The 109539-nt window shown below is 40.7% G+C and overlaps 3 protein-coding genes across 7 annotated transcripts; 2 read left to right on the top strand and 1 right to left on the bottom strand.

The window, feature by feature from the left end:
* The first annotated feature begins 2724 nt into the window (after nt 1-2724).
* On the top strand, nt 2725-22908 carry DCAF7 (DDB1 and CUL4 associated factor 7). Its single transcript, XM_083378530.1, has 7 exons — nt 2725-2973; nt 5017-5175; nt 12599-12710; nt 15012-15130; nt 15532-15741; nt 16385-16502; nt 20686-22908. The coding sequence occupies exons 1-7, from the start codon at nt 2836-2838 to the stop codon at nt 20856-20858; spliced, it is 1029 nt and encodes a 342-aa protein (XP_083234656.1). The 5' UTR covers nt 2725-2835; the 3' UTR covers nt 20859-22908.
* Nucleotides 22909-24957: 2049 nt separating this feature from the next.
* Nucleotides 24958-83354, top strand: MAP3K3 (mitogen-activated protein kinase kinase kinase 3). Of its 3 annotated transcripts, none has more exons than XM_083376669.1 (17): nt 24958-25226; nt 40770-40891; nt 41497-41586; nt 42676-42716; nt 44557-44656; nt 47058-47171; nt 48087-48207; nt 49495-49628; nt 51273-51346; nt 51692-51759; nt 52508-52600; nt 53713-53904; nt 57206-57354; nt 61956-62087; nt 62436-62565; nt 64017-64194; nt 80340-83354. In XM_083376669.1, exons 1-17 carry the CDS (start codon nt 25223-25225, stop codon nt 80566-80568), a joined length of 1971 nt encoding a protein of 656 aa, XP_083232795.1. In that variant the 5' UTR covers nt 24958-25222; the 3' UTR covers nt 80569-83354. The 3 variants fall into 3 exon arrangements, with proteins under 3 accessions (XP_083232795.1, XP_083232796.1, XP_083232797.1); XM_083376670.1 differs by lacking the exon at nt 80340-83354 and adding an exon at nt 66888-67064; XM_083376671.1 differs by lacking the exons at nt 64017-64194; nt 80340-83354 and adding an exon at nt 63475-63915.
* Nucleotides 83347-109028, bottom strand: LIMD2 (LIM domain containing 2). Of its 3 annotated transcripts, none has more exons than XM_083376672.1 (5): nt 108880-109028; nt 96231-96365; nt 94396-94440; nt 87065-87204; nt 83347-86152 (listed from the first exon to the last, which is right to left on the bottom strand). In XM_083376672.1, exons 2-5 carry the CDS (start codon nt 96282-96284, stop codon nt 85993-85995), a joined length of 399 nt encoding a protein of 132 aa, XP_083232798.1. In that variant the 5' UTR covers nt 96285-96365; nt 108880-109028; the 3' UTR covers nt 83347-85992. The 3 variants fall into 3 exon arrangements, with proteins under 3 accessions (XP_083232798.1, XP_083232800.1, XP_083232799.1); XM_083376674.1 differs by having other exon boundaries at nt 96243-96365; XM_083376673.1 differs by lacking the exon at nt 108880-109028 and adding an exon at nt 96881-96899.
* Between the last annotated feature and the right edge of the window lie 511 nt (nt 109029-109539).

Below are 109539 nucleotides of genomic sequence, written 5' to 3'. Positions count from 1 at the left end.
ATAATGAATGACATGTCAAACAAGGAAACTGAAACACATGCTACAAATGTTTGTTTCCAAGATCAAAAAATGATAAAAAGGAAGTAATTACATGTTATTCAAATGTTGAAAAATAGTAAGCCTTAAGATATATCTGGGGTAATGAGAGAAATGTTAATAAGGGTGTGAAAACTATATCAGGCTTTACAAATGGAAGGACACAACTAATATTCACACACACACACACACACACACACACACGAATGAATTATGCAGAGGGATTAATTTGTTTGGCAGAATCCTGTTCTAAAGTACACCCAAAAAAATGATGAGAACAAAATTGCATCAAAAAAAGTTGCAAATTTTTGCACTTCACAATAGGAGGTTGGTTTCTGAATATACAAAAAGTAGTATGTGACAGAAGTAGAGCATCCATGAGAAGAAATAACGATTAGCAGATGGCTCAAACCTGATTAGGGAGTAAGACAAGGGTAGTGTGATGCTTTTTAATATATTCATGGACAAAACTAGAGAAACACTTATGTAGTGTTTTGTTAGAGACATTTAAGTATTTTCAAAAGGGACTTTAGGCAAGTCACTCACTCTCATCCCAACCTACCTCAGAGGGTTGTCTTAGAGAAAATAGGAGGAGGAAGGTGTATTATGTAAGTTTGTCACCTTGAGTTACTTGTAACATAATAAAGGCAGGATTTTTAAAAAAAAGCAAATTAAAATAAAATAAAAAATAAATTTTCTGTGCTTTGTCTAAGAGTATTTATCCTAAAAGGGAGCAACCATGTTGAGTTTGCACAGATAGTCCTTGACTTAAAACATTCAGTGACTATTTGAAGTTACAACAGCACTGAAAAAAGTGATTTATGATGATGTTTCATAATTGTGACCATTGCAGAATCCCTATGGTCATGTGATCAAAATTCAAACAGTTGCGGTAACCCAAATTGCAGTGATTCACTTAACAACGCGGGAAAGAAAATTGGGCAAAACTTACTTGTCTTACTTAACAACAGAAATTTTGGGCTATCTGCTTGTGTGAACTACTGCCCCATTTTCTCTGAGTGTATGTGCTTTAGAAATCCAAATTACAAGACTAATGTCATGGTTCCAACAAATGAAACTCTTCAAAGTACTTCAAGGCATTGTTTACCTTAAAGAATCTTTATTTGAATAGCACATAGCTTTGGCACATACATGGTCGAAGCTGAAATCTGAATTCCCCTTTCCCTTCCCCAAACACATAGTATCAAAGCACAATTCTCTCCTCTGATTAACAGTCATAAAACACATTCTCCAATTAGTTTGAAATGCAAGCTTTCCCTCCCGTTCTCCAACCCGCCATTTCTTTATCATCTCTTATTTCAAAAGCCCCTGAATTTTTATGCATAACCAGTGCTTTTTTTGTAAAAGAAAAAGGTACCGGAACTTATACATATCATACAACCCGCCTTGCCTACCCTACAAGGTTCCATTCAAAAAAGGTGCCAGAACTCCGTTCTGAGCGTTCTATGACAAAAAATGCCCTGTGTCTAACTAACTCCCATCACATTCTTCCTCGTCTCCCAGTATCATTTAATTCTAAGAGCAGGGCTTTTTTTGTCATAGAACGCCCAGAATGGAGTTCTGGCACCTTTTTGGGATGGAACCTTGTAGGGTAGACAAGGCGGGTTATAGGACATGTGTGAGTTCCAGCACCTTTTTTTTTTTTACAAAGAAAGCACTGTCTAAGAGTAAAGCATAGGAAAGAAAAAGACTGCATCTCCCTAATGTTAGCAGCATCGACAACTAAGTGATGGACACATAAAATAGTAAGTAGCCATTGTATGCAGAGAGTCTTGCGGTCCATCTTGGCCAAGAAATTAGCCAGTGATGGGTATCAAGCCTGGGATCAAAACCTGGATCAATATGATCGTAACAGGGGCCACCAGGACTAATAATGATTATTACATTGTGCCTTCTTGAAATATACATTATAGTCAGGGAAACTGTTTGAATATATTCATAATTTCCTCATCATTATTTATTTTTTATAACAGTTGTGTCCAACCCGCAGCCCACATGCAGCCCCTGGGTAGCTACTAGCAGCTCTCAAGATAACAAATATGAAAGATAAAAGAAGCCTATGTTGTTGTGTTTTTATGTATATGTTAACAAAAATATATATTTTATATGCGGCCCAAGACAATTCCTCTTCGCTCAAAGCAGCCCAAGCAAACCAAACAGTTGGAAAATCATGGGGTACTACCATAACAAAAAAGGATGCTAATACCCAGATTAAAGCAAAGGATAACGGCATTAAGCACAAGAAATTATACTTGTATTAGAAATAACATTTAATTACTATCATTACTACATTTTTCTAAATACGCCACACCTTTCCGACTTTCGATGAAACTTCCTAGATCGTATCAAACAATCGGAACAAACCAAAATAACGTTCAGAGAAACCAGTTCTACATTTCTATCTCTATGTCTTTCCTTTCTTTCTTTTTTTTTAATGAGAGCGACTAACTAAATCACACTTGATACGCTCAAATGCAATGAAAGAGGCGGGCTTTACCCAAGAACGACAACTTTCTCCACTAATGGTTAATTCCATGTTGGCCAATATGTAAATCTTTTTTCGGAGATTGAGCGAGGTGGACGTTTTCGAAAACCAATGAGAGACCTTGGAGTTGAGGAATGGCATGGTCAAGAACCAATGAGAAATCAGAGTTTGAATAGGGTGAATGGAGGAGTAGGGTTAGCCATCGTCGTTGTGTGTGGTGAAGAAAGGCCGTCGGGAGCGATACTTCGGAAGGAGGCCGTGAGAGGCTGACGGCGTAAGCCTCCCCGCCCGCCATGTCGTTGCACGGGAAGCGCAAGGAGATCTACAAGTACGAGGCGCCATGGACCGTCTACGCCATGAACTGGAGCGTCAGGCCTGACAAGCGCTTTCGACTTGCCCTAGGCAGCTTCGTAGAAGAGTACAATAATAAGGTGAGCAACCTGGCAGGTCAGTGGGCGAGAACAAGTCGCTGTTGAGAGCGGCTCAGCGTCAGGTTCTGCACTGCAGCTTTGGGCTTCGTTCAGCGCATCCCAATCGGTCCTCTCCGCCGCCAGCGGCCCAGTTAAAGATAGCGAGCGTCAAAAAGGGTGGTGGGAGGAGGATCAGAGTGCGCGAGAGGCAGGGCTGCTTCGGGAAGTTTGGTTAGGTTTGCTCTCGTAGTATCTCTGCCCTTTCCCGTTGGCGGTCAGACCGCTGCGCGAGAGGCAGGGGCCATTGGGACATTTCGTTGTTGTGTGATGAAAAAGGAGGAAAAACTTCACCTGCGCACTTTCTGCTGCTCTAGGAAGTGAAATAGGAATACGTTCCTTTTCAATCTTAACAGCTTTAGAAGGTGTTATTGCATTTACTCTTGATAAGTCCACGATGTAAAGTTCGCTAGAAATATACCTACTGCATGTTCCTTCAGTATTTTAGTTAAGCTTCAGTTAAGTCTTAAGAGCCCTGCTGAATTTATTCAAATAGTGACCAAATGGATTCATTTGGGAAGCTCATATTCCTGAACTGGAGGTCTATAACTATTTTCCTTGCTGTTTTCCTACAAGGAGCATTTATTTATAACTTAAATTTAGAAAGTTATTTAATTCATGCATTCTGTTTCAGAAAATAGAAGCAGTTGTTAGTATTTGTTTCTGTTGTGTCTCCCCTTGACCTTCTTTGTTCCAAAGTAGAGCCCTGGTTACTGTAATCCTTCCTCATATAGAAGATATTCCACTCTAATCTTTGTAGTAGCCCTTTTTTTGCACCTTTTCTAATTATGTAATATTTTTTAAATGTGTCCAGAACAGTAGCTAATGTGTGTGGTCTTACCATAGATTTATATAAAGGAAATATTATACTGACAATTCTATTTTTAGTTCTCCTAAAAACTCCAGGTTAGAATTAACATTTTTATAGAAGCTGCAAACTAGGTTGATATTTTCATTCAGCCATCCACCTTGACTCCAAGATACTTTTTCTAATCAGTGACGTGCATTTTTGGAATTCATTTGAAATTTATGTGCCAACATGCACCCTACATTTATTTGTAGTGAACTGCATTCATCATTCTGAAGCCTGTTCATCCAGATTGGAAGGTTGTTTTTGGAGCGCATCACAATTACTTTTTGATTTAAGGGCAGATCTAAATAGTTATGTATTCAGCATGGTAACTTCAATGATCAGCCCTAATTCCATATAGTTTTTATGCAAATAAAAAGTACCAGTCCTTACACCAATCCCTGAAAAATTTATTTCATGTCTTACAAGTATAATTGTTCATTTATTCTTGTTCTCAGTTGTGTGTTTTTTAAACTTGCCTGTCCATAAGAACAGGGGTCTTCAAACGTGCCTGACTGAGGAATTCTGGGAGTTGACGTCTACAAGTCATAAAAGGCCAAGTTTGAAGACCCCTGCATAAGAACATCTGTTGTCCCAAGGCAGCTGAGTTTGCTCAGGAGCCTATGGTGATTGTTAAAGGTTTTCTGAAAGTCTAGGTGTAGAATATGTTTTGGGTTACTCTTCTTGACATTTTCAAAGAAGCTGGAAGGTTAGTGAGACAACACTTCTCTTTGGTTTCTTTTCAGCCAGATTAGTCCTATGCATTATTTTCTCTAACAATTTTTTCAATTTTCCTCACAGAAACAGACCCTAATGTCCTTTATTGCCTCTTAATCTTCTTAGAAAAATTAGAATCACATTTTTCCAGTCCTTTGTTTAAAAGAATTGTATTATTTTTGTGAAAGATTGGCAATTTTATATTTAACTGCTTCAAGAGTTCTTAGATACCATCTGGACATTGGAATTTATTTAGTTTTACTTGATCAGTTTGACTTGTAGCCATTTTTCCTTAGCTATGTTGGTCTTTGTTCTGACTTGGAACTTCAGCACATGTACATGAAAGATGAACTGGAATATGAATGAATGTGTTTATATGCACATGCATGCACATAACACACAGAGAGACAGATACACACATATTTTCTTTTTTCTCATAGGTTCAGCTTGTTGGGTTGGATGAGGAAAGCTCTGAATTCATTTGCAGAAATACTTTTGATCACCCCTATCCTACTACCAAGCTCATGTGGATACCAGATACCAAAGGAGTTTATCCAGATCTTTTGGCAACCAGTGGTGACTATCTGCGTGTATGGAGAGTAAGTAGACCATTTAGAAAATAATTCTTCTATGCTTTAATTAAGAAAAAACAGTAGCAGACCTGCTCTTATGAATTACAAAGAAGCATAATACTCAGCCTATCCAAGAATAAAAAGTATGGCTTTTGAAGCATGTAACTTGCCCTTTTTCATAGATTCCTTAGAATATTTTCATAATGTACTGGAATATTAGTAAGACCACAGCAGTATCACAAATGTGGCATTGTGTTTAACAGATATATGACAATTCAAGAAATTGTCATTCACCTGTAAGCTCTTCAGTTATCAGTAAAAAGAATGAATTCTTCAGCCCTTCATCAGAAATATATTACAAATAACCTGAAAGTCTGTTTTCCCTAATGTAATGATATATGGATTCTTATTTTTTTAGGCCTAAATACTTCTTTGTGCAACTGGAATCTTGATTTTCTTACTACCAGGCCTCAATATGTGCAAGCTGAACAAATATTTTTAACACCACTTTCTTGAGCACAGGTACTCCTCAGGGCTGCATCCTAACTCCGCTGCTGTTCACCCTGTTGACCCATGACTGTTGCACTAGATTTGCCACCAACCTTATTGTGAAGTTCGCAGATGATACAACAGTAGTGGGCCTTATTGATGATGACAGTGAGGGTTCTTACTGCAAAGAGGTTGAGGGTTTGGTGAATTGGTGTAAGGAAAACAGCCTAGTTTTAAATACTGGAAAAACAAAAGAGATCATTGTTGATTTCAGAAAAGGCAGGCACAACCACACTTCTCTGTGCATTAATGATTCACCTGTGGAAATGGTTACCAGCATCAAATTCCTGAGCGTGCAGTTAACAAATAGGCTGGCTATGTCGCTCAACAGCGAGACACTGGTGAAGTGGGCACAGCAGTGCCTGCATTTTCTGTGTTGCATAAGAAAAGCACATCTTCCTTCCCCTGTCCTTACCACTTTCTACAGAGGGACAATTGAGAGCATCCTGTCATACAGCATCACAGTCTGGTTTGGAAGCATCACTGCTTCAGACAGGAAGGCGGTGCAGAGAGTAGTGAGGATGGCTGAAAAGATTATTGGCAGTTCCCTCCCCTCCATCCAGGACATAGCATATAAGTGTTGCTTGAGCAGGGTCCTCAAGATTGATCCTCTTCACAATCTGTTTTCCTTGTTACCTTGTGGGAGGAGTCTCCGTGGTATCCAAAGCAGAACATCCAGATTCAGTCACAGTTTTGTTCCATACAGTATTAACCTTGTGAACTCTAAAGCTTCCTCCTTCCTCCATCCATTCAAGATGAACAGTGATTAATATTTATATGTTACTTATATGTAAGGGTGTAGGTCTATACATGTGTTGTATATAGTATGTTTAAATGTATGTTATGTATGCATTCACTTTGAGAGCAAGCAGCTAAATTTCATTTTTAATGTGTGCCATTGTGCCCACAGTAAAAAATGACGATAAAGGATGTTTGTCTGTCGATCTATCTATTGGAAATAGTTCAGCGCAGAAATGCTTGGAACAATGAGGATTCAACTCCTGCTATAATATTGTATGCCAGATTTGTAGGGATACTACTCTAGATAAGCGTGAGAATTTGATAGTGTGATTATACTTGAAGGGGTCTTTGGGCTTACTGCTGGTATATCACTCCTCCTGTTGCAAAGCAGGATTCCTACTATGGCTTCCAAACTGGTATTGGGGACCTTCAACCTGCCTGTCCTGGCTGAAGGGTCTAGAGCAGCTTAGGAGTTCTTGGTTGCCATGATAGTGCACTGTTTTTTCTTCTTTTTTAAACTGCCAGAGGGTGTGGTCTGTGGGTGGAGGTGTGTTCTGATTGGGTGGGAGTGTGTTTTGAATGGGGGCTGTGTTCTGATTGGGTGGGGATGTGTTTTGAGTGGATGGGCTGGTCTCAGCTGCCAGCCTTAGACTGGTGAGTTGTGCTGCTTTTGTTCGGCTCCGTGTTTGTGGTGGTGCCATGGCAGTTTAAAAAAGAAGAAAAAACAGCCACTACCACACACTTCTCCCAGAAGAACGAAGCTGAAGCCACCAGCCTGAGGATGTGTGTGTGTTAAATGCTTGTTAACTTATTTAGATTACCTTGCTAGGCCCCAAACATGGGACAAATCTTTATTTCCTGTTTCGGCCTAACCAAAGGCCATCCACAGGCAGTAGTCACAACAGTGACAGCTCATATTTGTGTAAATTTTAGATTGCTAACAAAGAATTAAAGGGAGACTGATATACATTTCAAACTTATTTGGCTGACTGATGAACAAATAAGTTTGAAATGCATATCAGTCTCCCTTTAATTCTTTGTTAGCAATCTAAAATTTACACACACACACACACCATATATATATATATATATATATATATATATATATATATATATATATATATATATATATATATATATATATATATATATATAGCTTTATTGTATTTATTATGTGATACATTGTTGGCTACCCTTAAAAATTGTTAACATGAGGTATGTTGAAAATAACTGACTGGTTAACAACAGGATTATTGTTAGTTTATTATTTATTACAAAATAATAGTCTAACTAAAATATAAAACCTATAAGGACCCCTGAGGGGAAAACAGATCTAATAAACTGATAATACTATATGGTCTCCAGCCAGCCTCCTGATCCCCATGCCTGGGAACACATCCAGATATTGAAGGTTGTTGAGAGATCAAGGAGAGCCAGAATGGGCATACTAATCTTTCCTGCTTCTGCCAAAGATAATCCATAGGCACAAACAGTGCTGTTTCAGTCTTGTACCCATCTGAAAGGGGTCCAAATGATGTTCTTCTTTCAGGATACTCTGAAGATATAGTGTGATCACCTTCTACACATTTTTTCCAAAAAATGCAGTTTAGACATAGGAAGAAGTCATCCAATGAAGGATGTATATTATTTACATATTATATGTATATTATATATATTAGATCCATGTACCTTCTGCATTGCTAAGATTTTCTGGGAAATCATGTGCAGCTGGTCCTAGTGGAATTTTGAGACCTCTTTCAACATTGGCGGGACATTGGTTTCCCTCAGTGATAGATTCACCAGCACTAGGACCTGCTGCACATGATTTCCCAGAAAATCTTAGCAATGAAGAAGGTACATGGATCTAATATACAGGTGGCAAGTTTGCAATTCCAAAACTCCTCTCCATTTCATAACAGCTATCAGGAACAAACCTATCCCAAATAACAGAGCCACACTAAGTCTCAGTTATTTCCATGGGATCTGCCTCAGTGCCAGAGTCTGGCCTGGAACAAATCCAAATACTTTTTTTCTGAAGTTGAATAGAATACTCCTTACAGCGGCTCTGAAAGAGGTTCTCCAGGAAGGACTGAGTCTTTCTAAACAGGACAACTATCCACAGAATATTTTACCACTTTTACCTCCATGACATAAGTTAATAATAGCTGTAATTCATGCTTCATTGAGTTTGTTCCTCATTGTCCTTCAGCACTGCTTTCAGGATCTTTTATATTTTCACTTCCTTCTGCTCTATGAACCAAAAGGAGCCCTGGGATTCACAGCAGGAGAAAAGCCACATAAGAATGATCTAATCCCAGTTCACAACCACCTTCTTATTCTAGGCAGGGATGAAGCGACAGTTGAAACTATGCACCAGACCTGCAGGAACACTCTCCAAGCTTCCTGTGAAACCAAATAAGGTCAATCAATGCCTGGGTGATATTCAAATAAGCTCAGCCTTTCTGCAGTAGAGAGCAACATCAAGGCAATCAAAAAATGATTTGAACATTGAAAGGGAAATAGTGGTAATCTTCTCCAACTCCAAGGGAGTAATTTGTCAAGCTGCTGCTTTGACAAGAAAATTAGATTTTGTGTATGATCACCACTTTGTATTAAGCCCTTGACAAATTGCATCAGATCCAAAACTATCCTAATATGACCATGAACTTCCAAATCATCTCAGACATTACCCTCAGAGAAAGCAGTTTGAAGTCCCCTAAGACCATAAGCCTGAGGAAGTTTGTGACCATCAGGCCATGAAGTCAAGGAATTTAGGTAGATAGGTTGCAGTAATGGATCTATTACAGTAACAATTCCAATTAATCTCTAGAGCCCAGCTTAACAAATGGGGTCTCATATTCATTGCATATAAAATTGCATCTCTGAACACCATCAGAGTATCTCACATAGCATTTGATACTCTGTCATCTCTGCTTTTGTGTGAAAGCATTGTGCATAGTTATTCTACTGAAAATATTTATTTGTGGTTGGTAGATCTTGATGATTTGTTTAAAAAATAAGGTAGATCCTATAAGTCTTATATTTGCCCATATCTCATGAATGGATTGCAAAAATAATGCAATCCAATTATAAGGTAAAGGTTCCCCCGCACATGCGTGCTAGTCGTTTCCAACTCTAGGGGCCGGTGCTCATCTCCGTTTCAAAGCCGAAGAGCTAGCGCTTGTCCGAGGACGTCTCCGTGGTCATGTGGCCGGCATGACTAGATGCCAAGGGCGCACGGAACGCTGTTACCTTCCCACCGTAGTGGTCCCTATTTTTCTACTTGCATTTTGACGTGCTTTCGAACGGCTAGGTTGGCAGAAGCTGGGACGAGTAACAGGCGCTCACTCTGTTACGTGGCACTCGGGATTCGACCCGCCAAACTGCCGACCTTCTGATCGACAAGCTCAGCGTCCTAACCCACTGAGCCACCGCGTTCTCCCGAAGGACTCGGGGCGGTGTACAGGGCAATTAAAACACAATATACAGCACATAATATACAAAAATTAAAATAAATTAAACCAAATAGCAGAAGCAATAAAACATGTTCTAAAATTTAAAATTTGGAATTTAAAATCTAAAGCCCCAATCCCTCAGTCCAGGCCGGCAAGTTCAAATAACCAAGTCTTCAGGTCGTGGCGAAAAGAGCCAAGGTCGGGAGCCATCCGGAGCTCAACAGGAAGCTGATTCCAGAGGGCAGGCGCACCCATAGAGAATGCTCTCCCCCTGGGGGCTGCCAGTCGACATTTCCTGACTGACGGCACCCTGAGGAGGCCCTCTCTATGGGAACGCACAGGATGATGGGAAGTTAACGCCGGCAAAAGGTACTCCTGTAAATAATCCGGGCCCATGCCATTTAGGGCTTTATAGGTCATCTCCAGCACCTTGAATCTCACCCGGAAGACAACTGGAAGCCAATGCAGCTCACGGAGCAGAGGTGTTACATGGGAGTATCGGGAGACTCCCATCACAACTCGCGCGGCCGCATTCTGCACCAGTTGGAGCCTCCGAGTGGTATTCAAGGGCAGCCCCATGTAGAGAGCATTGCAGTAGTCTGTCCGAGAGGTCACGAGCGCATGAGTGACTGTGCGTAGATTATATTCCTTGTATCTGATGGATAAAAAAAATCCACAAAAATGTGCTGTAAAATATTGAAATTGAAATTTCTTGGGAGATTTTATGAGGATTGCTTACAAAGAGTACTTTATAAATCAGAGGTAATTCCACCTAAAAACAGAAACATTGAACTTATTGTAATCACAATTAATAATAACCTGAATATATTGTTGGTCAATGATCTTTAACGTCCTTTATGGCATGGCTTCAGGACATCCGAGGAACTGTCTGTCTTGTCTCAAAGGGGTTGGCCTGTCTCACTCTAGCAAAAAGGACCTAGTGCAAACCCCATAAACCAAGGAATTTCAACAGAGGGTGGATCTAGGAGAAAAGCATTTTCTGTTACAGCCCCCGCCTTTTGGAACATCTCCCAGCACATGAGATTTACCCAGGGGTGGGATTCAGCTGGTTCGTACCACTTTGGCAGAACCAGTAGCTAATTTTTTGTTGCCCAGGCCCAGAATAGACTTCTGGAAGTGGCATTCACACAGAGAACCGGTTGCTCACATATTTGAATCCAACCACTGGATTTACCCCTGCCCTTTTGGCCTTTAGAAGGAGCCTTAAAACCTGGATTTGTGGGTTGGTGTGGGGCCCTGAAGGAGAAGCTGTAGGCTGGAGGTGATTGATGTCAAGCACAAGAAACCAAGTATTCCTGCCTATATACAGGAATCTGATCTACTAACGGTCAAGGCAAATTTGTGCTACCGGTAGATAAGAGTCAACAGAATTCATACAGGGATGGACAAGTCTCTTGTGAGAACATAGTGACTCCAGACTGATGACATGTTTAACCCCACTGTCAGGCTCAGCCTGGTCATCTTCTACAGTTGGTGCAGTGACTGAGAAGGCACCATCACTGCTCTGCTCTAAACTCATGGTGTTTTACACTATAATTAATCTTTTGTAATTTTAATCAGTTTCTATATTTATAATAGTTTATATTTCTATTTTTTATTAGATTATAAGCCATCTAGAATCACCAAATAGCAAAATGGTGGTATATAGGTAGTCCTAAACTTATAACCACAATTGAGCCCAAGATTTCTGTTGTTAAGTGAGACATTTGTTAAGTGAGTTTTGTCCCATTTTTCTTGCCTCAGTTGTTAAGTGAATAACTCCAGTTGACAAGTTAGTAACTGATTGTTAAGTGAACCTGTCTTCCCGATTGACTTTGTTTGTCAGAAGGTCACAAAAGGGAGTCACATGACCTTGGGTCACAGCAACTGTCATAAATATGAACCAGTTGCCAAGTATCTGAATTTTGATCACATAATCATGGGGATGCTGCAACTGAAAAATGCTCATTAGTCACTTTTTTTAGTACCGTTGTAACTTTGAATGGACACTAAATGAATTGTTGTAAGTTGAGGACTATCTGTATAAATTTTAATTAAAAAATGAATAAGAAACTATAAAAAGGAAATCAGATTTAGGCTATTGCTAAGCACATTGATTTGTGCTTTAAAAAATTGTAAGCCGCCCTGAGTCTTCGGAGAAGGGCAGGATATAAATGGAATTTAAAAAAAAATTATAGCCAAGGAGATCTGACATTTTGTCAAAATTATGAAAGCAGCATTGCACCATTATGCAAGTGCCACCCCTTTTATATGTGCAGGACACAACAATGTTCTTGTCATTTGCTTCTTTCCTTGCTTCTGCAAATCTAAAATTACATGAAATAAAGACATTTTTCATGCAATTGGATTTTATTCTGTGCCCCCTCAAAATCTATTTAAGAGTTCAAGGAAAAGTATGACTCTGTTGCTATAAGGAATTCCCTCCAACTTAACTAAAAACCTCTCTTGAATTCTGTATTTTAATATAACGAAGAATCCAATAATTGCAATGGGAAAACTATATATTGTCTCTGGTATTGCTCTCTGGATGCAATGGAATTCATGCCGAGTCATGGAAAAGCATGAGACTTTGGAAGACTAAACATAAAATGTCCATTTCCCTAAATTTTAGGGAATCCATACTCTTCTAAATGTGTAAATTAACTCAATGTGATGACAAATATGTATTAATATTTTTTGTTCAGGTGGGTGAAACAGAGACCAGGCTAGAATGTCTGCTGAACAACAATAAGAATTCTGACTTTTGTGCTCCACTGACCTCCTTTGATTGGAATGAAGTGGATCCTTATCTGTTAGGTAAGGTCCAAATACTAATGTAGCAGAATGATGATGGTAACATGATTAAAACAACTAAGAGTTCTATTTATAAATTTAGCTAAGAAAATTGTTGACCAATATTTCAAAAAACTAGCCAAAGGTAGGCTTTGAATTATTTTCTAAATAAGAAGTAGGCAATCTTTTGGTGGCCGGTTGCCTTAACATATTGGGTGGAGTAGTTAGCTGCAAATAGATGGAGATATATCATGGATTTACATGAAAGGGGGATTAGAGGAGTTTCTTTTGGTTGTTTTTTCCCCTGACTGGGCTTATTTTCATCTGTTCTCAAAATTCCAAGAAAAGATACTAACAATTTTCTGGAATTATGGCCATAGGAGACCCTAAAAGTTACAGCATAAGATTTACCAAAAGAATTAAACTAGGCCTGGAAGAGCTTTCTATGGACATTTTGACTTTTTTGTTCAACAGTAAAAACTTCATAAAATAAAAAGATTGTTCTTGACCTAAGACAAATACTGGAGAGGTTTACTATAGATAATCTTCAACTTAAAATTACAACTGAACCCAGAATTTGGAGTGTAAGATGTTATGATCATTAACTGAGGCACCCACTTGGTGAATGACCCCAATCTTAGTTCCCACCATTAGGGTAGTTAAGTGATCATACAAGTCATTAAATGATTGTATCAGAGTGTGGCGGAGGTGCCGCATGCACTGGCATGTAGAAGCCTGTTGTGGGCTGGGAGACTTTGAACAGCTAGGCCCATCAATGTATGGATATTCCCCCCACCCCTCTCAGAGGTCTTGGGCATTCTCCCTGGCCAAACTTGAAAGTCCATTTATTTTCCCTTTCTGTGCAGCTACTGACAAGTGTCCTCAGCTGATGCAAGGCGCAGATACTGTAGAAATCTAGCTAATGTGATGTTTGAGACTCTTTCTACTTTTGGAAATATCACCACATGAGTATCAGCCTTCACGATGTTTTTGAGGCTCTTTCTAGCCTTCAGAAACATCACAAGGCTGGTGTTCATTTTATATGTTCCCTGACATAGAAAGAGCCTCAGTACATTGTGAGATGAGTGCCAGTCATTAATATTACCTTCGGGAACATCACATTGGCTAGCTTTCTACAATAACTGTATTTCCTATCAGCTGGAGGCGATTGTCAGCACCTGCATGGAAAGGGAATTTAGTGGACTTATGCGATTGGGCAGGGAGACGGCCCAGAATTTCCAAGAATAGGGGATGGATAGGAGCCCTGCACATGGGTGGGCCTCCTGAGCCAGCTGAGATCTCCCAGCACACGGCACCAGGAATTTGTAGCATTGCCATGGTCATAAGAGTGGGCGTGTTGTCAAGCATCTGAATTTTTGTCACATAACTGTATTTTAGATTTTAAGACGGCATCAGTCAGATCTTCAGGAAGTGTTGTATGTTCTTTTTGTTCAATGCTGTCCTAATTTCAGATGGTCCCTGAGCAAACAGTAAAGGACTACCTGTATGTATTTGACTTAGTTATGATAGATTGGTTAAATTGACATGGAGCTATATCTGTATCTTTTACTATTAGCATTTTTAAAATTACATTGTCTAATAAAGAGACCTGAAAACACTGAACAATTTTATTCTAACCACTCTTTTCTTTTGGCAATTCCTTGTTGGTACAATTATCAGCTAGTCAGTCAAAATCATTAAGTATCAGCTCTTTAATTATCAAATATTAAGCAGAAAAATGATTTGTGATTTTAGTAGTCTGCTTTTATAATTGCATCATGAGTTCCTTTAATAGCTAAAGAGCTAGGACCTTCTTGGTCTTATACTCTTTCTCCCATCTTAATGTTTATTTGAATTCTCACTAAGCCTTTAAAATTGAAGTTTATACTAGTGAATTGCATTGTTGCATAAAATGAATATATGTAATTTGATTCTGTTATAGATTATTGTTGATTTAAGTTTACTTTTATTAATACATATTAGTTTAGGTCAAATATGTTGATCATATGGGCAGTCATAGTCCCATAATATTAAATAGAATATTGATTAATCATAGTATAGAAAAATATATTTTCTTTTTTGTTTTAAAGCTGGTTAAAGATAGTTTGATTTAAATGTTTTAACTGCCAGAGGATCTGAGGATTACAGCACTATTTTACAAAAAGTGTTAAAAGATACATTGAGGTTGCTTTCTGTAAATTAAGGAGGTAGAGGTTCACTTTCTTGAGGTCTAGGATTAGAAATTTTGTGTAATGACCCATATTTGTATTGCTTTAAAAAAATAGTTCTAACATATTTTTTCCCTTTCCTCTCAAACTATGCCAGGTACTTCTAGCATTGACACAACTTGTACTATCTGGGGTTTGGAAACTGGTCAGGTCTTGGGAAGAGTGAATTTAGTGTCTGGCCATGTCAAGACTCAGTTGATTGCCCATGACAAAGAGGTGATGGTGTATTTTTTTTCTTTTTATGTAAATATGTGCAGCTACTAAAAGTTTTTAAAAACCCAATCTATACATTGGAAATAGTCATCTAGGAGCCAAGGTGGGTTGTGTCGTTGCTATTAGTAATGCATTTATTTTCCTTTTAGTAATTCATTGATAATGGGGAATCAATACAACAAAGTAAAATATTTTGCAAAAGAAACATTCTGCTCAGAAGGAGAGAGTGTTATGCCTAAAGCCCTATATTGTGGTAAGCATTGTCCTTTCTTAGGCTAAAGCAAATAATTTGTTGGACATACCTTCTTTAGTCCTGCCTTTGCATGAAAAACTAAAGTGGGACAGGAATCCCTAGTATGGGAAGCACCATATTTTATTACCTTTTGCTGTTGGTATCTGAACAGGTTTATGATATTGCATTCAGCCGTGCAGGAGGTGGGAGAGACATGTTTGCCTCTGTTGGTGCTGATGGCTCAGTGAGGATGTTTGACTTAAGGCACTTGGAACATAGCACTATTATCTATGAGGATCCTCAGCACCATCCTTTGCTTCGCCTTTGCTGGAATAAACAAGACCCTAATTACCTTGCAACAATGGCTATGGATGGTATGGAGGTGAGACACTGATCTGTGAGAATGCCTAGCACACTTTGTTTGTGAGAATATAGTGAGTATAGTAAACTTCGTTTTCCAACTATAGGGTGAAAACAATGGGACTACAATTTTTGCTATATAGATTATTGAAGATTTTTTTTTACTGGCATATAGTTCCATAAAGCAAAATAATCTGGTAGATGAATACGTTAATTAAAAGATACTAGCCTAGTATAATGAAATGGACAGTTAGAAATCTTTATTGTGGTTTGGTGAGATTAGTTAACCTGTCTTTGATTGCTGTAACATTTCTACAGGCAGAACCCATTTTTAGAAGTAATGAATTACTTGTATTAGTTTCTCAATTTAAAGAAATAAATTCTACTGATAATCTAATGTGAATTGTACTAATAAGCAGTCATAACTTTTTGTATTGTGATTTGTCATATAGGCTTTGCAAAAAGTATCTAGAATCAGGAGAATTGTTTATATTCATTATAGAACAAATGCAGTTTTCCATCAGTTGGAATAAATATGTTGACTTCACAGCTGGTTTGCAGTGTGAATGCTCTGAGCACATAAAAGACTGGGTAATGAAAGAATAAACTTAAAATCTAAAACAATTTGTTTAGAATTAATGTTTAGAATTATTTTTCCCTCTAAGGTGGTGATTCTAGATGTCAGAGTTCCTTGTACACCAGTTGCCAGGCTGAATAATCATCGAGCATGTGTAAATGGTATTGCTTGGGCACCACATTCTTCTTGCCATATCTGCACAGCAGGTAAAAATGGTTTATATGTATTCCTCTCTTCTTTTATTTGGGCATTTAAGAAGTTATTGCAATATGCTATCATTTTCAAATATGTGAACATAGGATTGCAGTCTTTACGTTCTTGTATATAATTTGAAGGCTGAGGAGGCCGACTCTGGGAGCGACCCAGGCGATGGGAGGTTGACAATGGCAGCAGGTAGTCTCGCAAGTACCCCAGGCCTAAGCCATGTAGGGCTTTAAAGGTTATTACCAGCACCTTGAATCGCACTCGGAGGGTAACCAGTAGCCAATGCAGCTCACGCAGGAGTGGTGTAACATGGGAGATACTCCCATAAGCACCTGCGCGGCCACATTTTGCACCAGTTGAAGCCTCCGGGTGCTCTTCAAGGGCAGCCCCATGTAAAGAGCATTGCAGTAATCCAGGCGAGAAGTGACGAGGGCGTGAGTAACCATGCATAGGGCATCTCGGTCCAAAAAGGGGCACAACTGGCGCACTAGGCGAACCTGTGCAAAGGCCCCCCTGGTCACGGCCGTTAGATGATCTTCCAAATTAAGCTGTGAATCCAGGAGGACACCCAAGTTGCGAGCCCTTTCTGAGGGGGGCAATACCTCCCCCCCTTCAGAAGAGATGGAACTTGTTGGACAATACGAGATGCCGGTATCCACAGCCACGCGGTTTTGGAGGGGTTAAGCCTGAGCCTGTTCCTTCCCATCCAGACCCGCACCGCCTCCAGGCACCGGGACATCACGTCAAGGGCATCACTGGGTTGGCTCGGGGTGGAGATGAACAACTGGGTATCATCCGCATATTGGTGATACCTCACCCCAAAGCCATGGATGATCTCACCCAGCGGCTAGTGATCTCGGAAGGGTGGAAGGTTGAATCAATCTTGAGCTAGTCAGGATCAAACTTCACAAATACCCTGATATTTTTCCATAGAATTTGCTGGTACAATTCCATCAATTATGGCAAGCCATCCTGGTTCAGACATAGTAACAATCATGCTACTGCCAGTACCATATTTCACAAATGAGATAAGGTTCTTATGCTAGAAAACAATGTTTTTCTTTCATTAAACAAAATTTTTCATTCAGGCACCAAAGTTCTATTATACTCTTTTAAGTCCATAGAACATTTTTCCAGTAGCTTTCTGACTTACCATGTGATTTTTCACAAGATGCTCAATAATGTACTTTTTGTAGAGTACTAGCCTTCTTGCAACTTGCAAACTTGGTGCAAGCTAAAAAGCAGGAGACCATGAGTTTTAGTCCTGTCTTAGACATGAAAACTAGCTTGGTGACCTTGGGATAATCATTCTCACACATAGGGTTGTTGTGAGGAAAATAGAAGTAAATGGGATTGGGTATGTTCACTACCTTGAGTTAATTATAAAAACAGTAAGGGCAGAATTTAAAAAAAGTTCCAATCTGTCTTACACCATTGTTGTTCAGCGTTCTCCGGATGGTAGTGTCATGAACATTGACATTAACTATTGGAAGAGACATTAACAATTATTACCTTGGGTTCTTTGAGACACACACAGAGAGAATATTATACATTTTGCTCTTGGTGTGTCCTTGGTTGGTCAACCAGCCCTGGGAAGTATAAGTGGTGTTGAATTGCCTCCATTTGAACACAATCTGCTTGACCATAAACTAGTAAAATCCAAATTTCTGTAATCTTTTCCATCCTGATGAACATCAACAACTCTTTTTTAGAGGTCCAAAGAAATGTTCAAGTCATGCTGTACTTCCACATACCTGTATTATGATGATCAGACTTTAATGTATATACCTAGATTTCTGTTGTTTAAATAAGATATGACCACCCACTCTCACATCTAATTCTCATCCCATTGATCGAAACATCTGACTCTACTTTCCCCTTCAAATGGACTAATAATTCTATTGTATGCCACATACAAATGTGTAACTTTTGACTGTTTGAGTTTTCTTTATCTAGTTTTAGGACTTGTGTGGAGAATGGGTCACTTTTAGGTGATATAAGCAGAAATATTGAAAATGCAAGAGGTCACAAACTTGCAACCACAATTGACAAGCAGTATGTTCATTCACATCCCTAATGTACCCCCACAATCAACACAACACTCCTCATAATTTATTCATATACACACAACATAAATCACAGATCCTAGAATGGGAACCTACACATTCCATTTATACTCGTGTATGCATTATACTCATGTATTTATAGTCGTGTATGCATAGGGACGCAGTGGCTCAGTGGGTTAGGATGCTGAGCTTGTTGATAAGATCGGCAGTTTGGTGGGTCAAATCCCAAGTGCTGCGTAGCAGAGTGAGCGCCTGTTACTCGTCCCAGCTTCTGCCAACCTAGCAGTTCGAAAGCACGTAAAAATGCAAGTAGAAAAATAGGGATCACTACGGTGGGAAGGTAACAGCGTTCCATGCGCCTTTGGCGTCTAGTCATGCCAGGCACATGACCAGAGATGGACAAACGCTGGCTCTTCGGCTTTGAAATGGAGATGAGCACCGGCCCCTAGAGTTGGAAACGACTAGCACGCATGTGCGTGGGAACCTTTACCTTTGCCTTATGCAGTACTATTATAATATACAATTCTTTTTTATTTAGTAAGCAGCCTTCATATTTATTCAAAGATATAGTATATTTTAAGGTGGATCATTTTATAGTACAATTTTCTAAATTAACAAATGTACAAATAAACTTCCTTCCTGACATTCTTGTACTACTCAGTGATTCACTGAAAAGCAAAAATGCATATCCTATGTCTGGCACAATGCTTGCGCCTATACTTCCCAATTTTTGGTTATTATGATCTCTTGTATTTTTACAATCAGAATTTAGTGAATTTCTTCCCTGGGGACATTGAACAAATTAATTCCTTTGTAGATGGCATTCATGTTTGCTATCTTTTCTTTTACATAGAGGAGTAATAACATTCTTCCAATAATCAGACCCAGATGTAGTCTTCATGTACACATTAAACAAATCATATAGCAACCCCATAAGTAAGCCATACCTACATAGTCCTCAACTTAAATAAAATTGAGACAAGAATTTCCATTGCTAAGCAAGGCCATTATTGTGTGGGTAACACCCAATTTTACAAGTGTTTTCTACAATTTTTAAGCAAATCATTGCTATTGTTAAATGAATGATGTAATCCAGATTCCCTCATTGACTTTGTTTCTTGAAAGCTGGCTGGGAAGGCTGCAAATGATGATTACATGACCATGGGATGCTGCAACCATTGTAAATGCATGCCACTTGCCAAGCAACCAAATTTTGATCGTATGACCTTATGGATGATGCTTCCAGGATGCTGGTCATCAGTGTTAGGATCAGTTGCAAGTCATTTTTTCCAGTACCATTGTAACTTTGAATGATTGCTAAATGAAGGGTTGTAGGTCAAGGACTATCTATATTATAATATATTCTACTGATGCCATTTACAGTTGCAATTTTAACATATTTCAGCATTCTCACAACTTTGACTTCATTTTCATCATCTTTTCTTGAACAGTAGTATTTATAACATTCATTGCAAGTCCCTTCTTTGACATATCACTGTCATTCGCATAAACTTTTCTTAAGTATCCCTTCCTGATCATTTCATTGTCTTTTTTTGAAATTGTCATTCTACTTTAGGGTTTAAATTTTGCTTCCCCCTCCCCCTTTTTCCTTTTTTTTTACATCTTGCTAAGCACTGATGGTACTCAAATATTGTCATGTCCTAAAAGTAGTACAGTCTGTGAAAAAGTTGAAAAGTCCTGCACTAGAATATAAACTGACAGCAAACTGCACTCCTTACTAGCACTGATGATATTACCTAGTCTGAGTAATGAAACATCTGCAAGAAAACAAGGAAGCTCAGAGGGCACCAAGGACCTCTCAACAATAATGTATATGCAATGTACGGATACATACTAAGAATGCCTATTTTTTACTGTTCTAAATTAAAAATAAATGTTACACAGCAATTTAATTGATATAATTTCATCTTGTAAAAATATTTAAATATCTACCCACCAGCAAAAAATACTTTTCAGGATTAGCCAGATACTGTCACACATATTTGATAGTAATATCACCCATGACTTCTCAAGGCTTTTTTCCTCTATTTTGGGATACATGGATAAATAAATTATCGGCAAAGAAAATTTAACTAAATCTGTATTTTACCTTTGACAGCGGATGACCATCAAGCTCTCATTTGGGACATCCAGCAAATGCCTCGTGCCATTGAAGACCCAATTTTGGCTTACACAGCAGAAGGAGAAATTAACAATGTACAGTGGGCATCAACCCAGCCGGACTGGATAGCTATCTGTTATAATAACTGTCTAGAAATCCTGAGAGTGTAAAAATAACTAGGCTATGGGAAATAATGAAGCAGCATGGTAGTCGTTCAGTCTTCTAAAGTTAAGAACAAAGCTGCATTGAAAGTGTCACTAGCTCTTATTAACTTCTTCCAGGAAGACTTGCAACTGGAGTTAATGAGTATATATGATGAACTTCTACCCATCATTTCTCTCTCTTAACCTTCCCCACTCCATGCCAGTGACTTAAAAATGCGGGGATATCTTTGGTGTTTTAGATCGTCTCAGATTTTATCAACCTGTTCAATTAAAGTTATGTATATATATTATGGCCATTTGTGTTGAGCATTTTTATTGCAATGGCACTGAATGCCAATTAACATTCTACCTGAAATAATTTGTTATAGATGCCTAAAAGCTATTAATTGTTATAGCATTATAAGAGTACCTTTTATTAAACATTATACTTTTTTTCTTTCCCTCCCTGTTTCCAGGCAATTTCTTTGATACCAATTATGAGGTATCATAATTATCGGTTTGTAAAGGCTTCTGTGCAACTAAGCTCTGCTTTTGTTTGCAGGACTTGTTGGAGACATTTTGTTTCTGTCTTAGATTGAAGCTTTAATTTAATATGCTACATTAGATAATCATCTATATGCTGTTGTCCTTTCTCTGCAACTAAAGACTCTTCAAAAGTAATAGAAGTATATTGCAATGGATATTTGGATACATATCTAGTATCTAATTACAAAAGTGCATCTAGTTTTAGTGTATATGTATGTGGCCCTTATAACATATTATTTACTAAATGTAGGAAACACTTCAGCAACTAGTGATTTTTACTGTTCTAATAGATGAGCATTTTCAGATGATGTTTGCTTTAAACTTTCAAGAGCAGTTTTTATATCACTTTTCTCAGCAGTGATACAATTATGCAAAACAACAAAAACCTTTCCATAAGGCAGCAAAGCACACATATTAAAATGTTGAGAATTATATATGTTGTTAATATGGGATGGTGCTTTTTTCTGAAAACATGAAAAAGGATCAGATACATCAATTTACAGAACTTCAAAATGTTCAAGCATTTCTTGTATATTAATGCTGCTTCTTATTCCCATATCAAGCTGCTTCGATAGTGTGACCTGTCTATGTACAATAGCTCTTCTCTGATACAATAAAATGAGTGTATTTGTGATTGATTCCTCCTCCTTCACAAAAGAATAACTTATTTAGATTTCAGAGAAGAGGTCATAGTTTCATATAAGAGAGCATTTTTTCACAGTAACTTGAGGGAGGTAGATCTTTTCAGATGTAACCACCAATCATGTATATAATAAGATCAACAAGACTATTAATTATTTGTCTGATAATACGTGAGTATAGTACAGTTGAGAGAAAATATAATTGATATATACATACCAATTCTGGTCTAAGCACCATGGGCATAAGATGTATCTTAGACCGTGGGCGTAAGATGTTTCTAGTAAAGGAGCCAAAACATGCAAATCTAACATGCAGTGTTGGATTGTCAAGTGATAAATATGGATTTGTGATATCTGTTTTACAAGGAACAATATTCTTATTGTACGGGATATTAAATAATATGGGCTTTTGTTTTTACTACTAATTCTGAACTGTAAAATGTTATGTACTCCCAGTGTGATGATTTCTTAAAGGCGTGAAATTTGTAGCATGACTGTATAAAGTTCCAAACTTCTTGTTCTTTCAATGAGCAATAGCACTGATTTATGTTTTACTCCCAGGTGTTGCATATATTTTCTAAACCAATATTGTTAGGCAAAGTTGTTATTAATCTTTATGTGGCAGACAATGATTAATATTACAATATTTTGTTTTTTATGGAAAAATACATGAAATGGATTTTATCTTGATTTAGGACACCAAGTTTCTGAATTGTACTGACATGCTGTACAAATTTTAAACAGTTTTTTTAAAGGGTTTCAAGTAGAATGCTGGAATTTTTAAATTGTTAACCTTAGTTCTTTTGCATATTTTGATTTGTTCCATTCCTACTTACTTATGTGAATTCTGCCTTTCTTACGTTTTAATAAAATGGAACATTTTTAAATTATTCATGATGGTATAAAATGAAAAAATACATTAAAATATACATAATATACATTTTCATTAACTAAAAATTTGGTTGTGGGGGGGGGGGGAAGGCAGTGTAGAACACAATATACATTAGTATACAGCTATTCAGAAATAGGCCCAAATCCTCAAAGTTACATTGAATATAGCTGCATAAATAAGAGTTGAAGTTTTAGTAAAGCTTTTTCTCCCATTAAAAATAGAAAGTTGTTTGACCTGGAAAAATTATGTAACCTTAATTGTTTAGGTTGTTACAGGGTTTTCTCTGGCTCTGGGATTTTCAATCATCTGCAACTTATTGAACCTCTCAGTTAAAAACCACCTAGATATCCATCTTAAAATCATTTGGATAGCTCCATTCCCAACAGAAGCAGGTAAAAAAGGGTTTCCAAGATAACTGATGTCTTAGTGATCATTTCACACTTCTGACCTATTTCTGTAACATGACTACAAGGATAGATTGGTAAGGGAGCATTTCCCCAATATTTGCATATCCAAGAGAGAAAAGGTGGAGTATAAATCTAAATAGCAATACCAAGATGGGTTAAATGGTACACAACATGACCTGGACTTAATAAAGGCATAAAGGATTGTCTGAAATGGTATAGTCGCCTGCTTGAGCAAGGAGTTGGACTAGAAGACCTCCAAGTTTTCTTCCTGTTCTATTCTGAATTGAATTGATTCTACATTGCTTTTTTGACAAGGGTGGTAAACTAGATACTAGGGAGAAAGTTAATGGTATTGTTAAAGTGCTGTTCTGCTAGGCAGTGTGCAGTTCTGTCCTGCACTTAACAATTTTTTGGCTAACCTGGAATGTTTATGCAGGTTGAGATCTGACTTGCTTTTTTATCAGGTTTGCAGCTTAGATCTTTTTTTAATTTTAAAATTTATTTGAAAGCAAAGCCAAGAGAGTAAAGAAATAAGAAGAAAAAATAGAAATAAAATCATGAGCTATATAAAATGGAGTAACATTTTAGTAATGTTAGATTAATACTGCATATAAAAATGATCTTGTATCAATTTAGTACTTCAAAACCACTATTGGTTAGGCACAGAATAGAAAGCAAGGAGACAATTCTAGTCCTGCCATACACATGAAAACTAGATGGGTGACTTTAGACCAATTATTTTATTTCAGCCAAACTAATCTCATACAGTTGCTGTGGGGAAAATAAGAAGGAGTGTCAGGTATGTTATTAATAAAAATAACAGTGGGATAAAAAAATGTAAGGAAACTATAAGAAACATAAATCAGTATAAATAATCAATGGTCTGCCTTATTACAAATCAGGCAAGACCTTACATTTTACACCCAGGGTTAAGAAAAGGTCTGATTTGGCACAAAATTATCTGCAAAGTTATAGTGCATAAAAGATAACCCAGATCAGATTTGGACCAGACTCTTAAGAAAACCCCCAAATTATAAACTAGATAAGAAAGTCGAGCAAGTTCCCAGAAGGTATTAACAAACCTTTCAGTATTGTCAAAATAACAACATGGCAGTCACCGAGATCAGAATTCCAGTCCATGAAGTTTGCATTCAAGCACTAATTTAAGTGTTTATAAGATCAAGATCCTCCTCTCAGAACTGTCAAACACGTTTTTTTTCAAAAGGCAACTGGACTGTTTTCCCTTTAGGAAGAAAATATTCTCCTTCCCATCCAAGAAGCTTCATCAGTTGTGACTGGATGGTGGGGGGATGGAAGGATAGGTTCCTATAGTCTGCAAGTTTTCTGGAAATACGTTCCTGCTCCCGTACCATTTGAAGGTCATCCCAAAGTAACTGAGAATCTCCATATACATTCCTCTGAGAAGAGTTTCCGGCAAGCCCGTATTACCACCTGCAAAAGTCTACCACGCCACGATAGACTGAGCAACCCCTCACGTTGCTCGCTCCTGGTACAGTAATTGGCAGCTGAAAACTTTAGGAGCCCCGCCTGTTCCTGAGAGTGCGCACGCGTACTTTTGCGCCGCTAGGGAACCTTCAGTTTCCACCAAAGGAACTGCGCGTGCGTGAGCGTAAGAGACTTGCATAGAATTTCAGCGCATTTCTGTCGCTGAAGGAAGAAGTAGGATACATCGACGGAAGACGAGTGGAGGGGGAGTCGCTTGTTTCAGGCCTTAGGAAGGAGGTGGCTGAAGCGGGTACCTGGGCAAAAGCTTTGGTATGAGGCGGCGGCGGCGGCGGCGGCGGCTGCTGTGAGGGCGGAAGGAAGAGGAGCGGAGCAAGAGGGGAAGAGAGGACAGCTGAGTGACGGCTCCACATCTCCCAGCCCGCAGTCCCGACCGCCAGAATGGGTAAGTGAGAGGACTGATCTTGGCGGAGAGTCAAAGCATCTGGTCAATCCCGCTAGAATTGAGTTTTGACGTCAAAACAGAAGAAAGCTCTGCGGTGGTAGCTGTTTGGCCCTGTTGCTGGCTGTGCGGGCGCGGGTTTTTCTCTGCGGGAGAAAGTTAATATAATAGGCACAGCTTCGTACGTATCAGCGCTGACGGTAGCGGCATGCTGCTGGAGCGCGATCTAAATGTGTGGTCTTGCCTTGGGTTAGCTCTGTCTGAAGCACTCGGAAACTTCGGGAGGTTTCACAGAGCGCTGCTGCGTACTAATGATTTCTCTGTCAACCTTCAGTTTTTACTCGCAATCCAGTGTTTGAATTGTGCGTGGATAGAAGATTTGCGGGGTGGTGGTGGTGGTGGTGGTTGATGAATATATTGCTTAATATTCAGTATATTCAGTCAAAGCTTGTAGGTTTACATGTAGGCTTGTACAGTCTTTGGAAAAGTGCAGTGGGCCAGATTTGGATTTGTGCTAGCATTCCAAAACCCATTAACAAGAAACTGATGCAAAAATATGTTTGGTGCTTTTTAACCTAAGGAGTTGTTCTCAGTATCATAACAGAATCAAGTTCATAATCCTTTCACCCAAAAATACATGCCAGGTCCCCCTCTTCTGAAATCTAATTTTGACAGATAAAATGTTTTCTCTTTATTGTTGAAAAAAGTTGAGTATATTGAAATAACCCAGAGACCTACTGATATATCATAAATATCTCCCCTGTTCCATTCTGTACATGTGCACTGGGATATGGATGCATCAGTATGCAGAAGAGCAGTTGTGCTTGTTTTCACATATTTTGTGGTGGACCTGTTTTATTATTAAAATAGGCAATGATCAAATGAAGTCAGACATCATTGGTTGCTAAGGCACTCCTGGCACACACATGATAGCATTTACAATTTCCCCAACTTATAATAATAATAATAATAATAATAATAATAATAATAATAATAATAATAATAATAATAATAATAATAATAATAATAATAAAGTTGGAAGGGACCTTGGAGGTCATCTAGTCCAGCCCCCTGCTCAGGCAGGAAACCCTATACCATTTCAGGCAAATGGCTGTCCAGTGTCTTCTTAAAAACTTCCAGTGTTGGAGCATTCACCACTTCTGGAGGCAGGTTGTTCCACTGGTTAATTGTTCTAACTGTCAGGAAGTTTCTCCTTAGTTCTAGGTTGCTTCTCTCCTTGACTAGTTTCCATCCGTTGCTTCTTGTCCTGCTTTCAGGTGCTTTGGAAAATAGCTTGACTCCCTCTTCTTTGTGGTAGCCCCTGAGATATTGGAACACTGCTATCATGTCACCCCTCACCCTTCTCTTCATTAAACTACACATACCCAATTCTAGCAACCATTCCCTATATGTTTTAGCCTCCAGCCCCCTAATCATCTTTGTTGCTCTTCTCTGTACCCTTTCTAGAGTCTCGACATCTTTTTTACATCGTGGTGACCAAAACTTGATGCAGTATTCCAGGTGTGGCCTTACCAAAGCATTGTAAAGTGGTATTAGTACTTCACTTGATCTTGATTCTATCCCTCTGTTAATGCAGCCTAGCACTGTGTTGGCTTTTTTGGCAGCTGCAGCACACTGCTGGCTCATATTGAAGTGATTGTCTACTAAGACTCCGAGATCCCTCTCACAGTTACTACTATTGAGCAAGGTACCACCTATACTATACCTATGCATTTGATTTTTCCTGCCTAAGTGTAGAACCTTACTTTTTTCACCATTGAATTTCATTTTGTTAGATAGTGCCCAGTGTTCGAGTCTGTCCAGATCCTTCTGTATCTTAAGCCTATCTTCTGGAGTATTGGCTATTCCTGCCAGCTTGGTTTCGTCTGCAAATTTGATGAGTTTCCCATCTATTGCCTCATCCAAATCATTAATGAAGATATTGAAGAGCACTGGGCCCAGAACAGAGCCCTGGGGCACCCCACTACACACGTCCTTCCATGTAGATGCGGTTCCATTGAGGACCACACGCTGAGTACGGCCTATCAGCCAGCTACGAATCCATCTGGTAGTAATGCTATCTAAATAGAAATAAATTGGATGAAATCTCGTAAAGTAGTGACATTCTCCACATACTGGCTAAGTTTATATTATTCTCCACACTAGCTATCCTTTCTAAATGAAAAAAAGGGAGTTGATTTAATTTATACAGAAGTGACTTCAGACCCAGAATGACTGGCTGTCCTTTGTACATCTTCTCTAAATGATCTTTCTCCTTCCACATAGCGATCTTTAACAGCCAGAACTCACTCACACTTCCCCCCTCCATCCCTCCCTCTGTCATCTGTCTATAATTCAGAAAATATTCAGACCCTCTTTGCTTTTGTAAATTTTCTTATGCTGCAGCATGATTCTACAAATGTTGAAATTCATTTTTTTCTCATTAATCTATACTCAGTACCCCATAATGACAAAGCAAAAAGCTGCATTGGCTTCCGGTTGCCCTCCGGGTGAGATTAAAGGTGCTGGTGATGACCTATAAAGCCCTAAATGGCTTGGGTCCAGGATATCTGAGGGAACACCTGCTGCCGGCATCAAAAGCCCTTAGCCCAGTGCGCTCCCACAGGGAGGGTCTGCTCAGGGTCCCGCCGGTAAGAGACTGCCGGCGGGTGACACCCAGGGATAGGGCCTCAGTGGGAGCGCCTGCCCTCTGGAACCAGCTGCCGGTGGAGCTGAGAACTGCCCCCGACCTCCGATCATTCCGCCAGGGCCTGAAGACCTGGCTCTTCGAGCTCTCTGGCCCAGGCTGAGGAGAAATTTTTAATTGGGGTTCTTTTTAATTGAGTACAGGGTCAATTTAATATTTTTAATTTGGTTTTTAACTTTTGTATGTTGGATTTTTTAATTCCCTGTAAACCGCCCTGAGTCCTCAGGGAATAGGGCGGTATATAAATGTAACTAAATAAATAAAATAAATAAAACAACAGTGGAATGGTTTAGGGACAATTCTGTGAATGTCCTAGAGTGGCCTAGCCAGAGCCTTAACTTGAACCCTATTGAACATCTCTGGAGAGACTTGAAAATGGCTATCCACCAACAGTTGCCATCCAACCTGACTGATCTTGAGAGGATTTGCAAGGAAGAATGGCAGAAAATCCCCCAATCCAGTTATGCAAAGCTTATCATATTATAGCCAAAAAAGACTCAAGCCTGTAATTGCTGCCAAAAGTGCTTCAACAAAGTACTGAGTGAAGGGTCTGAATACTTATGCCAATGTGATATTTTAGGTTTTTTAATACATTTACAGACATTTCTAAAATTCTATTTTCATTCTGTCACTATGGGGTACTAAGTGTAGATTAATGAGGGGGGGAAATTGAATTTCAACAACTGTAAAATCAGGCTATAGCATAACAAAATTGACAAAAGTCTCAATACTTTCTGAATGCACTATATACAAAATAATCTCTCTCCCTCCCTCCCCCCCAATTTACTGTATGTGTATAGATGTAATGATGACTGCTTACATTTCTTTTTTTCCTTTGATTTTACTATCAAATTAACATTTTCTTAGAGCTAGCGCTATGAATCCACTTATTTCATTGTCATTGCCAGTCCACATTTCATTTGTAAAGTTGTAGTGAATTTAGTTCCAGTTTGCTTCATTTAACCTTATTAATCCCCTTTTGAAAAATAATGTTTGTTAGTATCAGGGCTGGTGATTGCTTAAATCTTTTTAGCCTAGCCATTTCGGTAGCATGAACTGATAGGGTTCCTGCTGCTTTTGCTCAGATTGGATGAGGTGATTTGGGTGAGGGCACAAAGTGCTGGACCAAAGTAATGTTTTATAAGCATATTTATTTATTTATTTTATTTTATTACATTTCTATACCGCCCTTTCCCGAAGGACTCAGGGCAGTTTACAGGGTAATTAAAAAACCGAAATACAAAAGTTAAAACAGATTTAAAAAGAAAAAATTGTATGTGCCCCTGTCAAATAAAACCCCAGTTAAAATAAGATTGATCCTCAGCCTGGGCCAGAGAGCTCGAAGAGCCAGGTCTTCAGGCCCCGGCGGAATGAACGGAGGTCGGGGGCAGTCCTCAGCTCCACTGGAAGCTGGTTCCAAAGGGCAGGCGCCCCCACTGAGAAGGCCCTCCCCCTGGGTGTTACCCGCCGGCAATCTCTTACTGGCGGCACCCTGAGAAGACCCTCCCTGTGGGAGCGCACTGGACGAAGGGAGCTTGATGCCGGCAACAGGTGTTCCCTCAGATATCCTGGACCCAAGCCATTTAGGGCTTTATAGGTCATCACCAGCACCTTGAATCTCACCCGGAGGGCAACCGGAAGCCAATGCAGCTAGGAAGCTGCCTCTGCAGCCGCCGCCGCCGCCTCCTCCTCCACCGCCGCCGCCTCTGTCTCTGTCGCCGCCGCTGCTAGGAAGGCTGCCGGTGCTGCAGCCGCCTCCGCCGCCGCCACTGCCTCCTCCGCCACCGGGGCCTGACCCGGGGTGTTGCTGCTGGATCGCGCTCGTCCCCGCCGCGAGTCTTCTTCCTCTCGGCTTCCTGCCTCTCTGCCTGCGGTGCGAGTTCGGACGTTACGGGGCTGGCCGGCCCGGACTGGGTTGGGCGAGTCGATCACCTCCTCCTCCTCCTTTCCCTCCTCCTCCTCCTCCTTCTCCCGCTCCCACTCCTCTCCAGGGGGACCCTCCTGAATGTCTTTCCCGACAGCCCGCTTCACCCCGCTTGGTTTTGCAACTTGAAAAAGGACGCCTTGCTTGGGGGAGGGAAGGAGGCAAAGGCTCGGGCCGGGCGGCGCAGAAACGCTTCCTGAGCCGTGCCGGAGACCGCCGAGAAGGCTTGAAAGCTCACCGGAATCCCATCGCCCTCTCCCGGGGAATCACCCTGAATCCGAGGCGGGGAGAGGGAAAACGCGGGAGCGGGGAAGGCGAGGCGGAGGGGAGGAAGGCAGGAAGGAGGGCAGGCGGGGGGGAGAGAAGCGGAAAGCAACCAGCCAAGAGAGCAGGCGGCGGCGGCCGTAGGAGTGGTGGCCGCGGCGGCAGCAGCCAAGCGGGAGGAGTCCTGATCCCTCGCTTCTGCTTTCCCCCCCCCAGCCCGGGAAGCCTCCTTCTCCCCCACCCCATCCCTCCCCCCCAGCCCGGACCCCCTTCTCTCCCAGCCTTTTCCCCAGCGCGCACCTCCCCAAACCTCCCCAAACGTCGGCAGGTTTGGGGAGGTGCGCACGCACCTCTCGGAATGGGTAGCAGAGAGTCAATACGGCAGGAGGAGGAGCAGCAGCAGCAGCAGCAAGCAGCCACAGTTGTTAGCTTTACCTCCGGGAAAGGAGGAGACGGAGGACGGCGAGAGCGCGAACTTGATGCATTTGTAGTAGGGCAGTGAGTCCCGCCAGGCCCGCCCCGCGCCTGCGCCGCTCGTCTTCCAAGTTTGGGCAGTGACGTCAGGATGCGGCCCTCTCACCGCCCTCCTGCGGCAGACAGTCTTCTGCTTGCCACCCTCAATCAGAAGGGAGGGCCGCATTTGCACAGAGCAGGGAGGGCTGTTAGAGGGCCGGATTAAACCGCCCCGCGGGCCGCAAATGGCCCGCGGGCCGGACTTTGGACATGCCTGCAGTAGTAGGTCTGTATAAAAGAGGATATGTTCACTATTTGATATTTAGGATTTTTTTCTTTATTAATTGAATGCAAAAAGCAAAGAAAAAATACATAAAATCTTAAAAATAAAAAAGTAAGCTAAAAACAAACAAAAACACATAGAGCTTATATTTACTACCATATGTACATGTATAAAATTGTACAATAAATATATCAATAAATGAAATCAATAATTACAGTCATCTGTAACTTATCTGCATTAAATATATATCTGCTACATGTATAAAATTGTACAATAAATATATCAATAAATGAAATCAATAATTACAGTTATCTGTAACTAATCTGCATTAAATATATCTCTGCTTTTGGATTCAGCACACAAAACTGTTGAATTACAGTATTTGTCTCCAACTCTCAAATAATCCTTACATTCTGGAGCAGAATACAGCTCTGGATGACAATGAAACAGCAACTTCTTATGATATTTTATTATTTATTTTTATAAATATCTTACCTGTACAACTTGATTTTCCTCTTGTTTTATTTAATAAACATATTTTCTATGAGAAATATTCCATTTGATTCCTACCTTTAATGATTATATATTGAACTGGGATTTAGAAACAAAATTGACAATTATTAGAGTACTTTGCATGAGGAATTGAATCATCTGATTGAATTCCTGGCTTTATTAGTCTCTCTTTAATACAGGGGTCTTCAAACTTGGCCCTTTTATGACTTGTGGACTTCAGCTCTCAGAATTCCTCAGCCAGTGTGCCTGGCTGAGGAATTCTGGGAGTTGAAGTCCACAAGTCATAAAAGGACCAAGTTTGAAGACCCATGATTTAATCTGTATAAATAAATATTGGATTCTGTAAAAACAGCTTTTGAAACTTTCACCAAAATTATATAAAAAGTTAGCAGCTTTTATAGTAACTCAAAATATTGTCACTAAGATCTGTTTATGAACAGCCAAAGAATGCAAAATTGCCTAGGAGAACAAATTAAGATTAGAAATGACAACCAGTGCAGACAGAGTTTATAGCTTGTATTGACAGGATAGAAACAAATTTTACTGTTTTTCTTTTAAACCATTCCATTCTATTTAAAATGAAATATTTTCTTGATGTTTTTCAAGTATAGCCACTGTAAGTTGTCCAAGATGGAAGAAGGATACGTTATCAGTATATCTTCTTGCATTTAGTTAGAGCATAATGTTTTGAATACCACTAATTGACAGATGTGAATAGTCAGATTTAGATTGATGGTTTGCACTTGGGTAAGATAAGGTTAAGCAGTATTCAACCATGGTCAAACTTCATCTTCTTGTGTCCAGGTAGGAATATCAGACTAATTCCCCATTTGACTTTTCTCCTGACTCTGCCCCTGTCTTTACATTACCTCCTTTTAAAACAGCCCCCCCCCCTCGCTTCTTCCATGGCATCCTCTTGTCCGAGTTCTCATAGGAATTTGGGAGGGATGGAAATGAAGCCAGTTCAAAGAAATCCACCCCCTTATCTGAAGTATCTGTTGGAGCAGGTGCTCCTGTCTAGAAAATATCTAGATGATTAGCATGTTCCTCTCCCCTCTCTCTCAGGAAGTGAAGGCCGGAAGCGGATGGTTGGACTGCATCAATTGCCATATCTCCGTCCAGTGGGTCCCACACTGTCTGGTTAACTCCTTCACATAGATTCCTTGGGCGGTTCCGGTGCATGGAAAGGAACTGGGAGTTTGGAAGGTCGTTGCTTTTCTGGGAAATGCTGATGGAATTGCCACACCAAGTCAGGGACATGCACACATCTGGCATTTCTCCAGGAACGTTTGAATTCAGGGAAGGGAAAACCTTGATATCCGCTGCTATTTTAGGTCATGAAAAATCTCTTGATGTTTTGGGCAGCATCTTGAATACACACACACACACACACACACACACACACACACACACACACACACATGCCCCACTGTCTGGTTATCATGGCAAAGTAGCAAAACCTCCTCTGTCAAAAATGCAGGGAGGCACCACTATTCTGTGAGCTTCAAAACCCTTCCTTTCACTGAAAATATTGGAATATAAGGGGATATAGTATTAGTGGGACTCCCTAAGTTATCCATCTGGCTCATGAAAACTGGTCACAAGATTGCTGTTGGCAAATAAATCCTGGGACATTAGTGCTGCCCCCAATACCTCAATAGCTGCTTCTGCAGGAACTTGCTGAAAGTTATAGGGTTGTAAACCCCTAGCAGTAACCAGGCCTGGGGTGTTCATTACTACTCAGGTTTATGTGACACTGCATCCAGCATCAATTTCTTCTAGTCTGATACATATGTAATGAAAAAGTCAAAGCAAGAGAAAAACTGACTCTATCTTTCTTGCCTCAGGTATAGTGGCTTAATCTATTGTAGCATTTCCAGATTCTTGTGGTCGGTATTGACCAATACACCCCTTCCAAGATATGTATCTATTGGTCAAAGCTGTTTTAACAGTTCTTTATTAAAAATGCCATATTTTTTATGGGGAAGTGAATGCTCTAGAATAAAATGCACAAGGCAAGAGATGGTCGTCCCCCCAGGCCTCCTGTAAGAGTACTGCTCCTATAGCCATATTGCAAACATCAGTCTGGACATTAAATTGCTTGGATGGGTTGGGGTATTTGAAGAAGGGGCTATTGTAGCTGTTTTAACTCTTCAAATGTCACCTGCTCTGTACTTGTCCAAGCAAATTGAAATTGCTTTTTTTAAATAGAGGTTTAAATTTACACTGTGCAAAGGTAGGAATAAACTTTCTGTCAAAGTTCTCAAAGCCTAAAAAACTCTGAAAGTCCTTTGCATTTTAGGCCCAGTACCGGATGTTATACCGTATGTTAAATGTTTGTTAAGCATTCAGAATACACTTGCTTAGTCCCAGACACGGGAAAAATCTTATTTCCTGTATCAGCCTAGCCCAAGGCCATCGTACAGGCAGTAGCCACAGCAGTGGCAGCTCATATTTGTGTAAATTTTTTGGCTTGCTAACAAAGAATAAAGGGAGACCGATATGATCATTTCAAACCTCAGAAGGGTATGGCTGACTGATGAGAATTAATAAGTTTGAAATGATCATATCGGTCTCCCTTTATTCTTTGTTAGCAAGCCAAAAAATTTACATACATACATACATACATACATACATACATATATACATATATACATATATACATAAATACATACATACATACATACATACATACATATATATATATATATATATATATATATATATATATATATATATATATCCCGCAGGACTCAGGGCGGCTCACAACAATAAAAATTAAAAAACATAGAATACAATTTTTTAAAGAATTAAACAATAAATGCAAAATTACAAGACAATTTAACCCTGTAAAAAGCCTAATTAAAAAACGTAGTCAGTCCAGGCCCGCTTGTTGGAACAACCAGGTCTTCAGGTCACGGCGGAAGGACCGAAGGTCAGGGGCCGTCCGCAGCTCCAGGCGCAGTTCATTCCAGAGGGTCATCGCGCTCACAGAGAAGGCTCTTCCCCTGGGGGTCGCCAGCCGGCATTGCCTGGCCGACGGCACCCTGAGGAGGCCGACTCTGTGGGAGCGAACTGGGCGATGGGAGGTTGACAATGGCAGCAGGTGGTCTCGCAAGTACCTCGGGCCTAAGCCATGTAGGGCTTTAAAGGTTATTACCAGCACCTTGAACCGCACTCAGAGGGTAACCGGAAGCCAATGCAGCTCGCGCAGGAGTGGTGTAACATGGGAGTACCGGACGCATTTTGCACCAGTTGAAGCCTCTGGGTGCTCTTCAAGGGCAGCCCCATGTAAAGAGCATTGCAGTAATCCAGGCGAGAAGTGACGAGGGCATGGGTAACCATGCATAGGGCATCTCGGTCCAAAAAGGGGCGCAACTGGCGCACTAGGTGAACCTGTGTGAAGGCCCCCCTGGTCACAGCCGTTAAATGATCTTCCAAATTAAGCCGTGAATCCAGGAGGACACGTAAGTCGTGAGCCCTTTCTGAGGGGGTCAGTACCTCTCCCCCATCAGAAGAGATGGAACTTGTTGGACAATACGAGATGCCGGTATCCACAGCCACTCAGTCTTGGAGGGGTTAAGCCTGAGTCTGTTCCTTCCCATCCAGACCTGCACCACCTCCAGGCACCGGGACATCACATCAAGGGCATCACTGGGTTGGCTCGGGGTGGAGATGAACAACTGGGTATCGTCCGCATATTGGTGATACCTCACCCCAAAGTCACAGATGATCTCACCCAGCGGCTTCATATAGATGTTAAACAGGAGGGGGGAGAGAACTGACCCCTGAGGCACCCCACAACTGAGGGGCCTCGGGGTAGATCTCTGTCCCCCTGCCAATACAAACTGCGAACGGCCCGAGAGGTAGGAGGAGAACCACCGTAAAACAGTGCCTCCCACTCCCAACCCCTCCAGCTGTCGCAGCAGGATACCATGGTCGATGGTATCAAAAGCCGTTGAGAGGTCAAGTAGTACCAGGACAGAGGAACAGCCCCTGTCCTGGGCCCGCCAGAGATCATCCACCAGTGCGACCAATGCCGTTTCCGTGCTGTAGCCGGGTCTGTTGTTATTATTTTATTTATTTATTTATTTTATTTAATTTGTATACCGCCCTTCTCCTGAAGGACTCAGGGCGGTGAACAGGGCAATAAATACTAAAATACAGAAATACAAAAATTGAGAAGAGATTAAACCATAATGCCCAATAAAACAAATAAATTTACATAAAAATATGATAAAATCCCAAAACCCATCAGACCAGGCCGGCTTGTTCAAACAAATAGGTCTTTAGATCACGTCGGAAGGAGCGAAGGTCGGGGGCCATCCGGAGCTCAACCGGTAAACAGTTCCACAGATCCGGCGCACCCACAGAGAACACCCTCCCCCTGGGGGTCACCAGTCGGCACTCTCTGACCGGTGGCACCCTGAGGAGGCCCTCTCTGGGAGCGCACTGAACGGAGGGAAGTTGATGCCAGCAGCAGGTGCTCCCTAAGGTACTCCGGACCCATGCCATGTAGGGCTTTAAAGGTCATTACCAGCACCTTGAATCTCACCCAGAAGGCAACTGGAAGCCAATGCAGCTCACGGAGCAGAGGTGTAACATGGGAGTATTGGGAGACCCCCAACACGACTCTCGCGGCTGCATTCTGCACCAGTTGGAGCCTCCAAGTGGTCCTCAAGGGCAGCCCCATGTAGAGAGCGTTGCAGTAGTCTAACCGAGAGGTCACGAGCGCATGAGTGACTGCACGCAAGGCATCCCGGTCTAGATAGGGCCGCAACTGGCGCACCAGGCGAACCTGGGCGAAGCCCCCCCTAGTCACAGTTACTATATGATCTTCTAAAGAAAGCTGTGAGTCTAGGAGGACTCCCAAGTTGTGGGCCCTATCTACGGGGGGTAATAACTCAACCCCCATAGTAAGAGATGGGATAATCTGAGTTTCCCGAGATGCCGGCATGCACAGCCACTCAGTCTTGTCAGGGTTGAGCCGAAGCCTGTTCCTCCCCATCCAGACCCGAACCGCCTCCAGGCAACGGGACATCACGTTGAGGGCATCACTGGGGTGGTTTGGGGTCGAAATAAAAAGCTGGGTATCATCAGCATACTGACGATACCCAACTCCAAAACCACGAATGATCTCACCCAGAGGCTTCATGTAGATGTTGAACAGAAGAGGCGAGAGGACCGACCCCTGAGGAACTCCACAAACGAGAGGCCTCAAGGTCGACCTCTGTCCCCCTGCCAACACCGACTGCAAACATCCCAGGAGGTAGGAGGAGAACCACTGAAGAACCGTGCCTCCCACTCCCAATCCCCTGAGACGCCGTAGCAGGATACCATGGTCGATGGTATCAAAAGCCGCTGAGAGGTCTAATAGGACTAGGACAGAGGAACATCCCCTGTCCCAAGCACTCCAGAGATCATTCACCAGAGCGACCAATGCCGTCTCCATGCTGTACCCAGGCCTGAAACCCGATTGGTACGGGTCTAGATAATCAGCTTCATCCAGGACCAAAGGGAGCTGATGCGCCACCACGCTCTCAACAACCTTTGCAAGAAAGCGAAGGTTGGAGACCGGACGAAAGTTGTTTAATACAGCTGGGTCCAAGGCAGGCTTCTTGAGGAGAGGTCTTACCACCGCCTCCTTCAAGGTGGCGGGAAAACTACCATCACTCAAAGATGCAGATATCACCGCCTGGAGCCAGCCTTGTGTCCCTTCCCGAGCCGCATAAACCAGCCAGGAAGGGCACAGGTCCAATAAACACGTTGTGGAGCTCAGCCTCCCCATAATCCTGTCCACTTCCTCCAGAGTCACAGGATCGAACTCCTCCCAGATAACATCAACAAGACCACCCATGTCCTGATTGTCAGACTCTGCCCAGTCGGAGTCCAAACCGGTCCGAATCCAAGCGATTTTGTCCGACAGATGTTGGCTAAACTCCTCGGCACGACCCTGCAAGGGATCCTCTCTCACCTCCTGGTTAAGGAGGGAGCGGGTCACCCTAAACAGGGCGGCCAGGCGATTATCTGCAGACGCGATGAGGGTAGCAAAGTAATTAGACCTCGCCATCCTCATCACCGCGAGATAAGACCTAGTAAAGTATCTTAGTCGCGATCGGTCGGATTCAGACCGGCTGGATCTCCAACAGCTCTCTAGGCCCCGTCTCCGACGCTTCATCTCCCGGAGCTCTGCAGAAAACCATGGAGCCTACTGGGATCTGCACCGGGTCAGGGGCCGCAAGGGTACAACTCGGTCAAGTGCCTCTGTGGCTGCCTTTTCCCAGGCTTCCACTAAGACATCCGCCGAGCTGTGAGCAGAGGAGGCAGGTGGGGACCCCAGCGCTGCCTGGAACCTCTCAGGGTCCATTAAGCGCCTGGGGCGGAACCATCTAGTTGGTTCAACAAGCCCACAGCGGGGAGTGGCAAAGCAGAAGACCAGCCACAGGAGATGATGATCGGTCCATGACAGGGGCAAAACAATTGGAAAACCCCCACCGAGATCAACTAACCACGTCCAGATAGAAAAATTTTGCAAGGTTATATTTAAATAACAATATTATTATATTATCATTGTATAAATGACTATCCACTTTTAAAAAAGAAAACTAACCTATTATATAAAGTAGCTACTTAGTGAGAGAAGAAAAAATACAAATAATATCAACGAAAGAAAAAGGTGGGGAGACCAAAATCTTCAGCAAATCTAAAAAAACTCATAAAATATAAAAACTAAACTACACATAACTCTGAGAAAAAAAATCTGTACTTAAATTATATCTCTATACAGTATCTACATATCTACATCTATAACTGGATTATCTGGACCCGTACCAATCGGGTTTCAGGCCCGGACACAGCATGGAGACGGCATTGGTCGCGCTGGTGAATGATCTCTGGAGGGCAAGGGACAGGGGTTGCTCCTCTGTCCTGGTCCTATTAGATCTCTCAGCGGCTTTCGATACCATCGACCATGGTATCCTGCTGCGGCATCTCAGGGGGTTGGGAGTGGGAGGCACCGTTCTACGGTGGTTCTCCTCCTACCTCCAGGGCCGCTCGCAGTCGGTGTTGACAGGAGGGCAGAGATCCGCCCCGAGGTCTCTCATTTGTGGAGTTCCTCAGGGGTCGGTCCTCTCGCCTCTCCTGTTCAACATCTATATGAAGCCGCTGGGCGAGATCATTCGTGGTTTTGGGGTGGGGTATCACCAGTACGCTGATGATACCCAACTTTTTCTTTCCACCCCGAACCAACCCAGTGGTGCCCTCTCCGTGATGTCCCGGTGCCTGGAGGCGGTTCAGGTCTGGATGGGGAGAAACAGGCTTCGTCTCAATCCCGCCAAGACTGAGTGGCTGTGCATATCGGCATCTCGGGTTAACCAAGTTATTCCACCTCTAACGATGGGGGGTGAGGTGTTACCCCCCGTTGATAGGGCTCGCAACTTGGGCGTCCTCCTGGACTCACGGCTCACTTTTGAAGACCACATTGGAGCCGTGACCAGGGGGGCTTTTGCACAGGTTCGCCTGGTGCGCCAGTTGCGTCCCTATCTGGACCGAGACGCCCTACGCACAGTTACTCATGCGCTTGTGACCTCTCGTTTGGACTACTGTAATGCTCTCTACATGGGGCTGCCCTTGAAGACCACTCGGAGGCTTCAACTGGTGCAGAATGCGGCCGCGCGAGTTGTAATGGGGGTCTCCCGATACTCCCATGTAATACCTCTATTCCGTGAGCTGCATTGGCTTCCGGTTGCCCTCCGGGTGAAATTCAAGGTGCTGGTTATTACCTATAAAGCCCTACATGGCCTGGGTCCGGGCTATTTGAGGGAACACCTGCTGCCGGCATCAAACGCCCTTCGCCCAGTGCGCTCCCACAGGGAGGGTCTGCTCAGGGTTCCGCCGGTAAGAGATTGCCGGCGGGTGACACCCAGGGATAGGGCCTTCTCAGTGGGAGCGCCTGCCCTCTGGAACCAGCTGCCGGTGGAGCTGAGAACTGCCCCCGACCTCCGATCATTCCGCCGGGGCCTGAAGACCTGGCTCTTTGAGCTCTCGGGCCCAGGCTGAGGAGAAATTTTTAATTGGGGTTTTAAGTGTATAGAGTCAATTTAATTTTTTTTAATTTGGTTTTTTAACTTTTGTATGGTGGATTTTTTAATTCCCTGTAAACTACCCTGAGTCTTCAGGGAAAGGGCGGTATATAAATGTAACTAAATAAAATAAATAAATAAATAAATAAATAAATAAAATTAAAGAAAAACCACTTTTCAGACTATTAAAATTACATTGTTTTATTAATTGCAATATAATGATTTAATAATTTAATAAGTAAGCAGTGAATTAAACCCAGGCTATGTAGAAATATATTTATTCTCTTTTCATTTTTGATTCTCCTTCAGTAAAAAGTTAATTTCAAGACTGAAAGTTGACAAATTTTGTTAATCCAATTATTACTAATATTCCATGAATACATGATAATATTTTTCCTTCAATACTCCCAAGTTATGGACTTTTTCACAGATTGTAATGTTCCAATTTTTTGATGTAATATTAATATAAGAAAATATTTGTTTTGGGTCTTTGCTTCTATACCCAAACTAGATAAATATTTTTGAGAAAGGACAGTTCTTTATAGTGCTGAAGAGGAAGCAATATGAGTAGTCCTTGAATTATAACTGTAATGGAATCTGTGCATTGATTGCAATCATAAGTTGTAATGATCATAAAATGGGTCAGTCACATGATCAATCTGAGATGATATGTTTGCACCTGTTGTTAAGTGGACATGGTCATTAAGCAAATGCCGTGGTCATTAGATGGATGTCATGGTTTGCTATAGAACAGTTTTGCCAAACTGGAGGTACGTGCTAGTTTTTCGGTAAAACTGTTGTAAAAATGGTCACATGACATGGGATGCTGCAAATGGCTGTAAATGCAGCTGTGATTGTGAGTACCCAAAGTGCAATTACATGATTGAGGGGGAGCAGTGAGCATTGGAACCTCTGGTCCAGATCCTAAGTCCCCTTTTCAGATAGGTTGTAACTTCAAATGGTTGCTAAGCGACCAGTCATACATTGAGGACTACCTGTGTAATTTAGTGATGACTAAACACAATGCAAGCAAGAAGGGAGAAAAATTAAAAATGGTCCTAATCAATCTGGGGAGAGATTAGTACACTGTAAATTTATTGGACATGCAAATATTAGAAATATCCTAAGAGAGGGTTTTTGTTAATATAATATGATAAAAAATATTTATTATCCTTTATGTTACTTGCCAACTGTTTGGGGGAGATTGTTATATTGTCAGAATATAAATAATTGAAATAAATAATGTAGAAAACAGTGGGGAGGAGGAAACTTTCCTTTCCCAAAATTGGCCAGTCATTGGAAATCCTTATTTTTATTTCAGATGAACAAGAGGCTTTGAATTCCATCATGAAGGACTTGGTTGCCCTCCAAATGAGCCGGTGTCCCAGATTGTCTGGTTTTGATAGCATGAAGAACAAAGATTCTCCACATTCCAATAGACAGGTAATACCTTCCTGATAAATAGAACCTTGTTTATCATACATATGTTGGGCTAATAGAAACATTGCTCAGGAATTAATTCCTCCAGTCATATTACCTTTCTGCAGCTATACTCAGTAACATATTTTACTCTCCTCCAATGCCTTGAAGAACCCAAAGTTTCTATCATACTTATTTTCAATTTGGAGGAAATAGAATGTGTTATCAAAGGTAATTCAAGGAGGATGGATAATACTACTATCGTGTACTATGGTCAAGTCATAGCTGTGCCATTTCTGTTCTGATGGCCTGATCTTCTTTTCAAAATTCTCCAATAAATTCTATATTGAGGGCTGTATAAATCTCAAGAAATTAGGAATGTTGTCATGGGAAAATATTCCAGATATAAACCATTCCATTCTGCCCATAAATACCTCCACAGACATGCATATACCTTCCATACTTCTCTCTCCATGCTCAGATACTTCCTACCATGTACCTTTAAGACTGTTTCACAAACATACTCTTTCCATTTTACACACTCATCCTTACACTTCTCATTCACTTCTCATACAACTTTAAATTTTTCTCTTCTAAATAAATAATTGAGTTTTTTTTACCTCTTTAAGAAAAAACACAGTGCCAGCAACCCAGGTCTCCTAAGCAACCTTATGATAAGAAAACAAAGTAGTCTTGGAGTAGAGGAAAAAAAGCCACAGGTAAAACAAATTGTTTTCTCTTTAGTGTTCACTGTTAAATATTTTTTTAAAATCATCTAAAAAGCTAATTCAATAGTTTATTGTTCAGCCAGTAGTATACCTTTTACAGTAGTGCAAATAGCATTAATTTGAAAGAATAAAATGAAAAGCAGCATTTTTCTGGATTTCTCGAAATAGAAAAGCATACCTGAGTTTCAGATCTTGTGTTATATCCAGGAGTTATGTGATACTCTGAAAGAAAATTTGGGACTCTTGTCTTGATAGAAGTAATTGTTACACGTAGCATGCAGGGTTTTATTCATTCAGTTTATGTGGCTGCCCATCTCATTGCAGGAATTCTGGGCAGCTAACATAATATTATATAACATCAAACATTAATTGTTTTTATTGGGATCTGTGCTGGGTGACCATAATGACTTTAAATGATAAAATATCCTCTTAGATGCTTTTATTTATTTATTTATTTATTTATTTATTTATTTATTTATTTATTATTTAGATTTATATACCACCCTTTCCCGAAGGACTCAGGGCGGTTTACAGGATATTTAAAAGAAAATCAATACAAAAGTTAAAACAATTAAAAAAGATTAAATGAAACCCTGAGAGAAAATAAAAACCCCAGTTAAAATTAAAAATTAAAAATTCTCAGCCTGGGCCAGAGAGCTCGAAGAGCCAGGTCTTCAGGTCCTGGCGGAATGAACAGAGATCGGGGGCAGTCCTAAGCTCCGCGGGCAGCTGGTTCCAAAGGGCAGGCATGCCCACTGAGAAGGCCCTACCCCTGGGTGTCGTCCGCCAGCAATCTCTTACCGGTGGCACCCTGAGAAGACCCTCCCTGTGGGAGCGCACTGGACGAAGGGAGCTTGATGCTGGCAGCAGGTGTTCCCTTAGATATCCCGGACCCTCGCCATTTAGGGCTTTATAGGTCATCACCAGCACCTTGTATCTCACCCAAAGGGCAACCGGAAGCCAATGCAGCTCGCGGAGTAGAGGTGTTACATGGGAGTATGGGGAGACCCCCATCATTATGCACTGAATAAATATTATGAAAGTATTTAATAGGTAATATGAATAATTTTATTTTGGCAGAGTGACATCAGGATAAAGTTTGAACATAATGGAGAAAGACGGTAAGATTTTGATTTTTGATTTTTCTTTTTATATACCTCACTGCAATTCAGATATAGAGTCAGGTTTGTATATTGATAGTCTTTGGGCGTTTGGCCTCTGTACACCACCACACTGTATTTGAAATGAAACCCTCAAGATATGAGTGAAGGGAAGACTTCTAGCTTTAATTTATGGGGTTTGACAAAAGTGTGGCATTACCATTTAGAAATTACAGCTATTTTAATACACCCACTCCCATTTTTGGTGGCTTATAAACAACAAACTAACGTAACTACAAATACAAGAATTGTTTTTTTATTGTTGGATGAAAATGCTTTGCGGTCAGTGCCCAAATTTCTGGAACCCATATACAGGACAAATGCTGAGTTTCCTCCTTTGAGATGCTTTGCCACACCTGTACTCCAGTTGCCTTTAGCTGTTTGTTTGTGGATCTTTCTGTCTTCAGTCATGCCTTAGTAAGTGAACCTTCTGTTGCACCGAGATCAAGTGACTTGACTTGGCCAGTGAAGAATATCCCTTTTTTTAATCTAGAGAAACCCTTGGGTTGCTTTTGCTATATATTTTGTGTCATTATCCATTGGCGTCCTATCAGTTTTCAGCAGTTAGTTGAATCTAAGCAGAAAATACAGCCTTGTATACTTCAGATTTCATCCTCCTGTTTTTATCAGCACTCGAGTCACCAATAAACATCATTGACCTGGTTTCACTGGCAAGCAATACATGACCATATCATAACACTGTCTCCACCATGTTTGACAGATGATGTGGTATGCTTTGGATCATGAGCTGTTCCTTTTCTTCTCCAGACTTTTCCCATCATTCTTCATTTCATTAGTCCAAAGAATCTTATTCCAGAATTGGGCAGGCTTTTTTAGGTGGCTTACTCTCATGAAGCTGTCATTTGATTGTAGACTTTGACAATGATATGCCTGCCATCCTCCAAAGTGTCCTGGACTTAGCTAGACATTGTGAAAAAGTTTTTCTTCACCACTGACAGAATTCTGCAGTCATCCATTTCAGTGGTCTTCCAGGCCTTTTGGTGCTGCTGAGCCTGTCAGTTAATTCCTTCTTTTTAAGAATGGCAAATTGTTGTTTTAAGCAATATTTTTGCTATCTCTCTTATTTTGTTTATTTTGTTAATTTTTTTTTCAGCCTAATGATAGCCTCTTTCACTTGCATAGACATCTCTTTGGACCTCACGTTGAGTGTTCCAGTGAACAGCTACCAAATGTAACAGTCGGAACTAAACCTTTAGTTCTTTGATTTGCCATGGACTAATGAGGGAACAGGTGACACCTGGTAATGAAACTGCTTGATAGCCATTTGTCCTATCATTTATGAGACACCGGGCGGGCAGGTATATGTGTTAAAATGGCTGTAATTTCTCAATGGTTAACAGCTGCACTTTTGTCAAACCTCTTGAATTAAAGCTGAAAGTCTTCACTTCGCTCACATCTTGAGTGTTTCGTTTCAGATTCAGTGTGTGGATTACAGAGACCCCAAACGCCAAAAAAAAACCCTATCATTGCCCCAATATAAGTTAATCTGACTCTTTTGCAGTTATCTTGTTTAAGCTGAATTTGATCTGTAATGAAACTTTTGTTTTTTCTTTTACTATTAAAGATTGAAAATTACATAAATAACAGAATCCAAGATGGAGGGTCTGCCTGTAAAAATGAAGGAGAGAGAATTTATGAATATTAGCAAAGAACATTATAATATTAACAATTTAGAAGAAAAGAGGGAAAAAAGTTTGATACACTGTCCAAATCATTTTGTTACATGAACTATCTAGAGCCCACTTTGCTGCCATAATCAGTATTTTGGTGTCCCATCCAGAATCATCCCCTTTGCCCGGCCTGTCCGCTATGAAGACGTTCAGCAGAAAGTGAAAACAGCTTTTGGGCAGCCGCTGGATCTCTACTACATGAATAATGAGGTAGTAACTTACCAGCAAAGATAAAGTGAAAACAATAAGCTCTGCAAGCCACTCTCAGAAATAAATGCTTTTGTTTCAGGTGCAATCACAATAAAAGTATCTTCGGTACCTGTAAATACCTGCTCAGAAAATATAAGATTGCGACACCCCACACACCCTCCGAATAGTACTTGTGACTCGAAAATGATTTATACAGCTCAAGTTTTCTGAAAAATTGTATTGACTTTAACAAAGTCTGAAATAATTGCAGTTCCTGGTTTTCAAACAGTTAACTAATTATATTTAAAGTATCTGTCAAAAACGAGATACTTTATTTCATTTAAGGGAATTTTACCAAAGAGAATAAATAATTTTCAAATAAATGGAACAATTGAGAGGATCAATACATTAATGATCCTTTCAGGAAGTAGGAGAGATTCACATTAAATTATAACCTAAAAGAAATTTTTTACAAAATGATGTATCACTGGTATTTAACACCAGATAAGTTATCTAGAATGTATAAAGGTATTTCAAATGAATGTTGGAAATGTAAATGTAAAGAAGGGACTTGTTATCATTTACGGTGGACATGTGATAAGACAAAGAAATATTGGAGTAGGATTCATATATTAATGTAGAAAATTCTTAAGCTGAACATAAAGATTAAATCAGAAACTTTCCTTCTGGGTTTATTGGAAAGAGAACTGGAAAAAAAATTTGGAACTCTGATTTTATATATGGTGAAAGTAGCAAGATTGCTCTATACAAAAGTGGAAGGATGTCTCGATTCCTACCATGGACCAATGGCTACAAAAACTGATGGAATTAGCTGAGATGGCCAAACTGACTGTGCTGATAAAAGAAAAGAACATAAGTACTTTTGTTTCTACTTGGAAACCACTTCTGGACTTTGTGCTTGAAAAAAATTATATTATGATTTGGGTTTTACTGATTAGACCCAGGGATGTCAAACTCGCAACAAGTGTGCATGGTTTTGGCATGATGTATCCAGCCCACGGGCCGGCAGTTTGACACCCCTGGATTAGACTGATTTGCTGATACAGAAATGGCTAGTGCATACTACTGTAGAAATGTAAAAAATTGAGATTTGATTTGAATGTCTGATTTTACGGCAACAAAGAGAATTGGAAGTCAACGCCTTTTGTTTCTCCCCCCTCCCTTTCTTCATACCTTTTTTGTTTCCCTTTCTCTACTCTTGTCCCCTACTATTTGCTTTTGTATTTTATTTATTTATTTATTTATTTATTTATTTATTTATTTATTTATTTATTTATTTATTTAAATTTATATACCGCCCTTTCCCGAAGGACTCAGGGCGGTTTACAGGGTATTTAAAAGAAAATCAATACAAAAGTTAAAAACAAATTTAAAAAGATTAAAGGAGACCCTGAGAAAAATAAAAACCCCAGTTAAAATTAAAAATTAAAAAATTCTCAGCCTGGGCCAGAGAGCTCGAAGAGCCTGGTCTTCAGGTCCTGGCAGAATGAACGGAGGTCGGGGGCAGTCCTAAGCTCCACTGGCAGCTGGTTCCAAAGGGCAGGCGCACCCACTGAGAAGGCCCTACCCCTGGGTGTTACCCGCCGGCAATCTTTAACCGGCGGCACCCTGAGAAGACCCTCCCTGTGGGAGTGCACTGGACGAAGGGAGCTTGATGCCGGCAGCAGGTGTTCCCTCATATATCCCGGACCCTCGCCATTTAGGGCTTTATAGGTCATCACCAGCACCTTGAATCTTACCTGAAGGGTAACTGGAAGCCAATTTTCATATTTTATGTTATAAACAAATAAAACTAAATAAAAACTAAGTAGGTAAAACTAAGTAATCAATTTGCAGTTGCTTTCTATATTGAGTGTCCTCCAAACGTGTTGGGAATTCATCTGCTTTTTACATTTAATAAAATTATGAAACAGATTCCCTTCTAGCATGTAGTTCAGATAATGCAGAAAGTGTCAAGTTGAAGAGATCTGCTTTACTTATTGAAAAAAACGTATCATTGGAAAATAATAAAAATAACCAGCTTAAAAATTTGAAATTGCTAAACTGATTTTTAGTATTAAAATTAAATTCATCTCTTTCCCACACTCTTCTTAAAATAAATTGAGAGGAATAGAAGGTTTTCTGGAGATCGGTTAGGGAAATGCATGTAGAAATAACTTTGTTATAAAGGTGATAATAGAATTGTTTCCTTCATGCAAAATAAATGCAGCTCAAAGTATACCTGAAGGAATAGCATTGCCCTTTTATATATGTTTTCCTTACATAAATTCTGGTTATACCAAATCCATTTGCATAAAGCAATATAAGAGTCAGTGTGGCCTTGCTGTACCATTGATGCTATGCAGAATTTAAAATGGAATGAACCTTTATGAACTCTATTGTCTCTATTTATTCTTTGCAGTTATCAATTCCTTTGAAAAGTCAAGATGACCTTGATAAGGCAATAGATTTGTTAGACCGAAGCGCAAATGTGAAAAGCCTTAGAATATTACTGCTGTCTCAGGATAAAAATCATGTGAGTAAAAGCAATGTAATCTATTTCAGTTTCATATTTTCTACCTCAAATATTGCATTGATTGATTGATTTTCAGTCTCCCACATTTTCAGGTTGTGCTGTGATCTTTAGTTCATATCGATACATATATTTAAAGCCTTATTATGTTTTGAATCTCTTAACAATTTAACTATTGATTCTACATTGTAGAATGCATTAGTTTGGTTTCATTCACATTTTTGTTTGCTGATAACATTAATTTTAGGATTTATGAGAGTTATAATCCCCAATATCTCGAAGATAGATTAATTCCTCCTGTCATAGTAGAATTAACTTGGTAATATAAAAGCTAAAATTTTTTAAAATTTAGCATATGATTACATATCTTTCACTGTTTAAAAAGTAATTTTCTGCTTGAAAAATGCCATTTTTACTTATAAGGGCTATAGGCAATTTGCCAATTGCTTCTACTAGTGCCTACCAAATTCAGATAATATTTAGACTGTAAAGTACTGACAATTCTATTTCAGAAAACCTTTGAACCTCAGTTTGAATTTATCTATATGCCATTATATTTGATGAATTAAAAGATATAAACTTGCGTATATGAGGGATATATTGGTAACAATATATCCCTCATTAATTTTAATATTACAGTGAGGAATCTTTAGTAACTCAGATCTAGATTTCCATAGCGCTCCAACTATAGTTCCTATCCAGTATTTGTCTAGCTCAAGATTAATATTCTGAATTTACCATGATATTGTATACTTCAATCCCTTGGCACAAATAGAAATAACAATTTTGATTTTACTTTTAGTCATAGATCAATAATGCCATCCTGCTTATTTGTTTCAATTCTTGCCACTGTTTTAAAACTAAAACATTCGAACCTTCAAACCTTAAATCTTAGCATTCTCGCTTTGTTTTTAACAGATCAGTCTCCCATCCCATTCTGGGATGATAAAGCAAGTCAGAATCAAAACTTCCCAATCTACAGGAGATGTAAATACTGCCTACCAGCCACTTGAAACACGAAGCAGACACCTGTCCATCAGTGAGTGTATTAGTCTGTCACTGTATTAATGACCATAAATAATATTGAGCTCTGCCAACATTTTTATTTTTGGCTTGTTATCCTCATGTATCTGACTCCTGGACAATTCTGTGCATATTAATGTTATATATATGCCATCTTTCCTTCTTCATATCTCTACTATTAATAGTTATGTGAACTAAAAATTATGGCCTTGCAGCTATTTCCACCTATTTCAATTCTGAATCACATCCATAAAAATTCAAAAAATAAGAGAACTCCCTTCCTTGCCTTCTGTTTCCTTTCCAGTTGCTTTTCTGTTTGTAACTTCCTGCCTTCTAGCGCTGGCTGTATGAATTTCATATAAGATCATATTTCATCAATAATAAATGTACAAAAATATAAAGCAATTAAATCATTAATTATAAAGCCCTTTGAAGAGCATTCAGTTAGAGCATTTGTACAGGTGCTTTGGAGATACCTGGGGTGAAGACTTGCCCTCTTATTTGGGAACAATTTCAACCTATTGAACCTGAGGAAATGGATAGGTCTCATGTCTATGAACTTGGCCATTGCGTTTTAGATTTATACTCTTCCTTGCTGACTAAGACTGTCTTGGGTGACATGTGGATAGGTAGTTGATGATGAATTCATTCTTGAAGAGGGGGGATGTTCTTAAAGATTTTTCTTGTAATTTTTATTTGCATATTTCTTCTTTTTCCATTTGCAAAGTTGCATCACTCTGCATTGTCAGAATGCTTGCTTAAATTGTCATCAGGTGAATCACACATACAGAATCTTTGTCAGAGCATGCACACTTTTATTGTGCTGAGGTAACCCAGAGTAAATACAGTAAACAGTGGTTTGTATTAAATGGTGGTTTATATTACACTATCAACAAATATACACTAGGAGCTAAATACATACACATGGTGATACAGCGAACTCCAACATACAGCAGTTACAGCAGGAAACAGACGAGAGAACACAGCAGCAAAAGCCTTCCCTTTTATACTCAGGCTCTTAAAGGGATACACACACCTGCTGAGTCATTCCTATTATTGCATCATCCATCTTACATTGCATTACATCATTACATAAGCTGTTTAGCTATTAAATTATTATCCTGACAATCTTTCAAATGTCTCTTATGTAAGATCCATTGTTCAGGCCATATTCCTAATGTTGGTCTAAATGCCACTGACCTTCTATCCACTAGCAGTGGTGCTTGTATTTTGTTTGTATCACTTTCTTTTCAGATGTCCTTTATCTTGTGCAGCCATTTAATAAGCATAATTAAATCTTCAGGCTCTCAGAATATAGGTCGAAGTTCACCCCCACCAGGATATGTTCCAGAGAGACAGCAGCGAATTGCTCGCCAGGGGTCTTATACCAGCATAAACAGTGAAGGAGAATTTATACCAGAGACCAATGAACAAAGCGTAAGTTGAAAGTTCAAAGAATTGATCAGTATAAAAATATTTATACAATATAAAAAGTGAGATAAAAATATGTTTAAAAAATAAAGCCTGTAATGTCCATTGATTTCCTCAACTGAGGTTTTTGTATGCTGTATAGCAAAAAATTGTCTTACATTCAAACATATCAAAGCGAATCAGTAATCTTTCTTCCTCCATACTATATTACCACTTACGTCAATTGGCAACAGCTCTCTCAATATCAGTTGAGTTTTTCTTACTTTCCATCAAGGATGTTCCTCTATTTGGTAGTGTGTTGGGAATCATTCACTCCAAAAAGTGGATTGAATTTGGACTAAACTTAGATTGGATTTGGTTACTTAAATGCAATTAAGGTAACTGTCCTGGATATTTACTATTTCCCCATTCTGTTACAGTCACAATTATAATTCAGCATCAACTTTGGAAAGTGTTTGGAAACTACAGTCAAATCTTTAGGAAGCCTTGGGCTTCGGAGCAAACACTGTCTTATGTGATGATGCCAGATCTCAAACATGGGACCTTCTGCATGTCTTACTAGTGAGATACAGCCCATGCCCAAATGTTTTCATATGTATATATGTGTGTATGTGTAAACCTGCATTTTATAGAATTAACTTTTTTGAACATTATGTTTTAATGTTAGCTTCAGGAATTGATTCTTTGCTTTCTCATAGAAATGTTGACATGCTGGGGACCATTTGTATATTGCAAGTGCGGGGGGGGGGGCAGCATTGGATATATACAGCTAGGAAATTCATATATTGTTAGGAAGGTCCTGCCAAGCTCCAGTTTTTTCCATTTTCCCTTTAAGCCAACTGATCAGTATTATCAGTTAGAGGTAAGAGTCAATATAGTTTTCACAATGACCTGTAATGGGGAAAAAATCACACTGTATTTGATAGCAAAATTCAGGACTACCTTCATCCCTCTGGACATGCCAAAAATTGTTGGGTTTCCATATTAAGATTTAGTTATCTGCTTTTTTGTTTCTATATGTCTCCCTGTGATTCTGGTCAGTATGGTTGGAAGGGATGGACTGCATTGCTATCAGGAAGAAGGAAATCTCTAGGTTTCTGAGGTCCACTGTCATTTAGAACCTAACAATATTACATGGCGTTGTTAGGAGAGAACTTTCTTCCCCTTGCTAGGAGATATATTACTTCAGATTTGTTGAGAGAGAAGGTAAACCACAAGTCTCCTTCCCATCAATTCAGTACTTCTGTGCAAGATGTTAGGAGGGAAGAAGAAACCTACTCCTATTCCTCTTCCTTTCTCTTAGCACCATTGATTGGAAAAATGTGTATACATAGAAGAAGAAATGAATGGGAGAGTGGACATGCATAAGTGTGCCCTCCCAAATGAAAAAAACATTTGACCTGAGTATGAAAATGGTTGCTACTTACAGGCTATAGTTTTTCTTATGGTGATATTCCCATTAATATAATAGATGGAAATGCTATCAATTGAGCACGTGCCTGATTCTACAAAAAGTCCCACGTAGATAATCTTTGTCAATTTTAATGAAATTAAAATCTCTGAACTTAAAATCTCTGAACTCAGTTTTGTACTCTGTCCTTTCAGCTGTAGGCTAAATTTAACTTAACTTTATATAATCTTCTGTTCTAGATGTTGGATCCCTTAAGCAGTGCTGAAAATTCCCTATCTGGTAGTTGTCAGTCCTTGAGCCAGTCAGGAGAAAGGTATTGACAGCAAGAACTATTGATAGGAACTCTGTAGTAGTTTCAACTTTCCTCCATTACTTTAACTACTAAAATATTAATATGTAACTATTTTGCCTATATAGTTAGGCTGAACATATAGAGGGGGAAATAATATAGAACATAATAAACAAAACGTATCATAGGCAGACTTTTGAATTCTTGTGTTTATTTTCTTACACAATAACACAATAGTTTTATATATTTTTATCTGTATCATTAAAAAAAGTAGAGTGTAACAAGAACATCACACAGTCAGAATACTTTGGAAGTCATGCCAGTATAACATGTAACATTGTGTTCTTCTATTCCACTTTGTCAAAATAGCCTTTCATTCCGAAAATCCTGCATGTCCAGAGCCCAGAGCTTTCCAGATAATAGGCAAGATTTCTCAGGTGAGATGTTTTCTACACAGATAGCTGTTGGCAAATAAACTAGAGGATTTTCATATTTAACTTGCATGTTTACTGCATTTATTTTTAGCTAAACAAAAATGTTTAAATATGTAGTTAGTGATATTAACAAACCACCTGTTTTCTGGGCAATAGAGATAGCTGAAAAACTAAATCATGTCTGTACTTCTGATTCATTTTTTATTATAACAGTTTGAATTTAGTGGTTAAGAGCCATTTTGATCTAGTGGTTAAAACATCAGGCTAGAAAGTGGGAAACCTTTTAAGTTTTTTTTTAATGGAGGTCTTTAAGAAGAGACTGGACAGTCACCTGTCTGAAATGTTATAGGGTCTCCTGTTTGGACTAGGAAGACCTCCAAGACTCCATCCAATTCTACTATTCTGTTTATTCTGACCTTGAATTCAAGTCTCCTTTAACCCTGAAAGCCAGATAGGTGACTATGGGCCAGTCACTCTCTGAGCTCAACCCACCTCACAGGATTGTTGTGGAGAAAATTGGAGGAAGAAGGAATATGTTCACCACTTAGACAGACAGACAGATGTGTGAAGCCTGAACTCCCCACTGCCAGGCCTCTCACTTCACCTCCCATGGATCTACATTGGAGGTCTTCCCATGGTGACGTTAATGATTTTTTTCTCTTCCTACCACCTGTGGCAAAATACATTTTTTCTGAAATGATCCCTGTATATGCATGTTTGATAATGTAACATTTTTGCTTCTTTGTTATAGATCGTGAGAATCAAATCTTTGATAAACCTGAAAAAGGTGGAACGTACCCTCGGCGTTACCATGTCTCTATGCAGTACAAAGATTATAATGACGGTGGGTGTGCAATCTCTTTTTAATAATAAGATTACTCCTTCACAACATTCCCTATAAAAGCTTTCCACTTCACACTTGCCAACCCCTTTTCTCCCCTCGTCCCTTTTTTAAATAGCTTGAAAATAGGAGGAGGAGGCAGCAGGGAAAAATATACCAATAAAACTCCTTGTTTTACTCCTTGTCTCCTTGTTTTACTGCAGTAAAAAGGTAAAGGTAAAGGTTCCCCCGCATATGCATGCTAGTCGTTTCCGACTCTAGGGGCCGGTGCTCATCTCCGTTTCAAAGCCGAAGAGCCAGCACTTGTCTGAGGACGACTCTGTGGTCATGTGGCCGGCATGGCTAGACGCCAAAGGCACACGGAACGCTGTTACCTTCCCACCGTAGTGGTCCCTATTTTTCTACTTGCATTTTTACGTGCTTTCGAACTGCTAGGTGGGCAGGAGTTGGGACGAGTAACAGGCGCTCACTCTGTTACGTGGCACTCAGGATTCGACCCGCCAAACTGCCAACCTTCTGATCGACAAGCTCAGCATCCTAACTCACTGAGCCACCGCATCCCTTTTTTTACTGCAGTACACTTATTCAAAAAGAAAAGAAAAGAAAGAGTTAGGAAAGGAGGACTACATTAATTCAAGATGTGGAACTCCTGACTATTCCAGGGTTTTAAGAGGATGAAAGCAATACCTTATAAGCAACATCTCTTTGTTATCTATAAAAGAGTGCTTATATTCATAATTTATTGCGCAATTAAAAACTGATTCGTAGATGATTTTGTAGTAAGGAAACCCATTTTTAAGAGCAAAAAGACTGGTTTTCCTCTCCTTCATTTGCCAGTACATAAGGCACATTGTTAATTCAAGATTAGCCTGCACACTCTTAAGGTAGAATTGTTCAGTGTGTATTCATTTTTATTCTTCCTTTGCATAGCAAATAATTACACTTAATTTCTTGCATATTTCATTGAACTTCTGAAAACTCAATGTTGTATTGAATTTCCAAAAGTTCGGTGTTTCATTGAACTTCCAAAATGTTAACCCCACTCCTGTTTTGTTGTATTAAGTCTTTTGAGTGGAGTATTTAGTTTGTTTTCATGGTGGTTGTTAACTCTTCAGGCCGGAGGACATTTCCCCGCCTTCGGCGGCAACAGGGCAACCTCTTTACACTAGTACCATCAAGCCGTTCCTTAAGCACCAATGGGGAGAACCTTGGTCTGACGGTGCAGTATCTAGACTCCTGTGGACGTATGTGGAGTGCGGAAAGTGAGAATACCCTCACTGTGCAGGAGAGAAACATTCCAACTAAATGTGAGTTGATGCTTCCAGACACAGGAATTTACTAATTTCAGAACGGACCATAGAAAATATTGGACATTAGTGACCCATTAGGATTATCACAGAATGCTGTGTTGCTTGCATTAATAGATGGACTTTTTAACAGAGGGAATAAAATTCATAGCAGCAACTGCTCTTAGAGGTACAAGGTCTGGAGGAAAAGGTGGAATTCCCCTTTTTTAAAACTTACAGTGGAAATTTTGCATGCTTGGAAAAGCAACATTTGTGTGAAGTGTTTTTTTCCTTTTGGAATAATGGATACAAAGCTTTTTTATGGAAAAGCTGTATTCATGAGAAATATGCACTTTGTATATGTGTGTTCTGTAGACTGAGAATGGGGAGTTTATTTCAACCGTATTCCAGGGTGGGAAGGGGTTTTGAGTCGCTAGGATAAAAAAATATATAAGGACTTCTCCTAAATAAAATAGAACATTTGGCAAAATTTGCTTATTTTGTGCTTTCAATAAAATCTTATGCCTCTCAAAACAAGACCCTCTGAGTAATTTACTTTCAGGTAAGTATTCAAAGAATTGCATAAAAATAATCCTGTAGCAAATCAGAAAAAATAGTAAATGCAAATCCCTAGGCTGGCTAGTACATCAATGCAGAAACTATCAGGTAAAATTCAATTAAAATTCAGTAAATATTCTTTAAATTCTATGCAGTAGAGATACAAAAACAAAACATTGTTGCTGAAATATTCCCTGATAATTATGGTAACAGTGAAGAAATCTTGCCATCAGATGTGGATCCCAGCAGTGGTGAAAACATTACAGATGAACAGGTTGCCAAAGGGCATTCATTGTACGCTAAAACAATTAGACACAGGGACAGGTTTTTCCCTTGTGCCGTCTTTCTGTTGAACACCTAGTTCCTACAGTGCTGTCTTAAGTCTAAATACACACATCACATCACATATCCATGTTGTATGACTGTAGTATTATTATCCTTCTCATCATCTTTACCAGCTCCTCTTATTTATATCATTATTATGATTGTTATTACTCTTGCTTTTTATTCATACTGAGAGCTTCTACACTGGAGCCAAATTCTTTGTTGTCTAATCACTCTTGGCCAATAAAGCTATCCTATCCTACCGTAACCCTACCCTATACTCCAGGGTTCCCAACCTTTCCGGGTTGGCAGCCAGCATAAGGGGGGAAAAGGATGGTTTTGTGTGAATGAGAGACAGGCACGTGCGCGTGGTGCCAGTCAGGCGAATGGGCCGCGAGCGCTGGTGCTTGTGCGAATGGGGCTGCAAGCACCACCACTTGTGCAATTGGGGTGTGAGCGGCGGTGCCCACTGCTCGCACGAGTGGGGCTGCATGCACCCGCACTAGCCCGCCACTTATGTGACCCTGTTGGGGACTCCTGCTATATCTAAATGACTAAATGAGTCGTGCCCTGTTTTACAACCATTTTTGGCACAGTTGTTTAGCAAAGCTTTGCAGTTGTTAAATGAATCGTGCAGTTGTTAAGTGAATCCAGCTTTCCCTATTGACTTTGCTTATCAGAAGCTGGCTGGGAAGGCCTCATATGGTGATAGCATGACCCTGGGATGCTGCAACCATCATAAATACCTGCCAATTGTGAAGTGTCTGAATTTTGATCACATGGCCATGGGGATGCTGCAACGGTTGTAAGTGTGAGGAACTGTTGTCACTTTTTTTCACTGCTGGTGTAAATTAGAGCAGTTGCTAAATGAATAGCTGTAAATCAAGGACAACTTGTAATCATTGTTAGTATCAAGAAATTGAAAAAGGAGAGGGAACAAAAGACGTCATTGAAGGCCTTGTAGTAGGCAATAAAGGCCACAGGGGTTTGGGTTTTTTATTTTATTTTCTGTTTATTTTTATTTTCCACTGCATAAATGATTAGAATTACATTTCTGATCCTTCTTTCTCAACTCTGAAAACCCCATGAGAAAAAAACAGGCAGGATTGCTTTCTTGTGTAGGTTTTTTTTTCTGTTGTTCTTTCAGTTATTCTAGAAAGCTTCAAAGGGTTTTAGATATGTTTGACGCTTTACAAAGCAATGGAGAAGATTAGAGAAAACAGAATCATAACAGTAAAAAAAATGGAATACACTTTAGCAATGCAGTAAGAAGAACAAGATAAAACCAGAATATTCAAGGTTACAGTTTCCATTCAGACAGCATTGGGATCAAATAGGAAAAAAAAGCAAAACTGTGAATGGGGGAAAAAAAGTTGAGAGTTTTATGGGTTGGCTTGACATTTTAAAGAACACTATTAGCTTGTGAGCCAGTATATTTCAACATTAGAAGATTCTCCCATCTTTATATAAGGAGGAATGTACAGGGGTTGTTTGTTTAAAACGTTATGGTGACCTTTAGTCTTATTTAGCAATACAGTACTCATACAGCATGCTATTTCTCCTTTGCTTACACAGGTGAAGCTGCAGGCATAGAAGCATATTAAGGTCATTGAATAATATGTTATTGAGCAGCTGTATAGATGTATTCTGCAAAGCCTTTGAGAACTGCAGTCCTATATTGACATGACTTGTAAATTACATGAATTACATTAGACAGGGCAATTTTGTTGTAATAAACAATTATTTATAACTTATAAAATAATTTTAGCCTCAACCTGATGTCTTCCAAATGTGGTGGATTGTAATTCTCATTTTTGCAGTCACTGGCTGGGGACAGTGAGGGTTGTTCTTCATTATACTGGGAATTCAGTTGCAGTTATTATTTAATGCACCAGATTTCAATAAGGTGAGCATTATAAAAATAGCTTTACATTTGATAAAGAAATGTTACCAGATTTCAGTACAAACTTTCAATTATTTCCAAGGGAAAATTCTGGAAATTTACCTATGCGGATGCTTTCTTGCTCATAATTAAGATCAGAATTTTCCTCTTTTTTCCTAGGGCTAAGCAGTCAAGAATGGCAGCTTAGCCTACCCTAGAAGCTTCTTTAAGGCTACTGGTAGTCATTTATAAGAGTGCCAAGAGAGATCATCTTTGATATGGTTTAGCTGCTCTTTGGGGATGTTGGAATAGCAAACGGATGAAATGCTGATGCGACTGTTCCTGGGCAGTAGCAAGAATTAATTAACTGCAGCATTATTTTAAGTCATGTATTTACACGTGAACAGTTTTCAGCTGGGATATTAGACTTTTGTAATTTAAAAGTGGGAAACATTTTTATCTTACTGCTTTAGAAATTAAATTATCTGATATAAATCGGTAGTGTTGATGCCAGTGTTAGGATGGAATTATAAATGGAAAATGACTTGTATTTGACAGCTCCAAGTGCTCCAGTCAACTGGCGACGAGGGAAGCTCCTAGGACAAGGTGCCTTTGGTCGGGTATACTTGTGCTATGATGTGGATACAGGCAGAGAACTTGCAGCTAAACAGGTCCAGTTTGACCCAGACAGTCCCGAAACAAGCAAGGTATTTTTCCATGGTTAAACATTGATACTAAAATGCCTCTGTATTTTTCACTTTCCTGATCTATAATGGCAAACTCTGCAACACAAGGGTGCAATTACTCGTGGCATAATTGAGCCATTTACTTAGCATTTTTAAATTGAATTTCTTGTTGGAATTACTGGCTTCTTAGTTGTTCTCCTGTCTTCCTCTCTTTGCAATGGTATTTAGTTCTGTTTTCTCCTTATACTTACCGATGCATTGAGAGCAGGAAAAAAAAACAATGCTACAGTGGTGCTTAAAAGTTTGTGAACTCTTTCTGAATTTTTCTGCATAAATATGAGCTAAAACACAACTTATGAGCCATCCAAGTGCTAAGATGAGATAAAAGAGAAGCCAATTAAACAAATGAACTCAAAGCATGATATTTCTTCATGTATTTATTGAGGCAAATTATCCAAAGCTGCATTTTTTTTGTGGGGGGAGGGTTTCAAAATTAAAAAGGGTTCACAAACTTTAATTCCAACTGCATGTTGACTTGTATCTAGTCTTCTAACTCCTGGCTTCCAGTGGTTAGAGAGATAGGGACAAGATAACAATTTGCTTAGGAAAGAAATGCAATACAAAGTGTAATGACATTTGTATTTTTTTCCCTTTAAAATTTTTATTAGTTATCAAAATATAAAAATTTTTTTAAAAAAATAATGGGAAAGTAAAGGAAGAAAAAAGGAAGTGCAATGGGAAGTCTAGGGTAAAAGGGAAAAAAATAAAAAAGCATTGACTTACAAATCTTTAGTGCAGTACATTAAGATAACATAAAGGCTCAACTTTTTACTTTTACATAGTAATATATATACGAGCCATTTCTATAACAACAAACCTGTCTAATCAGCAAAAATAAAAGTCAAAGTTTCATTTCCCCCCCCCCCACCTCTAGGACAGTGTAGAAGTCATTTCCAAGTGCAAACAAGGTTAGCTGTACTCTTTCCTTCAATTAAACCCTTCAATTTAGTCATCCTTGCTAACTCCATCAGCTTTTGTTCACTTTAAATATTAAGACATGAATCCTACTGCAATATTTCTTTGCTTTGTCTTAGACCCACCATAGATGGTAAAAAGTTCCTTCTTTACATTTACATTTGAAATACCTATATGCATTTTTGATAATTTATTCAGTGTTAAATACCAATGGTACATCATTTTATAAAAAAATTCTTTTAAATTATAATTTAATGTAAATTTTAAACCCTTTGTCCACTATTTTCCCATTGGTCAAGCATTATATTATATCCAAAAAGATTTTGCCCATTCGGTCATACCATGTTTCACATAGGCATTCTCCAAAGTCAATAAAAGTTTAGAGATCTTAGCAATAATGTGTTCATCATTACCACGTAGTAAAGTTTCCAGTTCACTTTTTGCAAAGGCAGATCCCTAACTTTTAAATCTAATTTAATCTTCTCTTGAACTGTAAATATGTAAACCAATGACAGACACAATTTGTCTTAGGTTTTAATCCATGCTTTGATGATGACTGGGCAGTCTCCACAAAAATAATTAAATAATGTCTTTATCTTTTGTAGATCTATTTTCTTTGCTTGGTTTTACTCAAAGCAACCTTGCTGAACAGTGTAGCTATAGAGAGGATGGTTCTTTTACATCACTCTTTCTGTCAAACATCTAACCAAATGTAAACATGATGTTGAGATCTAGGATTATAATTTATTGTATCCAGAGCAGCCAGCATCATATTCCATCTTTAAGATAAAGTGTGTGGTTATAACTTGGCTATTCGAGCTTGCCAGCCTGGACTGAGGGTTTTGGGTTAAGGTTTTAATTTTTAATTATTTTGGGGCGATTTAATTTAATTTTATTTTAACCTGTATTTATTGTATTGTTTTAATTTGCCCTATAAACCGCCCTGAGTCCCTCGGGGAAAGGGCGGTATATAAATCTAAATAAATAAATAAATCCTGATTTATTTGGACACAGTGCATTCTAGACTCATATAGAAATGGCAGCAAAACAGGAGAGAAAAGCTTGCATGTACCTAATAACATTCTAATTTATTAAGACCTAATCACTGTTTTCAGTAAGATGCAAACACTACCATTTTGTCTTAAAAGATTTTCCTTTCTTTTTATTCAACTTCATTAAGTTTCAAAGAGAGATAAAATACAAAATAAAAAAAGAAGTTGAGGGGAGGAAGTGACACAAAATTGTCCTGAAGTTTAGGGTATTTCTAAAATGAATTCTTATAATTCCTAATTTCTTTAAGTGCATTATAGTGATATTGTTAATGCCTGCTATTATTATCCATAGTATAAACTTTCATTAGAATGTAATGTTCCCCCATTTTTGAAATGAAAAGTTATCCACAAAGAAATAATTTGGTCGTAACTTTTTTACTAGAAGGCTTGATAGAATCTGAAGACAGCAATTGCAACAAAGGTATTCCAGCCTGTCTGTCACATATACAGTTGCAAGAAAAAGTATGTGAACCCTTTGGGATTACGTGGAGTTTTGCATGAATTGGCCATAAAATGTACTCTAAACGTCATGTAAGTCACAATAGAAAAACACAGTCTGCTTAAAATAATACTACACAAACATTAGCTGTTGTCATGTTTTAATTGAACATAAGATGGAAACATTCACAGTGCAGGGTGGAAAAAGTAAGTGAACCTTTGGACTTAATAACTGGTTGACCCTCCTTTGGCAGCAATAACCTCAACCAAACGTTTCCTGTAGTTGCAGATCAGATCTGCACAACGATCTGGAATAATTTTGGACCACTCCTCTGCACAAAACTGTTTCAGTGTAGCAATATTCTTGGGATGTCTGGTGTGAATCGCTCTCTTAAGTTCATGCCACAGCATTTCAATCGGGGTGAGGTCAGGACTCTGACTGGGCCACTCCAGAAGGCGTATTCTGTTCTGTTGAAGCCATTGTTTTGTTGAATTACTTGTATGCTTTGGGTCATTGTCCTGTTGCATCACCCATCCTCTGCGGAGCTTCAGTTGGCGGACAGATGGTCATACGTTTTCCTGCAAAATGTCCTGATAAACTCTGGAAATCATTTTCCCATCAATGACAACAATCCGTCCAGGCCCTGAGGCAGCAAAGCAGCCCCAAACCATGATGCTCCCTCCGCCATGTTTTACAGTGGGGATGAGGTTTTGATGTTGGTGTCCTGTGCCTTTTTTTCTCCACACATAGTATTGTGTGTTTTTCCCAAACAACTCAATTTTGGTTTCATCTGTCCACAGTATATTTTGCCAGTAGTGCTGTGGAACATCCAGGTGCTCTTTTGCAAACTTCAAACGTGCTGCAATATTTTTTTTGGACAGCAATGGCTTCCTCCGTGGTGTCCTCTCATGTACTCCATTCTTGTTTAATGTTTTCCTTATTGTAGATGTGTCAACAAAAATGTTAGCATGTGCCAGAGATTTCTGTAGGTCTTTAGCTGACACTCTAGGATTCTTCATTACCTCATTAAGCATTATGCGCTGTGCTCTTGCAGTCATTTTTACAGGACGACCACATTTAGGGAGAGTAGCAACAGTGCTAAACTTTCTCCATTTGTAGACAGTCTGTCTTACCGTGGACACATGAACATCAGGGCTTTTGGAGATACTTTTGTAACCCTTTCCAGCTTCATGCAAGTCATCAATTCTTGATCGTAGGTCTTCTGAGAGCTCTTTTCTGCGAGGCATGGTTCACATCAGACAGTGCTTCTTGAGACCAGTAAACCCAAAACAGGTGTGTGTTTTTAAAGGGCAGGACAGCTGTCAGCAACACATCCAATATCATCACACTGATTGGAGTCAAGGTTGGCTCACTCCTGGCTCCAATTAGCTCTTGGAGAAGTCAATAGGCTAGGGGTTCACATACTTTTTCCACCCTGCACTGTGAATGTTTCCATCTTATGTTCAATTAAAACATGACAACAGCTAATGTTTGTGTAGTATTATTTTAAGCAGACTGTGTTTTTCTATTGTTGTGACTTACATGACATTTAGAGCACATTTTATGGCCAATTCATGCAAAACTCCACATAATCCCAAAGGGTTCACATACTTTTTCTCGCAGCTGTATACATGTCTACTCATTAATGCCCACTGCTTCTAAAATACTAGCTACAACACATTTGCATAACAGTAAAAAATTACATTTTGTGAAATTGCAGGCTTAATTGATTGCCTGAAAATTCCATGTAGTTTAGCAGTTGGATAGCATTAGCGGCTGCATTGCTAGTAGAAATGAATCAGCACGGGAATAGATGAATAACATCTTATGCCATACATAAATTAGTATGCAAAGTTCAATGTTTCAGCAACTACCTAAACATTACCACTTTTGCACTTATATTTTAGGCTACCCTCTTTGTGGAATAGGACTTACGATTTCATGTCAGATATGTCAGTTAATTGTCCTTTTTAAAAAATAGTAATATTTCTGTATTTAATTTCAGATGTGTAGGAGTGGGGATAAGAAGTTTGATGATGCCATAATTTATTAGGTTCAGATTGCCTAAATTTTACCTCTACTAAAAAGTGACATTTATGTGGAGATTGCTGTCCTATGTCTTTCTCAAGGTAATCTGGCAATTCTTATTCCTGCAGGAAGTGAGTGCGTTGGAATGTGAGATTCAGCTACTGAAGAACCTTCAGCACGAGCGGATTGTTCAGTATTATGGATGTTTAAGAGACCGAGCAGAAAAGACCCTGAGCATTTTCATGGAATACATGCCAGGGGTAAGAGTTCTATGGATTCTTCAGAAAAGTGGTTGTAATCCATCTCAAATTTCAGTAGGATACAGAGTTCTTTACTTTTTTTAAATTCCCTTCAACTTCATTAGCCAGTTTTGTGTAATGATTAAAGGCACCTGGCTAGAAACCTGGAAATACTAAGTTCTAGTTCTGCCTTATGCTCAAAACCAACTGGATGACTTTAGGCCAATCATTCTCTGTTCTGAGAAAAAGGCAATAGCAAACCACAGCCAAAAACCTTGCTAAGAGCACTAGATGAACTTTATATATATAAAGTTATATTAACAAGCATTTAACATATATATATATATCTTTCCTGCTTTTCCTGTGAAGGGTTCTGTCAAGGATCAGCTGAAAGCCTATGGTGCACTAACGGAAAATGTGACTCGAAAATACACTCGGCAGATTCTTGAAGGAGTCTGTTATCTTCATAGCAACATGATTGTACACAGAGATATAAAAGGTAAGAGATCCACACAAATCCACATGGCTTCATACTTATACGTGTTCTATTATGCTTATTGATACCATAGAGGACAGGAAATAAATATTGGCTATGTTTTTTTCAAGATGGCGTTAGTATTAATGTCATAATAATATTCAATAGTTGAACAAATACTATTAACAATACATTAGATGCTATTGAATTCATGTCCATGGAATTCTCCCCAATATCTATTTGCCGGTATACTCAAAAAGTCATGAATTGGCATTACAGGCTCAAGGTTGACTCAGCCTTCCATCCTTCTGAGGTAGGTAAAATGAGGACCCAGATTGTTGGGGGCAATAAGCTGACTTTGTAAAAATGCCGCTGGGGGGGGGCAAAGCCCCAATAAGCAGGCATATACATAGAATGAAAGCTATTGCTAAGCACATTGATTTGTTCTTCTGAGATTGTAAGCCGCCCTGAGTCTTCAGAGAAGGGCGGGATATAAATGGGATTTAAAAAAAACAGCCACTATATATTCTGCAGTATTATAATCACATTGAGAAATGATAAATTGAAGACATACTGAGTAGCTCAAGAAACAGTGCAAGAGTGGTGACAGGATCTGGAAATAGGACATGTTATATTATGAATGCAATAAGGAATGAAACTTATCTTTTCTTCTTGTGCCTTTATTAATCAAAATCCTCCCCTCTTTTTATCCAATCACTGTTCTTTGTTTCCAAAAGAATAGTTTGCAGTGAATAGTACCTAGAGGGCAAGTAATAGCATAACATATTGTTTTCACTGGGAAAACTACAAGAGGCATTATTTTTCATGCTTCAGTCTCAAACTATATTTGGGGATATTAAAAAAATGTCAGCTTTAAAGTATAACAAGTAACTCTCTTGGTATATTACTCATCTGACATTTTAATTTTTTTAGAAGATAGGACCATACTTACAGCTGGAAAATAAAAATGGCTGACAATTGCAATCTGGAAAAAAAGAACAAAATCAAGCTGGTGCATTGGCCAGGAGGATGAGGAAAAAGGGAAAGTGGTCTAAAGAATATGGTAGAGAACATCTCATCAGCTTTCTTTGGTGTTTTGGGACTGGCTACAATAATCACTGCAGCTATTTTATGAATAGCTAAGTTCAGTCTTCTAAAAGACATTTTGTTACAGTAAACACCAACATTCAAGGATCAAATATTTCCACTAATTTAAAAAGAGTGGTTATGCAGTGTAATGTGCTGTGGGTCATACAGTAATGGACTGAGAAAACGGCGGTTTGGATGTATCGCTAAAAAGAAGCATCTTCATCTTTAGAATTTAACTGCAAGGTGGCTGCAGTGACAAGATAATTTGTATGGGACTCAAGTAATTTTAAGCTGTGAAGGTTTATAAATCTGTACTTTGAGTTGTATACTTGAGCAGCTTATATTTCTTTTATTTTTCTCCATCTCTACACCCACTTCAAACTCAGGAGCCAATATTCTTCGAGATTCTGCGGGCAATGTGAAGCTTGGAGACTTTGGGGCTAGCAGGCGACTGCAGACAATCTGCATGTCTGGGACTGGCATCCGCTCTGTCACTGGCACCCCTTATTGGATGAGTCCAGAAGTGATCAGTGGAGAGGGCTATGGAAGAAAAGCTGACATCTGGTGAGAAATAGCTTTGTGCTGCTTGCTTAATATAAAGCAGACATGTCAAATACAAGGCCCGGGGGCCAGATCCGGCCTGCAAAGTGGTTTCATGTGGCCCGTGAAGCCATCCTAGAAACAGTGAGGGAACGGCCCCCGCTGCCTTGGCCCTGGCCCAGAGACCGTCCTCCTGCCAGAGACCCTCAGATCTGTCCCACTCCTGTCCAGGCCCCCATAGGCACCCTTGATGCAAACGATGTAGAGCTGGCCACGCCCACCCAATAGGCCATACGCACTCTAGCCACGCCCACCCAGTAGGCCACGCCCACCCTGGCGATACCCACCCAGCCCCCTGAGGGCAACCGCAATGCTGAATGCGGCCCTCAATGAAATTGAGTTTGTGACACCCCTGATATAAAGGGTTACTTTCTAGAAAAGGAACTTTCTGCCACAATATTCTGAACCAGTTGGCATTTTATTAACCTTTTTCTGTAAACTATAATGGATTCAACAGGCTATTTTATTTTTCCTCTCTCTCCTTTTTCCCTCCCACTTTCCCCACTGCTGTTCAATGTTCTGTGTTCCTGGATGTTGCTCTGGTTTTCTGCACAACTTTTCTTTCTTTTGTAATAGCTCAGAAGTCATCCAAGCATGCTGATGTCTCTCTTCCTCCCTCTGGTTCTGCAGTAGCTCATTCTGTCAGTGCTCAGCTTATTATTAGTAATCAGCTTATTATTAGAAGGGGAGATGCTAATGAGAGTTGCCATAACCTTCAGTATAATTGACGAGTTTAAACTTGACTTTTTTGTCACTAAAGCATATTACCTTATCAAAGCTTTTTCTGGATGGTTACTTTTGAAACAAGAATCTTCTATATCCCTATCAGATAAAAAGGAAAGAGTTTAAAACAGCAGCAACAACAACTCGTGGCTAGGGTCTTCCAAGTACTTTACAAAATCTTTAAATAATAAATATGTCATGGAGTTGCAGAGGTTGACATGAATGTTTCCTTCTTGTTTCCTCAGTATTCAAGCAAAAAGGATCCCACACTCAATAAGCAGAACAGGCCATGTTTTAATAAACCAGTATTTAGGAACAGTAAGGAGCATGGTGGTGATATGATAATGGCACAGATAGATAAGTCATAACAATCGACTATTTCAGGGAATCAAATGGGTGATGATAAGTAAAATTGGTTTATTAAATGTAACAAACTGAAGAAAAGAAAAGATCTAGAAATGTGACAATCTCACCAATGAGGGTTGCCAAAAAGAAGCAAGACTACATGCAGTCATAGGTTGCTCATCATAAACTATTTTTTTTATAAAAAGCCTGCAAGTTTTCTAGCGTAAACTCTGTGCATTTCCTCTGTTGGTTTCAATTGATCGGGGACAGCTACTTTAAAATACTTCAATGTAACCTAAATTGTGATGTGTTGAAATACAGTTTCTGTATTCACTGATCAAACATGGCACACAAGCTTGTCATTATCATAAGTATCTGCAACTGCAGGATAACAAAGAAGCTCTAATTAACTTTTTTTTCAGTCAGGGATTAGGACATAATGGGTCCTAATTCATTAAAGTAAATATCAACATTTGAGGATCTAATATTTCCACTAACCTAAAAAGATTAGTTATTCAATGTGCAGTGCTGTGGGTCATATTTTTATAGAAGTGAAGAAATTCATTCTTGCAAATTGGCGTGATTTTAATAAAAGAGTGTATTAGTCTTTCTTGAGCAGTAGTTTTTCTCATGGTTTTGAGAAGTTCTTTTGACAAAGACTAAGTTAAAAATAGCTTTATAACGTAATGTGCACTCATGTATGTATTTGTACTATTGAGTGGCATTTGTTTACAGCATCTTTTTAAGGTTATTTTTTTAAGATAAAGTAATTTAAAAGATAAATTGCTTTTATTGATCTGTGTTAGAATGCTTCATAAAATTTCTTCAAGAAGGCTTGCATTTTTGGGCTGTGTTCATATTTTTCTGGAAACAAGCTGCCATACGGACAGTTTCATTTCATTTCATTGTGACCAGCACTTCTGACCCTTCTGATCCTGTTTACTTCTGCTTCTGTAACAAACACCATTCTTTGGTTTTACTGATTGTAGTCTTAACTTTTCATCAGGGTCTTTTTCCTCCTCCCCTATTTTTTTTTCCTTCATCATTTCATTTAGCTACGGTCAAGGATCTTCAGCATATATCTTTATTTACGATTAAAGATCAAACACAAATTTGTAAAATACAGTTAAACTCTATAAGAGTCTGTCCCATTTACAATGTTAAATAGTCTGTTGTCATGTTTTCAAAGCAGCACACAAAAGTTAACTATCCTGAGAATTATGTAATACTTCACATCAGAAAGTAGCAAAATAGTTTAATTTTCTTCCAATCTGCCTGGATAACCCACAGTACAGGGCTAATGTATTTTAAATATAAGTCCTTATAGGAAAGGCAATATAATAAAATGAGGTTTATTTCAGTTTTCCCCAGTTCTCATGGGCAAGCTGTCTTGTCCAAGGGAATTTTAAAATATTTATATTTATTTTAAAAGTGGAGGAACACAGTATCTAGCTTTAAATAATTTTCCTTATAGGTCTGGAATGGTAAGTGTGATTAGTTTGTTGGTTCCAGATAATTTTTTTAAACAAAGCTTTCTGTGATATACTGTTTACTTCATTTTAGTGTTCCATATCTTTGACTCTTTGCAGGAAATACTGATTAGCCAAGTCATACCCTAGAGAGGAAAGCAACTCTACGAAAAGCCCATATGATAGCAACTTATTGTCCTTTTTGGCTTTCCACTTTCAGAAATGTTTATCTGCCAAAACTAACAGGATTAAACCTGAAAGGAACAAAACAGCCAATAAGTGTCTGGGTTCAAGACCTCACTGCTCTTCAAGGCACTCTGTTGCCTAGTCTAGCTGCCTAGGATATACAGGTGAAACTCGAAAAATTAGAATATCATGCAAAAGTTCATTTATTTCAGTAATGCAACTTAAAAGGGGAAACTAATATGTGAGATACTCATTACATGCAAAGCAAGATAGTTCAAGCTGTGATTTGTCATAATTGTGATGATTATGGCGTACAGCTCATGAAAACCCCAAATCCACAATCTCAGAAAATTAGAATATTACATGCAATCAATAAAACAAGGAGTGTACATAGAACAATATCGGACCTCTGAAAAGTATAAGCATGCATATGTACTCAGTACTTGGTTTGGGCCCCTTTTGCAGCAATTACTGCCTCAATGTGGCGTGGCATGGAAGCTATCAGCCTGTGGCACTGCTGAGGTGTTATGGAAGACCAGGATGCTTCAATAGCAGCCTTCAGCTCTTCTGCATTGTTCGGTCTCATGTCTCTCATCTTTCTCTTGGCAATGCCCCATAGATTCTCTATAGGGTTCAGGTCAGGCGAGTTTGCTGGCCAATCAAGCACAGTAATCCCACGGTCATTGAACCAGGTTTTGGTGCTTTTGGCAGTGTGAGCAGGTGCCAAGTCCTGCTGGAAAATGAAGTCAGCATCCCCATAAAGCAGGTCTACGGAAGGAAGCATGAAGTGCTCCAAAATCTCCTGGAAGACAGCTGCGTTGACCCTGGACTTAATGAAGCACAGTGGACCAACACCAGCAGATGGCATGGCTCCCCAAATCAACACAGACTGTGGAAACTTCACACTGGACTTCAAGCATCTTGCAGGGTGTGCCTCTCCATTCTTCCTCCAGACACTGGGTCCTTGGTTTCCAGATAAGATGCAAAAGTTGCTCTCATCAGAAAAGAGGACTTTGGACCACTGAGCAACAGACCAGGTCTGTTTTTCTTTAGCCCAGGTAAGACGCTTCTGATGTCGTTTGTTGTTCAGGAGCAGCTTGACAAGAGGAATACGACATTTGAAGCCCATGTCCAGGATCCGTCTGTGTGTGGTGGCTTTTGATGCACTGACTCCAGCCTCAGTCCACTCCTTGTGAAAGTCCCCAACACTTTTGAACGGCCTTTTTCTGACAATCCTCTCCAGGCTCCTTGTGCACCTTTTTCTTCCACACTTTTCCCTTCCACATAACTTTCTATTAATGTGCTTTGATACAGCACTTTGGGAACATCCAACTTCCTTTGCAATTACTTTTTGAGGCTTTCCCTCCTTATGGAGGGTGTCAATGATGGTTTTCTGCACAACTGTCAGGTCAGCAGTCTTCCCCAAGATTGTGATTCCTACTGAACCAGACTGAGAGACCATTTAAAGGCTCAGGAACCCTTTGCAGGTGTTATGGCTTAATTAGCTGATTCGAGTGGGACACTTTGAGCCTAGAATATTGCACCTTTTCACAATATTCTAATTTTCTGAGATTGTGGATTTGGGTTTTTCATGAGCTGTAAGCCATAATCATCACAATTATGACAAATCATGGCTTGAACTATCTTACTTTGCATGTAATGAGTCTATCTCATATATTAGTTTCCCCTTTTAAGTTGCATTACTGAAATAAATGAACTTTTGCATGATATTCTAATTTTTGAGTTTCACCTATACATCTACGAGCAGAAAGAATACTCTTTAGTTGCACTATCTCAATTTTCATTAATATTCATGTAAACTCCATAAAGAAATGGGGCTAACCATTTTGCTGAAAAAGATTTAAAATTGCTGAAATCAATTTTCCTCCTTAGAGATTTTTAATAGCCATTTTAATAATTTAATAGCTATTGAGGTTTGAACCATTGAAGCTTAATAGCTATTGAGAATCCAAGTATTCTTAACAAAAAAAATAAAAAATCAGAGCTTTCCAGATCTTCATATGGTGAAAATTTATTCCCAATATTTGAAGTTCTGGACCTGTGTGATTTTGTTTCTTTCAGTGGTCCATCTCTATAGCTTTATTGTGCCATAATTTTTGGTTTTGTAAAATTAATACGTAGTAGTGCAATCTCCCTTCAATATTGGACTATAGCTTTTATGGCTCTCTTAAAGCTAATTACAATGTATGAATTAATTACTTATTCAGTATATAGCATGATGGCAGTGTTGAGTCCTGCAAGTGAGGGAGAATGAAAATCTGGTTTATCTAAGGCTTTAGTTAATATAGAAGTTAATAGGTGCCAAAGTGCATCTTGTCTTAACCACTTTAAGGGAAGGTATTTATTTTGAAATCAATTTTTATGGGTTACATCTTACAGTGAGTGTTAGCATGGATGAGCAAATATTTATTAATTACATTTATGTAGCTGCCCATCTCACTGAAGGTGTCTCTGGGAGGAACACAACAAAAGGGATAAAATTACATACAAAATCACAGATATAAAAAATATAAATATAAATATAAAATAGCTATAATTATATAAACAGAGATACAAAACCTAGTCAAAGAGGGAATAAAACTAGTGAGCATTGCAATGGTTCCTGGGAGCCCTAGGCCTGCTCAAATAATCAGGTCTTGAGATTCTTTCGGTATATAATATGAATGGAGCCATAATTTTGGATAGGAATAATGTTTCATAAGGCAGGCACTATGGCAGAGAAGGCACATATCCAGGAACCCACAAAATGTAGGTCCTTAGTTAATGGGATCTGCAGCATAGGCCTCCTAGCCACAACTGCCACTTGCTCATTGATCAGGGGTCATTAGTCTAAGAAAACCTCCAGGTTGCACATGGGATTTGTATGTATGCATGTATGTAACACCATCCAGCACCAAAGATGGCATACTCCTTGAAACAATGAGCCCCAAAATCCAGCCATTCAGTCTTGCTAAGCCACCCAGATCTTCACGATTTCCAGATGTTAGGATAAGACATTCACAGTTTCATTTTATTTGCCAGGGGTGGAGATACAGAATTGTGTATCATATGCATATTGATGATATCTCACCCAGTGGGATGGATGAGTTCATTCAGCAACCAAACATAGATGTTTATGAGAGAGAGGAGAAAATACCAAACCTTGTGGCACCTTACGAAGCAGAGTCTGAGGGAGGGACCTCTCCTTCCCTATCATCACCAGCTGGAATCAACCCAGAAAGAAGGAGGCAAACATGCCATTCAACCCAAATCCTCTGAACTGAACCAGAAGGATACCATGGTCAGTGGTATCAAAAGCTGCTAAGAGTTCAAGTAGGTCACGGATACATTAACCCCATCCCATCTAAGCCAGAGGTCATTCAAAAGTGCAAGGAGTGCTGTTCTGGTTTTGATGTTGCATTTAGACGGACACAGGGAAGTGGGGCTCTGCCTCCTGCGCCTGATTTCTTCCTGCTGGGGCCTCAAAAAGGGCCTTAAGTTGCCCGGAGAGGCGACAAAGCAAGAGGGGACCCTTGTAGATTGCAGGGAGACGGTGGTCGACCCACTTGATCCAAGGAAGCCCCCAGAACCAACAGGAGAAAGATTGACTGCACCCATGCAGCCAGTTGGAAGCTGCTGACCTTTGGAGAAAACAAGCATGAACAACATGGTTGAATCTGGGTGAGATTATTTTCCTTCCTCTACGATTTTAAAACCTGTTCTTGGGAAAAAAGCAACCTGAAAACAAGGAAACTCCCAGAACTAAAGGGAGGGGAGGTTTTTATCCCTTCTCCCACAATAAAAGTGGCAGTTGGGTAAGGAATCTAGACAATCCACTTATTCCAAGGTCCTAAAGCTGTTACACAACTATCTTTTCCCCAAAATAGAAGTGATATATTGAATATTGTCCGGTATGGTAGGATTCAGCAATTGCTTCTTGAAGAAGGGGCGAATTGAGGCCTTTAAAGTAAAAGAATAATCCCTTCCCTCAAGAATTAATCATTGCCACAACCCACTCAGACAGTACCTTACATCTGGGCTGCTTTAAGAAGCTACGACAGGGAGGACTTCTGGTTTGCCATCGGTGCCTTCAGACACAGGGAGGCAAACTCCGTCTTCAGTGTCCGATTTCATCCCACTGGGGGACCCTGTAAAGGGTTGAAAGTCCCCTGTAGGCAGCAGCCCTTCCGGGGCAGCTCTCCAAACTGGCAGGGGAAAGACCAGCCATAGCAATATGGCTTGTCATTAAGCTGCTGACAGCCGAAGTCAAAATTACTACCAAGCAGTAATATGGATGAAACTGGGTGAGATCTGATCTTCTCTTTAAGACTCTAAATATTTTTCCTGCAAAAGCTGCTCTAAGTATTCTTCCCCCTGTGAGGATAGAGGGAAGGGAATTCCTGCCCTGCCCTCTAAGAACAGCGGCGACTGACTACCCTGGGGAAACAAAGCAATTATAAAAACATTAATTGGATGCATATATTTTTGAAATTTAGGGACTAAAAAGTTTTCCTAGAAGTTTTCTTATTCCTATTTCTATTGATTCACTGATTTTTATTTAAAAAGAAAAGAAATAAGCTTTGAAAAACTATTATAAAAATGGGGGACTTAAAAAGTTTTAAACAACATCAGTGACATCTTGTGGCAAAGTTTGGTATTACAACTTGTTATTGCCTAAAAGAGACTTGGCTTGAAGTCCAGACTTTAGTTAAGACTCTTTTGACCTTGATACCACCTGTGAGAAACTCAGCTGTAAATAGAATGTCTGGGTGGCATAACTGGCCTGCTTGAACTATAAATGTAAACTTTTACTGACTTTCAGAGTTATATGTGGGGAATTGCTTTCCTATCTCTTTATTTGAGGAACATTGGTTATTATATAAGATGATGAAATATCTTCGACTATAAAATCTTACTTGAGAAACGACTTCTACTATAAAGACTATGTATAAACATATGAAATAGAGGTCCCATACCTAGTTATAAAATTATTTTTAATGTCTGATTTTAAATTCCTCAACACATTATTAAGAGAATATGGATGAAGACCAGGAAAAGATCCTTTCCATGTTGAAAGCAATACATGAAATCATTCTTTCAGCTTGTGATAAAATAAGACCTAACATAAAAGAACAAGATGCCAGCTTAGATACAAAAACCCAAACTTTGACTACAACCAAAAAACTAACAAAGCAGAAGATAACAGAAGTGGAACAATCAAGGTTGACTCAACTTTTACAAACAATATTTTCATATACCCTACATTTCTTTTTCTGCCCTTGGTTTCTCTGTAAATTGGAACAAGTTCAACTTCTGTTCCACATAACGTGTCCTTTTATAGAAGTGATATTGAATTCATTATCTTGCCAGACATTCTCACCCAAGGACTGAATAAAGATAATTGTACCTATAGCTCTTGCATGCTGCTGCTAATTCATAAATTGAACAAAATGTCTTCTGAATCTCATGGCCTTCACTGCCTCCTGTCAGGCTCCCACAGTAAATCGGACATTAGAATTAGATGAGCAAATTGTACTTTATTATATGGTTTCAAAAATAGAATCTGATAATACAGATATCCTACCATCTTTTTTTCAGCCTGAGTAGTTAGGTAGTTCCCTTATGAGTTTCTTTCTTTGCCTGTTATGCAGCTATGGGCTATACCAAGGGTCTCTAACCCTCAGGCCACCGTCCATTCCTGGGCCTTGAGCCATTCAGAAGCAGACCACAGAAGTGGCAGGAGAGTGTGTGAGCATATCCCTACATGGGCAAGCACAGGAACACACACTCCAGTTGTGCAAGTGGACGACCACTCATGCAAATGGAGTTCCACACGCTTGCTGTTCACACGGAACCATCCTTCCTCCTGCCCCCAGGCTGGTCTGCAAGGAAAGATTGGGGAACTCTTGTTCTGAACCAGCCCTCTTCTGGCCTTGAGTAAGGCAAACCCCTATTCAGAAAGAAGAGACTGGAGAGCGTCCAAGGCTAAAAGGCATCTGCCAAGATTTATTGCGCAGTTAACAAAAACACCAGAGCTTGTCTTCTCAAGCGGAAAAGTTGCTTTCAGCAACCAGCCCCTCCCCAAACACTCCTTTTATAGAGAGCTCAGGGCGTGGTCTCCCTGTGCCTCCTCCCGAGGAGTCCCACAGCTTTTCTTTGTTTGTTCCTACTCGACTGCCTCCTGCGTCGGGCGTCCTTGAACAGGGCCAGCTGTGGGTCATCTTCCTCCGCACTCTCGGGCTCACGCAGCTGAGAAGAGGTCCCCGGCTGAGGGCTCTGCAAAGCCTCCAAACCATCATCAGCCGGTTCGTCACCCACACACACCTCCTCCCCCTCATCTGAGTCATCCGATACATCTGAGCCGGGTGCCGAACCCACAGGCTGACTCTGAGTCACAACACTATCCCGCACCGCAGGGCCCTTCCCCCGGGGCTGCCGATCCGGATGCGGTCGGGATGGGAACTGTTCGTGAAAAGCAGTCACCAACGCAGGGGCATGAACGGCGGTCGCGTCTTCCCATGTGAAGTCCTCCGGCCCGTACCCTTTCCACTCGATCAGGTACTGGAAGCGACCTTTCAGCCAGCGGGAATCCCTGATGCTGGCGACCTCGTAGTCGGGGGTGCTGTCGCCATCACGAGGTCCTGATGGGGGAGGTTCCGCTTGGCGAAGTGGACAAGCCGGTTGTTCGGGGACCAACAAGGACCGATGGAAGACGGGGTGCACGCGCAGGGAACGTGGCAGAGTTAAACGATAGGCGACCGGGTTGATGACGGCCTCGACTGGGAACGGTCCAAGGTAACGGTGGTCCAGCTTCCTCGCCGGCCGAGTGGATGGTAGGTTCCTGGTGGACAGCCAGACCCGATCCCCCACCGATAATGGAGGCGTATCCCTTCTCGACCGATCGGCGAACCTCTTGTAGTCGGCCTTGGCCTTCTCCAGCTGCCGTCGCACCAACCGATGGATCGCCTGTAATTCCGCCATGAATTCGTTCGCTGCCGGCTCCGGTGAGTCCACGGGAGAAAGGGGGAAAAACCTGGGGTGATAACCCACGTTGGCCAAGAACGGTGTCATCTGCGTGGAGGTGTGCTGCGAGTTGTTAAAGGCAAACTCGGCTATGGCCAAATAGTCCACCCAATTGTCCTGCTGCAGGTTAACATAGCAGCGCAGATACTGCTCTAAGATGCCGATGACCTTCTCGGTACCCCCATCGGTCTGAGGATGATGCGCGGACGAGAGGCAAACCTTAATGTCCAACGCCCGCATCAACTCCTGCCAGAAGCGGGCTGTAAACTGGGCCCCCCTATCGGAGACGACCCTATCGGGAAGGCCGTGCAGCCGGAACACCTGTTGGATGAACATGCGACTAGTGGCGCGAGCTGACGGTAAGCCGCGACAGGGGATGAAGTGCGCCATCTTGGTCAACATGTCCACCACCACAAACACTGTCGTGAAGCCGGAGGATGGGGGTAGATCCGTCAGAAAGTCCATGGACACAGCCCCCCAGGGTCTCTTGGGCGTTGGCAAAGGCTGCAGTAAACCAGGCGGGGCCCCTGTCGCTGACTTGGCCTGACATAAGACTGGACATCGTATCGGACTCGGGGCCACCAGAAGGTACGGGAGACCAGGTTCAAAGTCTTGAACAGGCCAAAATGCCCCGCAGCCGGGTTATCATGACATTGGCTGAGGATGAGTCCCCTGAGTGGCCCTCCTGGAACATAGAGCCGGTCACGATAATACAGGAGTCCATCCGTGACCGACCAAGGTGAATCTGGCCCCACCTCTTCCTTCCGCTGAGCCACCCACGCCTCCTGCTGCTGCGCCTCCCGGATCCGAGCCCGTATATCCACCGGCTCCCGCACCGCAGCAAAAGACTCGACGGGGATCACTGTCCTGGGCGGAAGCTTGTCTTCCACTCGGGTGTACTCGGGCTTCCTGGACAGAGCATCCGCTCTCTGGTTGTGCCCGCTTGGTATGTACCGCACCCGGAAGTCAAACCTCGCAAAGAAGAGGGACCACCGGATCTGGCGTTGGTTCAAATTCCGAGCGGTCTGCAGGCTTTCCAGATTCTTGTGGTCCGTCCGGACCTCGATTTGATGCCGCGCCCCCTCCAGATGATGCCTCCAAGCCTCGAACGCCGCCTTGATGGCCAGCAGCTCCTTCTCCCAGATGGTATAGTTGCGCTTCGAGGGATTCAATTACCGAGAGTGATACGCGCAAGGGAAAAGGGTACCGTTAGGCGTCGCTGCCTGGAGTAACACGGCCCCAATGGCAATGTCGGAGGCGTCCGCCTCCACGACAAACGGCCGTTGCGGGTCAGGATGCTTCAAGATGGGCTCCTTCATGAAGGCGTCCTTCAAAGCTTGGAACGCCTGTTGTTCGGGGGCGTTCCACTGGAACCGAGTCTTCTTCTGCAGGAGCCGGGTAAGGGGGGCTGTCAAGGCAGCAAAGCCAGGGATGAATGTTCGATAGTAGTTGGCAAATCCAAGAAGTCGCTGAACATCCTTCACACGACGCGGGGGTTGCCAACTCTGCAACGACTCAACTTTACTCGGTTCCATGGCGATGCCCTCAGGAGAAATGCGGTGACCCAAGAAATCGATGGTCACCTGGTAGAACTGGCACTTCTCCAACTTGGCAAACAGCCGATGTTTCCGGAGGCGCTGCAGGACCTGATGGAGATGCTGATGATGCGCTTCACGCGACGGGGAGTAAATCAGGATGTCGTCCAGGTAAATCACGACAAACTGGTCCAACAGATCTCGAAAGATGTCGTTCATAAAATGCTGAAACACAGCGGGGGCGTTGGTCAGGCCAAACGGCATCACCGTGTACTCGAAATGTCCATAGCGAGTACCAAACGCCGTCTTCCACTCATCACCCGGCCGAACCCTGACGAGGTTGTAAGCTCCACGCAGGTCCAGTTTCGTGAAGATCTTAGCCTCCCGGAGTCGGTCCAAGAGCTCGGGGATGAGGGGCAACGGGTAGCGGTTACGCACCGTGATGGTGTTGAGTTTCCGGTAGTCACAGCAAAGCCGTAACTCGCCCGACTTTTTTTTGACGAAGAGCACGGGCGCAGACACTGGCGAGGACGAGGGCCGGATGAAACCACGAGCCAAATTCTTTGTCAGGAAGTCCCGCAATGCAGCCAACTCGGGCTCCGACATGGAGTACAAACGCCCCACTGGGAGAGGCGCATCAGGGACTAGATCAATGGAACAGTCATAAGGCCTGTGCGGGGTAATTGGTCCGCCTCTGACTCGCTGAACACATCAGCAAAGTCGGACAGTTCGGGAGGCAAGGAAACCCCTGGGGAACCCTCCACCTGACCGGCACAGATATGGCGGGTGTGATCCACGCACTGCAAACTTGGGAAGGTGACCAAGTTCTGAGACCAGTAGATCTGTGGATCATGCGCCCGGAGCCACGCCAGTCCCAAGACCACGGGGAAGTGCAGTTCCGAAGTGATGTAGAACTGGATGGCCTCCACATGAGAACTGATGGCCATACACACGGGTTGCGTGGCGGCCGTAATAGGCCCGGACAGGAGCACTCGACCATCGATGGTCTCCACAAGCATGGGCGGATCCACCGGACACTGGGGAACAGCCCATTTGGCCACGAAAGCCGAGTCCATAAGTTGGTGGTAGCCCCAGAGTCAATTAAGGCATGGACCGGAATCCCCTCTGGCTTGCCAGGAAGGATCAGACGTGCCTCCAAAATCAAATGCCGTGGAGGTTCACAGGCACCATCAGAACGGCGTCGCTCGGCGTGGTCGTGGTGGGTCGTCCGATCTATCACACCGACTAGATCGGGCTCGGGCCGTTTCCCGACAGCAAAGCAGGGGACTTTCTCGGGGCTGGCTTGGTCACTGATGCCCGCTGACGCTTCTTTGGACAAGAAGCAGCCAAATGTCCAGGGTCCCCACAGTAAAAACACAACCCCTCCGATCGTCGTCTGTCCATTTCCGTCACCGATAGACGGGACCTGGCGGCACCCAGCTCCATTGGCTCCTCCCTCTGGACTGGGGGCTCACGCACAACAGGAGCGGCAGGGGTCTGTGGGGTGGCACGGCGACTCTTTCGCTGCTGCAGCCGGGCATCGATCCGCAGACAAAGATGGATCAGCCCATTCAGATCTGAGGGAATGTCCACGCGGGCCAGCTCATCCAACATCTCCTCTGACAAGCCATCCTGAAAGGCATCCACGAGCGCAGCCTCATTCCAGGCGGAATCCTGGCTAAGCAGCCGGAAATCGCTGATATAGGCCTGTAGAGGGCGCTGACCCTGCCTCAAAGCTTTCAGGCGTCGGGTGGCAGTCTGCGCCTTAATCGGGTCCTCGTACATGAGGCGCATATGGTCACAAAACCCCCCAAAGTTATCCAACAAAGGGCTAGGCTGTGCCAACAGAGGCGTGCCCCAACGAGCTGCATCTCCCGACAGAAGGCTCAACACGAATCCCACCTTATCTCGGTCAGTGGGGAAATCAGCTACTCTCACGCTGATAAAAAGCTGGCATTGTCCCAGGAAGGCAGGAAACAGTTCTGGATTACCAGCAAATTTATCCGGCATAGCTATCTGACATTTCCTCCTGGGTGGGGGTGCAGCATGTACCTGAGCTTGCAGTTGAGCCACCTGAGCTGCCAGCAAAGTGAGTTGCTGGGTGAGCTGGGCATTCTCGGCAAGAAGCTGCTCCATCGTAGTAATAAGGGGTGGGTGGCTGAAAGCAAACTGTTCTGAACCAGCCCTCTTCTGGCCTTGAGTAAGGCAAACCCCTATTCAGAAAGAAGAGACTGGAGAGCGTCCAAGGCTAAAAGGCATATGCCAAGATTTATTGCGCAGTTAACAAAAACACCAGAGCTTGTCTTCTCAAGCGGAAAAGTTGCTTTCAGCAACCAGCCCCTCCCCAAACACTCCTTTTATAGAGAGCTCAGGGCGTGGTCTCCCTGTGCCTCCTCCCGAGGAGTCCCACAGCTTTTCTTTGTTTGTTCCTACTCGACTGCCTCCTGCGTCGGGCGTCCTTGAACAGGGCCAGCTGTGGGTCATCTTCCTCCGCACTCTCGGGCTCACGCAGCTGAGAAGAGGTCCCCGGCTGAGGGCTCTGCAAAGCCTCCAAACCATCATCAGCCGGTTCGTCACCCACACACACCTCCTCCCCCTCATCTGAGTCATCCGATACATCTGAGCCGGGTGCCGAACCCACAGGCTGACCCTGAGTCACAACAACTCTGGACTATACCATGATTATTCTTTAGACAGTATCTCTTTCCCCATCTCCTAAGGTGATTACTATATATCATTACGCTAACGTGATTGTTTTCACATTTTCTTTATATATGACTTCAAGTACTGATTTGTCAGGATCTTCATTATCTCTCAAATCTGACTACAGCAGAGTAGAATAGAACAGAATGTAGGGTTGAAAACTAGCAAAAGTGTTTTCTCCCTTTAGGGTTCAAAATTTGAAATAATATAGGGGATTCTTTTAGTATAAAATATGACAGTTTACAAAGATTAATGACTAAATAGAAGCATATACTATTTCCCACAGCAAGGAGAAATTGATTCTTATCCACAGAAGAGAATATATTTAATTTTGTTTCTTTGGAAATTGCTTCCGGATTTTTATTTTTTTTAATCCCATTTATATCCCGCCCTTCTCCGAAGACTCAGGGCAGCTTACAATCTAAAGCACAATGTGCTTAGCAATAGCCTTCATTCTATGTATATACCTGCTTATTAGGGCTTTCGCCCCCCCAAGCGGCATTTTTACAAAGTCAGCTTATTGCCCCCAACAATCTGGGTTCTCATTTTACCTACCTCGGAAGGATGGAAGGCTGAGTCAACCTTGAGCCTGGTGGGACTCGAACCTGCACTAATTGCAGGCAGCTGGTGTTACTTAAGGAGGCATTAGCCCACTGCTCCACCAAGGCTCTTTTGTGCTTGCAATGGAAAAAAAATGAAAGTTTGATTTTGTTTTTCCTGATTAGATAGTTTGTTTCTGTAGAAATGGCTGGTATATATTGTGTAAAAGTAAAAGGTTGAGGTTGTAATGTTATCTTCTACTCTGCTAAAGAGAGTTGGAAGTTGGTGCCTTTTTCTTTCCTTTTCCCTCTTTATACCATATTTTTTTCTTTTTTTCCTCCCCATTTTTAAATTTCTCTTTGTATTTATACTTTGATAAAATGTATTATTAAAAAAAGAATGTAGAGTTGACTAGAATGGAACAGAACGGTATAGAACAGAATAATAAAGTTGAAATGGACCTTAGAGGTCTTCTAGTTTCCCTGCTCAACCAGGAAACACTATACCATTTCAGGTAAATAGTTGTCCAATCTCTTCTTATAAACTTCCAGTGTTGGAGCATTCACAACCTCTGAAGGCAGGTTGTTCCACTGATTAATTGTTCTGTCAGGAAATTTCTTCTTAGTTCTAGGTTGCTTCTCTTCTTGATTAGTTTCTATTGCTTATTATCCTGCCCTCAGGTGCTTTGGACACCTGTTCTTTGTGGCAACCTCTGAGATATTGAAACATTGCTATCATGTCACCCCATGTCCTTCTTTTCATTAAACTAGACATATCCAATTCCAACAACTGTTCTTTATACTTTTTAGCCTCCAGTCTCCTAAAGAATGTCAAGTCGAGTAGAATAGAATAGAATTGAGCAGAATAGAACAGAATGTAGAATAGAACAGAACAGAATAGAATAGAATAGATTAGACCAGAATAGAATGTAGAGCAGAGCAGAGCAGAGCAGAGCAGAACAGAACAGAATAGCTTTATTTATCAAACGTGATTAGACACTAAAGGAATTTGTCTCTGGTGTAAAAGCTCTCAGTGTACATGCAAAGCAACAGAATAATAATAATCATAATAATGATACCAATAAGAGGGGATAGTAAAAAAATTGAGAAGGATAACACTACTACTGTCGTACAACATGGGTAAATATACTTAGACATTAAACAGCACTGTGAGAATGAGATGTTCAGCAAGAGTGATAGCACAAGGGGGAAAAAAACTGTCTCTGTGTCTAGTTGTATTGGCATGCAGGCCCTATAAGCGTAGTCACAAGGGGAGGAGTTGAAACAGTTTTATGTCCAGGATGTGAGGGGTTTGTAGATATTTTATCAGCATACTTCTGACCCACACAGTGTACAGGTCTTCTGTGGAAAGCAGACTGGTTGCACTTTTTTTTTCTGCAGTCCTAACTATTTGTTGGAGTCTTTAATGGGTCAAATGCTGTTATAAAAAACAAATAAGATAGTTGGTTAAGAGATGCTGTTAGTCCTCTCTCAGTTTTCAGTATCTTTTCATAATGGTGATAGTGAGTTTCAAAGAGACTTTTCACTAATTAACTTTGAACTCTTCTTATATTTTCTCCTCCCAGGAGCCTTGCCTGTACTGTTGTGGAAATGTTAACAGAGAAACCACCCTGGGCAGAATATGAAGCTATGGCAGCCATTTTCAAGATTGCTACACAGCCTACTAACCCCCAGCTTCCTTCTCATATATCAGAACCTTGCCGGAACTTCTTAAGGCAGATCTTTGTGGAAGCCAGAAAGAGACCTTCAGCTGAAGAGTTGCTCCAGCATCATTTTGCCCAGCTCCCTTACTGAATTACCATCTCTGAAATAGCATTCCGTTTTTAGATGATACTGTTGTGGCCTGTATCAGAGAATCCATTCCAAAATGTTAGCAGATAAGACATTCCGTTTGCCTAGTAAGGTAGCGTGTAAGGGCAATGCAGAAGTCAGCCACTTTCATTTTGGTATCTTCATTTGGGATTGATGCTTTCTCTGTAATTACCCATGTGCTGACATGGTATTTCGCGTGTGGCTAGGAACAGTCTAAAATGCTTCATTGTAGATCTCTCTGAAATTTGTGAAAATGAAAAAGCGGAGAATGGACTAAGAATTGCTAAAATCTATAAAAATGTGTACTGGGCTCCTACTATCACTCTGTCTTACAGCTTTTCAGGTTGCAGGGTGTTGTTTCTCCTCATTAGCCCTCTCATATAATGAGAATGGGGGAGGGGATTCCCATGGATCAAAAATAGGATGGAATCTAGACAATAAAGTTCCCTAAATGAAATAAGGAAATCAAGTTCCATTTAGGCAGGGTTGCTTAAAGGTGCAATGCAGAACTGTGTGTTCTGTGTCTATGCTGTAATGACAGGCTAACACAATTTTTGTCTAGCAAAAAAAATCAGTATTGTGGGGCTTGACACTTTTAACTTCTATTTTTTTAGTCTTTATGGCATCAGAGAAACTAGAAATTCACATGGGAGATGTTAAGAATTTTTAGAAATTAGAGGAAGCTGAGCAAGGCACAGTGCCCCTTCTATGGATATTAAAAATCAATAGATAAAATGAGGAATGTATATGAAATTTTACATTATTTGCAGAATTTATCCATATTGTAGAATGTGCCATTTTATGGATTGTGTTGCACAGTATATTATGCAATAGATTGTGGTGAGGACTATTGTGAGAAAGCTTATCAATGTGCTGCATTTAGATGGATGTTGATAGGCTAAAACTTTCCCTTAACAGGTAGAGGTATATACAGTTAAGCTATTGTACTACAATTATAATAGATATGAAAATATCTCAGTTACTGTGAGACATTGTTTCATGTATTTCCATTAGACAGCTTCGTCTATCCCTATTCCCTTTCACAGAAAAACCGTTTTTTCCCCTCCAAACTTTTGACCAAAGGTTATTTCATTGCTGCCAAGATCAGTCTTCAAGGACAGGCAAAGTATTACTGCTGAGCCTATGCAGGATTGTTCATACTGAACAAAGCTTCCTTTTCCTGGGGCTTGCAATGGAAAAATTGGGGCAAGGAGAAGTGAAATTGCTCATCTGTATTTATTCATTCTGGGGTTTTCCATATGTTTTTCTGATCTTTAGAAGAATAGCTTCTAAAGCTTGAGACCAAGTTTTCCTACAGTTTGTTAAATTCTGGATTGTTTTCTGAGAAACCTTTCTTTAAGAGACACTTCTGTCAGATTTGAGTACAATTAAAGAACTAACTTCTTTACCTCTCAAATGTTTGGTTGCCAACAGCATACCTTTATTATATAAAATGTTGGATTAGAACCAGATACACTCAGACAGGACCTCTACGAGATCTATGAGTATCTCTGTTATTCATTATGTAGCAAATCATGTACACTGCAGTAGCGTTAGGACAGATGAACGATGTGACTAACCTGTTGCTTTGCAAACAGCATTCTGCCGCTTGTGACACTTCAGGTGTTTGCTGTTAACCTCGCAAAGACATATTAATCTACCTTTGCTCTAGCCAACTTGTCAAGTGTTTGCTTCTCTGCAAAACTGAGATTCACTCTTATCTGTCACTTTACACAAAGCTGCATGTGGTAACAATATTGCAATCTACTAGCCTCACATGTTAGTAAAAGCAGGGTGGGAGCACAATGCTTTCAGTTAATTAGCAGTTCATCTCTTAAAGCAAAATGTAATTAATAGGCAGGTAAAAGCAGTTTCTTTTCTGCTGTCTCCAGCTTTGTAGTGGTGGCAAAGTGCAGACCAACTATCTTGATGTGCTCAAGTGTTTTGTCATATTTTTTTAAAGAATATCTATGGCTTTATAACAAATAAAAGCCCAAAATTTCTGTACAGATCTAAAAATGCTACAATGATTTCCTTTTTCACTTCATTTGCCAACATGTCTGTAGGTCTTGGTTTGTTGCCTTAACAACGTATATTCTTTTTCGAGAGAACAATGTTGAGTTGCAGTTTTTCCTTTGATCTTAGCAAATAACCAGCAGCAGAGTTGATCCCTCATCTATTTTTGAGAATATGATATGTTGCCTTGGCTCCTCACTGGGTGGATAAGCGTAAGAAATAAGCCAAAGCATTATTCATATGATCAGCAGTGCACTTTTATAAATATATTTATATCACTTTCTTATTAAGCATTTTACTTCATGTAAAGAAATTATGATGTCTCATACTTTTTATTTATGCCATACTTGTTTATGTTTTTATGTGTGTACAGCAATTGTTATGGAATGGGGAGGGAGAAATTGACATTGTTGTGAATTTTTAAAAAAGGGGAAAGAAGCAGCTGGTTTTGCAAAGATTTTGATTATTGTTTATTACAAGATGTGTCAGGTCAAAATACCTTTTTGTTTCCTTGCTAATCTTTTGCTGAGAAAAAAGTAAGCGAAATAGAATAGCAATATAGAAATGGCAATTTAGAATGATAGAAAGCCACAAATTAGATGTAGACACTATCAGTCTCATGTGTTCCTGTTGATATAACACACACAATCTTGATTGAGCTTATTGCCATTTCTTCACAAAACAGTGATCTGCCAGTTCCAGTGTAATCTCATTTTAAATTGTCTGCATTTCTGGGGCATTTAAACTTTTTTTTAAACAAACAAGAAATGGCTTATTGTATGCTTTATTTACTTGTTGTAGATATTGTTATATATATATAAGGCCATGATGTGGGAAACAGTCTTTGCAATATCTGAATTACTAACATTGATATACTGCTACTCAGTGCAATAAATTTGTCCCTGAAATTACATCTAGATAATATTCACTGGAGTTCTACAACATCAAATAATTCAGGAGTGCTTACTTCTAGATAAATGCATAAAGAATTATAGCCTTAAAAATGCCCCCTTTCTTTTGTAATTTTTATGCCAACAATTTCCAGACTTTCAATATTTTTGCCTTATAAAAACCCGTTAGGAATTTCTCTTGTTAATGGCCTCCTGAGGAATTCATCATGCAGATTTGCTTTTGGTAGGTTTCTGATTCTCATCAGTGCAAATAAGAGAGTGAGAGAAAAAGGATATTTTGCAAATTGTCTCACAGAACTGTAATTATAAGCAAGGAAACAAATACGTGTTTAGGCTTGGTACGACGATTCTGTATACTCCAGCTTCACCTGCCACTTTTCTGCTAAACAGCATACATTTAAAATACCTTTTCTACAGGAGCTATTGCCATCAGACAACATGTATCTCATTATCTTCCCTGAATTACCTCATATATGTGGACTAACTTAATATATGATTTGGAAATTTGAGATATATTTCTGTAAGATTCCACAGCTAATCTGAGATACTCTTCACATCAGATCTTTGAATTTATACTTTTGAATGTGATAGTATGTCTTGACTTTTTTACTAAATTTACCCAAGAAATTACTGAGATTGGGTAATTAAGTTTGCAGCCTTCCGTATATTTTACACTGCCAATGCTAGAACAGATATTTTAATTTAATGAAACTCAAAAAGAGAACTTTGTAGAATATTCTGTGATTTATCATTTGGACCTGGAGTATACAGAAGACCTTGAAGTACTTCTCTGTTTCTAATTTTTATGAAATTCTATAATGACTGAGGCTTGCAGTGCAAAGCCAGGCCAATGTGTAACTTTTATTTACAATAAAATATAATTTTCAGCTACTTATGTGTGGTACTAGCTATTGTATTATTGGAGGCTGCTTAAATATCCAAGTGGAAACTTCAGTAGTTCCATTTTGGAAAAATACACTATGGATTCTCAACATAGCCATCCTTTCCCTTTTTGGGATAGTGAAAATTGTCTCAACACTTTTTTAACTTTACTAAGTTTATTTCATCAGATGTTCTCTTTGAAATCCACAACCAGGGAAGTGAAGTATTCCTATGTGGCTTTGAATTGTGGGATTTGTTTAAATCTGAGAAAGGTATACTCAGCACTTTAATAGATGCTTATCATCTCTCACAGCCTGCTAAACACATTTTTCTGTATATTCTGGAATGTAGGCACCAAACACTGTATCTTTTATTAAGGAAAACATGTTCTAAAGCTGCTAAACATGCCATTTGGCATGTTCTATATGAATTGTGTGTGAACCACAGCTTTTCTTCTAGTCAGTGATATTAAACCGCTGGTTTTTTTTTTAAATGCATACAATGATGACTGGATTGTTCTCCCATGCAGAACAAGTTTCTTGTTCAGCAAGAAATCTTTTGGAAACTGAAGTAGAAGTTGCACATTTCATCTCTCAAAACTTTCATAAACAACATCAAAGAGGAAAAGCTCAGAAAACCTATATTACAAAAATAAGACAGTGCAGCTCTGGACACAAACACCACAAGTGTGCTTCAGCTTATCACATACCACTGAAAAGGCAGATATAAAAGACACTGAATTCTTCCCCAGAGTTTAAGGCTGAATGGATAGAACAGAGCTGATGAGAACTAGGATGCAAGGGCTGCAGTCCCCTTTTAGACCCATGTTCATCGTGACTTTGGACTAATATACATGCTTCTGTAACTGTTACACCAATTCTACCCCCACACTCTTCAATGTCCAACTCTTACATGCCTGCTTGAAATTCCAAAAGTTGTATTTTCTATTTCATTGTTTAGGATTTCTAAAGCTTGAATACATGCATCTTTACTTTACCCTAGACATGTGTATGGTGTGTGTTGCTGCCTATTTGCACAATTTGTTTAAGCAGATAGCCAGATATTGGGAATAGATAATGCTCTGTCTCCTTCAAAATTGGATGTAAAAACAATATCTAAGGATTGGCTAAAGCCTGTTGGAAAAGTTTCTTCAACTTGAATTACAAGAGTAAGGAAAGCAACATCCAGGTCAACCTGTTAGGATGCTGATTGACTTGCTAAAAGGGAGACTATTTATATTTTAACATGCTATATGGAATAGTGTGATCACACACTTTTGACCAAGGAGATGTACAGATGTGAAATATCACATTTACAGCTTGTTTAGTCAACCTGTTTAGTTACAATCCTGATTGCAATTCCATTACTAGTATGACCTGGTCCTCTTTATAGCATTAGTATTCCTGCTTTTGCATGAGTAAAGCAAATGTCTGTGTAGTTTTTCAGATGCTTAATTCTTTCCACAGCCCATTAAAACTATAGTTCGTTCCTGCTTAGTCTTTTCTGCTCCTAGCCATCTTGCAATTACCGCTGCTCTCCATCAGCTCAGTTCATCCCCATATCAAAGGTCTCAAAGTGGGGAACTATAGGCTATGGGTCATGCTGTATCTGAACCATTCTCCACTTCTTTCTGCAGCCAGAGTTGCTTGTGCTGCTTGCGCCCAAAACCTTCATCATAGTTGCCTTTGCTCTTGAACAGCTGCTGGTAATGTGGCTTGCAGTAGAATTCCCCATGGAGAGCTGCATAACTACCCAAGCTGAATAAAAATAAGAACATGTTAGGGCTTACTAGAAAAGGGCTGAAAAATGGAAGAAAACTTGTATAATGGTAGTTGTACTATGAAAATGGAGCTATGAGAATTTGCAACACAGCATAGGAGGATGAGACCTACCTCACATAGGAAGCATAATTATTGTACTGTACCCAGGCAAAACAGTTGTGAAGCCATTTAAATGTTTAAATGCCATAAGTGCTTATGTTTCTCCATTTCAGAATGCAGAAAGAAGCCTAATGTACTGTAGTCCTGTTTTTTCACAATTCCTACTAAGCTTGGTAAAGATTTGTTTGATGCAAGCTCAACATCCAAATGGTTTACTTGGCAACAGTACAGAACTACTTTGCCATTACTTTTTTCTGAGAAAATTTTCAACTTCATCCGTTCAGGTACAAAGCATACCCAACTCTTTTTCAAGATCAGCTGAGATCATCTGCAAGTGGATAGTAAGCTCTTTTTTTTATAGTGAAGTCTCCTATTTCTTTAATTTATTTTAACAACCTCAGCCGATTGAGAAAAGATTAATGCCTTTCTCCCTGTGGTTTAAATATTAAAAAGTGTCTAAAGCTGAAACATTGGGACTTTAAGGAATTTTTCTGATCACCCTTCAAGGAAAAAAAAACCATTGCTTCTGATTCAAGCGAACACATTTTGCACAGTCTGGGTAGCATTCAGTACATAGTACCGAGGCTGAAAAAAATGAGATGTCATATCAAAACAGAATCTATTTTCAGTTTTTTATTAGGCTGCTAAATGGGATGGATGGAATTATAATTAATGGTGGCTATTGGGAATGATAGAGAGTCAACAACCAGGAAACTGACCACTACCCACATATTCCCTTTACACTGCTTCCTCCTCAAAGCAAAAGAGGAAAACTCACTTTTCCCTTACCTTAGCTTGGTATGGCAATGCTTACAGCAAAAGCAGGAGTTATGGAAGACAAATTTATCAGCCACCAGGCGCTCCATAGGATAGACTGTTTTCTGGCAGGCACTGCATGTCTCTTTCACCTGAGCCTTCAGGCTGAATGACTGTATGACAGAGTAAAAGGTGATGTGGGTGAAAGTTCCAGAAGAGAAGGCAGCAAGGAAGTGAACAATGTACAATTACCAGTGATTTAATTGTGAAGATACAATTTCAAAGCTGTTTGGATATAGCATACTTGACTCATATGCCAAGCTTCCTAACTTCAGCTATAATTAGCTAATAGTAAATAAAAGCAGTCTTAAGAAGCACCCTGGTTTAATATTAAGAACTTTAATAGCTGAAATAAGCAGTAGTTTATGGAGTGTTCCAAATCTAAAAGTGCAGGACACTTTTAAAACACACATGGAACTTTATGTTCTGAATTCAACTGGCATTTAGGGAAGATATTTTTGAAATATACCTAAAAAGAGAGCTATTGATTTGCCTTTCAATACTGAGGTTTAAAAGTAATCAGAATGATTACAAACTCTGCATAAAATGTAGTTTCTGTCTGAAGTTGAATTATTTTATTGCTATTTTCATATGTTCTATAAATATGTTGCACAGGGATACAAGAATGTGCTCTGAAGAGATGATAGGCATTGCCTTTGACAATTCTGGTCAGTTTTGTTAGGTACATCAATTCTCAGCCTTTTAGGATCAGGATGGCCTGATAACAGTGATTCACACACTTATCATTTCACAGCGCGACCACTGCAGTGTGTCTTACCAGGTGCTTCTGTCCTTAAAGAAGAGCAATTAGAATCAAAAACTGCAGTTAGCAGCAACCTTCTCACTTGTATTTTGACTCAAACAAAACTGTGATTATTTCAATAATATCTGTGCTTATTGAAATATTTTTGTTTATTATTAAAGAAAATCTAGCAAGAACAACTTCATTAATACATTGAATGTCCAAGGGTCAAATGCAGTATTTCCCAACCTTGACACTTTAAGATGTGTGGATTTCATACAGTATTTCAGTATTCCCCAGCCAGCATGAAGTCTCCTTCCAGAATGCTGATTGGGGAATTGTGGCAGTTGGAAGTCCACACATCTTAAAATTGCTAAGATGGAGAAATTATGTTCTAATAGAACTTACTTGGCCTCCAAGTAGGATTTCTTGAAGCCAGGGTAGGCAGATTATCTGAGGCCTTAGCTGTGGTCACAGAATATTGCAGAGGGCAGTAGCTTCTGACAGGGTGCATCTGAGCAACTTCTTCTGTTTACAGATCCAGAATATTTTCTTGATGTACTGAATATCTCTGGGAGCTTAAGTAACAGAGGAGATCCCTGCAGTAAGTCTACCTTAACAGCAATAAAAGCATGTGTTTGGATCTATGCCAGACATGTCAAACTCGCGACGTCACGTGATGTCGCACAACGTATCAGAACTTTTTCCCCATTGCCGGCAATGGGGTGGGTGTGGTTTTTTCGTGACGCATCTGGCCCACAGGCCGGCAGTTTGACACCCCTGATCTATGCCATCTATTCTGTCCTAGAATGCTGACCTGTGACCCTATTTAGAGAAACATTTTAGGGAAGGATAGGTCAGAAAAGCACTTACTAATTCACTCTGAAAAAATTTCTAGAAGAGAAAATTGTTTAGATTCTCACAGTTAGATGCTATTTAAGCAGATCCTATAGAAGTAACCAAGTCTACAACTTGCAGAGTACAGGGAGTCCTTGACTTATGACCACAATTGAGCCTAAAACTTTTATTAAGTGAAATATTTGTTAAGTGAGTTTTGGCCCATTTTACAATCTTTTTTGCCACAATTGCTAAGTGAATTACTGCAGTTAAGTTAGTGACACAGTTGTTAAGTGAATCTGGCTTCCCCATTGACTTTGCTTCCCAGAGGGTTACAGAAGGTGATCACATGTATTCTGACTCTGACTGTTGTTTAATGATTTATCCCCTTGCTAAGACCCCTGTGCCTGGCCTGTATAAGCAGATACTATCACTGTTAACAGCCTCTGCTGGATAGCAGAACTCATGAAAGTACCTTTTATCATCCAGAAGTACCTTTATTTGCATGCAGAGAAGATTACAGCAAACAAGATGTGGTAGATGATGAATGGACGGTACTCCAAGGTCAAAAGACAGTAATGGGACCTACTGTGTCCGCATGTTATGGTGGGAGGTGAAGCACGGAGGAAGAAGGAGCAGGAAGTACGTCCCAGAATGGGAGGGGTGAAAGTATAGAGTTAAGAAAGAGGAGGAAGTACGTCACAAAATGGGAGGGATTGGCTGACCACACTAGCATAATGTTGCAATTCCCCCAAACAACCACATGGTGGCAGCATGATATGCATTACACAGCTCTGACGTGACAGCACACTTCCCGTCTGGTATTATGAAATACCACTATAAATCCTATAACGGTAGTTATGCAAATACAAATAAATGTTTGTGCTTTGCTTGCTATCTTCAAGACCTGAAAGACATAAAAGGGAAACATGCATATATTGCAACAATAACAACTGCAATTTCAAGCCTCAAAGTCAAAGTTTAAATCACTTTCTTCTTGAAGTCAGGGTTCAACAAGGAAAGGTGACGAATACAGTCTCCAAGGGCAAAAGCAAGACAAGTTCTGTGATGGGTCTGATGAAAGTCTTTATGGTGCCTTTCAATTCTTTGAGCTTGTTGGTCCTTGAGCAGAACAAGGTCTGTAACTTGGAGATTGGGGTTCTGATGTTGCCATTTTCTGTGTCCTTGCAAAAGAGAAAGATACTCTATCTTCCATCGATTCCAGAAGCAGTTGTCTTTTGCAGAGAGAGGTTTTTGGCATAAGTGCCAGCCTTGACATTCAGTGTCACTAGACTTGGTGTGATAGCATTGTGCAATGTGGACTAACCTTGCAATGATGCATACAAGCCTTGTCCAGTTGTAGAACTGTTCAGAGCATTAACAGTCTATGATGGCTCTCTGTTCAGATCTGGTGAGAAGGGTCTTGACTTCAGGACAAATTTCTGGATTGATGTCAGGATCTTGAAGATTGAAGACCTCAGCTGTGCTTTCTCCTGAGGCATGAAAAGGTAATGGTGCAATCCAGCTGTTAGACTTATCTTTCGAGAATTCAGTGTCCATTATGTTGACGAATTCTCTGTCTTCAACTGACATGGCTATTTTGTTGTCATCACGTGTAGTATGAGACACTGTGCTGCCTAAGTTATCATCACAGATGGGAATAACATCAGATACCTGGATGATGTTAAGAGGCTTCTCCTTTTCTTCATGGTGGTGAGGGTATTGTCTGAAGTGAGATACTCTCCTATTCCTCAACACATGAGTTTTGAAGGAGTTGATCTCTGATGGTGTGCGCATTCTATTTACGCATATATCTCCCACTATTACCCAGCCTAGGTCAAGTCTTTGTGCATATGGGGCATCATCAGGTCCATTACAATGCTGGCGTACTTTATGAACTCTGAGAATGTCTCTTCCCAGCAAGACTAAGATGTCAGCATCCATGTCCATTGGAGGAATCTCAGTAGCCAGGTGCCTTAAGTGGGGATGGTGATATGCAGCTTCTGGAGTGGGAATCTCTTCCCTGTTGTCTGGTATGATGGCAATGGTATGGCCTTCTTTGCTTTGATATGAGAGCTCATGAACCCATTATTTATTTATTTTTTATTTATTAATTGATTTTATATACCGCCCTATTCCCGAAGGACTCAGGGTGGTTTACACGGCGAATTAAACAATACAAATAAATACAATTAAAATAGAATTAAGTTAAGACTAGCCCACGATTAAAAGAAATTAAAATTTAAAATTTAAAGTTAAATTAAAACCCCTCAGTCCAGGCCAGAAAGATCAAATAACCAAGTTTTCAGGTCCTGGAGAAACGAGCGAAGGTCCGGGGCAATCCGAAGTTCCACCGGCAGTTCATTCCATAGGGCAGGCGCGCCCACAGAGAATGCCCTCCCCCTTGGAATCACCCGCCGGCATTCCCTAACCGGAGGAACCCTAAGGAGGCCCTCCCTGTGGGAGCGCACAGGATGATGGGAGGCTGATGCTGGCAGCAGATGCTCCCTGAGATAATATGGACCCATGCCATTTAGGGCTTTATAGGTCATCACCAGCACCTTGAATCTCACCCGGAGGGGAACTGGAAGCTAATGCAGCTCGCGGAGAAGAGGTGTTACATGAGAGTATCAGGAAACTCCTATTACTACTTGTGCGGCTGCATTCTGCACCAGCTGAAGCCTCCGAGTGGTCCTCAAGGGCAGCCCCATGTAGAGAGCGTTGCAGTAGTCTAACCAGGAGGTCACAAGCACATGAGTGACTGTGCATAGGGCATCTCGGTCCAGATAGGGTCACAACTGGCACACCAGGCGAACCTGGGCAAAAGCCCCCCCTGGTCACGGCTCCTATATGATCTTCCAAACTGAGCCATGAATCCAGGAGGATGCCCAAGTTACGAGCTCTATCAGCGGGGGGTAACACCTCACCCCCCCATCGTTAACAATGGACAAAAATGGTTCACCTGAGATGCCGGTATGCACAGCCACTCAGTCTTGGCAGGATTGAGTCGAAGTCTGTTTCTCCCCAACCAAACCCGAACCGCCTCCAGGCAACGGGACATCACAACGAGGGCATCACTGGGTTGGTTCGGAGTGGAAAGAAAAAGCTGGGTATCATCAGCGTACTGATGATACGCCACCCCGAAACCACGAATGATCTCACCCAGCGGCTTCATATAGATGTTGAACAGGAGGGGAGAGAGGACCGACCCCTGAGGAACTCCACAAACGAGAGGCCTCAGGGCGGATCTCTGCCCTCCCATCAACACCAACTGCGAACGGCCCAGGAGGTAGGAGAAGAACCACGAGTTGGACCCTGAATTATCTGGGTCAGGTCCATGGACGTCATGGAGGCCATGAACTCCCGAGCTAATTCTGACGACCATGCAGCAGCAAGACCTGCATCTGGAGAGTCAACATAGACCTGCATCTGGAGAGTCAACATGTACTCTTCTCAGTCTTTTAACACGATCTGCAGATTCTGGCCCCAGCCACTTTATGAGTAGATCAAGTTCCTCCTTGGTGGTAAGGTAGAGATCAGCAATAACAGCTTTGAAGGTTGATCTCCAGGATCTGTAGTTCTCTGGACAGTCATCAAACCTTGAGAGGCTAGTGTTGATGAGCTCTCGGTGAGTCATGTATCTGGCATAGTCAGGAAGGTCTGATCTCTCACTCCTTGGTGCCAAAGAAACTTGTGGGACCCCTTGGGTGTGAAAGTTCTCTGGTGAATAAGGGTGAGGTGTACCAGGATAGAATGACGTTCCAAGAGCATTCAGCTGTGGTTTAGTCTCTAAGGCTTGTGCTGGCTGTCAATTAAACTGTTGTTTATTGCTGGAAGTTACCTTGTCATTGGCAAGAGGTGATGCAGTTTGAAGTGTTGGCGCACTTGTGTTGTGGTGTTGAAGAGGTGCAGGCCTTTGCAGGTTTGGGGTCTCTGTGTTGAGAGTCAGAACAGTGCTGTTCGTAGGAAGTACAGAAGATGGCTCTGTGTCGTTGCAAATATTATACTTTAGCACATATTTACTGGTGCGTTCCATTGGATCTTCCACTTCTATTGGGATGGAACAATCTGAATCAGTGCTTTCCTTCACTGCTTGTTCATAGACCTTCAGCTTTGCTAGGGCAGCTGCTTCTTCCCTTTCAATTCGCAGAATATTTACTTGGGATTCCGCCTCTGCTTCCCTTCTGGCAAAGGAAACTTGCACTTTCTTTGCTTCTAGACGTGCATGGGCCTCTACCAGCTTGTCACTTAATGTTGAAGTCCTGGAGCAAGAGGATCTAGAAGAACGTGCTGTGGATCTGGTCTCCTACAGTTCATCAATATGGAGTTCTGCCTTATCCTTTGCATCTTGCACTAGGACACGGGTCGGCAACCTGCGGCTCCCAGTCGCCCGGTGCGCACGCACCACTCTGAATGGGAGGAGGTGCGTGCACACCACTCCAAAGGTTTGGAGAGGTGCGCGCGTACCTCTCGGAACAGGCGGAGGTGCGCGCACACCACTCCGGATGGGAGAAGGTGCGTGCGCACCACTCCAAAGGTTTGGAGAGCTACGCGTGCACCTCTCGGAACGGGCAGCGGCGGTACCCGTTTGGAGACCTGCTGGTGCCGGTTTGGAAAGCTGTCGCGGCCCGCAGCAGCTTTATAAACCGGCACCAGCAGGTCTACAAACGGGTGTTCGGGCAGAGGTGCGATCCTGTGCCTGGCCTGTATAAGCAGATACGATCACTGATAACAGCCTTTGCCAGATAGCAGAACTCATGAAAGTACCTTTTATCATCCAGAAGTACCTTTATTTGCATGCAGAGAAGATTACAGCAAACAAGATGTGGTAGATGATGAATGAACAGTATTCCAAGGTCAAAACACAGTAATGGGACCTACTGTGTCTGCATGTTATGGTGGGAGGTGAAGCACGGAGGAGGAGCAGGAAGTACGTCCCAGAATGGGAGGGGTGAAGGTACGGAATTAAGAAAGAGGAGGAAGTACGTCACAAAATGGGAAGGGTTGGCTGACCACATTAGCATAATGTTGCAATTCCCCCAAACAACCACATGGTGGCAGCACGATATGCATTACATAGCTCAGACGTGACAGCACAACATGATTCCAGGATGCTGTGACCGTCGTATTTATGAGTTTATGAGTCAGTTGCCAAGTATCTGAATCTTGATCACTTGATCATGGGGATACTGCAACAGTCATAAGTGTGAAAAACAGTCATAAGTCAATTTGTTGTAACTTTGAACAGTCATTAATGAACTGTTGTAAATCAAGGACTGGGATGAATCTCAGTAATCTGGGATGCATCTCTTGGTCCTGAAGAAACGGAGTGTATTTACAATATCAACTCCACTACTTATAACCTGGATCTTTATCCTTCCTGGTTAGTTAAAACTACCACACAAATGGTAGGAAGCTGATTAAAGGCAGATTAAAGACGGGAATGCATCCTTAAATGAAGAGTTGGTATTGTTTGACTTATTAACTAGACAATTTTAACCTGGCAAGTCTTCAAACTCCCTTTTGGATTAAGTTTACTGCAAAAGCAATTGATTAATTTTATAGTTGAGAGATAAATAAGCCACCCATCTCTGCCCATTTCTGTGATCAAAGATAGAAATGATTCAAATAATTAGAAAACCCAGCATTAAATAGATTATTTATTTTATAGTTGTAACTTTGCGAAATAACAGAAGCCAGGAAGAAGAAAAAGAGTGATAAATACCTTGGATCTTTGCACAATAGATGACCCCATGTTGCTCTTGGCTTCCTAAAAAAAAGAGAGAAGGGAAATAAAAATTAATGTTCTTCTTGCATGACAAATCATATTTTAGATTTGAATACAAACTGCAGTTTACTTGTATTATAATTACTGGTGAAAATTAGCAAGCTAGCACTTTTCTTGGACTCTTTAATTTGAATATTGTTAATTAGTATTTAATAATGCAAAAAAAAAATAATACAAAAAAAAGATTCAGAAAAGATTCAGAGAGACATTCTAGTGCTTTATAATAGAATATGAAAAAAAAGAAATGGGGGAAAAAGACTACTATATCCACAAGTTACATTGTGGAAGAACATATTCAGGTGAATCTGTATAATCACATTATCTTCAAATGAATTGTTTGGAAATATCTCAACAAAATACATGGAATGAAATAGATACAGTCCCTTCTGATATAATCTGTATAGTTTTCTGATGCAGCTCTTTTTGTATGACAGTGCATGGCCACACAAAAAGAGTTGCATCAGAACACTATATGGCAGAGTGAGAACCCACTAGTACCCAGCAAGCCAAACAGCTGGAGACAAGGTACCTTACGTGAACAATTCAAACAGAATGGATACCCACAATCATTTGTCACAAGATGTCTGTGCAACACAAGTGGGGAGAGAAAGGTAGAAATAAGGTACAAGACCAACTACATGGCACAAAAATACATCAAAAATATTTTGGAAGTTGTAGAACGCAGCTTCCAAGATCTGCAAGTTGGCACCGCACACCACCCAGAGATCACCATACAAGGACAAATTATGCATTGTAAAGATCTCTTGGAGGTGGGAGATACTTCCAATGTAATCTACTGGATCCCCTACTTGGATTGCCCCTCTGACTGTGTAGGACAGGGGTGTCAAACTGCCAGCCCGTAGGCCGGACGCATCACACGGAAGCCGCGCCCACCCCATTGCTAGCAATGGCAAAACAGTTGTGCAACATCATGTGATGTCGCGAGTTTGACATGTCTGGTGTAGGACAAATGGCGAGGGAGCTAATTTCACCAGACTGCAAGAACACAAATAAGTGGTCAGACAAGGAGACCCAAACTCATTGATAGCTTCACACTGCAATGAACAAGGACCCACATTCAATTTTGCAACAGAGATTGTTGGACAAGTAGGCACAAAAACACAGGGAAGTGACTGAAGCCTGGGAAACAGGCCCTTTGTCAGTCAACAGGAATGCTGATTTACCACCAGCTTATCAAGTATTTAGAAAGTGAGGGCTAGGCAGCACAAGCAAATGATAGCTATTGACTTAAAAATCATCCATCAACATACCACTTACAACAGGCACTATAAATACCACACACAGAACAACACACACTCTGCTAGAGAGAGGTTCCTTGGGGTTGGGAGTTCCAGCATGTGTCTGAAAGTTCAAAAGACTAAACCTCTGGTCCTGGTGACCGACAGAGATTGGATCCTGTAATTTTTTATTTATACCTATATTGCTCCCAATAAGAAAAGTATTTTCTTCAATATACTCTATCCATTAAGTTTTTTGCCATGATGAACATGTTGTTATTTAAGGTACCAAAAGAAGTTTGTTATTTGCATAACTAATATGATTACCCAGATAAAAGTAACATAACTCTGCTTGGTTCACATATAATGCTAAGTCAAAAGTACATCAATTACATTGCAACTTAACGCTACATGCAATCCCAGCCATAGTAATCATATCTGAAAAGCATGGTTTAAACAAATGATGATGGCGCAACATATATTATTTCCTAATTTATTTCCTATGAAGTAGCAATATAATTTAAAGATACTGACTTCTGTACATACATTAGAAGAGGCTGTACTGGATGGTCCCTTAGCTTGGAACATAGTGCTATATTCTCACCCACACAGATTTGTATCTTCACTTGTTTGGGCTGGCTAATTCTTCAATGTGGATATGGCTTTTACCTGAGGAGAAAAGGGAAAATTAAGTCTTCTATACTAGAATATTTCTCCTCTTTCTGAAATGTAAATTCTAGATGACTTAAACATCCTAGACAAATACTAGCATACACATGCACTATTTTATTGTATTTCATTTCCTTTTCAGATTAATTGGGGATCAAGCGATAAAAAACAATTCTGAATGCAGTCTCATACATTGTAGAAATGTGTTAAGGTGGCATTATTTTTAATATAGTTGCAAACATATGAACATGAACTTATTTACACCAGTATGTAACTTATCTATTTTAATAGTCATTAATAAACATATTTTACAAAAACTATTCTTGAAATAGTATCTATAACTTAATAATTAATATAACAGCAAAATAAATTAATGTACCTATGTTCTTTAAATCCCTAATATATAAGATATGTATGTATGAGGTGGACTTGTATTGTGTATTAAGGAGATTCACATTCTCCCCTAAACTTTCCTTCTTTCTGTCCAGAAAAACAAAATTGTTGGATTCACCTACCCAGTTTCAGTTTGTTTGCATCTTCACTGTCATTTGAATCTCTCCTATTCATGTGCATTCACACTTGCTGGAACATTCTTGTCTCTCTGTTCTGCAAAGCTGCTTAAGAAATGGCCCTGATTCATTTCCGTTCCCCTCTGTGGTTAGCTTACTTCCTGCTTTCTCCACTTAAGGATATGCTTTTGGTATCACTCAGGTACCCATAAGAGGGTTAAAATGTTCAGATTAAATACTAGAACTATACAAGCAAAGGGCAAAAAGTCCTCACCAATCTGACATGCCTGAATTCACACCAAGGCAGCCACTGCAAATTATTTGGCCACTGACACTACCATTAAAACTATTTTCAAAAGTGACTGTGCACTAGGAGTTATGTTTTCTAAAATAGAGCAAAATTTTGTTATAATCACTAAGTTCTGCTAGAGAATGTATTGGGAGGTTGAAACGATTTGATGCTATTTTGTCCTTGTTTTGAGTCCTGATGTCAAATTTGTCTCCATTAATTCTTTTGTGCAAAGCTTGTCACAATACAATGTAGAACAAAGTTTGTCCTACATAGAATTCAGAAAGGTGTTGCTGGCAGCTGAGTTATATCATCTTGGACAAAAAGTATATAAAGCTATCTCTAATCTTGTGTATATTTTTGTTGAGGTGTATGATGGTGCTCTTGGTGTAGATATGGGGGCAAAACAAGGAAACATTAGTATCAAAGTCTTCCAGGGTGTTCTATATAGTAAATCTCAATATACTGTTTTGGAAAAACTAGACTTTATGTCCATTGTTGAATAAGAGATTGCTGAACGCAAATACATCCAAAGGTTTCATGCAATCTCAGAAGGTCTCAACATAGAGAATTAGTTTTTAACTCATTATAATTGTTGATTGACAAGGGATTTGTAATCTGTCTTGTCTTTCCCTTCTTTCTCTCTCCATCTCACCCCAATTTAATTCCTACATCAGTTCAATAACTTTATTCATCTGATGAATAAGTAAGGTGCAGCTCACAAAAGCTTATGTATTTTAATAAAATGTATTAATTTTAAAAGGTGCTGACCATCTCTTTCTAATATCAGGAAACTATATGGCAACACATTATCAATAAACAAATAAACCACACATTCAGGCATGGCAGAGAGGCAAGAAATCTGAGATAAGAGTGGAGAAGGAGTCACAAAACAAAGAATACAGTACAACAAACAAGCACTCATTCTAAACCCATCTGTTACTTTATTATTTTAAAATGTACATTTATTTATTAAATTTATATGCTGCCAATCTCATACCCCAAAACATCCAGAATTACATATTTTGTATACCAAGGGCTTCTTTCACTAAAACTAACTAAATACTACTTTCACTATAACTACGACAAAGGTGGAAAGATACAGAAATACTGGTCAAAATCCAGGCATAGCCACAGTGAGAGAAAGAAGTATTTGATCCTCTGCTCATTTTGTACATTTGCCCACTGACAAAGAAATGGTAAGTCTATAATTGTAATGGTAGGTTTATTTTAACAATGAGAGACATAATTGTTGTTGTTGTTGTTAGCTGCAAAGTTGTGTCCGACCCATCGCGACCCTGTGGACAATGTTCCTCCAGGCCTTCCTGTCCTCTACCATCTTCTGGAGTCCATTTAAGCTCACGCCTACTGCTTCAGTGACTCCATCCAGCGACCTCATTCTCTGTCGTCCCCTTCTTCTCTTGCCCTCAATCTTTCCCAGCATTAGGCTCTTCTTCAGTGAGTCCTTCTTTCTCATTAGGTGGCCAAAGTATTTGAGTTTCAACTTCAGGATCCGGCCTTCTAAAGAGCAGTCAGGGTTGATTTCCTCTAGGACTGACCGGTTTGATCGCCTTGCAGTCCAAGGCAGGAGTCTTCTCCAACACCATAGCTCAAAGGCCTCAATTCTTTGGTGCTCGGCCTTTCTTATGGTCCAACTTTCACTGCCATACATTGCAACTGGGAAGACCATAGCCTTGACTATACGCACTTTTGTTGACAGGGTGATGTCTCTGCTTTTTAGTGTGCTGTCTAGATTTGCCATGGCTTTCCTCCCAAGGAGCAAGCGTCTTTTAATTTCTTGGCTACAGTCCCCATCTGCGGTGATCTTGGAGCCCAGGAAAATAAAATCTGTCACTACCTCCATTTCTTCCCCATCTATTTGCCAGGAATTGAGAGGGCCGGATGCCATGATCTTAGTTTTCTTAATGTTGAGTTTCAAGCCCACTTTTGCACTCTCCTTCTTCACCCGCAACAAGAGGCTCTTTAGTTCTTCTTCACTTTCTGCCATTAGAGTGGTATCATCTGCATATCTTAGGTTGTTGATATTTCTTCCGGTAATCTTAATTCCAACTTTTGATTCATCTAGCCCTGCCTTTCTCATGATGTGCCCTGCATATAAGTTAAATAGGCAGGGCGACAGTATACAGCCTTGCCGGACTCCTTTCCCAATTTTGAACCAATCAGTGCTTCCGTGTCCAGTTCTCATTGTTGCTTCTTGGCCCACATATAGGTTTCTCAAGAGACAAATAAGATGGTCTGGTACGCCCAACTCTTTAAGAATTTGCCACAGTTTGTTATGATCCACACAATCAAAGGCTTTAGCATAGTCAATGAAGCAGAAGTAGATGTTTTTCTGGAACTCTCTACCTTTCTCCATGATCCAGCGTATGTTGGCAATTGATCTCTAGTTCCTCTGCCTCTTCGAAATCCTGCCTGTACTTCTGGTAGTTCTCGATCCACATACTGCTGGAGTCTAGCTTGTAGGATTTTAAGCATAGCTTTACTAGCATGAGAAATGAGTGCAATGGTGCAATAGTTTGAACATTCTTTGGCACTGCCTTTCTTTGGAATTGGAATGTAAACTGATCTTTTCCAATCCTGTGGCCACTGTTGAGTTTTCCAAATTTGCTGGCAAATTGAGTGTAGCACTTTTACTGCATCATCTTTTAAGATTTTGAATAGCTCAGCTGGAATACTGTCACCTCCACTAGCTTTGTTGTTGCTCAGCTTTTCTAAGGCCCACTTCACTTCACATTCTAGGATGTCTGGCTCGAGGTCAGTGACCACCTCATTGTGATTATCAGGGCTGTTAAGCTCATTCTTGCACAGTTCTTCTGTGTAATTTTGCCACCTCTTCTTAATTTCTTCTGCCTCTGTTAGGTCCCTGCCAATTTGGTCCTTTATCATGCCCATTTTTGCAAGAAATGTTCCCTTCATCTCTCCAATTTTCTTGAAAAGATCTCTGGTCCTCCCTATTCTATTGTTTTCTTCTATTTCTTTGCACTGTTCATTTAAGAAGGCATTCTTATCTCTTCTAGCTATTCTCTGGAATTCTGCATTCAATTGGGCGTATCTTTCTTTTTCTCCCTTGCCTTTCGCTTCCCTCCTTTCCTCAGCTATTTGCAAAGCTTCCTCAGACAGCCATTTTGCTTTCTTGCATTTCTTTTTCTTTGAGATGGTTTTGGATGCTAACTGTTGTACAATGTTGCGAACCTCTGTCCATAGTTCTTCAGGCACTCTGTCTATCAAATCTAATTCCTTAAATCTATTTGTCACCTCTACTGTATATTCAACTGGGATATGATTTAATTCATATTTGAGTGGCCTAGTGCTTTTTCCTACTTTCTTCAGTTTAAGCCTAAACTTTGCAATGAGAAGCTCATGGTCTGAGCCACAGTCAGCTCCTGGTCTTGTTTTTACTGACTGTATAGAGCTTCTCCATCTTTGGCTGCAGAGCACATAGTCAATCTGATTTCTGTGTTGACCGTCTGGTGATGTCCATGTGTAGAGCCGTCTCTTGGGTTGTTGGAAAAGAGTGTTTGCTATCACCATCGTATTCTCTTGACAAAATTCTATCAACCTGTGCCCTGCTTCATTTTGTACTCCAAGGCCAAACTTGCCTGTTATTCCGGTTATATGTTGGCTTCCTACTTTAGCATTCCAATCCCCCATGAAGATAAGGACATCATTTTTTGGTGTTAGTTCTATAAGGTGCTATAGGGCTTCATAGAACCGGTCAATTTCAACCTCTTCAGCACCGGTGGTTGGGGCATAGACTTCGACTACTGTAATATTGAATGGTTTGTCTTGGATTCGAACTGAGATCATTCTGTCATTTTGAGGATTGTATCCCAGTATTGCTTTTCCTACTCTTTTATTGACTACGAAGGCTACTCCATTTCTTCTGAGGGATTCTTGCCCGCAGTAGTATACCTGATGGTCATCTGAATTAAATTCACCCATTCCTGTCCATTTTAGTTCGCTGATACCTAAGATGTCAATGTTCAGTCTTGTCATCTCTTGTTTTACCACGTCCAGCTTGCCTTAATTCATGGATCTTACATTCCAGGTTCCTATGGAGAAAAAATCTTTATAGCTTCAGACTTTCCTTTTACCACCAGACACATCCACAGCTGAGCATCCTTTCGGCTTTGGCCCAGTCGCTTCATTCTTTCTGGCGCTACTAGTACTAGCCTTCTGCTCTTCCCCAGTAGCATATTGGACGCCTTCCGACCTGAGGGGCTCATCTTCCAGCGTCATATCGTTTTGCCTTTTGGTATTGTTCATAGGGTTTTCATGGCAAAGATACTGGAGTGGGTTGCCATTTCCTTCTCCAGTGGATCACGTTTTGTCAGAACTCTCTGCTATGACCTGTCTGTCTTGGGTAGCCCTGCACGGCATAGCTCATAGCTTCATTGAATTACGCAAGCCCCTTCGCCACAACAAGGCAGTAATCCATGAAGGGGAGAGACATAATAACAACAACAAAAATCCAGAAAAAATGTATTTCAAAAAAGTTATAAATTGGTTTGCATTTTAATGAGTGAAATAAGTATTTTACTCCTTCACAAAACATGACTTAGTACTTGGTGGCAAAACCCTTGCTGGCAATCACAGAGGTCAAACATAGTTCTGGGCTGATTCCTCACCGTTCTCACTATCACTGAAACTCCACTAGGTGAGATCTTGCAAGGAGCCCCAGACTGAGGGAGATTGACAGTTATTTTGTGTTTCTTCCATTTGCGAATAATCGCACCTTCTCACCTAGCTGCTTGGTGATAGTCTTGTAGCCCATTCCAGCCTTGTGTAGGTCTACAATCTTGTCCCTGACATCCTTGGACAGCTCTTTGGTCTTGGCCATGGTGGAGAGCTTGGAATCTGATTGATTGATTGATTGCTTCTGTGGACAGGTATCTTTTATACAGGTAACAAGCTGAGATTCGGAGCACTCCCTTTAAGAGAGTGCTCCTAATCTCAGCTCGTTACCTGTATAAAAGACACCTGGGAGCCAGAAATCTTGCTGATTGATAGGGGATCAAATACTTATTTCACTCATTAAAATGCAAAATTCTGGTTCTTGCTCTTCTGGCAGCCTTAACCATTGCTATTTGATGATATTATAATATGTCTTTGATGTTGTCTCTCCTCTTCTTCTGGGTCTGGCTCATGTTCTTTGACCTTCTTCTCTTTTGTATGGTATGCAATGCCAAATAATGACACTCACTTATGTCAAAATGATGGGTACAACAAGGTGATGTCCTACTCCTCTTTAACATGCATTGCAGAATTCACATTGATTTAAAACTGCCAGGATCTGAATCACCTTATTAACTGCTGCTGTGGACTTCCTATAAATGCAGTTACATAACTAATTATCAAGAACTCAGACATTTATGTTGTTCAGCTCAAGGGGTTTTTTTGTATACAGCCTGCATATGTAGCTTCAATTTTTCAGTCTTAAATAGCAGTTAGATAATTAGATAAAAGTTTCTAGTTTAATTGCTCTTTTACAGGTTTTAGATTGATAACCAACAAATTTTACAGTAACTGGAAACAATTTCATGAATAATAGTATGTGGACAAATGGTCTTCTTTCCATGATCTGTTCTTGAGGGTCAATTTTTCTTAAGTTAGGTCATTCAGAACTTGGCCAAAGAAATGTCAGAAGAGAAAACTGGTAGCTATTTGTTTGTGTAATTGTACATGTGTGTGTGTCTATGGGTCTGCAGAGTGATACTTCACTTTCATTTGATACGCTTGAATTTCAAACTGGACCCTCCAAATTATATAATTGGGAATGGTCTGAATGAGGTTTCCATTAAAAGAAGTGTCTGTTCACTGTCATATATGGCTTTAGCTCCAAATATAAAGACATTCAATTTTGATAACAGTGATTGAAGGTTTTCCTCTTTATAAGAAAATTATTCATTTTCTGTTGAACTCCTTGAAGTTCTAGCTTTTGTTATAAAATTAAAGTACCAAAATCCAGATTTTATTATTAAAGGCATTATATAGGCAGTCCTCATTTAGCAACTGCCTTATACAATGATCATTCACAATTATAATGGTGATGAAAAAATATCACAGTCCTTCTGGAACTTAAGGCACAAAAATCACAAGTTCCTATTACAGTATCCCTACTTGAGATAGGTACTGGATAACCCAAAGAATTTCTGTTCCTAATGAGCAAAGTTTCTTTTTATGCCTTCTGCAAGGTTTTCTCTTCATCTCTATCACATAGTACTATGAAACAGTGAAAAAGCTTAAATCCAAATTTTCTTCTAAGAACAAGAATTATACTAGCTGAATTCCCTAATCAAGCACTCTTTTCATGTATAGGTTTCAACACCCCCAGTTGTACAAAACTCTAGTATAATCTCCAACTAAATTTTGAACTTAAAGCCAGTCTTGACTATTTCATATAACAATATTGTATATATTGTCACAGATAAGCCAAAAATTTTAGGTTCAAAAATACATCCACAAAATTGGATTCAGGTTATCTTTGGACCAGAGGTCAGATTTTTTTAAAGCCCACCACAGCCTTAAAATTATGTGGTTTTATAAATTATGTTGTAACGATTTGCAGTTTCCCATCTGTTACTATGGCTAAAAATTCAAGGTTCGGCTTATCCACAGGCAAAATATTTTTTATGGTATTTTGCTTGAGGTTTTGAGGGCCAACTTATCTGCAGACAAGTCTATCCAAAATTATATATGGTAACTATTTATATCAATAATTTATAAGTTGAGCTGGTGACAGAGTGCCCATGGACACCACTGCAGACTCATTACTGAATAGATTACAATGCCCAGCAAACAATTTCCCCCTGTGAATATTTATTACATTGGATCTCTAGTGACTTGAATTGGGGTAAGACTTTCCAGGTTAAAAATTGACTGGAGTGAAAGCCAACTTTTCAGGAGGACCTTACTACCCACGGGACAATCTCTTTGACAGGAATCCCTTTTCTAGTCAATTTTTTGGCAGAGGAACATTTTTGCTCAGTGAAAGGCTAAAGAGCAAGTGACAGCTTAACGGTTATATGACAACTTGCCCAAAAGCTATTATTCTGACTCTCTAGCCATTGAATAAATGGCTAGAGAGTTGCCTAAAAAGATAAAAACATTTACAACTAAAGGATTACAACTCCAAATAAATGATACAAGATAAATCATTCAGAAGCAATGAAAAGCTGGACCATATACCAAGGGAGCAGAAGAAATATCTCACTATCAAAGACACTACTATTAAAGTGCATTCCTATAACAATTACTGGAGAGAAACACTGTGCTGAGATTCAAAAAGTAAGGACTTTGCTGTTTCCTCTATTTTTTCCACTTTTATTGCCAACAGAGAATTTGAATTTTCTTCATAAGGCCTGTTTTGCATATTTTTAATCTCTAGACAAATAGCCTGTTCTAAACAAAAGCCAGCTAAATGAAACTGAAATAGGCATACCTCACCTGAATAAAGTTCACAAACTTATTTTAAGGCAGATTAATATACACCAACATGTACTTGAATCCTTCCTTGGCTAATAGAAAACAGAACCGACTTTCAAGACGTTTTGCAGCTGAATCTTTTTACAATCCTGTAACATATATATTTATATTTATATTTATAAAATTTTTATACCGCCCTTTTCCCGAAGGACTCAGGGCGGTGTACAGGGCAATAAATGTTAAAATACGATAATACAAAAGTTAAAAACATTAAATAATTATGCCCGATATAATACATTAATTAAAATCCACGTTAAAACCCCAAACCCCAAACCCATCAGACCAGGCCGGCTTGTTCAAATAAATAAGTTTTTAGATTACGTTGGAAGGACCGGAGGTCGGGGGCCATCCAGAGCTCAACTGGTAAGCGGTTCCACAGGTCTGGCGTGCCCACAGAGAACGCCCTCCCCCTGGGGGCCACCAGTCGACATTCTCTGACCGGTGGCACCCTGAGGAGGCCCTCTCTGTGGGAGCACACTGTACGGAGGGAGGTTGACACCGGAAGCAGGTGTTGCCGTAGGTAATCCGGACCCATGCCATGTAGGGCTTTATAGGTCATCACCAGCACCTTGAATCTCACCCGGAGGGCAACTGGAAGCCAATGCAGCTCACGGAGCAGAGGTGTAACATGGGAGTATCGGGAGACCCCCAACACAACTCGCGCGGCTGCATTCTGCACCAGTTGAAGCCTCCGAGTGGTCCTCAAGGGCAGCCCCATGTAGAGAGCATTGCAGTAGTCTAAACGAGAGGTCACGAGCGCATGAGTGACTTACGCAAGGCATCCCGGTCCAGATAGGGCCGCAACTGGCGCACCAGGCGAACCTGGGCAAATGCCCCCCTAGTTACAGCTCCTATATGATCTTCTAAGGAGAGCTGTGAATCTAGAAGGACCCCCAAGTTGCGAGCCCTATCTACGGGGGGTAAAAACTCACCCCCCATAGTAATAGTCTGAATTTCCTGAGATGCCGGCACGCATAACCACTCAGTCTTGTCAGGGTTGAGCCGAAGCCTGTTCCTCCCCATCCAGACCCGGACCGCCTCCAGGCACCGGGACATCACGTCGAGGGCATCACTGGGGTGGTTTAGAGTTGAAATGAAAAGCTGGGTATCATCAGCATACTGATGATACCCAACTCCAAAACCACGAATGATCTCACCCAGAGGCTTCATATAGATGTTGAACAGGAGAGGCGAGAGGACTGACCCGAGAAACTCCACAAACAAGAGGCCTCAAGGTCAACCTCTGCCCCCCTGCCAACACTGACTGCGAACGTCCCAGAAGGTAGGAGGAGAACCACTGAAAAACACTGCCTCCCACTTCCAACCCCCTGAGACGCCGCAGCAAGATACCATGTTCGATGGTATCAAAAGCCGCTGAGAGGTCTAATAGGACTAGGACAGAGGAACAACCCCTGTCCCGAGCCCGCCAGAGATCATTCACCAGCACGACCAATGCCGTTTCCATGCTGTACCCGGGCCTGAAACCCGATTGGTACGGGTCCAGATAATCAGCTTCCTCCAGGAACAAAGGGAGATGATGCGCCACCACGCTCTCAACAACCTTTGTGAGCAAGCGAAGGTTGGAGACCGGACAAAAGTTGTTTAATACAGCTGGGTCCAGGGCAGGCTTCTTGAGGAGGGGTCTCACCACCGCCTCCTTCAAGGCGGCGGGAAAACTACCCTCACTCAAGGAAGCAGTTATCACTGCCTGGAGCCAGCCTCGTGTCCAATCCCGAGCCGCATAAACCAGCCAGGAGGGGCACGGGTCCAACAAACACGTGGTGGAGCTCAGCTTCCCCATGATCCTGTCCACGTCTTCAGGAGTCACAGGATCGAACTCCTCCCAGATAACATCAACAAGACTGCCCATGTCCTCATCGTCAGACTCTGCCCAGTCGGAGTCCAAACCAGTCCAGATCCAAGCAATTTTGTCCAACAGATGTTGACTAAACTCCTTGGCACGACCCTGCAAGGGCTCCTCCCTCACCTCCTGATTAAGGAGGGAGCGGGTCACCCTAAACAGGGCGGCCGGGTGATTATCTGCGGATGCGATGAGGGTAGCAAAGTGGTTAGACCTTGCCGTCCTCATCGCCGCGAGATAAGATCTCGTAAAAGACCTTAGTCGCAATCGGTCAGATTCGGATCGGCTGGACCTCCAACAGCTCTCTAGGCCCCATCTCCGACGCTTCATCTCCCGGAGCTCCATAGAAAACCATGGAGCCCACTGGGATCTGCACCGGGTCAAGGGCCGCATGGGTACAACTCGGTCGAGTGCCTCCGTGGCTGCCTTTTCCCAGGGTTCCACTAGGGCATCGGCTGAGCCGTGAGCATGACCTCTCTATAAGTTATTTATAACTAAGTTATAAACTAATTTTAGAATTAGCATTTTTCTCTGCTAATTTAGCAAAAATTAACATTTTTGCTTATTGTCTCTGACTAAGCAGGATTTTTTATGTTAAATATTGAAAAGTCTCAACAGATTTTTTTTCATCTACTTTCCTCTACATTCAGTTCTTTCTTGTCTTTCTTGTCAGAAAAAAATCTATTATGAAGTCCTTGGTGCTCTCTGAACTTGGTTGTTTGCTTGCAGACATTTCATTACACAACTAGGTAACATCATCAATGCTTGTGAGTGTGGATTTGCTCCCATGCTTCCTAGGAAATAGGGAAAATCACTAGGGCAATGGTTCTCAACCTATGGCCCATGGACTCCTGGGGGCCTGCAATGTCAATACAGGGGGTCCGAGAAGGCTTGAAAAAATGTTATGATTTAAATCTTGGGGGTCCATTACCAAGTTATTTAAAGGGGGTCTGTGGTGAAGAAAAGATTGAGAACCACTGCACTAGGGACTGAGATCAACAACACTGTGAGATTGATTGGATTGAGAGAGAGTGATGAATCCAAAGTCATTCAGCTGGCTTTCATGTTTAAGATAGGACTGGAACTCAGTTTCCTAATTTCTAGCCTGGTGTTGTAACTACCAGATCAAATTTGCTTTGTACAGATTAAAACCTTTCTATTTATTTGAAACAGAAATGCAATTATTCTACATGGAAATATTCAAACATATGACTCCTCAAGATAGTATGAAGTGAACAGATTTTTGGATATATTTTTAAATACTTGTATTTTGACTTAGTTCTTAGATTTCATTACTTGATTTGCCTTGTGTACCTCTGTCTATGGAGATTTTCAATCATCCAGGTCATGGTTGTCCCAAAGGTGTTTTTTCAAGAGGCAACTGGACTTTCTTTTATTTCCCTGAAGATGTTTCAGGTCAGAACTGAAGAAGCTTCTTGAATGAGAAGTGAAATGTCTTCAAAGAAAAACAAGAAAATCCAGTTGCCTCTTGAAAAGGTACCTTTGGGTCATTGTATACTTGTGCTTTTAAAAATGCAGTGGTTGGGCAAAAATACAAATATTCATTGAATCCTAAATCAATCAAGTGGGAAAGAAGGTGAAACATACCAGGGTAAAATGTGATTGGCCAGTTTGCACTTTAATGTATTGTACAACTACAGCCATAGGACAACCCTGTTAAAGCCAAATCCCTCACCCTAGGCTTGAACAGTTCAGAACCAAATTCTGGCACTCAAGATAAGTCTGAGCAGCTAGCACTTCTGTTTCTGAATCACCAAACTATGGCAAAATTCCCATGGAATTTTTTCTTCAAGTAAGGCCAAAACAGAAATATAATGAGATCAAGCCTCATAAAGACCAACTCCATCCCAAAAGAACTCAGGAAGCTACTTTTGATGTCCTACCTCGTTATCAACACCACCGTTCATTGGACTTAGACGGTTCGCTTCCTGAGATAAGGACCAGAGGTCTTAGGGTGGACGCCGGGTTTTTGTACAGCACCAAGCACTTTACAAGGCATTCAAGAAGCGCAGGGCTCAGCAGCCGGGGTGCCGCCATCTCTTCGCTTTGAAAGCACAAATGCAACAGTTATTCTTAGCTTAGCACCTCTCCCATCCTTCTTCTCCACAGCGCACCAGTAGGCACACCTCTTTGCGCCAGTGCACGCAAGCAGGCAAACGAAGCCAAAGTTACAGGTCCGCTCTCTTTTCCGAAATCTGGAGCCTACCCGGCAAGCCTTTTGCCCCACCAGTCCCAAACAAGGCCTCTTTTGCATCTTACCCTCTCTGCATCCGCCGCGCCCGCCCGCCCAGAGCATCTGGACGCTGTAATCGGACATTCACCACTTACCAAAGGGCGTCGCTGCGCGCCGAGACCCCAACTGTCCCAACGAGGCCGATCTCTCGGCGCACCTCTGTTCGCTATTGCTTCCAAGGAAAGTGGGAGACGCCGGCGTTTCGACCCCCTCAGCACACAAAGCGCGGCACTGCTTGTTTCCTCCTTCGTCTCCTTTGTGTGCGAGTGCGCGCGCAGCAATCTCTCAGCCCCTCGAGCTTCCCATCCTACTTCGCTCTTTCTCTCCCCACCTCTGTCTCTCCCCTCCGGCTCCGCTGAATCCCCACTGCTTACTGCCTTCTGCCTCCATCGAGACAAGGGCGCGGAGCTGCTAAGGGGACGGGGTCGGTGGGTATGTCTGAGTGTGTATATGCGTGAGAGAGATCGGGACCCCCACGATAATCCATCGACTTGGTACCCTGTTCGGGTCGTGGAGATCAAACGTCGCTCTGAGAAAGAGCGGTGGCAGCCAAAAGTTCTTAAAGTCTGGCTCTGAATCTGGCCAGTCAGTTGCCCGTCCCTGGAGAAGCTCCCTAAAAAAGAGCTGAGGCCCAGCAAGGATTTCGGAGGGGGGCATCTAGTGCTTTGAAATCGCCTGCCTCGATCCCGCTGAACAGGTTATTAACTAATCATATCCAGCGGCTGCTCATTCCCATAGATAGATCCCACTGAAGG

The sequence above is a fragment of the Vipera ursinii genome, assembly GCF_947247035.1.
Source record: "Vipera ursinii genome assembly, chromosome: Z".
Taxonomy (NCBI): domain Eukaryota; kingdom Metazoa; phylum Chordata; class Lepidosauria; order Squamata; family Viperidae; genus Vipera; species Vipera ursinii.
The sequence above is the reverse complement of the archived record's forward strand: the minus strand, read 5'-3'. Positions and strand labels throughout refer to the sequence as shown.

Bases quoted from the DNA above. Each gene is read 5' to 3' on its own strand.
- DCAF7 (XM_083378530.1), top strand. From the start codon at position 2,836: ATGTCGTTGCACGGGAAGCGCAAGGAGATCTACAAGTACGAGGCGCCA. The intron at 5,176-12,598 runs GTAAGTAGACCA...TTTTTTGTTCAG, and splicing joins ACTATCTGCGTGTATGGAGA to GTGGGTGAAACAGAGACCAG. The intron at 15,742-16,384 runs GTGAGACACTGA...TTTCCCTCTAAG, and splicing joins TGGCTATGGATGGTATGGAG to GTGGTGATTCTAGATGTCAG.
- MAP3K3 (XM_083376669.1), top strand. The intron at 41,587-42,675 runs GTAAAACAAATT...TTATTTTGGCAG, and splicing joins TAGAGGAAAAAAAGCCACAG to AGTGACATCAGGATAAAGTT. The intron at 52,601-53,712 runs GTGGGTGTGCAA...TTAACTCTTCAG, and splicing joins GTACAAAGATTATAATGACG to GCCGGAGGACATTTCCCCGC.
- LIMD2 (XM_083376672.1), bottom strand. From the start codon at position 96,284: ATGTTCCAAGCTAAGGGACCATCCAGTACAGCCTCTTCTAATGTATGT. The intron at 87,205-94,395 runs GTATTTATCACT...TCTGTCATACAG, and splicing joins CTATTGTGCAAAGATCCAAG to TCATTCAGCCTGAAGGCTCA. The intron at 86,153-87,064 runs GTAAGGGAAAAG...ATTTTTATTCAG, and splicing joins CATTGCCATACCAAGCTAAG to CTTGGGTAGTTATGCAGCTC.